This window comes from Perna viridis, chromosome 2 (assembly GCF_037379345.1).
Source record: "Perna viridis isolate PV_CMFRI_1.1 ecotype Kerala chromosome 2, ASM3737934v1, whole genome shotgun sequence".
In the NCBI taxonomy this organism is placed as follows: domain Eukaryota; kingdom Metazoa; phylum Mollusca; class Bivalvia; order Mytilida; family Mytilidae; genus Perna; species Perna viridis.
Window position 1 is genome coordinate 14029089 of NC_142446.1, and position 125882 is coordinate 14154970.

Genomic DNA, 125882 nt, shown 5'->3' on the forward strand with positions numbered 1-125882 from the left:
CCTCCACTATTCGATTATGGAATACACAATACCAAATGATATTACATGTAACACATCGCCATCAGTAAATATTTTCAAAACCCATCTCGATAATGGGGTAAAAAAAACCCAATATATAACTATTGCGGATCACGCAAACGTCAAATCCTATACGCCAGACTTCGTCAGCTAAATAAAGATCTTCTCGACAAAAATATCATTCCATCCCCATTATTTTTCGATAAACATATCATTCCATCCCCATTATGTCAATGTGGCGAAATAGAACCTGCTATTCACTTCCTACTCTTCTGTCCATTATATCAAGCACTCATGAGACAACATATCTCGACACTCCAACTTCCTGATCAACTGACTTCAAATCTTCTCCTATTAGAGTCAGATGAGTATAACTATGAGAATTAAGGAGAATATGTACGGTGTATATGTCAAAGAGACAACAACTCCAACGGGATGAAAATATCATCCTAGCTAAGGCCACCCATAGGTCATCAATGAACGACGTGGAAACCTTCGTACCACAGAACAGGCTGTGGCTGCCCCAAAAACCATTAAACACAGGTACAGCGAAAGAGTTGCCCCTATCTACTCAAGTAATGTACAAACTAAGGACTACTAGCAATTAACTGACATGCCAGCTCCAGACAAGTTTAACACTACAAAAAGTTATGTCCCCATCGAAACATCGGTTGAGAACTTTAGTGAATGTTTTTACGAGTTTATGACGCAGATTTCTTTCGTTAAATTCCGAAACACTATTAGAAATACGAGCAAATTCAACCATTTGTGTTATGTAAACACCATATGATGGTGACAAGGGGACGTCACCATCTAAAAACGGATAGTTGACAATAGAGAATGAAAAATCAACCCTTTTACAGTATATTACCATTACCGGTACGAACGGACATTCTTTATTATCAATATTTGCTTTATTCAAATACAGATCTACATGATATATATCTTTAGTATAACTACTGAAGTCATTGTTGTTTGGAGCCAAAATATCATCCAAATATCTAAAGGTGTTATCAAATGTTACTACCATATGTTTTTTTTTTGGAAGGGTCATTATTTATTCTTAGCCATAAAATATGATTCGTAAGATGTTTACTAAGGTTCAAAACGTTTGGTACAGAGCAAACGCTTCAAGTTAACAAGTTACACAGTTACTTCTTTGGAATAATTTTGAAAATTGCTTATGACCTGAGTAAATACTTAAGGCACTTAATATCAACCTCTGCACCTGGTGCATGCTCCCAGTTTTTAGTGGAGTCCGAGTTTCTCATTTATTTTGTTACCTTGTATGTATTTGTTTAGTTACTTTATGATCTGTGTTGTGTTTTTCTGTTTTCCATGCCTGGTCTTTGTCTCTGGCAACATTCTCTTGATTTCCGCTAGAATCTTGGTTCCCTTGATTTCTCTGCACCTAACACACCAAATGTACGTTATGAGTACTACTACCTTGAGCTATGCTATATATGTCAATGATATAATTATCATTCGTGATTTCAGGAAACACTTAGTCTTGTTTCTGAATCATGCAATTAATTTGCTATAGTTCATTTTATTCTATTGTTTTGACTTGATGTTAATTCGACCGATCTGAGTCGCATTCAATATTTTATTTCCGTATAATTTTATGTATAAAGATATCATGTTTATTCCATTTACCATGCTCAATAGGTAAGCAATGGTTTGTTGTTCTAAATTTACAATCAAAGCAAAAACATCTTTATCATTAAGAATGTTGAAGTACTTTTCGAAACAAATATCTTTCTTGAAAAGTTTATAGTTAATGGCTTTCGAATTTTCATTGATCATATCGTTCCACCCTTGTTGGAACTGATCATGTAGAATATTTTTAATTGTCAGTTTCAGCCGCATATCACTTACAAATGATCGGGAAGTCCATATGTATGACAACTCACAATCGTCCAGAATCTTCTTGACAAAATTTAACCAAGGAACTATAAGACAATTTTGTGAATGCATAGTGTGCATTTACTTATACACAACAGAAGATAATTTCGACTGTCGACTGCTATTTAGTCAAATGAGAGATCATTCTATGCTTCACATCTAAAATAAGTGGATATTATCCAAGTTGACCATATGTCATACAATTTGGTGCTGTCATTTTCAAATTCAGTAATAATAAACAAAATTTGAGATATATTTTAATAAAATCAGTATTACTAAAGCCCCAGACTTGAACCATATAGAAGAATGGGTTTTACAATCTAATCAAATAAATCTAACTGAAAGGAAATTGATTAATTGTGATGTTTTCCCCTTTTTAGAACCTTCGCTCTCAATCCAATTGCCACTGTATTCCTTTTGCTAACTTGCCGCTTTTTGTTGTAATGTTCTACCTTATACATCTGTTTCCTGTTACCCGACCGACTCATGCCTTGACCCCCACCCCCCCACCCCGCTCCGAATGACTTATTTTCAAGTTAACAAAAATAAATCAAAGACTTGAGTCAAAGTCGCTAATCGTCAAATATTCTAAGCCACTGATTTTGGCTGGCTTTCAACATCCAGGCGAATTTAATGCTCTACTAAACTTAACTCCCAATCAATCAGTGATTTTCTCCTTTTCACCATTTACCATGGCGAAGATATATGTATGGACTTGATTCAGAATTTTAAAAAATCACAAATTTTAGTGAGCTAAACCTTGAAGATTTTAGGTCGATTTAAGGAAGACTATCAGGATGATAATTGATAACCTTTTTCATTTTGCATCTTTTGACATCGTACATTTGTACATTACTAGCAAAATAACTATTTCTCATTAGAGCTTGTGTTGTAATGTTTTATAAGTACCGACTTTTAATAAAGCTTTTGAACGTTGCACTTCGTTGCGTAACCCAACAGTTCGTCAATCGGCGAAGAACGACAAACTTCGAGTGAATCACTCATGGTGCGAACTCTAGTTAAGTTGCGATAAGCTCTATTTCGGAGACAACGCGTTTCTCAGCTGTATAAAAAGTTAGGTGCTAACCACCATTTCATCTTGCGAGTGCAAGAAGTCGCTAACAAAATGTACCCACCAAACAAGACACTTTACAGATGGTGGTCAAATTTTCGGTTTCCACAAAGTTCGGGTGGTTAGTTAGATGTTTTTTTTAAGTTGTTCTCCATGAAATTTGCGAAAAAATAAAATCAAATCAAATCCCTAGCTACCGAGCCATTTCTTCTGATTTTCTAGAACGCGGGAAATTATTTCCCTTCCATTCAACGTTATATTTGTTAGGTTAATTTCCATTGGTTCATAGAAAAATGACAGGTGTGTTAAAAGATTTGAAGATCTATTTACCTTTCTTTGAAAATTGACCAAGAATAAATGTTATGTTTTACTATTAAGTGTTCCTCGAAATCGATAGATACCCTTCACTGGAATCACTACGATTATCAGTTAATTATAGTTTGTAAGTTTTACTATGGACAAACTTTAAACCAATCACAGCCTCTCTTACAGTATTCTGTATGAATGATCTTGGCAATGATTTGAAAGCAGACTGAAAAAAAATGAACCACTGTCATGTATAAATGGAGAGGAAAAGCCAGAGGGTAGTTCGGTCTCCCTCCCTTAAAAGGAGGAGCCGTGTTATCCCAATCAATCAAAGGGTAAGTTATCTCTTATTGATATTCAGCACTCGCACTTTCAATACACTACGTTACAACTAATATAACGTCAGTGTTTACCTTTTCCTATTGAATACTTCAAAATTTACTAAACAGTTATCCAGAAGTGTAGATTTTCTGTGCATGACCGATTATGGTAAACTGTCTGCATTCAACACGACACTTTTTATGATTTGACCGTGCGTGTTTGAGGCAAAGAGTTTTTCTGTCATTTTTCAATAATCCTGAATGAGTTTTTCAATACAATCAAAGAGACTCATATAGATGTGAAAAGAATATGCACCCCACATCAGTAAGCAGCTGCCCACTAGATCTACGTTTTTGGCAGCCAAACAAGATGACTAATACTAATCCTACAATATAAGAGGTTGGAATTCATTCCTCCATACCCAAGGGGTTGTTGTCTCTTTGACTATTCTCATTAAGGAATAACTGTTATATATATATATATGTATTTTTATATATCTGAGGAAATAACCTCAATCCCGGTGGTGCATAGCAGGTTATTTTCAACAAGCATGGAGCACTGAAAAAAATATAGAAGTAAATCCTTATAATTTAATTTATTAGTCCTCTTTCATTTTTCCAACTTTGGCTTCATTTTTAAAAGATTTTAAGCGAAGGGAAGTAACTTTCTACAAATTTGCCATCTGACAGACTGGTATACTGTCAAAATGGAACAATGGACAACAGTAAACTTCAAATTCAAATATTCAATTTCATAGAGCCATGGTAAGTCTACTTGGATACTTTTAAATAACTTATTTAAGACCATTCAGGTACTTACCAAAGTGAAAATAGTTTATGTTTCCGAGAAAAAATGTTGACTGTTTCCCATTTCCCCAATGACACCACCACCTAGGTTGTTTGGTGTTGGTGGGTTATGTCGCTTTGAAAAACTTGCCAAAATGGCTTGCATTCCGTAAATATGAAAAATGACTATTAACTATCAAAATTGAACAAGTAAATCAGCAAAAAAGGTTGATGATGTCACATGTAACTTGAAAACAAGTTATCTAAGATTTCTTGAAACTTAAAGCTGCATTAGCTGCCAAATTTATTCAGTTTTGATTCTACTGAATTTTGTTGATTCAATGAAATAAGTTTGTAGTAATGCAGTTGAAGCAATAAATGTCGATAATACCTACAGAATATTGTGAAAACAGTGTTTTTTTAAATCAAAGAAGATCGATAGCTCTGATCTAATTATTTTTCGCCATTACTTCTGAGGATTGCCGACAGGACTTTCATGTGGGTTAAACATACTTTAACCTTGGTAAAAAAAATGACAATAACGGATACACAGGTAAGAACGTGTCTTCTTTTCATTTCATTTCATCTATTTCATGATTAGTTTTCAAATAAATAATGACCATATTTAAGCCACATTATAGCGCAATACATGTATATGTGCGTAAATTTCAAAAGGATCCTTGGATTATATTCGAAGTTTTTTCCTTTACGTCTCAAGTCCATCTGTCTTCCTTGCCTTTGAATAACCACTTTCGCTTTACAATCAGATTTGTTATTAAAGAAGCGACCCTTACAGCACATGCGCGGATAAAGGTCACCAGAAGTCACATGCATACAAATTTATCTAGGTCTATTTTGTCTTGTAAGACAATTTATATATAGACACTTATGTCAGTTTATGTATTTCTATTTATGTATTAAATGCATTTTATTTGTGGATATCAAATGAAATTATACAGGAAAAGTACAATTTAGTAGAAATAATTCAAAATTAAGATATATTTCAACAGAAACAAAAATTGACGAAAATGACAGCTAATACAGCTTTAATATAGGTGTTTCTTACGATAGTCAAACAGTCTGTATACTCTCTCTGAAAATTGGATAAAACTTAAAAAGTTACAGGACTTTTTAACTTAAATAGGAGTGTTTTTTTTTTCACATTTCATGCTGTAACTCAAAACTATTTTTATGATTATTGCATAAAACTTTACACAGTTCTTAGGCCAACACTTTTTTATGATCTGTTTTACAGGACCGCTGACCCCTATTTAGTAAAAATTAAATAAAAATAAAAGTATGTGAAATTCATTTAATGTTTGTAAATTCTGCCGACTCCTGGAATTTTTGCAAGAAAATCCCCTGCTGAAAATAAAAGAAAATAGATCACAAGTTTTCATTGGACGAGTAAAAAAGAAGCAACCAGTCAGCAAGTGCTTTATTTTAGTAAGCTATCAGAAGCTCTTTGCATTTATCTTTAGTTAATAAAAACACTGAAGGTCAATGGCCATCCACAACAACAATGTGGTCGAGGGTTGGCCTACGATTATTTCAGACTCCTTTTTATTGGAGAATACAGGAGGGTGAATCTTTCTATATCTGTCAATGAAATTACTGATGAGATTGTCGGTGAGATGGCTGTGATGGCTGTAACAAAGGTGTCCTGCCATGGTCCTACGAACATTTTTATTATGCAAACAGCTTCACAAGGATTTATATATTTAACTCCATGAGCTGCACGATACTGTAATAAATGCTAAAAAAACAAGCAACATTCTCGCACACTGCCCATCATACCAGCGGGCAATATTACACTAAAAGTTATGTCTAAATCTCTACATATCTTGTAATATAGTAAAAATGTAATGCACAAAATTTGCATTTTACAAAGCAAGACTCATCCAACATTCCACCTCTGAGTTTGATACTGATGTAAGCAACTACTGGTATTTAAATACCAACTGCAAATTCAAAATAATTATCTTATCCCAAAAATGCTCCTCTCTAACCACCAAGAAATAAGATTATCCTCTATGGATAAATTAAAGGAATTGCATTTATATACTGTCCTGGGTAAACATCTTGCCTATAATTACCATTTTGTCTGGCTTGGGACAGCTGATGATTACTGGTCATTATAATAAATGTACATGTCATAATTGTAACCAACATAGACCTCTATAAACTATAAATTTACATAAACCAAAGATGGACAACACTGCACATCTCTGCTGCAGCTTTTTATCAAGATCATTTCCTCTATCAATAAAACCATTATCAAAACATGTTATATCAAGAGTATGCTGACATCCAGTTATAACTATGACACAATACAAATGTGATTCTCCAACTAATAACCCTAACTGGATCAAATGTGGCATGGGTTCTGATGTATTTACCTAGATAAAAATATATTGAAGGGTCAAAATGTTCACAAATGACTTGAAATACACACTCACAACACTTTGGAAATTTAGCCAAACTTGGAAAGGGGTACATATGTATCGACACAATAAAAATATTTTATACACCTTCTTATTGAAAGCAATTAATCCTGAAAATGGTTGAGTCAAAATTTGTGTGTATTCTCTGTTTTATTGTGCAAACGGTATCAATCAGTCTTTTAATAGTTGTAGAAGTGAAATGTATATTAAAATTGGGTATCAAAAGCTTTTACTTTTCGCACATTTAGAATATAGCAAAAAAAAAAAAAAAAAAAGAAAAATAATTAGCTTAATTTTATTTTTTTCATTGACTCGCCAAGATTTTGACTTTAATTTTTATTTGCTCCCCTCGACCCAATTTTTAGAAAAAATCTCCGTAAAACATTATTTAAGAATTGGCTATGATAAAAATTTTGTCTATTGAAAAATAACATAAATTTTCCATGTGCATATTGTTTATTGCGTGAAGTGCAATAAAAAAATATGCACATGAAAAATTTATGTTATTTTTCAATAGACAAAATTTTTTTCATAACCAATTCTTATAAATTAATTTTAAAACATATTTTTATCTTTAAACATGAGAAAAGTAGCTCTGAATTTAACTGAATAGGGGCATGTCAATATTTTTTTATCCATTGAGATATAACTAAGTTATTTTAACCAATCAGATTACAGTATTTATCTCAAATTAATTTATAAAAAAAATATTGGCCTTATTTATATAAATCTGAAAATCTCTATACTTTTTGATGATGATTCTTTATTTTATTTTTGAGCTATTGAATTTTTAAAAAATGGAGTTTCATTTTTTCACATTTTGTACTGTATGAGGGGAATTCAGGAGGTGCATTAATCCTTAAAAATATGTATGGGTGGTTGGGTTACAAAAACTGCCTTCCAACCCTCCATACATTTATGGATGATGGAGAAGACCAAGATGGGGAATTTATTTCAGAGAAACATATACCATGAACACTGAAACATGTTGAAACAATTTTCATTTTTTTTATTTTATCAACTTCCTGTTTTAAGGAACTTAAAAATTTTCAATTTATGTACATTGTATTGACATGCAAAATTTTCACTGCAAAAAGGTTTGCTCCCTTAATCAGAATTGCTTCAATTTGGTATCATGTAAAACATGGTCTCATATATAAACTTCCTATTGACTTGGAATAAGGAATGAGTCAGGATTTACTTAGCAAGACATCCTGCACAACCCTGTGTTATTTCCAAAACATTTTTTTTTCACAAGACAATGGGCATATAATGCGCTCGTGGTGCAACTGTTTATTAGCACTTTTATCATTCAGTTAACACAAGTAGAATGATTCATCTGTGCAAGTTGTCAAAACTATTAAACCAGGTGAGGGATACAGACTTTCCTGTGCCACTTTTATTTGGTCTGATTTTGAAAATAAAATTTTGTGCAATATAGTGTCCAAACCATTTGTTGTGTCCATGAAAAATATAAGTTTGAATCTTTTTAAAGGAAAGGAAAAAATGCATAAAGTACAATTGTATACAATACATGGATATTGGTGGAAAATATAATTTACTTGAGGAGCTTTTGAAACAGATCATGAGGGTTCCTGTTTCAGAGTGATTACAAATAAGTATACATGTATTGATATTTTCGACTTGTTCATGTGTTGTTTTCATCCTGTAAACACTTTTTGTAAATTAAGCAGGCGAAATTTGCCCTATATAGATGTAGTTGATTTTTCAGCAATCTTTTTGAGTGCAGCGGTGGACACTTTCACTTGAAAACTTGTTGCCTGTTTCCTGTTTTTGACATTGCTCCTAACTGAAAAGGTAACCAGGAGATGTTATTATGCAGTGGCAGAATAAAGCTTTGTGTTATTTGAGGCCTTTTATTTGTATTGGAGAAAGCTCAGAATGAATATTATTATCAGCAGTCAAGTTAAGGCAGTAGTTTAATGTCCCAAGACTATTGGTGTCACAGAAAAAAAAACTGATTTTGCATTTGATTTTCAAATTGACTTTTAAAACATAATGTTGCATATAATTGCCTCAGTTCCAGAGAAGGGTTCAGTAAGTAGTAAATTAAAAAAAAAGAACAAGTAACAGCACATGGTTTTTCTCCACTGTTACAAAATGTACATGGTATGTTATTATTTTAATTTATTAAGATACAGCCTAAGGCCAGACATCATGTTGTAATATTGTAGGTCATGTACAATGTACACATTATATGAATAAACAAATGATAACTTTGGTCTGATCTACATGGCTAAACATCTTAAAAAAGTACTGCCTGTTCCAGTAAGTTTTTGTTTTGCCTAAATTTTTTTCTGATGTTTTATGCACCTTAAAGTGGACTGATTAGTGTTTTCCTTGTACTTGACTTGCTATCACCTTGGCATTTTGTACCTACATGTATGTACAGAATTGATCACATTTTTCATTTGTTTCTACATGATTTGGTATGTGTATGTGGCTATGACATGGTAATTAGTATGTTATCTTACGTATATTCAGATCTGTCTATCTTCCATTTCCTTTTTGACAAGATTGAATCCTATTTAATGTGTAATATTTCATTAGGATAAAAATCTTTTTAGATCCTTCATAATTCATTGACATGATAAGGCTTTCATTGTTCCCTCTGTTATGTTTTCTGCACCTTAATGCTTTGCTTGCTACATATGTAAAACTTGCTGTGATTTGAAGAAGCTTCAGCACTACATACAATTTTCATGCTACATCCTAAGCATATACAGTTTTTGGAGATGTTAAAAGTCACCTGATCTGTCTGTCCAACCTTAGGGTTGTTGTTATAGATTTATAATCAGACTGAATAATTTTACATGTTCATTTTTATGCTTGTATTCATACTAGGTCTCATTATCATATTAATATTCCTGTAGACTTCTATAGTGAAGTGCATATTTTCAGGATTTAAAAAAAAAATATGTAAATTGATTCAACAAAACTTTCACTTATGTAGCATTTCTAAGGACATGTGAAAAAATAATTTCCCACAAAAAATAGGGTGAGTCCACGAAGATCGGACAGAAAAGTAGTCTTGAACTATTCATGCAAATAGCCATTTTCTCTACTATCGCTTTCATTCAAACTCATCAAACCAACTGGTTCAGTGGAACATTTTTATCAAAAGTTTGTCATATTGTAGTGTTATGTGTGCTCTATTTTATAAGTCATTGTTCATATCTTTTGACAAAACATTAAAGAGGCAAAAAGAAAATGCATTATATTTTTATACCCTCCATGTTTTGATGAACACCTGCTCAGGGATATGCATTGCGATACTGGTACCATAATTGCTAGCATGGATGTCACACTTTAGTATCATGAATTAATGCTAACATTTATATTTCGTAAGGATATATGAGGTTTTACTACTGGTCCTTACTTTATGGAAGTACACAGGCAAAATTATTTCACATGATTTTCACCTGAGTTGAGCAGATAAATTGAGAGTTCACGTGAAATTCGGGTGAATGGAGCCTTTATGTGAAATTCACATAAAATGTTCACACAAAATTCGTGTTTAGTAAATTTCACATGAAAATCATGTTAATTTCATGTGAATTTCACATGAATATCACGTGAAGCTTGATTAGCATGAATTTCACGTGAAAAATATTTGCCTGTGTACTATAAACCCTAAAAACTATTTCAGACATTTGGTTTAGATCTGTAGGAGCCTTATCTGAGTGCATTTTTGGGGGGATTGGATTGATGATTTGACAAGTTTTTTTTCCAAAACTGCATCTGCAACTTGCAAGCACTAGTTATGCTAAAGTCTTTGTAGAGGAATGACATCTTATGGTTTCTTTCTATTGATGTGATCTCCCTTTGGATTTTTATAAATTTCTGATGTTATGTAATTAGTATGTTTCTTCATCCTTTGTTCAGTTGCACTTGGGTGCCCCAAACTCCTTATAGGCCACTAAATTTATTTTTATGGAACTTCAGGGAATTATTCATTATTGTGCACAAGTCCTACCATTTACCAATTGTTTTCTGCTTTTTTTTGTCTGAATGAATTTTGGGTTTCAACTAGCATAGCATGGAGTTCACCATTGGCTGGTACATAAAAAGAGTTCTCATTTTGTATCTGCAATGTCTCATATCATAATAAAACTTCCAGAGAGTACATGTATATTGATAATTAAGAATTGACATTCTGCTACTTTGATTTTCGATATGACAGAATTTGGGGTTTCATATTGTGCAACATAGGTGGAGTCTGGGAATAGAAATAAAATTACTGAATTTATTTCTCAGTATTAATTCTTGAAATATTTTAAACAGGGTGCATTTAATAAATCATTGCTATCTATATAATAACGCATAACATCAAAGGACTTATACCAACTTTCTTGGTATTGAAAAGTGCTCACAAGTTAATGCTACATGTATTGTTAGAACATTTAAATAGTCACAAATCAATTATATTTGACTGATTGGGAAAAATCGGCATAATAGGTGTTATTATAGCATGAAATTTAAAACAGTACAAACTGTCCTTTGACAAAGTAAGTATAATTGATTATTTAAATAGAGAAATAACATTATGAATACATTTTCACAAAAAAAAACCACTAAGTTATATTTGGGTCAGGAACTAACTTAAAACATTCGCTTATGAATGCAGAGTATGACTACTGCATTACTAAATGTAACAAACTATATAAGGTTTACTGTTTTTGTGTTTTATTTTTTTAATTAAATAGTTACATTTTCACCTGAAAGTACCTTACCAGCCATCTTGTGCATTTGAACAATGCATTGTTCATAATTCACAGAACGTATCACTATATGACGTTAACATTTTATGAACTTTTTTATATCTGGCAAATTGATGATAATTCTACATGCCCAAATTGAAATCTAGGTAGTCCTTTAGTAAATGAACTTTGAAAAAAGTAAAATTGTTTATCCTCTTGGCATGTATAATTTAACTTTTACTTGTCTGAATGGTAGTTTCACTTCCATTACACAGGGGGAACACATCTCTTGTCCTTTACTCCTCCTTTACTGCTGATTGAAATTTAATGAACTTTCACAGAATCTTTATTACATGTTCCCATTGTGCACCTTCTATTTTGGATTTTGATCTGAATCAATTTGGGGGTGTCACATAGCAAAACCTGGACTTTTGATCGTTAATATGGGGACATGTGAGAGGGACCTATCTCTTACCCGTTACTCCTCCTATAACACTAAATAATAACTGTTGGAGGACTCCAAATTAATGGGTTTACAAGTTACAACCTTACAAGTGCAACTCCTCCTAAACTGCTCAAGGGATTTTTATGTAGTTTTATAGGAAAGTTTGGTATAAAATGTAGATGTGCATGAAGGAATATAATTACTTTAAGAGGACTCCAAAGGGACATAATCCATATTAGTGGCTTTACATATTTAAACATCGTAAGGACAAATGCTCCTAAACAGCTCAAGGAATTTTTATGTTTTTCTATAAGAAGGTTACTGTTAGGTGTAATATCTAGATGTGCATGAAGGAATGTAATAACTGTGGGATGACTCTAAAGGGAGATAAATCCAAATCAAAGGTTTTACATTTAGTCCATATATAGTGGGGGTATTCTTTGTGGGCTTGCTCATGATATTTTTAGATAGTTGCTAAAAAAATTTTCTTGCAGAATGCATAATTTTTTATTTTATATTTTTAGGTGCAACTAGAACGAGTGATTGGTCTCACAGGGAATTCAAATGCCACCTTAGATTGTGATATAAATACTGGGACTATAGTATATCCAGCCGGGTAAGATGCCAAAGGCTTTATTTTATATGTATACAAATGTATGTGGAAGTACTTTTATGTTAGACACAGTTTAAATATACATGATGTACATGTAAGGTGTTCCTAAAGACCTCCTATGGATTACTAATTACAGGTTTATTAAGGTTGTTTTCTTCCACATGATTCTGTTATTTAAAATCATGAATTTACACCTACCATAATGGTTCTTTTTTTATTGTATGTTTAGCTTTGTTTAGGCAATTTCTGCTTTTTAGGTTGGCTCTTTAAAACTGTATCTGATTCATATTTTTTTCAAAATTCAAGTCTAGTTTTCACTTCTTGTTCAGTTTACTTTATCTATTATATATTTCTATCATTTATATTCTGCAAATTTAGGATTTGGTTTTGTATTTTGTATAATGTATAACAGATCACCTCTATAAAGCACATGCTACATTGTGAATGACTCAAAAGGTGTCCCAATACATGTATATAGAGGTTGTTCTCAGTAATGCTAAAATATAATTTTATTTTTTGTATTAAGAATATCTACATGTATAAGAGAAAGTTTTTTTTTTTTTTAATTCTTTCTTTTACAAATAAGTGTGTTTACTTAGACAGGTGATGCTATGGCTATTTAAGTAGATTTCTTTGCAAATTACTATAATCATTCTTATCAAGTGTTTATTATGTGTGATAATGATGTCCCTATAAAGACACCTAAGTTGTGGGTCCTATTGTACTTCTTTCTAATTGTCATTTGCTTAGAGCACCTTAGTAAGGATGTATAATGGCCAAGATGTATTAGCAAATTCTTTATCATGCTGATTTCTTAATTCAGTAGGAAGAAATGACAAAATCAAGATACAAAAATGTATCCAGCTTTCATTCCATCACAAAAAATATAGTTAGGCTTTGCCATATCAGTACCTTTTCTTCTGTTCTGGCATCAAGCTTCCCCCTGCATAGCATTTTTTTTTCGCTTAATCAAATGATATGATCACATGATTTCCAATTTTCATGGTGATTCATTCAGACTCTTTAGAGGTTGGACTTGTTTTGAATTTGTTACCTCACAGGAAAACACTTTTAAACCTGTTGCTCGTAAAATGTTGATAAGAACTGTTCAACAAGAAAAAATATAAATATAATTTTGACAGCCTAAGAAAGAACTTTGGTATAGAAAGTATACTACATAAATGTTGTAAGAAATAAACTTTATGAAACCACTGCATTCTTTCAACATGCTTTAAATGCTTACATCACTTTTGGTCATTTAAACCTTTGATTGAAAAGGGGGGAGGTAAAGTTTTTAAGAAATGTGAAATATGCCACCAAAATGTTTTTGGAACAGACTTTAATGATTGTCCCATATTATAATAAAATATGACTTAATAAGTTAGAAATCTGTATATTAACCTTACAGAAGATGTAAACACTTAATGGTACTCATGGCATTACTGTAGTTGGTCAAAATAATAAAGTTATTAAAGAGTAATCAAGGGAACCAAAATACAGGGGGAAATCAGAATAATGTAATCCAGGGACAAAGACCAGAAGAAATGTTGATTGACTAAAATTTGAAAATATTGACGGCTTGAGACTGGCATTTCATGATAAAGAATTCCAGTATAAAATTATCTTCGAATTCAGAAAAGAATATTTTCTTGAAATTTGCCTCCTCTTATATCTATTACATAATCTTAATTGTTATTTTGACAAAAAGATTGAACTGGAAGGAAAATGAGTCAGTTATTTTCTTTTTTTTTTTAAAGTTACTAGTTCTAATTAAATTTGAAATAAGTTAAACCAGTCTAGTTAAAATGCTTTGAGCTATTATGAAACATGTGCACAATATGAAAGTCTTAATTATTGAAGTGTTTTTGTTCTGTTGTTGATAATTATGTGAACAAAAGAAAATAATGCTTTTAGCTATTTGTGTGCTAAAACTAAATGTTTGGAGGAGTTCAACAAGTTTTTGTTTAAACCAGCTACATTGTACTTTAACAGGAGAAGTCGAAAAAAGCAAAACTTGGTTTCTTGGGACTAAATTTTGCATTTTAATCCTTCTTGTAGTGCATCGTGATGATGTAAGCATGCTAAGATGGATTTAATGCACATTTTTGAGAAATAAAATTTTTCATCAATGACCCTTGTCATGCTGCACCCAGACCTGTTCAGGATTGGTCCTTGTTTCGCTTTATTGCTTTTGGCAGTGTTAATCTTAGTTTAGGAAAGTGCAATTTGTATTCATCTGCAAGCAGAGTGACTGTGCTTTAGCATAAGGCTATCAGATATAGATTGTGTTAAAAAATAATGACTTGAAAGAAAGCTACAAGAAGAGGTCATGAGTTTCCGCTGCTGAAAAAAATGAGATTTTTAGGGAGTTGGGTTCATTTCTTGGACCCTCGCCAGAGTAGAATTAATCAGTAGTTCTCTATTTTGCCTGGAATCTAAATAAGAATGATTTCTCTCACCACCATTTCTGTGTCAAACCCTTGATTTTGCCTGGAATCTAAATAAGAATGATTTCGGTCACCACCATTTCTTTTTCAACCCCTTGTATTGACTACTTCCGGTTTTAGGCCAAACAGAGGCCAAAAATTGGCAAAAACCTCAATTTTCCACACAAGTGATCCTTCAGGGGACTCCTGACCCATTTGTGACTGTAACACACTTTATTTGGCTTTAGTGGCCTTCACAGTGTACAGGCTGCAAGATGAATTTGTTTTGGTTCCTGTTTTGCTCCCGTTGAACCCCACATCATGGGCACATGTAGCAAAAAATGGCCAGAGATGAACAAAAATGACCATTTTCAAGTGACAGACCCATTTTTCCGCTTTAGCTCACCCACCCTCCCACCACCTCCTCACCCTGTCCACCCCACCCTGAGATCACTCATCTTTAATTTATATATAACAAGCAGCATCAGTACTATTGTAAAACTAATTTGCATACAGTTTGCATAAATTTGCAGATTATCGAAATCTAGACTTTCTTTCAGAAATGCTTAGCACAACAAGGGTTAATGTGTATTATATGCTGCAGTGAGTTGTAACAAGTACAACACTTTTATGTATTTTTCCTAAGACCAAATATTTAAAAAAGAATTCTTATAGGAAAGTCCTTCAGCATTGATGAATATGTAAGTTTTATAAAGGTATATGTGTGTACCAAATTTTTAAGTCTTGGTACAGTTGAGTCCTCATAGTTCTGTGTCTTTGTAAGACAAAATCCTCTGTATATTGGGTGTAAACTAAGAAGTGAAAAGTAGTCCTGTTTATATAATGCATAGGATATAAACTGAGCAGTAAAAAGGTAGAAATTCAACGTGATCTCTCATGCGAGTGTATTTTGTCTATTGCTGTAGGCCACCTCACATGATGTTGTGTGATCTATATCTACTATTTCAATCCTATACATTGTCAATGATCCACATGATATTCTCTTAATATTTATTAGCATTTAAATGACAAGATTTAACTTAAAAAGTTCTATTCATGGAGTGCATATATAGACATAAATATCTAGTACTGGTAATTAATTGTCAACTTGACATGCGGTTCAGTTCACTAACAGGGCTGTAGGAAATAAAATAGTATATTCATACTCCATGCAAAGAAAATGTTTCTATCTTTGTTTTAAATTATTAAAACAATATAAAATAACAAGAATATGGTGTGGAAAAATAAAATATTATATGTCAGCATATTATCAAGGAAAGGTTATCCATGATGTATGATTTGTCAGTATGTCTTTGATAACGGAGAAGTATGATTTGTCAGTATGTCTTTGATAACGGAGAAGTATGATTTGTCAGTATGACTATTAGTATAGGGTGAATTATTACTTGTCAGTATGTTAGTGCTCAAGGATTGGATGGAGTGGTTTGGTACATGATTTGTCAGTGTGTTAGTCCTCAAGGATTGGATGGAGTGGTTTGGTACATGATTTGTCAGTGTGTTAGTCCTCAAGGATTGGATGGAGTGGTTTGGTACATGATTTGTCAGTGTGTTAGTCCTCAAGGATTGGATGGAGTGGTTTGGTACATGATTTGTCAATATGTTAGTCCTCAAGGATTGGATGGAGTGGTTTGGTTTATGATTTATCAGTGTGTTAGTCCTCAAGGATAGGATGAAGTGGTTTGGTATATGATTTGTCAGTATGCTAGTCCTCAAGAAAGGATATATGGTTTGTCAGTATGCAAGTCCACAAGGACTGGTATGTGATTTGTCAGTATGTTAGTCCTCAAAGTGTGGATGGAGTGGTTTGGTTTATGATTTGTTAGTATGTTAGTGCTCAAGGATAGGATGAAGTGGTTTGGTATATGATTTGTCAGTATGTTAGTCCTCAAGGAAGGATTTATGGTTTGTCAGTATGCTAGTCCACAGGGACTGATATATGATTTGTCAGTATATTAGTCCTCAAGGATTGGTATATGGTTTGCCAGTTTTATGATTAAGAATTTGATGAGATCAAGTATGATTTGTCAATGGTCTTGTAGAGGATAATACAGTGAGGATAAGTATGATTTGTCTGTATTGGTGAGGAGTGAATTGTTTGTTGTCAGTATTTCAGTACTTAATAGGGATAGGAAGGAGAAATTATTTGAAAGTTCAAATCTATATTGTACATGTAAGTATGGGAGAGAATATAGTTTGTCAGTATATATATTGTATGTCAGTATGTACATGTAAAAAGATTGCCTTGGTAGGGATGTTGACAAAAAAGGTAGTGTGTCAGTAGTCTGGATTCAAACAGATTTGCAGTAGGAAGTTAAGTGCAATAACTCTTGGTGATTCTTATTGTTAAATTCCTTCATTGTCCCCAGCTTTCATGAAAGTCAGACAGGAAGTGCTTCAGTTGTCTGCTTTCTGTCAGTAGGTATTCCAAATAAGCTATCATGCTTTTTCATTGCATGAAATACATACCTGCTAATGATTTTGGAAAAAAAGACAACTACTGGTTATAGAGTTAATGTGTCAAAATAACAACTGAGTTAATGTGTATGGTTTTATTTCAGTTCTTTCTAATCATAACTCTGAAAGATGAAAAAAATGAGAAAAAATATTCAGCTGTGAGTATCTCATGATAAGATTTCAGAAGAATGTAGTCAGGAGAAATAATGGGCATCTTATACAAAAACCTGAAGACTAATTATATACTGGAATGAAGATTTCACAAGGCTTCCCTAGCCTTGGGCTTGCAGGTGTGTGAAACCCTGGTCAGTAGAAGATTTATGGTTTATTATGGAGGGGAGAGGTGGTCAGTAAAGTTGCCATGCAATGTTTGACTTATTAAAGGAACAAAAACATTGAATGCAGGCAATGTTTGTTTTACAATGTGGAGATGCTCTGATTTTCATATTTATAGGACTGTAAAATGTCTAGATGGAAATGTGACGTGCTTATAGATAATTGTCAGGTAACATATCAAGGTTAAGATAGATCCAGCTGACAAAGAATTGTTTAGATAATTGTTGCACCTGGCGAACATCTTACTCTCACTAATCACTTAACCAGTTCTTTGAGAAAATGTTCTGTGGTGGAAAATTCATAATAAAGAAATAATATAGTTTTGGTTGTATGTAAATTCTCAAGTGTTTTAATAGAATAAATTATATATACATATACAATGTAAATAACAAGAATAGGTTTAGTGAATATGTCAAAGAGACAACAACCCCTAATATGATAGAGCAGTTACAGATTTTATGGAAAGCGATCATCCTTGTTAATGATTTATATGATAAACCTATTGTTTAAAGTTGACAATCTTAAATTTAACATGGGTAAAGTCACTATCCAGCTGTTTATAAAGTTGGTCAAGTTACCAGAATTTTTTGTAACTGTAGTGTACAGTCAATAATGTTCTGCAGTAACATGCTAAAGTGATCTTGTTGTGAGGAAGTTCAAGTGTTTACAGAAAATGTAACATTAGTGTAGGGTTGCATTCTTTGAATTTGGTTTTATAAAGGGATAGGATCATTATGGCTTATGTAACAGTAATGTCCCAACAATATTTGAATATACATTAGGAAATGATAATCCATAATTTTATTTAAAATGTAAATGGATTATATTAGTGGAAGAACTTATGCTTATTCAATGAAACCAGTCTACTAGTACAGCACCTTGGAGTAACAAAAAAGTAGAAATTTTGGTACAGGATAGATAAAAAGTCTAGATGTTCTGCAGTTATTCTCCCACTACATCGTTTATTTCTTCCTGCTCAACAAACAAGATTGGTGGGCAGTATTAATTATGCTCTAGTTCCCTGTCATGTAACTGATTTATTTAATTCACACTTCACTGTGTGAGAACCAGTATATACAACAGAAATTTCAGAATGGTAATTTTGTGTGCTTTTAGGTGTGGTTTGATGTAATGTTCCATCAATCGTGTATTAATTATATTGCTTGCTTTCCCCATATAAGGTAGAAATCGTATCTTATTGATGAAGCCTTAGTCCAATCAAAGAATAATATGCATGAAAAACTTCAAATCAAATTAAGGTCACTTCCTCTTGTTTCAGTTTCTAGCGTGCCTTTGCTGTCAAAGACCATATACCGAGTGTCTAACATGAATATAAAAAATGATGATTGTAAATTTTAACAAGTTGATGGTGGAAACCAAAGATATATACATTTTAAAACTATTTACATTTGATAACTATTTGGTGTAGGTTATAGATAGTAGAAAATAGGGATAGGGGCTCGTACTGCTAATTTTGCGAAGATTTATTTTCACAATGTTAATAAAATAATTGTTTGAACATATAAAGATAGTGTCTAAGTATGCCTTTTTGCAAAAATTAGTTTGTTTACAGGAAAAACAAATTCTGCTCTACAAAAAAATGGAAATGATTACAGTGAGCAAGCTTTTTTTTTGGAAAGCTTATGCTTGTATAGAGCACATCTTTTACTGAAAAGACCAATAGGTAGAGTTTTATAAGAATTTTATAGGAAGGTAGTGATATAAGTCCATTTTCTTTGGTTCACGTTGATATACGAAGTTTATTGTTGGTCATATTCAACACAGATATATATATATGTAAATGGCTTCAGGTTTATTTGTAACCAGACCTTAAAGGGCTTTGTTATTTTATGGATTAAGTTCAGTGAAATTATGGCTGTAAACAGATGGCATTAAAGTTTGACCTATTAACACCAATACTAAAATATTTAACTTTGTAAGGATTTATTTGTTTTTCGCAATAAATACACATATCATTCTAAATTTAATGTTGATCTTCAATACTTAAAATAAACAATTTCAAAATAAACAATTCTTTAACATGATGAATAGCAATAAAGTAATAGAGTATTCATTTCAGTTACTCTGTATGCATACCATGTATTCTAAGTAATTAAGTTCACTGTCTTGGTAACTCTTCAGTTTTACAGGTCTTATTTTGAACTTGTATTTCACCTGAATGTAAGACCATTAAGACCATTAGAGTATTTAAATACTGCACATAAAAGTGATTGAAGCAAGACATAGTAATTGTCCTATTGATTGAGAATAGAAACTTCATCTCTCATTGCTCTAGTAACTCCAGTTATTAGCTTGTACATCCACATAATTACCTTTACTTTGATGAATTTCCCAGACAGTATTACTGTATGCTGACAGAATAATAACAGCAGTATTATCAATACACATTGTTCATGTCCAGTTTTTTACACTTCCTACTCTATTAAATAAACCAAAGACTTTACTATAAACCTGACTATCAACTAACCTAGATTCTGTCACCCTGTAATGATACAAAACAGGAAAAATTTGGTTCGGTTATTCTGTAAATCAAAATGTTCTGGACATTCTCTTGTGATTTCTTGAAATATCAATTCTTTAAATGACAAGACATATCAGTGTTTTAGATGGGGTGCAGGGAAGAGGGCACTTTAACACGTAGCATGTGTTTTTCAAGCAAAAAGGGATATTGATCTTAGTTTTTTTAAGATTAATGTTTGCATTAAGACAGAAATATCTTCCTTCATTTTTTTTCTTTTCTAGTATACTTGTATTTTTTTTTGCATACCTGCCAAATTGGGCAGCCATGAAAATGGGGTTGTCATCATAAAACTTACTACTACAGTACAATTGTACATCATTGTATTAACTCTTACCAATGTCTGCCATTTCTTGACACAAATTGATGATCAATTTACTTGATTGTTTTTTGTTTTGTTTTGTAGATGTGTTGTAGTGTTATTGAATGGGAAGAAACAGTCCCACATCATCAATTCTTGTAAGAAAACAATTACAGCTGTCAAGTTTTCAAAAGATGGCAAGAATGTTGTCACAGGAGAGGTAAATCCCAAGACTTAATGGCACATGTACATATAGATGGAAATTACTTAAATGATTCTTAATGACATTTGTAACCTCCCTTTGTCAACTCGTAGACCAGGTGGAATCTAATTTTATCTTATTCCATCCAATACATTGTAGTAGCTTTGAGCTAGTGTTTTACCTTGAAGCATGTTGATTATGAATTACAATCCAAAGTTTGTTTATTAAATGTACATATGATGTGCAGTGACGCTGACTTGTCTTAGGTTATATCTCCTTCCTATCATTTAGCCAGCTAAAAGCTAGTATTGTCATAATATCTTCATAGGTTTACTGAATACACATGAATTAATTACCATATAGGTTATTGAGGTAATATTTCTTTGATTATAGACAGTTTGTTTTCCCCCTAATATAATTCTCTTGTTCTAGGAATAAAGTTATAATTATTGAACATTTCTTTTATCAAAAGATCAAGGTATAATTATAACTTTTTACAACTCAGTGATCCATCTAGAAAATTAGGTTCGAGTTGCACAAAGTTGGAAAAGAGAGCACTTCAGAAGTCATTCAGTCACACTTCATACATTTAGGTAAAATTCATAGTATGCACAGTTTCACCTAAATATCATGCAAAATAACACATTAAGTAATTCATGTATATCTTTTGCACATACATATTTTTGCTGGAAAAACTTCAGAATGTCTAGTAGACTACAATTTCTACATGGGAATTGTCACTGAAAGTTTGGTTCAGTAGATATTGTCATGTTTCATTATGTTTTTTCCATGTGTTTCACTTTAACATATTTATTTTCAGTGTGGCCATCAGCCTGCTGTTAGGGTTTGGGATGTTGAAGAAAAAACACAAGTTGCAGAATTTTTTGGTCATAAGTTTGGCATTAACTGTGTGGTAAGTAACTACCTGTCAAATGACTTCGCTTGGCTTTTGGCAGTAGAAGATTTATGAAATATCAGATCCAAGAGAATTGTCATAATATTCTTGTTTGTTACAATTAATACTTCAATGTCTCTTATCATCAGAGTTTTAACTTAAGTCATCTGGCTTTGTGTCCATTTTCATCAAGACAGTGTTCTAGGATATTTCAGAAATTGAGGTTTCCACTGGGAAAATCCATATAAAATCAACTTTCCCTCAGTCAATGACTGCTTTCTTAACAAAAAAGTCCTTACAGCGTATGAAGTTTTCAACTTGCCAGGGGAAAGTGTAAGTACCTAACTTTCCCTGACCCATATTTCACTTGCTCCGGTTAACGGGAAATGGGAAGCCTAGAACACTGCGATAACATTTCTAGAAAACCAGACTTGGTCACCATCATTTTTAGGGTTTTTATGGGACATCTCTACTGGATCAAATTCCATGTGAGCTCATGTCAATATTTTCTGTCTTGTGTCGTCTTTTGTTGTAATCATTTATATTACTTTTAAAAAATGTTTTCCTTTGAAACCACCCAGTGGATTGTTACCGAAGGTGGGTAGCAAATTTGCTGATCAGGCAACAAACACAGCTTCCATGTCTATGAGTAGTCAAGGGAACCAAGATTATAGCGGTAATCAAAAGAATGTAATCGAGGGACAAAGACCAGACATGGAAAACAGACAGACACAACAAAGAACATAGAGTAACTAAAATTATACATACAAAGTAACAAAAGCAAATGAACAACTTGGACTCCACTAAAAACTGGGAGCATGGACCAGGTGCACCGGTAGGATAAGGGTCTTTTGCTTTTCTAGAAACATCCACCGAGTTGTTCATAAAAAGTCATACCCGGGGTAGACGAAAGAGGAAAGGAAAACTATGATACGTTGAATAAATCAGTTTTCATGGCGCAGATGGATACATCATAATGATCCACGAGTTCATGATGACGACCATAAAACTTCTGTAGTGATGACTTCAGTCTAGTAGCAACATAACCGTGTTCCAGAAGCCTATTTGTTAGAAGTCTAGCGCAATACAAAAAGTCTGCGTAGTTTTGGCAAGCTCTGGCATAATATATGAGTTGTGATATGAACACTCCATACGCAGGTGCTGAAAGGATGTTGCCACAGATGAAAGGAAAGTTGACAATTCTGAATGAAAAGTCATCACGTTTGTCATAAAGTTTGGTCAATAATTATCCTTTTCCATTGATTTCTAAGTGTAGGTCAAGATATTAGGCTGACCTCACAGTGTCTGTAGTATCCTTTATCTCAAGTTCTTTGGGGTAGATGCAATGTAATACAGGTGTAAAACTACTAATTCCAAGTTGTATCTCAAAAACTGAGAGATTTAAATAAAAATTACCATGTGTCATGGGCTTGATGAGCTCTATTAAAGTCTGCATTGGTTTGAATTTGTAGAATGATTCTTGATAAGAGTAATCAAGGGAAGCAAGGTTATAGCAGTAATCAAAAGAATGTAATCCAGGGACAAAGACCAGACATGAAAAACAGACACACACAACAAAGAACATAAAGTAACTAAAATCATACATACAAAGTAACAAAAGCATATGAGCAACTCGGACTGCACTAAAAACTGGGAGCATCGACCAGGTGCACCGGTAGGGTAAGCGTCCTCAGCTTTTCTAGAAACACCCGCCGAGTTGCTCATAAAAAGTCAAGTCCGGGATAAATGAAAGAGGAAAGGAAAACTATGATACGTTGAATAAATCAGTTTTCATGGTGCAGATGGATACTCCATAACAATCCACGAGTTCATGATGACGACCATAAAACTTCTGTAGTGATGACTTCAATCTTGTAGCAATGTAACCGTGTTCCAGAAGCCTATTTGTTAGAGTTCTAGCGCGATACGAAAAGTCTGCGTAGTTTTGGCAAGCTCTGGCATAACATATGAGTTGTGATCTGAACACTCCATATGCAGGTGCCGAAGGGATGTTGCCACAGATGAAAGGAAAGTTGACAATTCTGAATGAAAAGTCATCACGTTTGTCGTAAAGTTTGGTCAATAGTTTTCCTTTACCATCGATTTCTAAGTGTAGGTCAAGATATGAGGCAGACTTCACAATGTCTGTAGTATCCTTTATCTCAAGTTCTTTTGGGTAGATGCGATGTATCAAATCCCCGTAATTAGGATTGTTTAAAGATAATACGTCATCTATATAGCGGTAACTGAGATTGAAGGATCTAGCCAAACAATATTCTTTCTTTCTGATCAGATCAGCTATAAAATCAGCCGCATAAGAGTGAAGGAATAGGTCAGCAAGTAAAGGAGCACAATTTGTGAAAACAGACAGTATTTGCATCATTTAGCTTATATCTTGAAAACCATAATAGAAAGAAACTTTTAGTTGATGAAATAATCCTTAGAACTGTAGCTGATAGAGAAAGAGTTTCAATTGCTGAAATAGTTTTATACCGTACACTGTTATACCTGTGTTTATTCCTGACATTAAATATTATTAGGCAAAGAAATGAGTTCTAGATGAACATTTCAGGTCCTCATGGGCTTTTAGTTGTCTGAATTCTAGGGAATCTGGACTGTATACCTGTTAACCTTTTGAACGCTTAAAGAGGGAGATCTTTTTCTTTTCAGCTTTTCTAAGAGAGAGATTTATCGTGAGGACCCTTTGCAGAAAAAAAGGATATTTTTTCTTGAAATCCTAGTACAAAGATAAGACAAAGATACAAAATCTATGATATGTCGTTAATCTACCAAGGTTTCTGATCAAAATTCCAGTAATTGGTAACAAAAGGATGAATTATTTGTTGATTGTTTTTCAGTGATCATTATGTTACATAAACATTGTATTTATACCACTTTAATAAGCCATTAAGAACAAAGTTTGTGTCAGTTAAATTAGTAATATAATCTCTGTTTTTGTTCCTACTTCAGTCTTTTTCTCCAAACAACAAGTACATTGTGTCTATTGGATCCCAACATGACATGATGGTAGCAGTTTGGAATTGGAAAACTGGAACCAAAGTGGCCTCAAATAAAATATCCAGTAAGGTGAGTGAAAACTGGGACCAAACTGATCTCATATAAAATGTTCAGAAAGGTGGGTGAAAACTGGGACCAAACTGACCTCATATAAAATGTCCAGAAAGGTGGGTGAAAACTTGGACCAAACTGATCTCATTTAAAATGTTCAGAAAGGTGAGTGAAAACTGGGACCAAACTGACCTCATATAAAATGTTCAGAAAGATGGGTGAAAACTGGGACCAAACTGACCTCATATTAAATGTCCAGTAAGGTAGGTGAAAACTGGGACCAAACTGACCTCATATGAAATGTTCAGAAAGGTGAGAGAAAACTGGGACCAAACTGACATCATATTAAATGTCCAGAAAGGTGGGTGAAAACTGGGACCAAAGTGGTTTCATACGAAATGTCCAGAAAGGTGGGTGAAACCTGGGAACGACATGGTTTCATATAAAATGTCCAGTTGGGTAAGTGAAAACTTGGACACAATAAAAGTTTCTGCAAAGTGAGCAGAGAATTAGAAGAAAGTTGTTTACAATATTTTGTGTAGATATGAAACTTTAATGTACTTCAATGAATGAGTTCAACATTTAATTTTGTGAGCATACAACATTTACTTAGACTAACAATATTGCTTTATCTAAGTATGCACCAGATCTATCAAGTATCACAATACTTTAATATTATACTGCATCAAAATGGGAAAAATTGGTTTGAAAGTTTGTTAAATTACAATATTAGATCAGGAAATGTGGCTTTATTTCCTTAAAAAAAGGTGCAGGGGTATTTGTGATCACCAAATAGACTTCTTAGGAACACGGTTACCTTGATCTGTGACCTTCCAGAAGCTTTGTAAGACTTCTAACCTTTATCTATTGAATATTTGGACTTGTAAAATATGTTTAGAAAATGTGCTGTTTCTGATAAATAGTGAAGTGTTTTATATAATACAGGTGAATGCTGTTGCCTTTTCTGAAGATGGTTCCATGTTTGTAACTGTTGGTAATAGACATGTCAAGTTCTGGTATTTAGAAAGTAGTAAGTCAAAAGTAAGTTACTTGTTAATGAATGTAGAAAATTACATGAAAAATCCATCGAAAGACTAACATCTGTATGAGTATTCACTTTCTGTAAAATCCATAGAAAGACAAACATCTGTACAAGTATTTACTTTTAGTAGAATTACACATATATTGTAATAACATTATTTGGTCTTTTCCATTTGGAACAGTTTCTTCCATTTGGAGAAGATTCTGTGTGCATTGGTCTCTTCCATTTGGAGAAGATTCTGTGTACATTAGTCTCCTCCATTTGGAGAAGGTTCTGTGTTCATTGGTCTCTTCCATTTGGAGAAGATTCTATGTACATTAATCTCCTCCCTTTGGAGAAGATTCTGGGTGCATTGGTCTCTTTCATTTGGAGAAAACTCTGTGTACATTGGTCTCTTCCATTTGTAGAAGATTCAGTTTACATTTGAAAGAGTAATTAAGGGAACCAAGATTGTAGCGGAGATCAAAAGAATGTAATCCAGGGACAATGACCACACATGGAAAACAGACAAACACAACAAGGAACATGAAGTAACTAAGATAATACATACAAAGTAACAAAAGTAAATGAGCAACTCGGATTCCTCTAAAATCTGGGAGCATGGACCAGGTGCACCGATAGGGTAAGCATCCTCTACTTGTATAGAAACACCCACTGAATTGCTCATTAAAAGTCAAGTCCGGGGTAGACGAAAGGGGAAATGAATGCTGACACATCTATGAATCTTCCATTTGGAGAAGATTCTGTGTTTATTGGTTTCTACCATTTGGAGAAGATTCTGTGTACATTGGTCTCTTCCATTAGGAGAAGATTATGTGTACATTGGTCTCTTCCATTTGGAGACGTTTCTGTGTACATTGGTATCTTCCACTTGGAGAAGATTCTGTGTGCATTAGTCTCTCCCATTTGAAGAAGATTCTGTGTTCATTGGTCTCTTCCATTTGGAGAAGTTTCTGTGTGCATTGGTCTCTTCCACTTGGAGAAGATTCTGTTTACATTGGTCTCTTCCACTTGGAGAAGATTCTGTGTACATTGGTCTCTTCCACTTGGAGAAGATTCTGTGTGCATTAGTCTCTCCCATTTGGAGAAGATTCTGTGTGCATTGGTCTCTTCCATTTGGCGAAGATTGTGTGTACATTGGTCTCTTCCACTTGGAGAAGATATTCAACTAATAAGATTATTTGAAACTTGCAAATTTATCATTTTGTTTGTAGATACTAAATGAGACGGTGCCATTATCTGGAAGATCTGGAATTCTTGGTGACCTAAAGAATAACTTTTTTACTGATGTTGTCTGTGGTAAAAATAAAACAGTATTTTGTATAACACAAACAGGTTATCTGTGTAGCTTCAATGAGAAAAGACTGCTAGAAAAATGGGCTGAGCTAAGGGTAAGTAAACATATCTTAAATTATTGACTGCTGACATCTTGTGTCCATTTCTTAGATGACATTTTCCTCTGGATATCATTTAAATTTTGTATTTAGTCTTGTATCAAATTTATTGTCTTTTGTTTGTTGATAGTTGTAAGATTGGGAACCATGAGCACTGCTGTGCTGTAAACTTTTTTTATTTTTATTTTTGGCCCATGTCTTTCTTGTACAAGAACTCATATTTGAAATTTTAACTTCCATTGATTTCAATGGCAATGCAAGTGGTCACAACATTTCATCTTAAGCTGCTGGTGATGTTTACTGGAAACAATAAAGGCTTTTATTTGACCTTAAAACATAAATTAATTTATGTTAGTATAATGGCTGAGTGGTAACTATTGTTTGTAAACCTAGTATTAGTTGTAGTGAAGTAGTGAATTGTTATTGAAGACTAGTTGTTCATTTTGAGAGAAATTTGGCATTGTATCTTATTAGTACATTTTGGAACTTTATTATTTCAGACAACATGTGCTAATTGTGTAACTGCTGCAGGGAATAATATATTCATCGGTTGTGCAAATGGTGTTGTGAGAGTATTTAGTTCCAAAGATTTACACTATATTGCCAATCTTCCTCACCCACATTATCTAGGAGTTGATGTTGCTTCAGCCCTTAATCCAAGGTTAGAAGCATATCTGTTTAGAAAAAGTGTATTAAACCTTTACTGTTTACATGTCATTGGGGAATTTTTAGAGCTTTACAGACAGTACTACTTGGCTGTTTTTGCTTCCCTTAATAATACCCACTGATGGGAAAAGGGAAATTCATCAAATATTTTGCTGCTAATTAAATGATCTTCGGGACAAAACATTTCCTGTTTCTAGATAATTCATTTCAGATCAAGTAGAGGAATTTTCCAAAAAACAAAGAAAAACAGATGTGATTATAGAATAAAAAACATTAGGAACATGTGCAAAAATAGTCCAACAAAGAAATTACCTCTTGTTTCTCATCGTGTTGTGAAAAAGTTCTCATGTTATTTCAGAGGAAAGGGAAAACATTTGGGCATTTTTCATCTTGTGATGTAAATCATAATCTCCATTGTGATTTCTAAATATACCTCCATCTTGTGAAAACCCTGGGATTTTCCATGCTATTTATAGACCCTTCTTTTCCTGTGACCAATGCTGCACTCCAAGTCTGCTAACCACATTACATTCTGAGGATTGTGAACTGACATATGTAGAATCATGCTGATATATATAGTCTTCTGTAGCTTAAAGTTAAGGTGTAGTCCAGGGAAGCCATTGAATATTGTAAAATTAGCATTGAAGCCTATGGGAAGTGGAATTAGTACTTTCTAGCCTTGACAAGAAAGTAAAATTGAAAATGAACAATTATTTGATAGGAACAATGACCTTCAGAAGAATTTTTGTCACAAAATAAGGCAGTAAATCATTGTTTTCTTAAAATTGCTAACAACCAGAAATCGTCTTGGTAACAAAATCATCCCTGATTTGACAATGTAAACATGTGAAACATGTGATACTGGATTTAAAATGTCATTGGATTTGAACAATTCACATTTTACGGAGAAGCCATTTTGTGATATGAAAGAGCAAGTTGATTTCATTTCAAAATTCAGTAGGTGTCAATAAAACTGTAGATTATTTTTTATTTCAAATTTGAACAATATGTTATGTATGTGACACCAATAATTCAATAGAAATGTAACTATTTGATTGAAAAATAGAAACAAATACCTCAAACCAGAACATATATTTTTCTATGTACACTGAGAAAAAATTAGTAGTTCTAATTGCTGTCCTTATTTATGTGATGTACAATAATATGTTAAAGGGAACAATACTTGGTCAAACTTTTTAAAAAAATGATATAAATAGATTGATGTTTTAACTTCAGAATTTAGTGATTAATATCACCCTGCCTTTGTGTCAAAGAAGAAACTAAGTGTAAGGATTGTTTATCAAGCTCTGCTGTCATTTACAAAATATGTTCATAGTAATGAAGGCCTGATATATTTATTATTTCTTAGGCAACAAGTTGCTGGAGTACAATGTTTTTTTTACCTGTCCATCTGTCTGTTATATCAAAATGTTTATTTGTGATTTTCAGTCAAATGGTTAACCAGAAAGTTGATGCTAAATATCCAGATACAATTGGCATTGTGTATGATGATTGGAATAGTAAGGTAAGTCTTGTGGAATTAAAGAAATGGTCCTTAACCTAGCTATGTACTTTAAGCTGATGTTTATTCTGTCTGATGGATAGGTACATATTATCAGTAGACTTAATGGTACCACACCTCAACAAATCTATTTATTTTTCATTAGCATTTCATTAATTATAGGTTATTTTGATAAACACCAGACATAAGACTTATTTGTTATAAAGTTATTTTGCAGGTACTTTCATGTTGACATAATGAAAGTGATTTTTTTTTACAGGTTACTTGTATTTACAACGACCACAGTATGTATATATGGGATGTCCATGACATAAACAAAGTAGGAAAATCAAGGAGTTTTTTATTCCATAGCTCATTCATATACAGTGTAGAAGTATGTATTTACAACACCAAACAAAGTTATAGGAATCATTCTGTCTATATTTGTAAGCTTGCTAACAGAACTTTTACTCCTGTAGACTATTACATTAGACTTTTTGACACTCTGTAAAATTGGTTTCTCCTGTATTTCCCTTTTAGATTTAATTAAAACTTAGTAAGGTGGAAGCTTGATAATAATTTATGCAGAAGTCACCAATTGAGTTTAAGGTCAGCTGGCAAAATTCAAAGTCATCAATACTAAAACAAATTGTTTGTGGTCCACAGCTTTTGTTTTATTATGGACATATTTTGTTATATACCACTATATGTCTTGTTACATTTCTTGCAGTCATTTAATTGAGAGATTTCTTACTTTATTTCTAACCCTTTCACCTTTCAAAAGGATACTTACACTAATTTTAATAGCTTTTAGCATGTCATTTGAAAATGGATCTAAGAGCAATTTATGTGTATTTACAGACTTGTCCACCAGTATCAGACAATAGCTGTGAACAAAGCCTCCCAATTGGTTCCTTTATCACATGTTCCAGTGATGACACAATCAGGATATGGAATCTAGACCCACACATGAAAGATCTTAAAATGTATAGGAGAAATATATTCTCCCAGGTAAGACTCACAAAAAATGAATTTAATGAATGTTACAAAGTTTTCCTGGTAAATGATTCCCTAAGTAAGGCTTTAAGTTAAGTTTTCCTAGTAAATGGTTGCCTAAATAAGGTTTCAAGCGAAGTTTTCCCTGTAGATGGTTGCCTGAGTAAGGCTTCAAGTTAAGTTTTCCTGGTAAATGATTGCCTGAATAAAGCTTCAAGTTAAGTTTTCCTGGTAAATGATTGCCTGAATAAGGCTTCAAGCTAAGTTTTCCTGGTAAATGATCACCTGAGTTCAAGTTAAGTTCAGTTGTAAACCTTACATGATTAGTTGAAATTTGAATAAAATCTCAATTTAAGATGTTTTATTAAATGGGACCCTGGCTATGCATTTATTTGGTTTCTGGCACATGCCTTAATATTAAGCATGTGTTTTGTTCCATTTTGATTTTCATGAGTCTTTCACCTTTGACTGCAAGGTCAATTATTATTTTTTTTCTTGGAATGTTTGTCCAAGACATTTGCAATGTTGATACATTAGCATTCAGTAGTGTGTCACAGTTATGACAGTCACATGAATTAAAAGTCAATTATTTTTTTTATTTGGTTTCTCTATTTGAAGTAATGACTTTTTGCTCCTTTTTACTAGTATGTTCTGCTGATGAATTTGGTTAGAAGAGACATAAGTTCAAGTGTACTGAAACAGTTCTTACAAGTTTCAATAAAATCAAAGTTGTGTAGTATCTGTTTCTAATTACAGGAATTATTAAAAGTCATCTACACAGATCCAGCTCTGAACTACTTGAGAGATGTCAACTATAACCCAGGTAACAATATTTCTGCCTTTCTAATCCCCATCTTTTGTCAATTGGACTACTCAACACATTAAAAGACACTTTAAAGAATTATTTTTTGTACAATGTTTGTGCACAAAGAAGAAAGATTTTTTGTTGTTGTTAGTTTTTACAATTTTTCTTGTAAGATTAATGGGATATTAGTGGGTTGCAGCTATCATCTGCTTTAGTTTAGCTGTTTATTAGTTTACTGTGAAAGTACTTTAATTTGTAGATACTAATTTTCTTGGATTCAGAAAGAAATACAAGTTTGTGGATTTCTTGAATTTGTGGTTTTGTGGTTTTCAGTAAACACACATCAGTGGGAATCTCCTTTTTATTTGGGAACCTAATTTCGTGATTTTGCCTACTCACATAAACCACGATAATTGGTACCCCACGAACAATAGTACTTTCACAGTTATCACCTCAAGACTAAATATAAAAAAATGAAAGTGGTATACACAGGAATAATTGCAACATATATTTTTCATATGTTTTGAAAACATCTGAAAAACATGTTTCTCATGTTTTTCATAAGTTTAGGACTGCCATGAAAAACAAATGTTTAGAACTAGCAAATTAATTCATAAAATATAGATCAATAAAAATCAGATAATAATTGGGACTTAAGTGAAAATGTTGCTTCCATCTGATTTGATAGACACAAAAACATGTTTCCATAATGGTCCTAAACATATGTTCCCATATGTTTTAAAATATGAAAACATCTGTTGCAATATTTCCTGTTGTTCTGAGGAGATTTGTTTTGTTGATTTTGTGGTCAATTAGAGGAAGTACAGTGAAAGTTCTCCAAACCGAACCCTCAGAAAACCGGTCTTCCCTTCAAACTGGCTGTTTTCAAAAGTCCCGGCTGATATACCTTAAAATCTGTGTGTTTTGTCTTCAATAGACCGGCCATCCCCTAAAACTGTACATCGGCCGGTTTTTCACAGTTTTAGTTACATATTTCCAATAAAAACAACCTCTCAATTGCGGCCGCCCCGTGATTGTTCACCTGTAATAAATGTGTCAACAAAACTGTATATGATTATATAATAAATCACAATCGTAATTAATAATTCATTCATTGACCGGTTTGTGTTTCATTAGTGGACAGATGATAATTGAAAGGGACATTAGTTTAAGCCACAAATTTAATCCAGACATTACATTTTGTCACTGGTTGGCTGTTAATTGGTGTGTACACAAGTCAGGCAATTGGGGTTATTTAATAGTATGATCTTTACAATCTTACCTGCACCCAAGCCAAAACAACATAGGGTTGAAATTATTAGACTGTTGATAGGTAATTTACAGAAAACAATACAAATAATTAATTACCATCAATAGCCCTTTGATCTTTAATTAACATTCTTTCAAAACCGTGATCATTATTTTGTCAGTAGTACTGTTTGTAAAATCAAATCATTTACAAATGATGCAAGCTTTGAAATGTAATAAAAGGCGAAAAGTTTTGAATTGGCATTAAACATGTCTCAACCAACAAATTGACAAGATGTATGGTTATAGAACACATTAATGGAAACAGCTCTTAGAATGCATTGCTATTTTTCACAAAACTGGCCACCCCTATAAACCAGCCATTTTTTCTTGTCCCAATGGTGGCCGGTTTGGAGAATTTTCACTGTTCTTAATTTTGAGATTTTCCTGTCAAACAGTATTTTTATTTAATGGTGAATTGATGTTAATTACCTGTAAATAATTAAAACTTTCTATTGATGTACATATGATTGTAGGAAGGTTTCTACTTAAGAGATTGGGTAAGAAACTGAAAGTTGGTTTAATATTAGACTTCAATAAGGATGGTCATTTGAGTGATTGTGAAATGATGTGACTTTTTTTTTCATATTTTAACCAAGGTTCAAGCTGGCACATTTTTTTTCAGAAATTTTGTTAAATGTAATACGCTTTCTAGCTGAATGTTTGTCAAACAGTTAAACATTGGCAGTGCACATGTTAGGTACTAAATTTATGACGGACCGTTTTATATAGAAATTACCTGCATGAGACTTAGTTATTATTAGTAAAAATTGTCATCAGGAAATTCCATATTTTTTTTTTTTTTATTTGCTTGTGAATGAAAACTAAATTATCTGACCTGGTTGCCACATTACTTAAAAATTGGTTCAGTGTATAGAGAATATTTTTTGTCTTCCTTTTCAACTCTATATATATATTGATGAAAAGGGATATTATGTCATCACTTAAATTAGAATATTTTCACACTTAAAGTAGTAGTTAAAGATTTGTTGCATGGAACCAGAATATTTGATTCATTAACTCATAAAAAAAATGTGATTTGGATCTCTTAAACTAGAGGAAGGGGACTCTTAAAAATATAAGTTTTTACTTCCAATTGAAGATTTATTTTATATTTAGAAAAGGAAATAATTTCATCTTTAATCAATGCTTAATTACTGCTAGTGGTGATAACTCATACTTTATTCTTTGAAGGAACAACAGATTCTTATTTTTTTTCAGCATGATTAGATCTATCGCTGGTCAAATTTTGGTTTTAATCTGTTCAGCCATATTGGAGTTATTGCCCTTTTTCTACAATTTTTGCTATTTTTAATGTTATTTCTTTCAAAAATCTTCTCCTCTGACACTACTTGACCAATTGAAACCAAACTTGGTATGAATGTTCCATGGGGTATCCTGCATAGAACTGAAGTGGGGATTATTGATTCATCAAAAAAAATATGGCTGTCGTTACTAAAAATAGAACAGGGGTCAGACTGTAGTTTTTCGCATATTTTGTCTCCAAAACCTTTAGGTTTAGCCAAATTCTTTCAATTGCTGAAATGATCCTTTTTGTAAGGCCTAAAAAAGTCTCCAGGGATAAAAATTGTTAGATGACTCCTTGTAAGAGTTATTGCCATTGTTAGACAACTCCTTGTAAGAGTTATTGCCCTTGAATGGTGAAAAAATTACTAGGTGAGCAATTCAGGCTCCTGGGAGCCTCTTGCTTGTTTTTATGTCTTAATGCCTGAAATCATTTTTGTTGTTTCATAAATGATTTCTTGGGAGGAGAACCTGGGTATCTCCTCTAGTTAATCTTGTATAGTCATTGGATTAAAAATATAAATTTTACTTTCAAGTTAAAAAATCAGCTTAACTCTGTGTCACAAATGTAAGCTGTATTTTATTTTCTATTACAAATAAATTGAATGATGTGTCAAGCTTGAATATAAACAAGGTTTCATATTTAGTTGCCCATGTCCATATGGTTGACAATTGCAGTTGTATCAAGCTGTGACAAATATGTATGTATTTATTTCTTTCAAATAATAAGAAGTTGATACATGTACTATATCCAGTTTACTGTGTAATTTTTTTTTATATTTTAATTTCTTTTATTGATCATGCATTAATATTGCAGCTGGTGGAACTGACAAGACTGACACTAATTATGATGATAAAAATGGTGTTCGATCTCTGTGTATCAGTCCAGATTGTAAGCATCTAGCATCAGGGGACAGAATAGGGAATATAAGGTATGTACAAGATTTCAAGGGAGATACTATTTGTTTTGTACACAATTTTACCTTTATTCTTAAAAAAAAATACAAAACACAACAGATTAAGTTGATGTGTTGTTGAACTTCTGTTGCTAATTTTAACAATACTGTCTTCTCTCCGTCTAGGATTCATGATTTAGAAACCTTAGAAGAAATGACTACTATAGAAGCCCATGACCAGGAGGTCTTATGCCTACAGTATAGTAATTTTAAGTATGGTAAGTCTACCATTAGATAGTTTTTGGATGGCTCTGAATGCATATCAAGGTGTGTGGTTTTTTGTCTGTCCATTACACTTCAGGTGTGCCTTTGCTTATTAAACAGATTGTTTTCCTAGGTTTACAGAGATTTCATGACATAAATACTGGAAACAGCTGAAAAAGATAAAAATAACATCAAGAAAAGTTAATATTTCTTTCTGTGTTATATTATAAATGGATGCTTGTATTTCAGAATACTTCGTATAAATTTTTACTCAAATAATCATGATAATAAAGTGCTGTACATTGTATAACTTTAAATACCCAGAAAAATAATCAGTTCATTGATATCACATCAATACAATTGTAATTTTTAAGTCATAACAATATGTTAAAATTAAATTATATTAACATTAGAACAATTTTAACCTTATTCTTCAACAATGAAAATATATAAAAGGCCCGCAGAAACGCGTATTATATAGGTCTAATACAAAACTGAGGCTCATACCCAAATTTCACCTCTCAATAAATTTTGTACTCTGTATCTTTTGAAGAGAATTCTAAATGAATTAGCCACTTGAGTTGTCAGGGACACTTTGTTTTCAGATTGGTGAACTTGGGTGAAGAAAGTTACTGACCACCAGTAGTAGGTGCTTATATTTGATGTATTTTACTGGTCCAAAGTTACTGACCACCAGTAGTAGGTGCTTATATTTGATGTATTTTACAGGTCCAAAGTTACTGACCACCAGTAGTAGGGATAGAATGCTACATGTTTTTGACGTAGAACAGAACTATAAACTGCTTCAGACATTAGATGACCATTCATCGTCCATTACATCAGTCAAATTTGTACAGACTGACAGACAGATGAAAATGCTTTCTTGTGGAGCTGATAAATCAGTATTATTCAGAAATGCTCAGCTGGTAAGTACAAGTTTCTTACACATTCTAAAGGATGCATATGATTTGAATAATTATATCCATTTTAATGGGAGAGTAGTAATGGAATAACACTACTACTTAGTGGATGCAACTAAGATTTTCTTGAAATTTTTAAGATAGTTTTAAACCACATGTACTTGATCGTATCACACAGCTGTTTTGACAATATTGAATGATTATTTTCCCGTTTCTTAATTTTACATATGAATTCCTACATATAAAACAATTTTCTCATTAGTATCAGTGCTTTTAGTTGGTTGAGCTATGCTCTAAGTTATGTATAGATTCTTGAAAGCCCTAACACTAGAGGTTAACAAATAGAACAACATGGAGATTGTCTATCTTAAACACAATATAAGTCCACTTGTGGCTGGAGGTATTTTCTTTGTGAGCTCACATTGTCATTACTTCTAGTTATAAATATTATGTCTAGTGATAAAAATACTCTGAATGGTAGGTCAGTGTTTACTCTGTTAAGGAGGAGATTCAGATTCCTGTCATACTATTCTTACAGAGAGTTCTTAATTGAAAAAGACCAATTAAAAAGAGTGTTGGTAAATTAAATATGACTTTGACAGCACAGAAGTTCAATAAGCCTTCCAAAAACTGTTGATCCAGTTAGTGCATAAAACTATTTTTATGTGTATTGCACTATGTTGTGGTCCAAAGTATTCTATGCTTCCTGATGATGATGATAATGAATTAGGCTTTATTAAATGAAATTTTATTTTTTGTTCTTGTAGGACCCAGATTTACAGTTTACATTAGATCAACATTTGGTTGGAAAGACCACACTGTATGACATGGTTATAGATCCAACTGAAAAGTTTGCAGCAACAGCTTGTCAGGACAGAAATATTAGGTAAGATTCAGGCATTTTCAGAGCAGCCTGTCATGAGAAAGTATATGGTAGGATTCAGGCTAATTCTGAATAGCCATTCATGACAGCAATTTAAGAAAGGATTCAGGCATTTTCAGTATGGCCATTCATGACAGAAGAACAAGGTAGGATTCAGGCCTTTTCAGAACAACCTGTCATAACAGAAAAGTAAGGTAGGATTTGGGCTATATAGTTTTACCCTATTCCAGTCTAATTCGCTGATCAGTTCTTTTGTCATTTTGCATCAAAACAGTTTTGTCAACTTTTGTCTAATTCCTTGTAAACTTGGTTTATTGGTATGTCAGCAGATCAAGTTTGTGTTTCATCTTGCTTTATTGATGTTTGACAGATTTATTTTTCTTACTTAAACTTTGTAAATTTCATTAAAAGACAACCTTTTTGGACTTAAATTAATATGTTTACAGTTGTTGAGCTGGATTTTTGTATGTGAGTATATGTTTGAACTTCTGAAGTCTCTGTTTTTTTCTGATTCACTGGTTTGATGTCATTACAGACCTTGGACTTAGTAATCACACTTTCTGGACTTTCTTCTATATGCTTGTAGATATTGAGCCAATTTCTTGTATATAAGCATATCTTAAAATGTTACAGATAAAGTCAGTTTTTTGTTGAGCATCACTAATAGATGACAAAATTATAGGCCTTTAAATATCTTACTAATATAAGGCATGTGTAATCTGTAGGAGGACACATTTGAATATATTGATATTTGATGCCTTTTACAGTTTTACATTTACAAGGATTTCTTTTCCTTCATAATTTAACAAAACTTTAAGGTGTGGGATATGGATATTTTTTTTTGTTACAGACACATAACTATTACAGATCCTTTCAGGTTAACTTCCTGCCCTACTGAAATCAGGCTCTAAGTGCTTCTAAGGTCATAGGTTAAATTTGTATTAACTACCATTATGATGAATTCACTCTTTTAAATAGGACTATTTTTTCTAAGTATTGTTTACTATTTTTTGGCAATTTTTTTATAATGTCATTTTTAGAATTTTTAATATCATATGAGGTTTTTTTTTCTTTTTTTCAAAATAACACAAAAAGTTATTTCATTATTTTGTTCAAGTAGCATAGTCAAAGAAAAATAGGACATACAGTTATTTCTGATATTGATATGAAAATGTTTGATAGAATCTTCATGGTCTTGAGGTAGTGTCCTCAACATGGGAGGTTGTGGGTTTGATCCCTGTGCAAGTCTAATCAGTGTCTAAAAAATTGGCAGTAACTTCTTTTCCAAGCACACCTTATTTAGGGTATTTAATGATGAAGGGTTGGCTCTGAGTCAGAATAATGTGTCAAAGTGGGGTGGCATACCCTGTAGGCTGTTGCTTCTGTTAGCTAGCAAAATAAAGATCCAGCTCAGCATGATGGACTAGAACAAAGCATGGTCTGTTTGATTGGTCAAACATTCATGAAATATCTGCCATGGGATGTTAAACTATAATCAGTCAACCAGTCGTACAGAATCTGCCTGTCCATTCACAGATAACTGTATTGAATTGATAATAAGAAGTGGGGTCACACATTGAGCTTTCTGGCAACATGTTAGATGTAAACCGACTAAAGGGTTTCACATATTTCAAAATCACTTTGGCAGTTTTTATGAACTTTGACAGATGGGAATTATATGTAATTGTGCATGAAGGACTATTATTATTGGCAGAGGACTCAAAAGGGAGATAATCAAATCGCTCAAAGAAATTAATTTTTTTTTAAAATAATGTATTTAAAGGCTTCATGTGTAGATGTACATAAAAGGGTATAATTATTGTCGGAAACTTCAAAAGAGAGATAATCAAACAAGGGTTTAACATTACTCATATTACTCAATTTGAAGTGGAGGTTCTCTTTGTGAGCTTACTCCCAGTATTTCTATCTTTATATGAGAAATTCTAAAGCATAAGTTTGCCACTCTGTATGTTACCTATGAATCAATAGCTCACTTGGCTAAAGGGCATATGAGCTATTGCCATTAATTTGCATCTGTCGTCGTAAACAATTTTTCAAATCTCTTCTCCTCTGCAGTGTTCAAGGATTCCTATTTCCCATTACCTGGGGCAATTGAAATTTGGCTCAGGGAAAGTTAGGTACTTAGCTACACTTTCCCATGGCAAGTTTAAAACTTCATATGCTGTAAGGATTTGTTTTGTTAGAAAAGCAGTCATTGACTGTGGGAAAGTTGATTTTATATGGATTTTTCCCAAGGAAGCCTCAATTTTAAAAAAATCCTAGAACACTACTCTGAAACTACTTGACCAATTAGAACCAAACTTAGCATGAATGTCCTTAAGGGTATTTTGCATAGAACTGATGTGGTGATTTTTGATCTGTTGAAAAAACAAGGCAGTTGTTACTAAAAATAGAACATATGGGGTCAGGCCAAAGTTTTTCACATATATCTCCTAATAGCCTAATTCTGACAGTGTTAAAGTGTTCAGCATGATGAGATCTAGATATTGTCAATTTTTTGTTTTAATCTGTTCAGCCATGTAAGAGTTAGTGCCCTTTTTTGATGTTTTTTTTCCCCTGTTTTTAATGTTATTTCTTTTAAAAATCTTTTCCCCTGATACTACTTGACCAATCAGAATCAGACTTGGTATGAATGTTCCTTAGGATGTTCTGCATAGAACTGTTATTGGGATTTTTGATATGTCAAAAAACATGGCCGTCGTAACTAAAAATAGAACATAGGGATCAGACAGAAGTTTTTCACATATATCTCCAAAAACCATTAGGTTGAACCAAATTCTTTCAATTACTGGAGTGATCCTTATTATAAGGTCCACAAAAGCTGCATTGGATGAAAGTTATTGGATAACTCCTTGTTAGAGTTATTGCCCTTGAAAGGTGAAAAATGTTTATTTTTTAGTTTTCTGCCAATATCTTGAAAACTATGATAGACAGAAAGAAACTTTCTGGTGCTGAAATGATCCTTATGATGAGGCCTACAAAAATGTGTGGAGATCCAAGTTGTCAGACGACCTCTTGTTAGAGTAATTGCCCTTGAAAGGCGAAAATTGATGTTTTTAGCAGTTTTCAGCCAATATCTTCAAAAACTATGATAGATAGAAAGAAACTCTTAATTGATGATATGATCCTTATAAGTCTTACCAAAGTCTTCTTTGTGTCAAAATTGAAGTCTTCTTTGAGTCAAAATTGTTGGGCAACTTTTTGTTTGAGTTATTGTCCTTGAAAGGCAAAATTTAACCAGGTGAGCAATTCAGGCTCCTGGAAGCCTCTTGTTTTGTCTTTATTTCTTAACATATGGCAATCTTAAGTTGAAAATTTTGTTCATAGGATATATTCCATAAAGACGTCCAAACAACGCAAGAACTATAAAGGTACTATTGGTGATGATGGAGTATTAATGAAACTTCAGTTAGATCCTTCAGGAACATACTTTGCTACAAGTTGCACAGTAGATAAAAGTATAACCATTATTGATTATGCTACAGGAGAGATACAGGCTTGTATGATTGGTCATGCTGAATACATCACTGGTATCCAGTTTACCAACAACCTAAAACATCTAATCTCTGTTTCTGCTGATGGGTAGGTTTTCTCATCATAAATACAAACCTTGATTTATTAAGTAATTGTTTTATTTTACTACCTCCTAAGTACTGTCTGAAATTTTTTAATATTTACTTTCCTTAATCTTGAAAATAACAAAATAGTATGATAAAATATTTCTTTACAAAACATGATTAGTTCTCTGACTTTTTTTTTTATAGCTTATGATCCTAATTACATATTTTATTCAAGATTTACTTTTTCTGTATCTGTTGAAAAGACAATTATTATGTTAGAAAATTGTGTAGAAAAAAGCCCTTGGCTTTGTTTCATAAAACATCTCAAATTTAGAATTTTCAAGAATCTTCCTTTAAATGCCCTCATGGAACACTAAGTAATTCAAGTATCTAAGCGTCACATGTTTTAAATAGAGGAACTAACAGTTTGCCAGTTCAATCGTGAACAGTCAAAGCAATTGATTGAAAAACTTGAAAATTGTGGAAAAGTGTAATTTCTATGACATACATGTATTAAGGATCAGTGTTTTATTCTGGGTTCTAGACCAGCATGTGTCTGGGTTTTTGGGACATACATGTATTATAGCTCTTTGTTTTATTGTGGGTTATAGACCAGCACGTGTCTGGGTTTGTAGGGACATACATGTATTAAGGATCAGTGTTTTATTTTTGGTTTTAGACCAGCATGTGTTTGGGTTTATAGGGACATATATGTATTATAGCTGTGTTTTATTCTGGGTTTTAGACCAGCATATGTCTGGGTTTTCAGGGACATACATGTATTAAAGCTGTGTTTTATTTAGGGTTCTAGACCAGCATGTGTTTGGGTTTCTAGGGGCATATATGTATTAAAGGTCTGTGTTTTATTCTGGGTTCTAGACAAGCATGTATCTGAGTTTCCAGGGACATACATGTATTAAAGCTGTGTTTTATTATGGGTATAGACCAGCATGTGTTTGGGTTTCTAGAGGCATATATGTATTATAGGTCTGTGTTTTATTGTGGGTTCTAGACAAGTATGTGTCAGGGTTTTCAGGGACATACATGTATTATAGCTCTGTGTTTTATTGTGGGTTTTAGACCAGTATGTGTCTGGGTTTTCTGGGACATACATGTTTTATAGCTCTGTGTTTTATTGTAGGTTGTAGACCAGCATGTTTCTGGGTTTCTAGAGATATACATGTATTATAGCTCAGTGTTTTATTTTGGGTTCTAGACCAGCATATGTCAGGGTTTCTTGGGACATAAATGTATTTTTGACTCTGGGATTTTAAATTGGTTTTAGATAAGCAAGGGTCATGGTATCTATGAATGTACTTGTTTAAGCTTCATGTTATTGTGAGTTTTAGACAAGCATGTGTCAGGATTTCTAAGGAAGTACCCTACAGTAGCTTAAGGGTTTAATTTCACTGTAGGTTCTTGACCAGCATGTGTCTAAGACCCTAGTGATATTCAGGTGTTATAGATTTGAGTACACTGTGGGTTCTAGACCATTATAGCTCCTTGTTTCACAGTTGGTTTATGCCAAGCTTATGGTCATGTTTTTAGGATATACTTATATTTAGCTTGGGGTTTTACTGAATTTCCAACAGGGACTTGAGGTTTAACCAACAAATTCTTGCCATCATGAGATGCTTAATTGGCAAAAATGCTTGAAATACTCTCCCATTCTACCTTATTTAAGCAATTTCTAACAAAATGAAGACCAATGATTAAATGATATGACTTTTTAGGTGTATATTTGTATGGCGATTACCAACAGAAATGACCAATATGATGCAGAATCGATTGCAAGACTTAGGACAGATGTATCAGGAAGCTGCATTGTCAACTATTGATAACACAAAAAATGGAGAAGTGTAAGTTCATATTATCCTTGATGAATAGTTATGTTTGCCAGGGGAGTAATATTTTTATTCAACTTTTTAAAACCATCATTAAAACCCTCCTTATATGATGGAGAATTTTTTGATATATAGTTTCTTTGTTACTTTGATTAGTGTTAGATTGTTGCCAAGCTTGTTTTCTGTTCAACTTTGAAAATGTCTAATTTGCCAACCTCTCTGCAGGGGAGTCTGAATGCTTTCCCTCAAATAGATAGTGCTTCAATCCCTGAAATGCTGCTTAGTACCTTTTTAGATATTGAAACAGACATTCATCAAGTAGTGAATCTATGTAGTAATTACTAGTTCTTGTTATTTGAGGTGTAGAATGGTCAAGCTAATACTATGATTGTGTTGGATTCCAGATGTAAACCACCAGTACCGGCTCCATCAGAGACCGAATTTAAAACTCCTAGTAAGATACTTGCTGAACTGAATGAATATAATCAGCAGCACAAGGAACAGTCCAAATTAAAAGATCAGCTTCCAAAACCCAAGGAACCATTAGATTATAGATTCAGCATTGGTCAGTTACCTAAATGGGCCAAAAACATGGTACTTAACTTTTCTCTTTTAGCAAAATGTATTTAGAAGTTGAAATTGTCTGCTATGAACAAATACGTAAGTGTATTCATGCCCTTTCCTTTGGAGTTGGATACATTCAATATAAAATGCTGTTTTGATTTGTGAGAGGTAGAGAAGTAGAGTAAACTAAAATAAAAAAAAAACTGTTGCAGCGGAGAAAATTGACAGTAGATAAAGAAAAAACAGGATTAGATGAAAGTGGTCTATTTGTACAACTGAAACTTGCAAACAGAGTAGTTATTGTTATCACATAAAAAGAGTTAAAAGCAATTTTACTTTTCCTTTGATGTTATGGCTCTGTAGATAGAGGGAATTCCTGAGAATGCCAATCTGAAGACCAGTATTGAATAATGTTTTATGCCCAATGTAATATCCATCCAATTGTTTTTTTTTTCTATACTGATATAACTTTTGAATCAACATTTGTATGAATTGTCTTTGAAGGTCAATGGAATACTTCCTATCTACATTATTAACCTGATAGTGGAAGTTTTGTTTTTTCAATTCAAATCAACTCCAGGTTAGTGTGCCAGCACTCCACAGTATTGTAGAACTGCCTAATTTCGGTCTTGTAATCTGAAGCTTTGTAACATTTATCACTTTAAAAAATTGTCAAGCATCTGTAAATCTATATATTTAGAAATAGCTCAAGCCAAGGCCTTCAGGATGCAGTAAGAAATTTCTGGAATAAAATTACCCACAGCATATAGGGTTACCATAGAAACCATGCAAAAGTATTCGAAAATTTGCAAAAAAGTTCATAAAATCAGATTTAAAAATATCAAATTTCCCGCAAAATATCTGAAATTTTTATTTCAATCCCTGAAACTGTTCAAACTTTTCCCTTCAAAAACCCCTTCCTCATATGGGCATCGCCGGTTAGATTTTGAGCTATTTCACTTTGTAATCCACTTATTAAATTTAGCATGGTAAAAAATTGACTTACTTTCACTTTCACAATGAAGTCAAATTGTCATTGAAAAAAAGCCCCTTCAACATTGAAAATATATAAAACATTGCAAAATACTTTTAAAAGTCCCCTTTTTTCAGAAAATGTTTTATCAACAATAGATTCTTCATTTTTAATCACTAAAGCAACCACCGTTTTCCATTTATGTCATTTTTCATCCCTAGCCAAAAGTGCGAAACTAAACTAAACTGTGGAGTGCTGGCTTAAGCAGAATGCAATATTAAATATTGTAATTTTCTAGTTATTTCTTGAAAGCTTACCTTCTTACGAGTAAAATGATACCAAATTTATCATAATTGGACAATTGATAACAATTTTAGAGGCATTCTCATACTAGGCTATCTCCTCGTCATTAGTGGAGAACTTTCCTTATACCTAAGTGCAGATATGCATTTCACTGTTTTGCTATAATCATCTTTTAAATGAAAATTTCCACTTAAAACATACAAAATCACAACCCATATGTACTTATAAACCCTAAATTTGGGGTTTTGTAAGCTTTTAACACAGGTTTTATGCCAAAATAGTGCATTTGAAGCTCATCACATGAAAAATCACAGAAATCTGAAAGAACTGAAAACCAAATACTAAAAAGTCCACTCCAGGTCTAAGGTTATTAAACCTTTGCTTATTGTGCACTTAAAAGTTGCCAGGTTAACTATTTTACATGTAACCTGCGCAAATATTTAGCTTTTAAAAATATATTTCATTCTTTGTGATGGCAAGAGCCATATTCACACTTGAATCAGTTCAATGATTGTTTTGTTAACTTTGCAAAAAATCTGCATACTTGGTTGCTAGGGACTTATTAGCTAACAACAACATAGGTCCATACCATAAGTTACATTGTTTTAACCCTTGTATCAAAGCATAGCATAAAAACACTAGTTTCTAAGATGTAAAGCAATTTTTTAAATGTGTAGGGGTATAGGCAGCTCCCTTTAAGCCAGCACTCCACAGTATTGTAGAACTGCCTAATTTCGGTCTTGTAATCTGAAGCTTTGTAACATTTATCACTTTAAAAAATTGTCAAGCATCTGTAAATCTATATATTTAGAAATAGCTCAAGCCAAGGCCTTCAGGATGCAGTAAAAAATTTCTGGAATAAAATTACCCACAGCATATAGGGTTACCATAGAAACCATGCAAAAGTATTCGAAAATTTGCAAAAAAGTTCATAAAATCAGATTTAAAAATATCAAATTTCCCGCAAAATATCTGAAATTTTTATTTCAATCCCTGAAACTGTTCAAACTTTTCCCTTCAAAAACCCCTTCCTCATATGGGCATCGCCGGTTAGATTTTGAGCTATTTCACTTTGTAATCCACTTATTAAATTTAGCATGGTAAAAAATTGACTTACTTTCACTTTCACAATGAAGTCAAATTGTCATTGAAAAAAAGCCCCTTCAACATTGAAAATATATAAAACATTGCAAAATACTTTTAAAAGTCCCCTTTTTTCAGAAAATGTTTTATCAACAATAGATTCTTCATTTTTAATCACTAAAGCAACCACCGTTTTCCATTTATGTCATTTTTTATCCCTAGCCAAAAGTGCGAAACTAAACTAAACTGTGGAGTGCTGGCTGTAGGAGAACAAATTCAGTATTGTCTCCATTTAAAAAATGTCCAATCAGAAGTTGAGATGGTTTCTGGTGGCCATCTTGTTTGATCAAACTTAGCCAAAAATACATTCATACCTCATTCTTATAACCAGACAAGGGGATTCATATAGTTGAGCAAAATTAATTAATTTGTCCCTACTTGGTTTGCAGCCTTAACGAGATAAGTTCTTGATGAATTTTGTCTCTGTTGTTTACTTCTTCTCTTGAATTTAAAGAGTTACGAAACAGCCCTGTTCTTGTAACTATAGACTTGGCTTTTGATACATGTACTGTAAAAGTGACAATAACCTGACCTATCACTTGTATCACTGTGGTCTCTGGCCAGAATTGAAGCATTATTTCTTCACTGGTAGTCAATCTCAATTTCATCTAACTATATATATCAAACAAATTGTAGTTTGGTGATCAAAAGTCCAGAAGTCCTGAGCAAGCCTCAGCACAGCCTAAAGGTAAATGGGCAGAAAGAAGTGAGCAGAAGACGATCTTGGCACAAATTGATGGAAAGAAAGTAGAAATAGATACCAAAGCAGGTATTACATAATTTAATAGATTTATTTTGAAAGAGTGGTTGGTTCTTATCATATTTTGGTGTGTATAATACACAATTATATGTTGTGTGCAGTGCAATTTTGAAGGTCTAAACGTGTGAAAAAAAGTTTTTTAGGCTTAGATTCCAGTAAAAAATTTTAAGACAAAAGATCGATATTTTGCTCTTGATTTGTCAATTTATTTACCTTGATGCAATATTTCTTAGGAAATGAGAAGGATAGAAACTTACATGCAGACTAAAACATCATGTAAAGATCAATAGCTACATAATTTGATAAGTTTGATTTCAAAGCTTGATAAAATTTACACAGAATGTATGAAATGGCTTGTAAAACAAAGCCGAAAGTCAGGAGAATCTGACATTTCTGGTTTTTGTTGTACATGAATATCACAATTTTTCATTTAAAAACATACTTTGAGGAAAGAAAATTGTAAGAAACAATCAAAATACATTTAAATATCAAACTATCATTTTCAGCTCAAAAGCATTTGATAAAGGAGGGTTTGACAAAAAAGCTTTTTGTTGTTTTAGTTGTTTCATTTTAATCTCTAATTGTGTTGTCTAATCTTCTAATTATAAGAAGGAAACATTGTACAACCTTTGAAACATGTTAATAAGTCATTTGAACATGATTTGAAGAAAATATCAATAAAAATTTAATACTTCAAGGTGTATTTGATGATTAGATAAAATTTCTTTCAGTAACATTTCACTTCCGGTTTGTTTGTTTACATTATGCAATGTCTTTTCTCATACCAAAATCTTTAATTTCGTGGCCAATTCTTATGTATTGATGCATAATATGCATCCCCATGTTCTGGAAATAATTTCTATTTAAAAATGTTCACATAATACACCCCAAAATGCAGTACATTTCTTACTGGAAAATGGATGTCCATTCATTGAAATTTCAAATTTCATGTTGATCTGTATAAACAGTATCAAAGTAATTATTAGCTCACCTGACTGAAGGCCACGTTAGCTATTGCCATCACTAGGTGTCCATCATAGTTGTCATAGTTAACAATTTTTAGTAACTCTTCTTCCTTGAAACTACATGACTAATTAGAACCAAACTTTGTAGGAATGTTCCTTAGGGTATTCTGTATAAAACTGATGTAGAGATTTTTGATCTGTTGAGAAACATGGCTGCCATTACTAAAAGTAGAACACAGGGGTCAGACAGAAGTTTTTCCCATGTATCTCCTAACATGTTTAAGTGTAGCAAAATTCTGACAAGGTAAAAGTGTTTAGCATGATGAGATCTGTCTCTGGTCAAATTTTCGCATAAATTTGTTAAGCCATGTTAGAGTTATTGCCCCTTTTAGATATTTATCGACTATTTTTAATGTTATTACTTTCAAAAATCTTTTCCTGTGAAAGTACTTGACCAATTTGAACCAAACTTTGTAAGAATGTTCCTTGGTGTATTCTGCATAGAACTGATGTATGGAAAAACTTGACTTCATATGAATGAAACAGCTGGAGGTTCAATAGGACTACAGAACCTAGTATAGTTGTATTTTGCTTTCAATGATGTTGTAGTCGAGACACTTGGTTATATATATATATGCCAACTCAGTTAACATTTATTTTGGACTTTCGGTCAGTTACCAAATTGACCCAACATTTGAGTCTTGAGTGTCAAAAATTAAACTTTGATTTCATCATGACATTGATTTTTAGTGTTCTGTATTTAGACTTAGGATTTTGTTTTCCAGTTGATCTTTATTAGAGTTCAAAGATTTCAAAATTAGACTTTGACTGATTTCAACAAAATGGAAATTGTTGGTTTCTCTTATGTGCTGAATCTTATCCTAGATTTTGAGTCCTTTAGGTAAATTTTCAGATTCAAGCTCTTTTACCACATTCATTCTGTGTCAAAAACCTCTCGTGGCAAATACTTAATCGTATGCTAGTGTGAATACTTGTCCAAGGTATGCTAGTTACACAATGATAATTTTTGTATTATATTATTATGAACGGCATGATTATTGACATGGCCAGGCCCTGGTTATGCTTTTTTTTTTATCAATATACTAAACTCTGAAATAAGGCAGATTATAGTTAATGATCAGGTCATTTGGGGTCTGGAACTGGCAATGCAAATAACTGTCTATTCCTGTATTAATTATCGGAGATATTTAGCCATGCCTGTCTGTCTGTCCATCTACTTTTCTTGTCCACATATCTCCTCCTACCTAAGGGACTATGTAAACATTTGGAGGAAGGTATGTCATCATATGAAGATGTACTTGAAAGAATATAATTATTATCACAGGAGTTAGAAGAGATAATCCAACTTAACAGTTTTACATTAAATATTTAATCTGCTTTTTGGGATATTTTCTTAGTAAGCATGCTTGCATTATCTCTTGTTTTTTTATGCTTGGTTATGAATGTTTCCCTTTTTATACCCCTATTTTGAATGAGGGATATATAGTGAGTGAAAGGGGTATCTGTCCTACCTTATTCTATAATCAATGTGTCTGTATATTGTGGACCTCCTTTTTAGCTCACCTGGCCAAATGCCATGTAAGCTTATGCCATCGTCCATAGTCGTTGTGGACAAATTTTAAAAAATGTTCTTCTCTGAAACTACTGGACTGACAGATTTTAAACTTGGCATGATTGTTCCTTAGGATGTTCTGCACAAAATGACCATTGGGATATTTGATCCACGAATAAAAACATGGTCGCTGTTACTAAAAATAGAACATAGGGGTCAGATTGCAGTTTTTTGCAAATAACTCAAAAACCATTGCCTTTACCAAATTTTTGGCAAAAGTAAATTGTTAAGCATCATGAGAAGGACCTATGCTGAAATTTTCAAAACCATTCATTGACTAATGTAGGAGTTATGACCCCTGAATCAGTTTTTGTTGTTTTTGTTTTGTTTTTTTTTTTTTTCACATGTACAACTTTGAAAATCTTCTTCTCTAAAACCATTTAAGATCACTGAATGAAAAAAAGCATATTAGTTCTTCAGTGTATTGTGTTCAAAATGACTGTTGTGATTTTTAATCCGTGAATAGATATGACTGCCTATACTAAAAATGGAACTTTGTTTGTTTGTTGGGGTTTAACGCCCGAGCAGCAATATTTCAGCTATATTCAGGCGATGAACATGAAGTGGATGATATAATGAACATGAAATGATGATGAAATGAAAAATGGGATGGGACACAAGGATAATGGGGTCGACAAATTTTGATTGCCACTGGAAATAGGGAGAGGTGGGTAGGGTCGGGCAATTTAGCCTCCTCTGGAGAATACCACAGTAGGGTTTTTTAATGTACGAGGAACATGGCATCTTTCCCAACACTGTGCACCACTATGGTTTGCGGTCAGGTTTTCTGTATTATAGCCTGACAACCCCAGCATGTAATGCACCAGGGGTACCCCATTCCACCACCTGGGGCACACAACTCAGTTGCTCTGTGGGCAGAGCGCCCTAGCCCCCAGCTAAGGTTCTGAGCACTATTTAGTCACCTTTTACGACAAGCTTAGCGCCGCTGCAGGCCTATTCTTTTTGACACCTGGACCTGCATGGGTCAAAATGGAACTTAGGGGTCATAAGACAGGTTTTTGAAAAAAATTCAAAAATTATTGCCTTTAGCAAAATCCTGGTTCAGGTCATGAAAATGCTACAAAAAGCATTTCCTGCATTTGACATTTTAGTTGATTTTAACTTAGCCTGTCTCATTCCTCAAGTTAAATGGTTTACCAGGTGAGCGATTCAGGCTCTCTTGAGCTTCTAGTTCAGATTTTGTTCCAAATCAATTTGTAGGTAAAAAGGTGCATGTTCTGTAGGAGGGTATCAAGTTACTGAGCATTGCCTACAGTTTTTCCTGTTTTACATTTAACTCGGGCATCTTTTGAATGAGTTTTGTGTAGTTTTTGGTAGCAAAAAACATGGTATTTTAATACTAAAATATTAAAATACACATTGGAATACCCTTACTTTTTGTACCTAATGGGTGTATTTTGGGGATAATTACACTGGTACAGAAAGGATTAAGCCATTAACTTATTGCATCCTTTCTGTCCTTGGGCCAGGCCCCTAATATGCAGGAAAATACATGTATGTCAGTAAAACTGAGGTCCTGTATTACCATACATCAACAGATATGGGGAGGTGGGTACAAGTGCAATATGTGACACTGGGTTAGCCATGTACATTGTAGTCTACATTTGTCATAGGAAGGTGAGGGTTCTAACTTGTTCAACCCCAACCACATCTTTTGTGTGTGTCCCAAGTCAGAAACCTCTCTTTAACCTTTATTATACCCCACGCAACAAAGTTGTGAAGGGTATAATGTTTTTGACCCGTCCATCAGTCCATCATTAGTTTTCCAGACGCTTGCAGATAGTGACATGATTTTTGGTGTTTAACTTTACCATGATAAGTTACAGGTCAGGTTTAACTTTCGTTCCACTCCGATGATTTTTACCGAAATTACGGGCCTTGAGCTAAGCAAAATTCACAAAATAACAGTTTTCCGGACTTTTTTTCTAAACACTTGCAGATATTGACATGATTTTTGGAATATAAGTTCACCATGATATGTTAAAGGTTAAGTTTACGTTTTGTTCCGCTCTGATAATTTTTACCCAGATTACAGGCCTAGAACTTAGAAAAATTCAGAGAAAAAAGTTTTCCGGACTTTTTTCTAAATGCTTGCAGATATTGACATGATTTTTGGTATATAAATTCACCATGATAAGTTGCATGTCAAGTGTACGTTTTGTTATGCTCTGATGATTTTTACCAAAATTACAGGCCTTGAACTTAGTTAAATTCACAGAAATAACAGTTTTTTGGACTTTTTAGCTCATCTGGCCAAAGGCCAAGTGAGCTTATGCCATCACTTGGTGTCCGTCCTCGTGGACATATTTTCAAAAATCTTCTCCTCTGAAACTACTAGACTGACAGGTTTTAAACTTGGCAGGATTGTTCCTTAGAGTGAAAAAACATAGCCGCGGTTACTAAAAATAGAACATAGGGGTCAGATCGCAGTTTTTTGCAAATAACTCAAAAACCATTGCCTTTAGGAAATTTTTGGCAGTGGGTAATATTGTTCAGCATCATGAGACGGAACTATGCCGAAATTTTCAAAACGATTCATCAACTGTTGTAGGAGTTATGGCTTCTGAAACAGTTTATGTTTGCATATATCGCATGTGCAAATTTTGAAATCTTCTTCTCAAAATCCATTGCACCGAATTCAATAAAAGTTGGCATATATGTTCCTTGGGTACCCCACACAAAATGACCATTGGGATTTTTGATCCATGAAAAAAATATGGCCACCGCTACTAAAAATAGAACATAGGGGTCAGATGACAGTTTTTTGCAGATAACTAAAAAACCGTTGCCTTTAGCAAATTTCTGGCATGGTAATATTGTTCAGCATTATGAGATGGACGTATGCCGAAATTTTCAAAACAATTGGTCAACAGATGTAGGAGTTACGGTTCCTGAAACAGTTTTTTTTTTTTCTACATGTACAACTTTGAAAATCTTCTCTAAAACCATTTAATATCATTTAATGAAAATAAGCATATTGGTTCTTAAGTGTATTGTGCTATGACATCTGATTTTTAATTCGTGAATAGATATGGCTGCCTCTACTAAAAACTGAACAAAGTGGTTCGAACGCATATTTTAAAAAAAATAATTCTAAAACTGGTTGCCTTTAGCAAAATTCTGGTCCAGGTCATAAAAATACCATTAAAAGCATGTACTATATTTGACAATTTAGTTGATTTTAACTTAGCCTGCCTCATTCCTCAAGTTTTTCGAATAAGCAAATGGTTAACCAGGTGAGCGATTCAGGCTCTCTTGAGCCTCTAGTTTTCTAAATGCTTGCAGATATTGCGATAATTTTTAGTACAGAAATTCATTGTGATAAGTTACAGGACAAGTTTGTAGTTGGTTCCGCTCAGATGATTTTTATCAAAATTTTGGGCCTTGAACTTGGCTAAATTCACAGAAATAACCAGGGTTTTTTTTGAGACTTTTTTTTCATAAATGCTTACAGATTATGACATGATTTTTGGCATATAAGTTCACCATGATAAGTTACTGGTCAAGTGTACATTTTACTACTCTTTTTTATCAGGGTCCTTCTACATGTATTTCTCTTACAAACAAATTTACTTGATTATTCAACATGGGGATACGTAGGGGATGTGAGTGCGTCACTAAGGTTCTTTAATTAATCTGGTGGGAATTTTAATTTTTCTTATGTGCTTTATATAATGTAAAGCCCATTTTGCTGAACCAGTAAATTTATTGTTTACAAAGGTTCATAGACTGCTTTGGGTTGGGTTTTTTCCAGTCTGGTAGGGTTGTCTCTTTGGCACATTTTCCATTTCCACTCTCTTATCTGAACATTACTTTAATAGTTCTACTTCTAAAACTATTTCCTTATTTGCCACTGAAATTTTACCAATAGACTAGACTAAAAATTGTCAGTGAAGTGATTATACAGTTTATTACATACATCTGTATTTTTATCACTTTAATAATGCCTAAGCCCTAAAGTTGATGTTTAGAACACATTTTAAGCATATTTATCAAAGTAAATGACAATTTAGAAGTCTGTTTCTCACCTGTAGTTGAGATTATTCTCGCATGAAATGTAATTGGATAAATCTGGCTTTTATGTATTTAATCTCTTAATTTGTGTGCTCAAGTACGATGAAACAAAAATAAATAGGACTTGTGAAATACTTAAAGGATTAAAGTTAATCCAAGTCATTGTAAAATGATGCCAGATGGCCTGGGTTTATAATTGCTTTTCAATTCTTACATGTTACATTCTGGACATATTATGCATTTAGGTCACAAATTTCTGTAATAACATATAAATGTAATTTTAACAAGTGACTTACTTAATGTTTTAGAGTAATATCAATAAAAAAAAATTAAAGAAGTGTTTTTTACAACTGCTTTTCTAGTATCTGTCTGAAGATAGGATTCATAAACAAGGACAACTTATCTTGGAAGGTTACGGTCTTACAGTGAACATCTTTACTTGTAAGCCTGAAACTGTTTTACACTGATCAATTTTATGAAGATTTTGAGAATGTTTTTGTCAGATTTAATGATTTGTTTGGCTGTCATTTGAAGATTAAAAAGTTAAATTGGAAGGTTTTGAGTGTCACTATTGTAGGTAATAATGTATTTGTCAGTACAGGTATATGTTTTGAGCTTTCTATGATATATTTTAAAAGCAGTATGTTTAATCTTTTTCATACCTCCCTCTTAGTAGCAGCTATATAGTGTTCATGATGTCTGTCCATCTGTTCCTCTTCCATAACAAGTTTTTCTGCAACTTCTTAACACAGCCACTTGATATTTTGACAGAATCTTTATAAAGGTATGCCATACTGTTGGATTTTACTTCAGACTAAAGCTACATCAATTTCCTGGTTGACAACTTCTTTAATTTTTTTATCATATTGTTACTTGGTTGGGAAGCTGGGAATATCTTTTGGCAAACTTTAACAGTTAACATTTTTGCATTAGTTTTTCACAGCTTTCAATAAATTTGACATTTATTAAAAAGTTTTAAAATAGAATACTACATATTACTTTTCATAGAAATTATGAAATAGAGTTTTTTACCTCGTGGCAATTTCCTGTAATGAAGCATTAACTGCTGTGTTACCTGGAACTTCAATGCTTTGTGATAGAGGGTTTAACCAGTTGTTATCTTTCATGGCATTACATTGGCATTGACTTGAGCATTTAAGTTGCTTGATCTTTACAAAATTTTATTACAAGGTTTTGATTTGGGGGTTATGACCCCAACTGTTTCAGAATTAAGGACCAAAAAGGGGCTAATAACTGTATAGCTCCAATAAAAGCATAGAAATGTCTATGATATTGTTCCACAATATTCTATACCACAATGGTCAGACTTGGATTAATTTTTGGGGTAAAGTCTTGAACTTTTCAGAAATTAGGGGCCAGAAACATGCATTTTCCTATGTCCAGACAATAACTTAACCATTAGTGAATAAATCTTTTTGAATTGTATTACAACGTGCCATACCACTGAAGGAAGAATGGGACTAATTTTTGGGGTTTTGACTTGAGCCATAGAGGGGCCAGAAGCAATTATTTTTTTTTCTGATTTGTTGGCAATAGCTTGTTTAGGCCAAATAATTAGTAGATTCTCATCCCCTCCTGCCCCTAAAAAATTGACAATTTTTTTTTTTTAAATTGGGGCAGGAATTTCAAAATCATGATTGTTGTCACATCAGTTTCTAGTATTGAGTTACTATAACACACAAATGTTTCATTTCTTGGTGACTAAAATTATATTTCTTCTCTGAAACTGATGTGGCTATGGAATTAGATCATATCTAAACTTCAAATAGCTTAAATTAGGCTAGCAAATATCTGGTAAGGAAATCCCAGGCTAAATACAAGAGCTTTAAGAAGTATGCTTCCCAAATTAACCCTATCATCAAATATTTTTGAGATAATGAGGTACAAATGAATGTGCCCTAAAACAGACCTATATACTTAAATTGAATTTCAAAATATTATCCAATTTTATGTCAAAATGAGTTGTTATGTCCATAATGAACTGTAAGTCTCTATGTTTGTTGTATCAAAAACTTATATTGTGTATAAAATTGCCTCAAGTGAACAGAGTTCAACTGGCTGTGGTTGCATCATGCTGCACCCGACAAAGCTTGTTATTAAAGTTCAGTGTTAAGGTTCAACTATATAGATAGGTCACTACAGATAACTTAATGACAGTTTGTGGAAATAAAGCTAAAGATAATCCAACATTTTTTTCCTGTAAAAAGTATATATTTTTCAAAACCTTACATTATGGAGATCCATGAAAAAAAAAAAGAAAGATATTTTCTATTTTGTCATAAAAATCTGTAGCCATGGTAACATAATAAAAATATATCAGTTTTCATAACAAATTTTCAGTGCCTTCCCAAAATCAATTGTCAAGAAACAATTCTTCTAAAATATCAGGCACTTTAAAACTGCCTGAAAAAGTACGCGGGCATGGCATTATTGTAAAAGGAAAAAACAAATAAAAAGTGTGCCTTTTTCTGCTCTTTTCTTCATGATTTTAATTCTTAGAGTTAGTGTGAAATTTTGCATTTTTGAAAAACAGCCAATTGGTGCAGGGAAGAGAACGCCATCCAGTGAGGACCTGCATCTTTCTGGATAGCTTAAAGCATGCATTACACACCTCTTTTATTTATTTATTTCTATTTATGTACAAATGCTCTACTACCCACAATCAATATTTCCATCAAGTTTTACCTTTTATTTTATGTTTTACAAAATAAGACTGAGTCATTTTTGTGTACAAAACAGTGCACCTTAATCCCATCTGTATAGTGCAACCCAATGCTGTATTTTTTTAAATGAAACTATTTAGATATTTCATTAAGAAAGTTTTTTGAACAGAGTGCATTTTTCAGTATCTTGTAAGAGACGTTCTAAAAATATATGACATGAAAATCATTACATTTTACTGAAAAACATTTGAATTTCTTCAGTTGCAGTTGCATATAGTTAAAGATCGGGGCCTGTTAATGTACTAAACTGGACAAGTATATTATTTGTCTTGCAAGTACTGGGTTAATCAATAGAATGATCAGTGAAGGGATTTTCACCTGTTCTTTGTGTAGTGACTATAATCTAGGTTTAATAAGGGGATTTAAGTGTAAAGAAAGCTTATCTTATAGTAAGTCAAAGGTAGATGGAGATACTACTAGACCATAGTATCGTAAAGGTGCAAAAGGACTTGCAGTTGTGATAAAAATGGATTATTTGAATAAATGATAATTAATTATAATAGAATAAATGACTAATTAAAAGGTTTACAATGAAATGTTAAAAAGTTATCATGGAGAGTTTTGTAATATAGAAATGCGTGTTTACAGATTTTCCATTGTGTTTATTTGTTTCATGGACTTGATGTTGATTTTGACTCATGTGAAAAAAAACCTGTTTGGAGACCAATAATTCATTTAACATGGATTGGTTAATTTAGTATAGCTTTTTTTAACTTCAAGGATGACAATGTTCAATAAATTCTGATAATCAGCTGCTGATTGAGTGGAATAATACTGCTTTGGTGGAGAAGTAAACATGGATTCACCAGTCCCATCAGATGTAGATTCATCTGACCTTATCTACCTACAAATTTTATACTTTCTAGATCGCAACATAAGGAAGTTACCATTGGGTGATGATGAAGTTGATGATATTCCACATTTAAGACGGGAGACCATGGTTATGTCTCATCCAGAAAATACACCTCGAGTAAGTTTTATCATCATTGATAATCATAGATTGTTTTAAACTTCAATTCAGTTAAATATATCTAATTTAGTTTGAAAAATGACAGAAAAGATGAAGTATTTAAATAATCTTAATAATGCTTTGTTATTTATCTCCTGTATGAATGATTACTGATACTAAACACTACATACAAATCTGAGCTCTATAAAGGGTTTTTATTTTATTTTATTTTAGTTAATTTCTTGCTAGCCAAAGACACTTATTGTTATGCTTTAAGCAGTCCTTTTAACTTTAGGTGACACATACAGTCCTTGCTGAACAAAACATGTTCTGGTCAAGTTGCTCCGTTAGATGCTGTAGTTGCTTAGACATAAATCCTATGGGAACAAAAACTTGTTCTGGTCAAGTTGATCCATAAGGGGCTGTAATAGTCTAGGGAAAAAAACTTTGAAAAGTGTCAATTTTTGTTTAAATGTTTTTAAAAGTGATAAACAAGAAAGTCAGAATGTTAGAGATTTTGTCCAGGATAGTGATGCTTCAAATAAACTTGTCTGTTTTGTACTCAATTTTTAAGTTTTGACTGTCTGGACTAGAAATACAGTAATCAACTGCATTAATTAACATGTTTTCCCCCTTTGATCCTGACATTTGAAGTCTACAGTCTTTTTTTTTTTTACTGAATGTTTAAAACCCTGAAATTTTAATCAACTGTCATTTAAGAAATGTCTTTCCAAAATGATATCAGAAGCATAAGACTTTTTTGTGTGTGAAAGATCCTAGATTAAGACTTGCATGCCTTGAACAATGTTAGTGGGATGCATATTAAGAATTCTTAGCAAAGTATGAATGTTTACTGACAATATTGCAGTGGAGTTGTTGACCAATAGTTATAAATTGCCTATCCAACATGACATTTGATGTATTAAGGATTAAGGTGCATATTTTATCTGTCACCAGAGGTTTAAGTGTCATCATTGTCTATCTTTCTCTTTATATCTGGGATTTGTGGATTAAGATATCTCATTGTTTACATAACTTTATAAAAATATGGAATGTTACATGATTTTGTCTCTTTATAAGTTTACAAATCAAGATATTTGACACAATATTTCACTTAGGACTATTTATTGTTTTCCAATGTTTAGCTTTATTTTAATGGATTTCAAGTGAGAAATAAATACTGTGCCCTCTAATGTTGTTTATGCATTAGGTCACTCATTCGTTTCTGATTAATTGACTCTTTAAGTATACCAGAATTGTGTTTTGACAGCATATATATTTATGTTGCATAATAAATGTTGACACTTCATTGGTACTCCCTTAGTTATTGTCCCCCGCGATGGGATATGGAAATGCCAGGCATCCCTCCGTCCATGTTTTCCACACTTTTTTTTGTTATACCTTTTTACCAAATAAGTTTGTTTTTGGTATGTGGCCGTATTATGAAGAATTACAGATTAAGTTGGACTTCGGTTACAGTTGAATGATTTTTACTTAAGTTATGGCCCTTGGACTTGGAAAATTTCAGTGAATTTACAATTTTCCGCACTTTTTTTGGTAATGCTTTTACCAATTGATTTTATGTTTTGTATGTAGTCTTAATGTGAGGAGTTGCAGATTAAGTTTGACTTTGGTTATGGTTGATTGATTTTTATGGAAGTTGTGGCCCTTGGACTTAGAAAATTTCAGTGAATTTAATGTATTCCACACTTTTTTTTTCACGGGGGACATTGGAATGCTGTTCTTTTATTAAAATGGCATTCATTTTGTGTTGAAGTATCATCAAGATTTATTGAAAAGGGGGAGGTATTTCTTGATTTTGTGCAAAATTTTGTTACTTTGTTGAGGAACTTTCATGTAATTTTCTGAGCCATTCATTGTTTATTAAAAAAAAGTCTTTGACATACAAATGTACATAAATTTTTTATGATATAAACTTGACATTGGAACAAAAAATTCAGTTGGAAAAAGTTAATGTTGTGTTACCTATATCCAATGATTAGCCTGATTTTGACATGGACAGCCTCTTAAAAAATGAAATTACATTAGCTTGAAAATGCTTTTCAAGATAACATCACAGTGTGTACAGCATTGATTGTCACTTTAATATCCTTTGACCTGTAACTGTTATAATAAGAGGAAGGTGTTGGCCTTAGGCGCGAGGGTGGTATAAAGGAAGTATTTCCCTTTTCAAGAATAAGTTATAATTTTTGCCAAGTTTGATTGGGATATTTCCATCAATTGGAGCCAGCCACGGACATGCTAGATATTTGTAAAGTCATGTACCAAACAGTTCTGTGTTTGGCATAGAATGCAAGGTTTTATCTCCAACCAGAAGTAGCTTCCAATGAAATAACATTGATGTCATTGAGACATTTTGTATTTTTGACAATTTCTAAAGCTTTAATAGCTTGTGATGTAATGTTTTGCAGTGATGAAAGTTTCTCAAGTCAGTATGATGAATTGTTAGACAAATTTCTATACATTTAAGAGTGAGCTTTGCTCCTTTATAAAAGACATCATACCGGGTATAGCTTTTACATTGTTATAATGGATAGATCAAACTATAGACAATTATGAGTAATTATATTGTTTGTAAATGGTAAATAAATATAGGAGTGAAAAAGACAGAAAACTCAAATTCTTGGAATGGTCAATCTTTTCCATTATAACCACATGTGATTTTTTCAGTTATATCCAGTGGCAGGCTCTTTCAAACTTATATCATTTATTGTAGAAAGTACCTGTAATTTTTGATGATGAGAATAATCGAGGAGTAGATGATGAAGATTTTTTCCCATTCCCAAAGTCAGATAACAGAGACACAGATTGGGATAATGTATGTGACAAATAACATAGTGATCCAATTTTTTTTATAAAAAGCTTTCTTTTGATCATAACACTGAAGGAAGTTAGGAAAATATTGTGTTTAGTCAATTAGATAACTTAATATTTGAGGAACTATTTGGTATATTGTAAAAAAATAAAGTTGTAAAGATCTTTGATACTACTGTTGACATCCAACATTCAATATCCATGGTTATTAACTCACTTAGACCAGGACCCAGTTGTTGGATTACAGTTATCCACTGGATGAGTATAGTACAACCTGTGCAAGTTGTCCAATTATCATATTGCTAAATATTTATCTAGCAGCTTAAGTTTTGAGGTATTAGGCCCAGGAGTCTTAGTACCAATGGTCTTTTGCCTTCACAGCTTGTGCTCTCTGGTGGACTACCTTTAATTTTATGAAAATCTGTGCCTGAAAGTGAACTTGAAGGACGGTGAGTTATGATACAATGGAATGAAACTCTTTTGTGTTTGTGAACACTAAGATTGAGGAGTATATTCATTGACAATAACACAAAAATGTGCTGATTTCTTTAATAAATATTTCGTATAAATTGGTGTGTTATTTCAATTTTGCAGACTTTAACCAAAAGTGAAAGTATGGATGAAATCCAAGATGGAGATATTATTTATCTTCCTAGTGAAGATGCTCCAAGTATTAGTGAGAGGTAGGATATACATTGGATTCAAAGTACCATATTTTCACTGTTAAATAGTGTAAAGTACTATGTTTTTGTTGAATTATTGTATTTTCTATGGTATAAATTAGGATTCTTCATTCAGCAAAATGACATTATCACACATAGTTTGATGAATTCAAGATTAACACTTGTTTATAAGTATTAGCATCACTATTACCCCTGTTTTTAGAGCAAAAGTGATTCACAGTGATCAAAATGTCCATTTTTCAATCCCTCCTTGATTTGACCAATTGGAATTAAACTTGGTATTAATGTTCCTTGGGGTTTCCTGCATAGAACTGTTGTAGGGATTGTTGATCCTTCAAAAAAACATGGCTGCTGTTACTAAAAATAGGGGTCAGACAGTAGTTTTTCACATGTATCTCCAAAACCATTATAAATTTAAAGGTTTAGGCAATTTCTTTCTATAGCTGAAGTGATCCTTATTATTGGGACTACAAAATTCTTTAGGGATAAAAGTAATCAGATGACTCCTTGTAAGAGTTTTTGCCCTTGAAAGGGGAAAAATGGCTTCTTTTTTTTTTTAAGCCAACAAGTTGAAAACTATGATAGATATAACGAAACTTTCAATTGCTGAAATGATCCTTATGATAAGCCATACCAAAGTCTTTTTGAGTCAAAATTGTTGGACAACTTCTTGTTAAATTTATTGCCTTTGTAAGGCAAAATTCAACCAGGTGAGGAATTTAGGCTACTGGGAGCCTCTTGTATTTTCTACACTTCCTTCACTGCTTGAAAAAAATTGTGGAACTTAGTATTTCCTATTCTATGCACACTTTCATACTATGCCCTGGCTTTAGGTATTGAGGACATTTACTGCTGTCCATAGTATATGTGTGAAGTTTTGTCACAAAAATATTGGCAACCCTTCATTAAAATTTTTGTCCCCCATCGCAACACTGCTGTCAGTGTCTAGGAGTTCATTCATTTATCATGTTTGATGTGGTTGATGCGACTCCTTAGAAACCGCTGAATTAATTTTGTTCAAATTTTGCAAAATTATTAGTCACAATACACAGTTATATTGCACCACCATTTTGATTCTACAAAAAACAGGAGTTTTGAGACTTTTACACTTCAACATTTTTTGCAGTAGCTAAATGAAGCTACTTGTGATGACTACAAACTGATACACTATTTTGCTTTTAAATGTGGCATATGCATTATTTCACTTCATTGTGTAATCCATTTATTCTGTAACCATTCTATTTGAGGAGCCAAAATATATTCAGTGTATATTGTATATAACTAATTAGTGTTACATTGTTTTGAAACTGTCACAATGTTGTCCATGTAATATTTATTTCTTTGCTTTTAAATGGTTTTATTAAGTTTTTGACAAAAACCAAATAGAATAATAGATCTGGTTCCTACCAGTGAAAACCATCTGCATTTTTCTTGCATTTTCCTTTAGATGTAAGCTTCTCTGTATATTTGTTTTGTGTCATTTCAATCAAATGTAATATAGGCATTAACATAATGATCAGTTAATAATTGTGAATAACCAAATAACAAAACAATTATACTATGCTTGAATTTTTATTTTTTCACTTTCATAGCCAGTTCACAATTTTTCCTGGTTATGCAGAAGAAAGAAGACGAAGTTTGACCAACAAAAGTCAGGATGCTGGTAAATATTATGCTTCTTAGTTCATCTGGGCCAAAGATTCACGTGAGATATTGTCAAAGCATTTTTTAGCCAATATCTTGAAAAAACCATAATAAATGAAAAGAGACTTTCAATTTATAAATTGATCCTTTTGATAAGGCATTAAAAATCTCTCGCTTCTATAAATGAAAAAGGATTTAATCATTTTTGTTTTGCTTGATCAAATAATGTTGCCATCAGATTTCTGTTTTTTTCAGTATTGATGAATCTGGTGGCTACAAAATTAAACACTGGCTTTTCATGAGATGTTATGAAATATAAAATGTAAGTGACATACTGATATTAATGCTATAATTACAGAATCAGACCTTACAGATCCTGTGTCTTTTGATGATGTAGAAAATGAAGATGAATCTATTTCTTCTAATCCTGTTACTCCATCTGATGAAGGTCTCCAGAAAACTCAAAGAAGGGTAATTTATTATTTAGTTTATTAACATTGAAGGGCACAGGACATGTTATTATCTGAGAAGCAATGGGAGCTTATTGATGCCATCCTTCTATACCTGCAAACAGTTGCCTACATACATGGAATCTACTTGGCAAGACTTTACTGAAGTATTGTGCAGTCAGTTTTTGTTTGCAACAAGATATGAAGAATTTTACTAATTGTCTGGTCAGTATGTATGTTCACCAACTACATAGTGGACACAACTCCTCTGAGACCAATGACTGGATTAAGCTAAAACTTTTAAGTGTTGTTTGTCATCATGTGTATTTATTATCGATAGCCATTGTAATTTTCTGATATTTTTTATTTTTTGTAGGAAAAGTTTTTACAAGACACCTTTGAAAATCTTGCTTTTTCACCTATTCCTAAGGACAGATTTGAAAAAGGTTTAGATGACCTTGAGAAGCAAAATGGAGGACAAGACTTAAGAATGAGTTTGTCTGCAAGATTTCAGTCCAAAAATCCAAGGTAGTTGATTGCATAAAAAGTTAGCAAAACAGAAATTCAAGTGAAAGCGCTGTTCCCCTTCTCCATCAGGAGTATTGCTGGACATAATACTTCTGTAATACATGTTCATAAAGAATTGCAGACTTCGGCTTTTACCTTGAATATACAGACATTTTTTTTTTAGCAGAATTCCACTTTCTCAAATCTGGAATTTACCGTTACAATTTCTTTTTTTTTTTTTTATTGTATATTTACTTCCAACTTTGCCAATTTCTAACTTGTTTACTGACCTTGTAAAATCATCCCTGAATGTAGGTTCCCCCCACATTAACATAATGGAAGGAACCTAATAGAAGATTGTGCCCTAGCCTTTGATTTTGTTCAAATTCAGATGGATTGTTTGACACCTTATTGTTTCAGATTTTATTGGTCCACCAACACATTCCAGGCCTACAGGTGTTATGTCATTTTGGTGTGCATGATGGAACATGAATACTTCATGGATGCAAATTCTCATGATCCTACCCCTAAGTGGCCAGGGCTTAATATTAACCTTTGTAATTTATTTTTTTTTTTTCATTCCTGTCTTCCTTATGTTTTTGCAGTCAGATAATGGTATGATGTTCTCATCGTTGTTGCGCATCCGTAGACATTTTTAGGACCCAATAATTATTTAAGTCTAAGGATCTCATAGTAATGGGATCCCAAGGTGTCATTTCACAAAAGGAAAGCTGGAATTGCTTTTTGGGGTTTTCACTTGAACCATTTAGGAGTTATGGTTCTGATAGGAGCCAGAAACAAGCATTTTTATGATGGTCTGACAATAATTTTACTTGGGTATTGTGCTATAACATTAAAGAAAGGCTGGGATAGATTTTCTAATCTGTAACTTTCAGCCTTTAGGAATTATATACCAAAAAGACCAGAACAAGCATTTTCATTATGTCCTGACAATAGATCTCTTTGAAATGGTTTCTCAAGGTGCCATAAAACCAAAGGAAGGCTATGATTGATTTTTATTTTGTTGTGACTTGAACTATTCATGAATAGGGGCCAGAAAGGAACCACTTTGATGTTGATCAGATTTTTAATTATTTCAAATATTCAATTGCTATCAAAATACAATTGAATATGCATAGTTGATTGATATAATGGCAAATGTTTATTCATGGGGTATTGGATATCAGCTGTGTTGTATCAACTTTAAATGGTGTGTCCATGCTTGTCCAACTGTTCAGGGTGCGACCTTTGTGGTCTTTTCAAGCAGTACCCTGTGAAGCATTTTATTCTTCTATAATGCCTGTACCAAATCAGCATTTTGACAATTCTCCTTTAGTTATATGTGTTTGTATGGTAAACCATCCTTTGAATATGCCATTGGCTTCTTTCAGAAGTATTGCTGTACAGAAAACTGATAACTGGTATGATGTAAGTAGCTTTGTTCAGACAACAGTGGTGTAAACATACCATACCTTCATGTTAGAATCAATAAACTAAAGAAATCCTTAGAATTGAGTTTCCTGTTTTATACAGGTTCAGTATAGTACAACTATCTTGACTTTGATATATACATATTGTTGGTTGTGTGAGCTGACCAAATGGTGTAAACCGTCTCAGTTGTTGCTTCGGACCAATAATGTTGTTATATTTCATCATGATTAGCTGTAATGAGTCATTGAAATTTTGATAAGTTTTATAAAAGAAAAAATCAGTTTGATCAGCCATTTTCTCAAGAGTTTTATTCTTGAGTCCGAGTTGTTTTCTTATCAATCATTGTGTTTTTATTGACTGAAAAAAAAAAAAAAAAAAAAAAAAAAAATGAACAAATACTTTCAGTTCATTCATTTAAAAGTTGGAAGCAATAATGACTAGCAGATAGGTTTGCAGAATTGAAGTTTAAGTAATATTAAGACTTTTAGTCAAATCGCTAATAATTAAGAATTGCATTGGTAATGGAATCATGGGCTATATGAACAATGGCATGTTAAGGTTTGATTTCACCAAATAGGAATAATGATAGCTAACACATTTTGCCATGTAGAAATTATCAAATTAAATTTAACTTTATTAGATGTTTTAATTTTATTGAACAACAAAGTTTAATTTTATTATCATGAAAGGTTATTTGTTCAGTGAAAGACTCACTGCTTATCTCTCAAATTTTGTTGTACAGGTTCAGTTTATGTTGCCTCATGATTACGATAGGACATAAACTGAAACAAGACTGCTATTGAAGTAATTGTTGTCAACTTATTTCAAGTTATTGTCATATATTATTACATGAAATTAATACCAATTCTGAAATGGTGCAACTTGGTACTTTCAGCACATGCTTTCTGAACTGAAAGCATTTAAGGAAACCTTCAAAATAAAGAAACCCAAGGTAGTGTAATGTGGTTTTGTATTCATGTCCTTTTAAACGTGCACTTATTTTGATGGCCACCACCCTTTATGTTTGTAGTATATACATTCTTGTAGATCATCTCTTCAGTTTAGCTATTGCCATTGTTGGTTTACAAGATTTTTTTTGGTGTTGGGTGTATATGTCTTTTTTTTTCTTCCTTTTTTGATTAGCTCGCCTGAACCAAACTTTAGTCAAAAATGGTGAACATCGTAAAATAAAAAACAAACTTTCAGTTGTTGAAAGGCAATTAAAAATCACAATTTTTGTTTTTTGTTTTTGTTTTTGTTGTTGATAAAACTAGAAAATCAAAAATAGATAGAAACCTTTAGATCTTGAAATGATCCTTATAATAGGGCTTTCAAAAATCTCCTTTGGATCAAAGTTGTAGGATGACTCCTTATTAGATAGATTCGTGCCTTTTTTTTCTTTTTCAATCAGCCCAACACAAGATTTAACTGGTAAAAAAACACTTCTATCAGGAGTTACTACCCTTAAAAGTTAAAAAATAGCCAGTTTTGCAGTTTGGGGCTTAAATTTCAAGTACCATAACAGATATGGAAAAGATCCATTGCTTAACTTCTCTGTAATTTTTTGAAAGAAATTAATACAGAATACACAGCATTCCAACAATCATTCCTATGTCATATATGTGTTAGTGTTAATGTGTATGTGTATTTTATGTGTAATGAAAAATGGGTTTTACTTAATGATTTATAGATTTCTATTTTGATTTTAGTCCTTCCAAAGAAGAAAATCTGATATGGCCAAGGCTGTGGATGAGACAAGGAAAAAAATTGAAGTACATCTTATTCTATTTGTAACTTAAACTATCTGAAACAATGAAAGGGTCACAGATTGCTTAATTTTCGCACATACAAAATAAAATCAGCTCTATAATTTGTTTAGTCGACACGAAAGATAAAATTAAAATATAAGGCATTGTTAAAACATGATATGACTTATATTTATACTCCCGTTCTGAGGAGAGGAGGCATACTGTTATACGTCTGTCAGTTATTCTGTAATGCATTTATGTTTTTTGTGCTCCTGTGACATCTACTTTTTTTTTGCCAAACCAAAAAAAAGCCTGAATTTTCCTTGTATCATGATGGAAAAGGCGGGTATCACCAGTGAGTCATCACTCTTAGATTTCTTTTTTAAACGTTGAATGTTTTGAGTACTAGCTGAAACTTCCATTAAATAGAATACATAGTTTACGTTGTACTGTCAACACAATCGATAGTCTGACAGTCTGTATATAGAGAACTGATTTGAATAGATAAAGGTAGAAAATAATTATTGCAAAAGATGGGTGGTATAGAGATATGTCTGATTATTTATGCTCTTGTAGATGGCTTGGAATGATGATAGTCCAGACTCAGAACATGTGGACAGTGATTTGCCATCCCCCGGCCAGGTATTTTTCCATTACACATTTCTTCAATAAAAGAGGGTATTCTGTTTTACTTATAGGGTTACAGTCTTTTTTAAACATTCCCAAAAAATGTAGTTGACATGTAATGGTAAGGCTTTGTTGCCGCCTGTGTCTTTATTGTTGTTGTCCATGGACACAGAACTTGAATATAGCTTGGTGGATCATGATAAAATTTAACAAGGTTCCAAACCATAAGGCGAATGTTAGTATTGATGTTTGATGTTATGACGCAGGCACAGGTATTAAAGGGGTTTCCAAAATAAGCTATTTCTTCAACTTATTTCTTATATGTAACTGAATTTTTGAAGTGCTGTATCAAGTTCGAATGTTTTGTCCATATCTGTTCTAACTGTGCAGGGTTTGAACTCTACAATTGGATGAAGCTGTACCCTGCAAAGTATTTTATCATAAATTTGAATTTTTGATCACTTTTTTTTCTGCAAGTTTTCATACACAGTTGTTTGATATAATGGCAAATTTGTTTGTTTGTTTGTTTGTTGGGGTTTAACATCCGAGCAGCAATATTTCAGCTATATTCAGACAATGAACATGAAATGGATGATAAAATGAACATGAAATGATAAAAAAAAGGATGGGTCACAAGTACAACAGGGTCGACAAATTTTGATTGCCACTAAAAAAAGGGGGGATGGGTAAGGTCGGGCAATTTAGCCTCCTGTGGCGGAGCGCAAAGGTTCCTACTCCTATCGAATACCACAGCAGAGTTCTTTAACGTGCAAGGAACGTGGCATCTATCCCAACACGGTGCACCACTATGGTTTGCGGTCAGGTTTTCCATATTATAATGGCGAATTTGTACTGATGGGACATCAACTGTATGTTACATACTTGTACATTAAGGTTTTACCTTAATTTGATCCTCCATAATTTAATTAGTAATTAAGCTTATGTATTATTTAAAATTGTTTAATCAGGCGATGCGAAACAACCAACTTTGGGGGCAGTTGACGCTTGAACAAATGAACAAGATTAAACTGTCCCAAAGTTGGTTATGCAAGCATGACCTGGTCAAAAATTGAAAACGATCCTTATAATTTAATTTCTAATCCATTTAACTCAAAATTCAGATTTTTACCTTCATCAAAGCGTTGTCTAATTATTTGAATTGTGAACTGTGGACCAATTGATGTTAATGAATTTAGTTTATGGAAAATAACCTACCTTGCCCAGAAGAGAAAAAAAAATCAAACTAAATTATTTTTTAAAAGTATAAAATTATACTTGACATCATCTCATACTTGTTATGGATTTAACCTTTTTTTGCTTGAGGTAAAGTTGTCTTTCTTTATATTTGTTATGTGTTTCTCTCTTTACAAAAGCCAAACATCAGTACTTAGGGTTTTTATGCTTAACTAAAAAGAATTTTTATATTTCCTTATGAAAAATCACATTGTAATTTTGCCATTTTTGTCTCTAACCCCCAATTCTTGACAAATATTTGATTTTTCTAATTTTATATTGGCAGAAATGTAATTCTCACAAATTTAAAAATTAACATTCAAAAGAATATTATCCATGAAAGTTGGTGGTAGTATGGTCATATAATCAACTGAAAATGGTTTCAAATCACAACCAATTTGGCATTGCTAAGATTGGGATGTTGGATTCAGATGTCATCAGATTTTAACAATTCACATTTTTAGGGAGATGTCATTTTATGATGTGATTCACCAGGTTGTTCTAGATAATTTAAACATTGGTAGCTGTTAATAAACTTAAAGTTCTGGTTTTATTTCAAGTTTGAATGCTTCAGATGATTATTTAATGCTAAGTATACTCAGATAAAAATAGAATTGACTTAATTTGTCATTCTTCAACGATGTATGAAAGGGTTGATATGTTGACACTATGTCACAAACCATTTTACATTTGTGAAAATTAGCATATTTTTTGTATATGACCTCAGAAAATGTCCCTAGCCATTTGTTGTCCAGAAAATAACTTCAGAATAAATGTATAGATCTCTATGGCACTGTACCACAAGGTGTTGTATCCCTAAAAGAAGACAGGTATTGGTTTTGAAGGTTATGACTTAAACCATTTAGGAATTAATGGCCAAAAGGAGGCCACTTTGATTCTGGCCAAAATCTTATCCTGTGTCAAACATTAAATCACAATACAATTTTAGAGTCTGAATGGTGTGTCCATACTTGCCCCAACTTTTCAGGGTTGAACTCCTACAGTAGTTTTAAGCTGCTCCTTGTGAAGTTATTAATTACTTTTTTTCCAGGATACACCAGTGACTCAGACTTTTCCAAATAAAGATGATGATCAATTTAAACGTAAGTCTAGTTAGTTAATGTCTTACTGCTTCTCATTGATTCACATTTTGAACTGATTTCATGTAACATTTTCTAGTCTCAATACACTTCATCTTCAACGGTAATTTAGAAATTTTGAATGTTTCTATATTGCATTTAACAGTTGCTGTAGTTACTAAGAATTTTTTGGCCCATTAATATTCATGAAGGAAAAGTCTTTTATTACTATTGTATCCTTTAATTTGGGGCATGGTGTAGACCAACTGGCATGGGAAACTTAAATCATATAATGCATTTTGATTTGCTCCAATATCATATATATATATATATACATGCTAGTTCTATGATATTTACATTGCATTTAAAGGCCCAAGAACTCCAAATACATTACGAATGAGCTGGTCAAACTTTGATTTGCCTAAGCAGCCAATAATAGAAGAGAAATCACCTCTGTATAAAAGTAGATCCACGCCTAGCACGCCTATAAGAAAAAGCATTGGTAAAACTAATTTGCCACCTTGTTCTGGCTATCACAGACTTCAGTGGCGTAGTCAGATTCCAACACCTGCTTCTTATAGTAGATCTAAAAAGGGTAAAGTTGCCACTGCATGTCATCAAGGAATTGTTTGTGGAGAGTTTAGCTAGAAAGTTGGCATCTTGACAAGGCATCAGCTGTTGGCAACCTTACCTTATACTATTATGTTTGTAACACTTCATACCAATGTTTGATTTAACACTTTTTTATTATATGTAGTATTGCTTTGTGTGTTTTTTTAACACATGTTTTATAGACATCTTGTGTTACTTACATATTAGACTAGTTGTAGAATCATTGTTGGATTTATAGCTTCACCATTAACTCTTGTGTAATTACTGGTATTTTTTTAGTGGTAAACATCTTTTTTTACCTTTGAAAAAATATACAGTTGTTAACAGTCATTGAATTTAGGTTGCAAGAAGGTTTACCTGAAGGTAAACTTAACTCCTTTGAACTCAGATACATCAAAAACCAGGGATTTCTCAAATAGATTTTAAAGTACCAAATTTTATATGACCCCAAAAACATTGCAGTCCCATAATTGGGATGCTGTCTTCATTGTCATCCGTGAACATTTCATGTCTGGACAATAATTTGAGTATAAGTGAAATGATCTGTATGAAATTATACCAAAACAGGAAGCCTGGGGTTGATTTTGAGAGTTGTGACTAAAATGGTGAAGGAATTAGGGGCCAAAAAACAAGCATTTTCCTGATATTGGAACGATAACTTCAACTATAAATGAGTGAACCCTTTGAAATGGTAGTACAAGGTGCAATAGCACAAAAGAATTGATGGGATCAATTTTTTGTGTTGTGACTTGAACTAAAATGAGGGGTCAAAAAGTGGCAAAAAAAAATTTTTTTTCATCTGATGTACAGATAATAACGTGAGTGAAAGTGAATAGATCTCTGATATTGTACCAAAGGTGCCATACCCCCAAAGGGAGACTGGGATTGATTTTTGGGGTTGTACTTATTGAGGGATAAGAGGTCAAAAAAGAGCCACTGTAATTTTGTTCAAATTCTTTTTCTGACAAAAATTTAATTGCAATCAAAATTCTGAGGTGTATCGAGCTTGGAATTGCCCCAACTGTTCAGGGTTCAACTTCTGCAGTTGTATCAAGTTGATGAAGCATAAATCTATATATTCAATGCTGAATAACCTTTGATTAGTATGAACATGTTTTATTGTTCTTTAGATAACAATTAGATTTGGCACAATTTTTTTTAACTTGGTGAAATCCTCTCCATTTTACACATTAAATGCACATTGAACATAGTGCATGTATATAGTAACAAATGTTAATTTCCATACCTATAATTTCCCAAGTAAGATTGTGTGAAACACATTGGATACCAGCCATGGATACTAGCCACCTCTTGAATGGGGAAGTTGATATGAATTTAATAGTTGTTTATTGAACATTTTTCAGTTCAATTTAAAAATAATTTGTTATTCATAATTAAATTTTGACAAGAAGTGATCAAAACCTACAGTGATGAGGACTAGGTGGGCATTTATCAATTAAATGTAAATAACTATATTTTTAGGAAACATTAATGACGTAAAGTAAACTGTCTTCTACCTTATGTACACATTTAATTTTTCAAAGATGAATTTATGTTCATCAATACCATAATTGTTGGAGACCAAAAAGCAACATCTTAAGAGTTATTGAAATTGAAAAAAATTCTTTGTAGTCTAAATCTGTTTCAGCCTCAGAAAGCTCAGAATTTTTAGGGTCACAACCATATGCTTATGTAACATTTATAAATATGCCTTTCGTAAATCGTAATTTGATGTGCCACATATATTTAATAATCTTGCATGCATGATATTATGAGATCTTACACCATGATGAAGGTTTTTAGATAGGTGTCCAGGAATATCTTGAAATGATTTTGTTTAACATATGTAATAAAGGACTTTGGTGTATGCCAATATCTGACACACCAATGTCTCAAACTCTACAACCCATTGGTAATAACATAGATAATAAAGGACTTTGATGTATGCCAATATCTGACACACCAATGTCTCGACCTTTACAGCCCATTGAAACCATGTTTATTAACACTTTAAATTTAATTTTAAAAATTTGAGAATGTTTTGAAGTGTGCAGAGTGAAAAAGACCGAATGAAATTAAATGCAAAAAAGACAATTTTGAAGATATCAAATTAGTTAATTTAGTGTCTATAAATTCAAACAAAACATAACCTCTGAATAACTAAATTATTTGAGCAGTCCCAAGGACTTTGAGCTACTGATGTTTTATGCAATTACTGTAGTTCATCATGCACTACTTTCGAAGCCTTTCAATCAGTGATTTACTGTACTTACTGCTTTCGGGGAGGGGCCTGGGGTCCTTGCTGTTTGGAAAAAAAATGTATGTGAAAATTGTGATTTTGGGGAAAAAAATATATATACATGAGGGCAGGAGTTATTTTTGCAGTATTCTGAAAATAATTTCTAATTAAATTCCTTGATAAGGACAATTGCAGTAGTGTAGACATCTTATAATATCCAATTTAATTATGTACAAGTTTTTAGATGATGTATCAAGGCTAAATTGGGACTTCACTGCTGAAATTTGGAAATTTAGAGGATATTTCTCTTTGGGAATAAGGCCCAAAATCAGCCCCAAAGTAAGGGTTGGAAAATTACTTTCAGTGAAAACCTAGATTATTTCTAGAGTGCAGTTTTTGGTAAGTGGTCTCTATCTATGGGAGCATAAACAAACCACATTAACAAACTATGAAAAAGAAGTAGACTAAACCTTGAAAGACAGACAAGCATCTTTCCAATATTGTGATGCTGTCCCACCACTAATCTGTTAGGATACATTTAATGTCATTTCTGTTAAATATTCACAATTTGAATACCATTTTTATACCAATTTTGGGTTTTGGGTTTTGAAAATTGTACAGAAATCAATTTGGGATCAAGCTTGCATCTCCATTACCAGTTACAAGAAAGAGTAATAGGTTTTATGGAAAATAGTGGATGCATTTTTTCTCAGTTTGATTTTAGTTTGGTTTTGCTTTATTGTTAGCACCTTTGATTTGAAATTTATAATAAAATGAATTAATTGAATTGAAATTGCTTTTATAAATGTTAATTTATGATTGTATGTGTTGTCCCTTCTTTTTCATCTGATTCTCCATTGCTGCATGTTAGTCCTTTCAGTTAGAGTCAGTCAATGATCTTAAAATTAGTTTCCCTTTTATTATTATTGTAAGTGTCAAACTGTAAAAAAATTTCAGGAAGTTGAATTAATTTATGAATTATGTAGACCAGAGATTTATAAATTCTGTTTACAAATATAATTATTTTACACTGTATGGCTCCTTATGCTTTACTTTACAATAGCGGTGATGGTATTTATTATAGAAGTGTATTTAACATTGATTAAAAAAAAAGTTCAGTTTAACAGATTTTTTAAGGTTTGTTGTAAAATGACAGTATTGTGCTACTTATTATGGGATATTTTCAGTTCAGTTTTATTTACTAGCCAGGTAAATTTTAAAAGAACCTTAAAAGGTGATCACTGCAGATTTTTCACAAAAGTAGTTTCCTAATTTTTTCAAACTGTAAGTGGTTTAAACAAGAGGTCATCAGATCAGTTAGAATTCCATACAAATTTTGAATGTTCATGTTATGGTTTTAAACTTCATAAGAGAACAATTGATTTGATTTTATTAACAATTGGTGAAAGGGAGTTTTAGCATGTAGTAATTTTTCCATGAATATTCAGTAACTGATACGCTACATTTTTTAGCATCTCCAGCCTGGGATAGAGATTCTGAAACCAGTAGTGAAACTTCAAGCTCGGGAAGAAGTTCCAAATCAGAAAAGAGATCAACAAGGCCTTCAACACTGAGAATTGGAAGGTCTGAAAGTACAAAAAACTTAAATGAAACACCGAAACGTGAACTTAGATCTCAGTCTCAAAGTTCAACTCAGCGTTACATGAAAAGGACAGAGAGCTCTAAAGCTAAAATATCAAAAACTCCATCTACATCGAATATAAATTTATCTAGTGCCAAAAGTTCAGAGTTGTCAAATAGCAGTGACATTGCAAAACCAAAAGGATCAAGTTCAAAACGGAAAACTGATTTTTCAAAAAAGAAATCCTTCTACTCCTCTTCTCCAAATTTATTGGATATAGATTATGAAGGTGGTCAGACCAATCTCTTGTCTTCCACAAAACTCAACTTATCTAATAGTACTCCTGATTTGTTAGAAATCAACACTGAACCTAAACGATACTCAACTGGCACTCCAAAGAGACCTCCTCGATCCTCATCATCATCACGTGGTGAGGGTCGTTCACTAAGAAGTGGGAGGTTGTCTCTTCCTTCAAACCCACCTATAGATTCCTCAAAATCAAAGTCAGTGAAAAGTGATAAAGAGTTAATGCCACCGCCATCAGGTCTACCTAAATCAAAACAGGAACTTAATAAGAAAAATAAACAAGATGTGTTTTTAAAACGTGCTACTCAGGCAAAGAGACAAACTTCTAATGACTTGACTTTGGATCAAGCAAAAAGCATACTTCTAGGTAAATCGGGAATTTTAGAAAATAAAAAATCCCAGGACCAGTCAATTTCCAATTCCTCATTAACAGAACATTCCACTTCACCTACATACCTCTCTAATAAGGATGAATTAAGTGACCCTAAAATTCAAGGTATAGCCACAGAAATAGAAAATACTGTGTCAGAATTACGTCGAAAAAGTATCATTGATATAGCTTTTAAGAATTTGACTGAACTAGATGCTAGTCCTTTAGATCTTCCAGAGCGAGATATTTCTACGAAAACTGTGAAATTGAATCCCTGTACTGCTTCAGTGCAACAGAATATAATTTCTGCTGAGGTGAATACACCACTGACTTTATCTAAAGACTCCAGTGAAGAAGAAACAATAACTGTTGGAGTTAGGGAGCGAAAAGCAATGCTGAATGCTCATTCCTCTCCTCGATCCAGTGACTCATCACCAAGATGTTCTAGTCCTAGAGTTACAAGTTCAACTCAGATCAATCTCATTTCTACAACTCCTGCAAAAGAAAATAATCCTTCATCAAGACCTATTCAATTTACTAACATAAGTCCACCAAATTCATCAGGAATAGGATCTAGTTTAGACTCAGATGCTGCTACTAAAATGTTCTCATCAAGTGATGGATTGGGTGAAGATACTACTGTATCTGATAGTTTGGATTCTACTGTTACTTTATCAGAGTGAGTTTAATATGTAAGGCACTGATAAAAAGTTATCAACCATTATAACTATTACCGTTATGTAGAAGTGAAAGATTCCACAAGCAGTTGTTAGGATAAAATATGAAAAAAAAAAAAATAAAAATAAAAGCTGAAAACATCATTACGTATGATTCATTTTACATTCAAGATGTAAATGTGTACTAATAGCAAAATAGTCACTTATTTATTTTTAAATATTTTTGTGATGGGGTAGGTGACTTCAATTCATAAAAAAAAATGAGGATTCAGTATAGATATGTTTTTAATTGAAAAATAATATATTTCAACTACTGTTCTAATTGCTACACATTAAAATCAAGTCAGTATGGCACAATCTTTGATGAAGCATTAGTCTGTTTAAAGTTTTTTTTTTATGCAACTGCTTTACATCTCCATAATTCATACTGTCAACATAAAATAAAAAAAAAAACTATTTCAGCTTTCTTTTTTCTTATGAAAAAAAAAAACACTTTGTCCTGAAATATAAGTGGCTTTTCATTTGTGCTTTTAATAGGTTTTTGGCACTATCAATTCTACTTTACAATTCAATTGGCCTTAAGGCCTTGGGAGCTATTACCATCATTGTTGTCATTAATAACCTTCAAACATCTTTTCCATTGAAACTACCAGACAGATTTTAACCAAACTTTGTTTGAATGTTTCTTATGGTATACTTAACAATCCATGCATGGGGATTTTTGATCTTGGCCACTATTACTAAAAGAACTACAGGGGTTAAATTGCAGAATTTTGCAAATAACTCAAAAACTGTTTGATTTGGCTAAAATCTGGTAAGGAGTGAAATTGCACAACATAAAGAAATCAACCTAAGCCAGAATTTTCGGAAAGATCTGTTAATGGATGAATTAGTTACAGGTCCTAAAGATTGAATTTGTGGAAATAACTCGATTACCGATGCTCATTTACTTATGTTACTTTGTACAAAATATTTTGGTCATTTTATGTTCTTTGTTGAATATGTCTGTTTTCTCTGTCTGTTCTTTGTCGCTGGATTACATTCTTTTGATTTCCACTAGAATCTTGTTAACCTTGATTACTTGTTTATAATATGGAAATCAGGTGGATAATTAAGATGGTCTGTATTGATCAAATGATTCTTGTGACAATAGTATAGTAGGGTCAACAGTCCAGCTTTCAAAAGCTAAAAGACTATTTTGGACCAGGTGAGCAATTCAGGCTCTTTAGAGCCTCAAGTTTGAATGATACTTTTTCAGAGTATATTCATATGTTAAATTGTGACACTATTTAAGAATGATTGTAATATTTTTTATAATTATTCCACAGGAAATCTATGGACCTGATTGAGGTCATCAAAAAGGTGAGTTTATATTTATGTAATATAGCTTGGTTATTTTGTTACTCACCTCAACCTGAGAAAGGGACCTAGTAATGAGGAACCACTGTTTGGATTTCATTAAAATTTGTTGTATTTTATGGAAAGAATAAGTATTTTGTCCAAATTTCTGAGACCACTGATGAGATTTAGTTCAAAAGTGGTATATTTGTTAAACATAATAGTTATTTATAGGAGTAATATGATTTTAATGTATTTATGCATATTATACATGGATTTCTTATACTGTAATTCGTTGGAAGGCTAATGGATCTGGTCTTCTTTCATGTCTATATTGACTGAAACCTATTTTACTTCAAAATGCTTGTACCAAAACAGGATTATGATAATTGTCCCTAATTGTTTCAAGGGGCAAATGTACATATGTAAGTGTTTATATAGTTATCATGTTATATAATAGGACTTGTCCAAGCAGTAGGGGATTGTATATATGCCCATTTCTATACCAGTAATTGTATATTGTTTCTTCATTGTAACCCTTTTCAGATTCAGACTTTGGAAAAGAAAGTGAAAATGTTGGAGGACGAAGGAGAAAGGGTTTGTGTTTATGAAATATTGTGATGATACTACGGTAGTTTTAAGATGATATGACACAAAAATTCATCTTTTTACTCATATTTAAATGCATAAAACCCTTATTTGCTTACAAGTATGTTAAACGTTCTTCTAACAGGTAAAGGCTGAATGAATTTATAATGATTTGCTTGTGTGTTTATGGCAATCTAATTCATATATGGAAGTTCTAAGTCATTGGGTCTTTACCTCTGTTTTGATTCATTGTACCAGATACATGTGCCTGAAAATTATTAATACATATGTATAGCAATCTTATTCAAATAAAATCTATTGATTGTTCCATTCTACTTTCTGTTCTGATAACCTTTCTGATCATCCAATCAGGTTTAAGATTTTAATATTTGAAAGAATCATTCAAAAAGAAAACCTCTAAGTTTCTGAAAAGGTAATCAGAACAGAAAATAGAATGGAGTTATGTTAGATCCTAATGGAACAATTGACTGATCTAATTTTAGTTTGTGTAATTTACTGTAGTACATATAGCTGCAATAATTCTGTCAAGATAGATACAGCATTAAGTTAATTCTCGTTTTTTATCAGCTGCTCATTGTATGATCCCAAAAACTTTGGGGACATAATCATAATAGTATCATGTTGTTATTTTTGGCATTGCTAACTCTCGTTTTCCTGTATTTCTGATAACTCGATTTCTTATTTTAAAACATTGTTCCTAGGGACATTGTGGAGGACCCTATATTGTTTTGGAGATTTTCATCCCGTCCCCTTTGAATATAAGAAGCTGAAAGGGGGAAAAAGGTGTTATTGTTAGAATTGATAGACATAGTTTATTCTTAATTTGTTTTTGATGATTTTCTTGTCAGTGTGTTCCTTCAGAAATTTTGTTTTGAGATTATTTGTCCCCCTGTCGCTTTGCAGAAGGGGACATATAAATATTGGTGTGTGTCCACACACTCACATTTTTGGACGCAAATCCTCTTTAACCACTTGACAAATTTTCTTAAAACTTTGTTTGATAGTTACTCACCATTTGTAGTTGGTCATATTGTGCCACCATTTTGATTCAACAAATTTTACAGGAGTTATGTGACTTGGTTGATTTTGTACCTGCTACATTTTAGGAAGACTTTGTGGATGCAATTCCTATGAAACTGCTGAATGGATTTTGTTCAAATCTTGTAGAATTGGTAGTCACCATATGTAGTTGATCATATTTTGCCACCATTTTGATTCAACAAATTTGACAGGAGTAATGGAACTTTGTTGAGTTGGTTCATTCTACACTGAAGGAACACTTTATGGATGCAACTCTTAGAAACTGCTCAGTGGATTTTGTTTAATTTTTGTAGGATTGTTATAACCGTATGTAGTTGATCTTATTGTACCACCATTTTGATTCAACAAATTTGACAGAAGTTATGGGACTGTTGAATGTATACATATTATACTATAAGAACATTTTGTGGCAACTCCCAAAGCCATTCAACAGATTCTGTTCAAATTTTTAGGACTAAGTCACCATATGTAGTTAATTATATTGCCCGCCATTTTGATTTGTCAAATAAGACAGAAGTTATGGGACTTTGTTGAATTTATACATTTAACAGTTTACTAGTCACTATAGGAACACTTTGTGGCCGCAACTCCCCAAAAACTACTCGACAGATTCTGTTCTGATTTTGTAGGATTGATACTCACCATATTGCCCCACAATTTTGTTCCAACAAATTTTGAATTTTACAGGAGTTATGGAGCTTTTGCACTTCAACTCTTTTTTTTTTTTGGCAGCAGGGGACATATAGCTATGCATAGGAATCTTGTTTACAGAGTAAATATATCTTTTTCAGACTGTTTCAGATTTATAAGGATATGAGACATTAAGCCACTCCCCATGCAACTATTGCATGCACATTTTCAAACTGTTGAACAGCTGTATACCTCTCAAATACTGACACTTTGTATATCTGACGTACTTTGCATCTTGGAAATATTTATAAATGGGCCTGATAGGGTTAATTATAAGGTAGCACAGGCTGTTATCTTTGTAAGATTAGGCAATCGAAAACATGCTTTTTTTACTCAATTTTTCAAATTTTAAGTTTATAATCACATACCTGCCAACTTATGCAATTTTGACCACTTTTTCCACTAACACAAATTTTAAGGTCAAATTTGACCCGAATCCTGATTTTCTAAAATGATCTAGTAAACCCCAATTTCAAATTTCAAAAATTGATCAGAAGAGTCGCAAAGCTGACAAAATTGCTCTCTAAACAGGTAAGGGAAAGTTTTATGACAAGTAAATAATTGTCCAGAAGCAATCAGCTGATCAGGATTATCAGATGATGATTGACAAGTAGAAAATAGATCAAATTGCACCTCATGGTATGCAGAAATGTAAATAAACATTTGCCCTTGTTATTTTTGTTATATTAGTCGTCGTAGTTCACTCTACACGTTGACATACTTCCAAACAGAGTCGGGAAACACTCTCAGACCCATGTTGGTTCTGGGAGTAGGCCAGAGCGCCATACAGTATCCCAGCCACTAGTAGGAAATACTCTGAGTTCTTTGGTGAGGTATCCTGAAGGCTGGGCTCCGCTACCTTCTACTAACCAGCATCTACTAACAGAATCCCCATCGGGTAGTCGTGGGAGATCCATCAGGATAGTCAAGACTGTAAAAACCCGATCATCATCAGTTGTAATTGTCCTGAATGCACATTATAGTGAGATGCATGTATGAGACAAATGCTGTAAATGTATTAATTTTCGCTATTTTCACGATTGCCTCAAGATCGCAAAAATTAGTACCCATGACATTATATTCAAATTACTAAGTCTTTTGACCGTTATATCATGGTTTCCACAATTTTTAATAGAAACTTTGTTTTGTTTAAGGGTCATATCATTCAATGCAATCAAGTATGAATTTACACTAAGTCTATTATAAAAAATGTATACGGTATAAGCATGTGGGTTATAATTTCTAAATTAATGATCTTATTTACATAATGATTTGTATCAATGGCTATAGAGTACCTGTCACATTCACATTAACAGAATGTAAGTGTCTATCACACACTACAGGTAATAACCGATAAAAGGTTACCGATACATACACAAGCTGATAACTGTAAACATACTATTAAAGTGTCCCTACAATAAGCTACGGCTGGGCAATTAAGGAGTTCTTCTAAGTTTTAAATAAGAATACACTGTTAGATTAAAATGCCCAGAAGTAAACAATACATGTGGACTTGTCTATTTTTTTATGTCATATTAATGGCCGCTATTAATTTATTTTAATTTATTGAAATATTTACAGTAAAGTAACTGATCAAAATTGGAATCACACATTGCCGAGACTTTTGAAAAAATTTGTTTTTTCTTTTTAACCTTGAAAACCGCGAAAAATTAATATGTTTACAGTAACTGTTCCACATGGAACTTAACTCTTAAAAGAGTCATATACTAAGTTTGGAAGGTGTTCAAAATATAGTGATGTATATAGATATGTTTATGTTTCTCAATTGTTTTTTTGAGAGTATCTATACATTAATACAGTAAAACCCATATTTTTTCTGCATGTGTTGCGAAATTGTCGCCTAAAACAAATCAAAGTGATTATCAAAAGTTGGCAGATATGTCATCAAAGGAAACTCACAAGATTGCAGTTCTTTTTCACTCTGAAACTGCTGAATACATATATGTATATAAGATTCCCTTTTCCTGTGTTCAACTCATGATGTCGCATGAATTCTTTTAATTATTGTATTCATTTAGATCTTTAAAAATTGTTTTGATGAAATAGAAACTACCCAGGAATGACTGAACTTTAAGATCATAAGAAAACTGCTTTTGCCATTTGCTTTCATACTTTCACGACTTCATTGTTGGAATCAAATAAATTATGTTAGCCTTTCTTTTTCAGAAAAATGTTAGAATTGAACAGCTAGAGAGTCAGGTTAAGCAGCTGATTTCTAAAGGTAGTCCTGGCAATCCTGTAACTCTTTGACATTTCAACTAAAATCAGTGTAAGTAGCAAAAAATATGATGTGGATTAATTTTATAGAGGTATCCAACAAAATCTGAAATGAATTAAATTTATAAAGATAATGGACCTTCTCAGTAAATCTTTCAAATTAATCTGAAATGAATTGATAAAATAGAGGTATCACAACTTCAAAAAAAATAGAGGTGCATTTTGAGAAACCAAGATCGGTATTAAGAATTATACACTTCTTGAGAGTGCAAAACTTAGGAATCCCAGACACCCAATCATAAGATTAAGTGAACATCTCAAATTAAAGTTATTTTTTTAAATACTCCATACAACAAATTTGTGCAGTAATTTTTCTGACTGATATGTAATCACTATTTTTGTCTCCTGGGTACATTCAACATTTTTTGCATTTGTTGGGAATTATTAAAGCTTGAATGGGTTTTATTTCAAACAAAGCTGTTGCAGGGGAACCACTTTTTCTGACCACTTTCTGCAGCTAAGTATCCAGCTTTGAGTATGTGAGCATGCTTACTATAATTCTTTCATTTTTACAGTTTCAGATAGACACTGACTAAAGTTGATTGATGAACAGTTCAAAAGAGAAAACATCTAGTTGTGACAGACTTAAAGTGTCTATTCCATGCATGCAGATTTTTCTTTTAATTCACTATCTAAATGTTGACATTTATGTTGTTATGTCAGGAAGTTTGATTTTGTTACAGGGACATAACATTGTTTGTCTGTCTGTCTTTCTGTCCTATCATGTAACTTTTAGATTTTGGTGTCATATGCTGTTGTGTATGAAGCAAGATAAATGTTGCCTAATGCTCATACACCATTCACTGGAATTTGATGAAAATTTAAAGAAATTTTGAACATCATGCCTAGATGTGCATGAAACAAAGTGCTTGTAAAGGGACATAATCTAAATTAAGTTTTTTTTTTAATTTTTATATGGGGGAATATCACTCATGGATTTCTGTCACAGTTCTAGTTTTAATTTTTTTTTGCTAAAGTTTAGCCTTTTCTGCCATCATGATGTGTCTGTCATCATTTAACTTTTTTCAAACATCTACTCCTCTGAAACTACTGTACAGATTTTAACCAAACTTTGCATGAATGTTCCAAAGGGTATTTTTTATAATCTATGTGTGGAAATTTTTAAAAATATCTTCTCTAAAACTACCCAATGGATTGAAACAAAACTTTGCATGAATGTTATGTAGAACATGTTTAACAAACTGTGCTTGGGGATTTTTGATCTTGCAAAAAACATGTTCACTGTAACTAAAAATAGACAATAGGGGTCAAATTGCGGAATTATGCAAATAACTTCAAATCAGATGGGTTTAACTAAAATCTTGCAGGAGTATAATTGTTCAGCAGTATGGGATTGACCTATGCTGAAATTTTCAGAAAGATCCATTTATGAATAAATGAGTTATGGGTCCTGAAATGGATTTTTTTTTTTAAATCTTCTCTGAGACAACTTGTACAATGGATTGTAACCAAACATGGCATAAATGTTTGCTAGGATATCCTTAACAATTTTTCATCTGTCGAAAACATGGCCACCACTGCCAACGGGTTTCACCAAATTTTCTAGGGGGAAGTACTGATCCGCATGGTAAGGCCAACCTATGCTGAAATTTTCATAAAGATCTGTTGCTCATGTTGGAGTTATTGCCCTTGAAAAGTCAAAAAATGACTATGAGAGATTTGTTTTATAACATGAAAACCAGGTGGATGACGAAAATGCTTTGTACTGATTCAATGATTCTTGTGACAGTAGTTGGGTAAGGTCAAGAGGCCAGCTTTAGAAAGCTATAGACTATTTTTGATCAGGTGAGCAGTTTAGGCTCTCTAGTTTCTTTTCTATTTAGGGTCTTAGATTGGTGAATGTGAAGGTTCATTGAAAATTTAAATTCAATGGCCTATTTTCTTTGTATCTTAATTTACTATTACTATATTTCTTTGGGTTTTTGTTTTTGTTCTTTTTTTGTTGTTGCTGTTTCAAAGCTTGTGCCATTTTTTGTATTTTGATGTGAGGGAATATCACTTATTGAGTTCCCTCACAGTTCTAGTTTCAATTATTTTTTGTTAAAGTTTAGCTTTTTTCTTTTCTATTTAGGGTCTTAAATAGGTGTGAAGGGCAATGAAAATTTATATTCAATGGCCTTAACTTACTAGTACTATTTCTTTGTATTTTCGTTGTTTCCAAAGCAATCTGCTTGTGCCAAATATTTTCCTATGTCATTAAATATTTACATTCCAACAAAGGCTCATTTATTGATCAGATTAGAAAATACCTAATAAAATAATATTCTCTTTTAGCACTAGATTGATACCACGGGCTCAAATTAGTGGTGCTGCTAAGGTAGGGAACCATTGATGTCTGACTTTGGACTTCTACAATTTCATTTACCTGGGTTCATGACCTTCAACCCTTTTAATTGACACTTGGTTGTGATTTTCCTGAAGTGTATTATATATTTGAAAGGAAAAGTCGAGGACTTACAACTGTCAGAAGTCAAAAGTAAATTTGAACCCCATGGTATCATGGTCCTGATATTTACTGTATGTAATGTCCATTAATTATATGTCATGAAACCTCTGTATAATGTTCACTCCAATAAGAATCAGATTGTATATTATATGTACTTGTTAATGAGGCATGAGTATTTATTTATTCTGTTTTAATTTGAAATTGGGACTAATCTTTCCAACAGCTCTTCAGTACTATTTTTAAAGGAGTAACAGTCACTGCAGCATTTTTGTTGTAAAAAATTAATGATCTGGCCTGAACTTCAGAAGTATAACTCTTATTAGATGTCAATGGTTGAAGGAACTTCCACACAGATGATCTTATATTTTGTGATGATAAATGAGTCTTTAATTTTTGGCAACTACAATGTTATTGATTATTAATCAGTGTATTGCAATACATGATTTACATGAGGATTATTTTGTACATGTATCATATTTTGTATGAATTTTATATATTGTTGTACAATTGTAAATTAATGTTGAAGAATCAAGCCTAAATGATAAAATTTTTTTGTAATCTTGCCAGATCTTAAATTTCTTCATCAATTGAATATTAAGGGAATTCTTTTCAGTCAAATTTGGTCTTATTGTTTTTTGAAGTCTTGTCAATCTAAATTTTAACCTCATTAAATATGTGTTTTAAGTACTTTATTATTAACAGGTTAACTGAAAACTCATTAAATTTTGAAGAGTGTTTTCGAATGTTAAGCATGTGTTAGTATTAATCTTGACTTCACTTGAATCATTTTTTAGCAATACACATTAATTTTTTACCCTTTGTTAAACATATTTAATTGGTGTGGTCTTTCCAGATCATGTTGTGTAGCACACATCTGTTTAAAGTTGAAAACCTGCTCCTTTTTGTTGATTTATCAATCTTTTCTACATGATAATACAGTGAAATTTCTCCAAACCGGCCACCACTGGGACAAGAGGAAATGGCCTGTTTATAGGGGTGGTTGGTTTTGTGAAAAATAGCAATACATTCTAAGAGTTGTTTCCATTTATGTGTTCTATAACCCTACACCTTGTCAGTTTGTTGGTCAGGACATGTTTAATGTCAGTTCAAAACTTAAGGCCTTCTATTACCTTTCAAAGCTTGCATCATTTGTAAATGATTTAATTTTAGAAATGGTATTGCCGACATAATAATGTTCTCGGTTTTGAAAGGATATGTATTAAAGATCAAAGGACTATTGATGGTAATTATTTGAATTGTTTTCCTAAATTACCTATCAACTAAGTCTAATAATTTCACCCCGTTATTGTTTTGGCTTGGGTGCTGGTCATTGACAGTTTAAAGATTGTACTATTAAATGACCCTAATTGCCTGACCTGTGTACACACCAATTAACACCCAACCAGTGACAAAATCTGATGTGTGGATTAAATTTATTGTTTAAACTACTGCCCCCTTCAATTATCATCTGTCCACTGATGAAATGCAAACTGGTCAGTGAATGAATTATTAATTACAGAATATTACGTTATCATTTACAGTTTTGATGACACATTTATTACAGGTGAACAATAACCGAGCAGCCAGAATTGAAAGGTTGTTTTTACTTGAAATATGTAACTAAAACTGTTAAAAACCGGCCGATGTACGGTTTTAGGGGTGACCAGTCTATTGAAGACAAAACACACACATTTTAAGGTACATCGGCTGGGATTTTTGAAAACGGCTGGTATGAAGGGCTGACCAGTTTTCTGAGGATCTGGTTAGGAAAAATTTCACTGTATTTGGATAATTCTTGAAGTGGCGATAAAAAAAATGACCATTTGTATAATATTTAGACTCATTAGTTTGGTTATTGCTGAAATAATTCTTTTCTTCTTAGGCTTGAAGTTTTGACAATCTATATACTTCGACTATTATTTGGGCTAATCATGGCAATAAATATTGTACTATGCTAGGATAAGGATATGTTGTCACCATTATTCAGCTTGGTGATCTTTTTTCCCCATTATCACAATTATATATTCTCAACTCATCCTAAAGCCTTGGATCGAATTTTATTTATTTTAGCAGGAGTGTTTCATGTGTGATGAACCTGTACACCTGCACTTCATAATTAATCTTGTTGAAACTATAAAGGAATTTGTGTTAGGTTTATATTGCCATTCTGTACCTACTGCAGACCATTAATGAAAATGCAGATTTGGCCATTGACTGTAATGGAGGATACCCATTTTAATTTGAAAATTGGCAAACCTTGGGTGAGTCAAGTATACATCCTTAAAAAGGAGGGTACAGACTTGGCCAAAATTGTGATGAGTGTTAAAAGAAATGTGGTGGGGGATTATTGATTGTTTTTGGATATATTTTGGATTATATATCATCTAGACAGATGAGTTTGGATCATTTCAATGAATAATTCTTATGTGCCAAAGAATGTATTTGTATATACCATCTGTGTGTAATTGTCATTATTGAATATCAGTATCACCTGAATGAACCACTTCATACATATTTCTTATCATCAATTTACAATATCAGACATGTTCTCATTGTGTATAAAAGTAGATTCACACTTACCATTGTGCATTCTAGTAATAAAGGCTATTAAGATGTACAAGGTTCCTGGTACATGTATTCTTTCAAATTCTTTTCAGGAAATTATACAGGTATTCGAAACAACATATCATGCTTTTTCAGGAAGGAAAACTTTGTTTATATTACACATACCGTATATATTTTGCTCTTTTTTTAAGGAATTTTTCAATTAATATATGAATCATATTTTTATTATGTAGTATTAAATATTCAGTGTAGACAAATTTCACAAAGTAGTAAATGTGTAGGTAAAATAAAAGAATTGTAACTAGTGTGGAGAGTCACTCAACTGTATAATAATATCGCTTATATATTGGTGAATATTTTCCTGAGCAGATATTGTACTATATAAGCTTGCTAGTGCAAAAAGGATTGTGGAATTAGGGGCAAAAAAAGCATTTTGTAGAATTTAACTATAGTAAAAGCAAATGGATGCTATGAATATTGTTCCACAATACTTTATACCACCAAGGTCATACTGGGATTGATTTTAGGGATTTAGATTTAGACACTTTAGGAGTGAGGGGCAAATAGGGCCAGAAAAAAGCATTTTCCTGAAGTACAGACAATAAGTTTACTATAAATAAATGGATCTCTTTGAAATTATACACCAAAGGTTAGGATTTATTTTAGGGGTTATAACCTGACCAATATTAGGAATGAGGGGTTAAAAAGGGGGTTAGAATGAGCTTTTTAATGATACCTATATGATAAGTTGAGGGATTGGATCTCTTTGAAATTGTACCACCATGGAGGAAGGTTGGGATTGACTGGAACCATTGAGGCTATTTATCCTAGTCAGATTATCCTGTGTCATGTCTAAAGGCAACTAAACTTCAAAGCTGTATCGAACTTGAATTATATGTCCACACTTGCCCCAATTGTTCAGGGTTCAACCTCTGTGTAATATAAATTTTGCTTCAGATTTTTTTTTTCTGTTAGCTTAAATTAACTGTTTTCCAACATTAATCTGATATACATAATATCTGTCTGGTAGTGTCACAATCATATGACCAATTCAAGGTGGTTCTATTGGTGTACAGATAGGAGAAGTAGTAGATAATCATTTGCCATTAATTGCAGCTTTCTATTTATTAAAAAGTATTTCTTAGTACATGTTATTTATGTAATTTATTGAATATCATCTTAACAACTTTACATCAAGTTCTGCATGTACTAAAATTTGGTTGTTTTTTTTTGAGTTCTCATGAGGTTGTTTTTGACATTTATACATATCAACAACTCTGACATTCAGAGTGGTTTTTTTATGTAGTTAATTATAGGCTTTTATATGGCCAGTTTATTTTTATTCAGAGGGCAAACTATTTTGTTATGGATGGCATGTCTGTAAATATTCTATTATATATCACCATAAATCTGGAACAAATGACTTGATTCTTACAGTAATTTAGGCATAAGGTTGTCATGGTGAACAGTACTCAGTCTGAATGGTTATCTTGGTGACCAGTACTCACTCTGAATGACACATGTCCGAAGCCCATTGAATAAGGTCAAGGCTCATCATGTAAAATTGCATGTAATTATGTGATAAAAATTGTTGCCATGCCAAATAAAAGTTTTATATACTACAGTTTGTCAGATTGTTATGGTGATACTCCAAGTGCTATGCAGAATATATTGATATATTATCTATGCATTATTTTGAATATTGCTCATGTACTCATCAATGGAATAAACTGTTATCAAACTTGACATGTAGTGTTCATTAATGATAACTGTGTCTGAAGAAATATCCAACAATTACCCAGATGCATTTTAAAAGGTGTCTTCATCTGAGAACATTCATTCCATAGAATGAGCTCTAGTAGTTTTAGTATGCTAGAAACAAAGGAAATACTGTGGGTGAACTCACAATGGATTATCTCCAACCAATTGATCTGACATGTTCATTAATTCACATTTTTCACATACACCTAAACTCCCTATAAAATTTCATTAAAATCCATTGGACAGTTTAGGAAGAGTCTCTTTAAAATGATGAGTAGGCACTACTGACACTAAATAGTTTGCATAATACAAAAAAGTGGTTTGATGTACCAATTGAGTTATTTTTTTTTATTTAACTATTGGTGGTGGAAGCATAGCTGGAATTTTTTGTCCTTTAGTAGAAAATACAAATCATGGAATTGGGAATTGTCAGAACTATCTGAGAGCAATAACATAACTGTACCAGCCTCAGCATCATATATTAGTATGTATAGGCATTAACACTAGACAAAGTTTAGAAACTGTCATTTTTATAACAGTAGATGTTACATTTAACCACTTGAAAAAAAAAAACTAATTTTTCGTCCACAATAGGATGTGAAGGTAATAGTGATTAATGTTGAAGTGTAAAAAAGAATTTCAAATTTGTCTAAATAGATGTATTTACATGTAAACACTGAACAAAGTATTACAAATGGTTCAATACTTATTGAATTACAGATCACACTATGATAGATGGATGGCATGTGGTTATTATAACTACTTTCATGGTTGGGTGATACAGGTAAAAAACACAGGACTTCCATTTTTATAGTGGGGAGGTGACTATTTTAAGTTAATATCAACCTAACTACACCATGTGCATCAACTACAATTAAATAAAATGCTTCACAGGGAGCAACTTATACTGCAGATATTGAACCCTGAACAGTCAGGCAAGTATCAGCATGCCATCAAGCATAAAATAGCACAGAATTTTTATTGCTATTACATATTTGACACTGAAAAGAAATTGCTCATAATCACAGTGGCCCTTATTCCTCAATACTCAAAAACTCCAAAATCATTCCAAGCCTACCTTTGGCGGTATGACACCTAAGGTACAATTTCAGAGATCCATTCACTAATAGTCAAATTATTGTCACATCACGAAAATACTTATTTCTGGCCCGTAATTTATACATGGTTTAAGTAATCACCCCCTAAATCAACTCCAGTCTTCCTTTCATGGTAGGACACCCTATGGTACAATGTCAAAGAGTTTGATCCACATTTTCTCAAGTATATTGTCCAGACAAATTTTTTTTTAAAGCCCCTTTTTGACCCATAACTCCTAAATGGTTTGCGATACAACCCAAATCCGAAGCTTCCTTTTGTGGTATGGCACTTTGTGATGTAATTTAATATAGATCCATACACTTGCACTCAAGTTATTGTTCGAACTTGAAGTGTCATGGACGATGACAACAGCATGATACCATTATACAACCATAATTTTGTTTTTTGCATTTCTATATTAAGTCTTTTTGCCACAATTTCTAAAGTGTGCATGCAATAAGTAGAATATGATACAAACCCAAATCTGATACCATAATAATGGAATAGGAACCAAGTTGGCATAGTAATCAATTTTACTCTAAGTAGGAATTACAAATATTTCTAGTAAGCTACAAAAACAGCTGTTCAACCCCTTTGTTATATTTTATCAACCAAGGCCATCAATCAATTTTTTTTAAACAACAAAAAATTTGCAGTATGTCTGCAAGGCTGATCACAGACAAACTTCCATTAATAAATTCATTGTCATTGTTATTTAGAACAAATTCTAAATATTACCTACAGGTATTTATTATTTTTGATGAAGGAACCAGATGTATGCATGCACTATGTTTTACAATGATGTAACACTGTTATAAATTTTGTTCTTTTATAAATAAAAATATAATTGTTTCATTCCTATTATCAACATAATTGTTTTATTCCTATTATCAACATAATTATCCCCATTTCATTTATTCATTAAATATACTGGTTTACATTTTAGATGTCATATCATAAACAGCCAGTCTGCCATACAAACTAAAAATACCACAATGTCATTATCTCTCCACAGTACACAACCACAATCAGTTCAATATCTACAGTCAAGGATTAGTTAGGAAGCTGTAACAGAATGCTTAGTGTCTATAGCTGATTTGTTTGTTTCCATATTGCTGGCACCACTGGATTTGTTGGGTTTGGGCTTGATAGCTTTACTGAGAATTTCATAATGATAACCTTCTTCAAACAGAGGATCATCTGGTGATATTTCATCAACTGTATACCTGAAATGTTAAAATCAATTTTTAGAATTCCAGGTAATCTCATACCATACAGGCATGCTAATATACAAGATTTTACACACCATCTTACTGTCAAGTGTCTGAATAAGATGTCAGTCAAGCTCATGTAACTATTACAAACAAACAAATCTACATACCAGTGAAAATTAAATACAATAACCATGGTCCCAAAGCTAACAAGAGTAAAATATTTGTTTAAAATATGATACAACACAAACACTGAACTACAGTTATGATTCTAAAATTTACTTATCGTGTGAAGTCAAAAAGAGTTATTTCTACTTTCACTTACTTCATCGTGTTTTTAAAAAATCCCTGGGCTACATTGTTATGTTTGAAAGTAGTCAGCATCACCTTTAACATCCCTGTACTGTAAATAAGACATACAATGTTACATAATACATGTAGTGCTTGAACACAAGCTGTCAAGATTTATCTAATCAAAGTGCTGAAATCACAGGTTTTTGATTTTAGTGAAAATTGAGGCATGAACAAACTTTCAAAGATTACATGATGTAAAATAAAATTGTAATCATACAAATGTGTTTCCCATATTATTTAGAACTGCTTTTACTAAAATGTAGATACTGAATGTCAATCTTACTACTGATTTCTGAAGTATAAACAGTTAACAGTTAATAATGTAATCAACTGTATCCAACTTCAAACAAATTTAATTTTTTTTTTCATTTCACCTATTTCCCAAATTTTTAAACCTGCCAACAAGTTAATGTGCATTAACTCTAAAAATAATATTTTAACTGGATTCATCGTACACTAAATTATACTAAAATAAACCAATTTCAGCTTTAAGTAGCTTATTTCCTTGGTGAACACAAGATTTTCAAACACTAGACACTTTTTATTAATTTGAATTTTCCAGCCAATTTTACTTGGTAAAAATCACTCCTCTTCACTTCCTGTTTATTATTGAAATTAAATATAAATGATAGGAAGAAGATTTTGATTGACAAGTATGTTAAATGGAAGAGGCTTCATGCATTCAATGTCTTGGCACAATACTGCAAGAGCTAAATTCCCTAAATGCAAATTTATTACAAAACATGTTTCAAGGTCAAAATCGAGTCCCTCAAATCTTCAGTTGATTTGAAGACTAGATCATAATTCTATTAGCAGAAATAATTGAATATTATTGAGCTGAATAATTGCCAGAAACATATTTACTGGATATAAAGAAATATTGAATGATATTGAAGGAATTACATTTGGACTATATTTTTGCGTAGTGTGCAGCTACAGTAGGAAAGTTCCAGTGATGAACCAGTGACATCAGGTTTTTTTTTTTATTCTTTAACCCAAAAATGTATATTAACAGAGGAGAAGACTTGGAAAGTTTGACTGTGTCTGAAGGATCTAATGATATTATTTATATTGCAATTACTCTATTTAACAGTATATTTATTGATGATATACATGTACATGTGTAAAACTTTGGCTCCACCAATTTTCCTTCCTTTTCAAGAAACTACCTGCTTAATGTAGCATCACTATGGGGGGCCATTAATTATATAGAAAAGTAATAAACATATTTAGACCACAGTTTTTTAATTTGTTGGTTTACAGATTTTTACCTTAAGAAATAGGGTCGATTGGAAAAGGAAAAATATTAAATTAAATAAAATGACTAGAAAAAAATATTATTTTCAAAGAATCCACCATCGTACATGTCATTCACATTTTTTAGAGATGTAATCATAATTTACTTCATGATTCTACGCATCATCAGCTACCCTGTAACTATGATTTTTATGCTGATGACTCAACTATTCATTGTTCCAGTAAAAGTATTAATGATATACAACCAAAAGTTCAGGAAGACTTGAATGAATTACAAAATTGGTGTTGTAGAGATAAAATGTTTATCAATTGTTATAAAACAAAATGTATGGTTATTGGGACCAAACAAAAGATTTTATCAAAAAAATAGTTCCCCCGAGTTACTGATAAAATCTGAAGTACTAAAGAACTCCGAATGTGAAAAATTATACCAGCAATGAAGGCACTCGTTCCAAATATTTCTGTGTCAAGTAAATTCATTATGCTGTACACTAACAGTATTCACTTTTACTGTATGTGTCTATAGCATTTCTTACAGTATAATGCAGCTTGGTTCAAGTTTAATGGAATTAAAAAGAGATAAAAAAATAACCGGGTTGGTGAAAAGTATGTACTGGTAAATATACATGAAGAATTGGGCATTTCAAAATTACTTATGAAGGCCATTTTCAACCAAGGGGAAAAAACAGCTTTCTTTTTTATCATATTTTTTTTCTTTAAGAAGTTTTTGGTCTTTTAGAAAATAAGAAAAAATGGCAAATACATGCTGTTGGGAAATCTATGACATTAATAGTTCTACATCTGTATTAAAATGCATTAAAAAAATAAGAATTAGTCATTAATTAGTTGTATAATGAAAATTGTCATTTTTCTTACTTATCCTGTAATTTTAATATCAATGATTATGGAGTTACTAGATAGATCTGATCAAACTAAAGAGCCTAAGAAGTCGGAGTTTTCTTCTCTCATCATTTTGAAAGTTACCATAAGAGCCATATTTAGCCTTTTTTTATGAAAAAAATAAGTTTGAAGCAAATGGATGATGAAATTTTTAAAATGTTTGAAATTTTCACCATTTCTTATGGAAGCCTTAAATTAGCCAAAAACAGCAAAATTGGGAAAAATGACAATTTCCATTCTAATTTTGTTATTTTCAAAATTATTCTCCACCAGTGATATTTTAACTGGTTTGGACTAATATCAAAGTGGCATATAGAAATCATAAACAACAATTTTGGACCTAGTTGTCAGAAGCATTAAAAAATTGCAAAAAATGTTCCAAAAAGTGTTAAATTTCAGCATATTTAAAAATTTGCCAAATATGGAACATTGTATTTTAAATCATAAAAAGATGATATGCTTATAAGTGTGGTTGAACATGCTAAATTGTTCATTTAACATTCTGATCCTTCATCCTTTTGATGAAAAACTGGGTGTCAGATTCCAATGGTCCATATTTAGTAATGTAATATGATGATGTACAAATATTTTCTTCTTTTATACAAATGGAGAAATGTAAATGATGTGGTTCAACCAACTGCTATTACTTACTGATATGCTATTAATTCTAATATCATTATAAGAAATTTTCCTATACCCTTCCGCTTTACTTCATCTGTTACCTGGACTTCATAACTGAAATAACATTAACACTTAATTGGCAAATAAAGCCCATAGGAAAGAACAAATAGGTATATGTATTAGGCACAACTACAATAACATGTAACTTTGTGTACTGGATAGACTACTAACACCAGTACACAGTACCACTGTTACCATTAGAGTAATACAAAAATGTTACAAAATAGATAAAGATTGTCCACGTTCTAAGATAATACAAAAATGTTACAAAACAGATAAAGATTGTCCATGTTTGAACATACTCCAACAGAATTTAATCCTGATTTCAGACATACCCTGTGAAGATCTCTGATAACATGTACCATATTTTTTGGAATGTAAGTCAATATTTTTTCAGCAATATGTCATCCTCGACATCATCCACTTCAACTTTATAAGAATTTTCAAGAAAAAATTTCATTAGAATTGATTACATTAGAATTGATTACATTACATTGATTGTTTTCATTCATAATACTGAGTAAACTACAATCACATGTCTTAGGAAAACAAAAGATGTCAATGCAAATCAAACCGCAGATCAAACAAAAAGTAATTGATCAGTGCATCTATCCATTTATGAATGAATACAATGTTATATTAAGTCATCCCTAAGTGCTTTTCTACAAACTCTTGAAGATATGTTTACAAAATCTTTAATCGAATAGTGCATTCCCGAGTTATCAGTCCTTTTAAATGCAAATTTATACACATTTGCAGTAATACATTCACACGTGGCCCAAATTATTTTCAATTAAAGTGTTATCTATCTAATTGGCTAATTGCAACCAGATTTAAAAGTAGCAATTTTTTTTGGTAATTTAGAATACCAGATCATATTGTTTATTAACTACCAGTCTTAATTATGACCAGTTATCTGGAATAATTTCAAACCTGGGTGCCCAGTTTGGCATGTTTACAATTTTGGGGTTTCAATATCAGAGCAACTGACACGGAATTAAATAAAACTAATAAAACATAACAAAGACAGAAAGGCAATATCCAGGTCACAAGCCTACATCATTAATTTTACTAAAGCCCCCTCCCATAAAAGTGGCCCCCCTTTCAAATGAAAAATCAATCCACCCAACAACATACTACGATACACAGATGTACAGGTCAAGAGCTATATACAACTTTATTCTATGGTATAATTAAAAAACTTGTATATTTCAATTTGATGTTTCGCATTGATCCCTAAGACATTTTTGAAATGAATTCTTAAAAACAACTGACAGATTATTATTACATGCCAAGCCCTTTTACTGTTACTGGTAATTTCCTTTTGTCTCAATTAGGAGTAACTTTCAAACCAACTTGACTAGGTAAGTTCAGCAAATCTTACAATTCAAAATTTTTTTTAATTCATTATATAGAAAAACAATGTTTTTTAATCAAGAAAAGCTATGACCTAAATATATGTATTCCAAACTATTTAGTCATTTACTTAGTCCATTATGGAAAACCATAAGGAACAATACAATACTATTAATATCATCTACCATACTGAATGTAGCTTACCAGTACAAGACTTCCTCATCTACCATACTGAATGTAACTTACCAGTACAAGACTTCCTCATCTACCATACTGAATGTAGCTTACCAGTACAAGACTTCCTCATCTACCATACTGAATGTAGCTTACCAGTACAAGACTTCCTCATCTACCATACTGAATGTAGCTTACCAGTACAAGACTTCCTCATCTACCATACTGAATGTAGCTTACCAGTACAAGACTTCCTCATCTACCATACTGAATGTAGCTTACCAGTACAAGACTTCCTCATCTACCATACTGAATGTAGCTTACCAGTACAAGACTTCCTCATCTACAATACTGAATGTAGCTTACCAGTACAAGACTTCCTCATCTACCATACTGAATGTAACTTACCAGTACAAGACTTCCTCATCTACCATACTGAATGTAGCTTACCAGTACAAGACTTCCTCATCAAATTCCATATCAAATCTGAAGTGTGTAAATGCAACAGGTTTATTATTAAAGCTGTCCCTGGCTATCAAATATAATGCCTTATCCTCTGTCATTTCTTCTCTTTTTTCCTTATCTTTCCATCCCCAATCGCTATTTTCATATCTAAAAACCATAAGAATCAATTTTACTCTCATGCATGAGGTACAAAGTATGTAGTTCATTAAAACAAACATTTCTTTCATATACTTTGTCTCTCTTTTCAAAGTCTACTGTTTGTAGTTGATTGATTATACATGGTGAGAATGGTACATATGACAGTTAATTACTTATAATATTTTTTATGGCTTCTTTTCTTTGCCTCAAACAATGATGCCAGTCAATGTTATCAATTATACACATTCTATAACAGTGTTGCATAAATACAGCAGCTAATTTTAGCCAGGCAGTATTTTTGTTAGTGATTTTCAAAATTAAAACTAGAAATATCCACTTTGTCTGCTAAGTTGGTAACTGATAATGTCCATCATGGCTGAAAAATGTAAACATGGTCAGTTTTCAAAAGAAGCTTCAAAAAAGGCATTATGGATAGTTTGGCAAATAGTATACAATGTTGTATGTAAGCAGACAATTCTTAGTAACTACAAAACAATAGTGAAGTATGTGACATCAAAATAATGGAGGTCAGAATAAAACCACAGAAATCTTATCAATAACTGATGAATAAAGCTCTAAAATATGGGTTCACTATCAAAGGGAGCGTCTCTTGTAGATCATAAGTTTGCTACAATCGATGAAAACAATATATTGTGTTTTAATTGTTTGCTTTCTTTGCACATGTATGTAAATTTCTAATCAGAACATACTAGTTTCCACAGGGTTGATTTGGAAACTAATAATGAATCTTTATATTTCATATCTTAACAAATTATAATTACAAGGTTTGCATATTCTTTTTGGTCAATTGAAAAGTCCATTCTTTGTCATCTTTGCTCATTTCTGTGACTCGGTGAAATTCAATCGTCAAATTTTGTCTAAAAATAAACACAGTTCATTATTGTTCATTCATAAATACCATGACATTACAAGATTTTTCATTTTTGAATCCACTAAATGGAAACTAAGCATAGTTATACATATACAGTCAAACCTCAGTAGCTCAAACTCCAAGGTACCATTGAAATTTGTTCGAATTATGAGGATTTTGAGAAATTGAAGTTAGTAGATTTCTGGATTTTTTTCGTTGCCAATCCGAGTTTGACTTTATCGTTAGAAATTGCTTACTTTCTACCAAGTATTGTTAGCTCTATAATATTTTTCATTCGCTTTCAGAAGGTTATGTTGATTTGTTGACATTAAAAATGCTGTGTTTGCTTATAAAAAAATTCAGAGTTTGAGTTCCTTCATCAATAATTTGTTGACATTAAATTTTCTTCCATGCTTTCATCATGCCAACTTTGGAACATTCTCGAACTTCAATCAGTACTATGTTAGATTAAAACTATCTAATTAGTGATCATGACTTGAATATTACCTGTAATTAACTTAAATGACACTTTGATTAATGATAGGGTTTTAGTATTTCACAGCTTTCATTACCCAAGCTTGACAAAATGGCTCACGAGTTCGAGTTAGTGAGGGTTTTTCTCTAAGATTTATTACCGAATGGACCGACTAGTTGGTTTGAGTGTTCGAGAAATCTCGGTTTGAGAAATTCAAGGCTATTTATGTTTGGTACTTTGTATTGTGTTTGAGCCATCCGAGTTTTCGACTGAGTGAAGTTTGACTGTATATATCATTTAAAAAAAAAAGATAGAAGAATTAAGTGTTAATGTATTTCATGTTATGAAAAAAACAAAATTCATAATTAATCATTGGACACCTTAAATGTTTTTCCTTTTTTTTTTCTTCTGTGATTTTCAGGATTTGTTCGGTCCACAAACTCAAGAGTTAAGTAATAAGTTTTTGAACCCATAAAAACCATTTCTTGTTGTATGGAACCTGGTACATTCCATACTATTTCATTTTAGTTAATGCCTGGAGAAACCAATTTCATCAATGTTCTTGTTCCTTCAGAGTTTAACTTGATTACACATTTATTACGTACCCATTTCTTTCAAACTTCTTAAAAGGTTTAACAAAGTCCATTGGATCTGATATCTGAAACAAAAATCTATGAATTAAAGACATATATAAAACTTTCAAATTAGAGTCAACCAACTCCTTCCAAATATCTAATGGATTTCACCTTTCACTTCAAACAAAGAAACTGGGCCAATGACCACTTGAAATACCTTAAACTCAATGCCAAAATATGGTACATCTATTTTATTAAGTGGATAATACTATGGTATGCAGTTGCTGAGAATGAAAATGTCGACTAAGTAAACAGAATGTAGGGTATTAAGCACAGTACTGGCCCCTAGCTGAGGTTGTATACAAAATGTCAAGCACAGTATGGAACCCTTGCTGAGTTGTATACCAAATGTCTAGTATCTGTAATGACCATTAAAAAAGAAAAAAAATGTGTAAATATATCTTGACCCCTTTAATTACAAATCATGACTTTTTACAATAAACAGTTAGGTACATGTAATTCCAGATCTATAGTATAGACTATAATAGCAGTAAAGGCCCAGAAAATTAATCCCAATTATCTTTCAGAGATATCAAACCTTGTTTTATACAGATCAATTACACTCAAATTATGCCAATAAAACCATATGTCTATAGACAACAGTAACAAAGCTAGATGTCATTAACATAACATTGAACATCAACATTGTTGCATTGTGACAAGTCCCCGGTAGCTGTCATCTCAACAGGCCCCAGTGCCACAAAACTTAAAAAATACTGCAGTCTGAAAATATTCTTTACTTCTATCGTAACTTCAAAGTCTTTGAAATCAATGATGTCACAAACAGTTAAGAATTTTCTCAGACTTAAGTCATTTTTCAAGTTTTATGGCACTGTGGCCAGCTCTCATATTTTGATTTTCACATTAGTCTTGTCTTTTATTTGTATTTACATGAACAGAAAGATGATGTTTTGACATTAAACAACAGTACAGTCAGTGAAACACTGCTTAACTTGCCTCGTTCGCTTTATTTACTTTCTCTAACGATACTGCCATTTTTGCTGACTCCTGTAGAAAATAGAATGAAAACATAAAGTAAATTCAGAAAGAGTCAACTACAAACCTCTACTTTTACAATACCATAAATTCACAAATTACATGTACATGTAGGTTAAGGAAGGAAATAATTAGAAATTGTTTTTAATTGTGCAAGAAGTTATTTTATCTGCAATAATCAATGCATGCAACAAATGTCAGTAGTTTTCACCATTTATCTTTTACAGTTTAGGAGATACAAGCTGATTTTTTTAAATCATAAAATTATGATTTTAAAGAGAACTGTAAGCAAGCTAACAGATAATTCCCCTGCTTCATTTAGCATTAAATGTTAAATGCTAAGGTCTCACTAACCACTTCCGGGTCAAATGGCCACCCCTCTATGTAGTACCAAAAACACAATGAAGCTAGACATATACATTGTAAGTGCATTATTTGCATGTATTATGATTAAAAGTAGTCAAAATAAAGCTAAGAATGTGTACTTTAAAATCATATACGTAATTAACTACAAAAGTGTATGAATATTGTTTACATGTGTGAGTAATTTGCCTCCATGCTGTCAGTTAGCAGAAGAGGTAAAAATGTGGATTTTCAGTATTATTTATTCAAGTAAATTTTGTGAAGAATTTCTACAATCATCACACCATTAGCATAATGATTTTGGAAGCCTTATTTTCCAAGCTTCGCAACGGTATGCAACTTTAAGATGTCATTTGTCCTGGGAATTCACAGTGAGACTTTGAAAATTACTTTTTTAACATGTAAAGTAATGGAAACGTTAGAAGTGGTTAGTGAGACCATAAATTAAATTATGGCATATTTCAGAGAAATGCATAATTTGAGGAAAATTGCCTTTCCTGGTCATTATTTCCATTTTCCCATAAAATCAGTATAGTGATATTGGTAATCTGGCTATATTTTAAGAGGTGCATTGTGCAAGGTATTTTAAAAAACAACATAGCAACAAGATTTTTATCAGTAACATTGACTCATAACTTGACGTCATCCATGAAATACACAACGTCACTGCTTGGGATATTCAAAGTACTGAAATAGTCACACAGCACAGACTTAGAATCACACAGTAATAAAATAGGTATGATATAAATTGTTGAAATCTGTTCTTTTTTCATAATGATAAATGATATTTGCTATTACAACTTCTTGAATTATCATAGGTATCACTTTGGTGTGACAAGTTAGTTAAAATTGTAATTTTTTAGTAATTTAGGGAAAATATCACTGAGGGGCATGATATAAAAATGACCATTTCTTTGTAGTCCTATGTCTGATTTTGATAGTTTTGGTCTTATTAGACTCACAATACCACAAGCTTTCATAAAATGTAAAAAAAGAAAAACATAAAAACTCATAAAATGTTTTTAAGGTCTCACTAACCACTTCCGGGTCAAATGGCCAACCCTCTATGTAGTACCAAAAACACAATGAACCTAGACATATACATTGTAAGTGCATTATTTGTGTGTATTATGATTAAAAGTAGTCAAAATGAAGCTGAGAATGTGTACTTTAAAATCATATACGTAATTAACTACAAAAGTGTATGAATATTGTTTACATGTGTGAGTAATTTGCCTCCATGCTGTCAGTTAGCAGAAGAGGTAAAAATGTGGATTTTCAGTATTATTTATTCAAGTAAATTTTTAAGAATTTCTACTATCATCGTACCATTAGCATAATGATTTTGGAAGCCTTATTTTCCAAGCTTCGCAACGGTATGCAACTTTAAGATGTCATTTGTCCTGGGAATTCACAGTGAGACTTTGAAAATTACTTTTTAACATGTAAAGTAATGGAAACGTTAGAAGTGGTTAGTGAGACCTAAGGCCTTACATTGGATTTTCTCCCCTTCAAAGCAAAATACAGTTCCTTTATGCACATCTTCATATGCTGCTTAACCTTCATATAAAATTTCATTACAAGTCCTTAATTGGTTGTTAGATTTCACCTCTTACTGGATTGACAACACACTGAACCTGACACTTAATATTTACAATGGTGTAGCTCGTTTGACATACATTTGTACTGCATAGTTCTTATGGCTAACAACAGTGCAAACATATTTTCTGCATTGCAAATTTTTAATCACACCATCATGAAAGGGCATTAAAATTAGAGAGATACATTTCCTTTGTTTAAAAATCATAAAAATAAGTTCTTGATATTAGGTTCGTTGAATTTTGCATGGTTTATTAATAATATGTGATTTCCAAGTTCAAAATCATCTCTTCAGCATTCAAGGATTTAGTTGTTCTCAATTTTAAGGAGATTTTTATAACTTATTTTACATTTTTGGATGATTTTCCACCATGTCCAAACTATTTACATGAAAAAACTTTGTTAAATAAAATGAAATGGCCAAAGTGAAAATTCTGTATGGAGTTGCTGGATTGTTATCAGGATATCTTGTGACTCTGTCTTGACCGAATGTGTCAAGGAGCTATATTATTGTGCATGTAGCTTGACTCTACCGGATTTTACTCACCTGCAAGGTGGCAAGTACTGCTGGTAGAGGACATGTTTACCCTTCCGCAGTACCTGATGTCCGTCCAATGTTTTTTGACGGAGGCTTTAGTTTTTTAGTGCGACATCTTATTTTCCTTCAATTGGTACATTGAATTGTATTTTATTATGTTCACTACATCGTGCAGGTTGTCTCTGTATCCTGTCATGTAATTGGCTTTTGATGTATCTAAATTGTCCTGTTATTGATGCTTCAGAATATTTCCTAATATATACATGTACATATATGTTGCTTACAGACCTCTTTACCCCATATCAGTGACCTCAGTAGTTTCCATATCAAGTAGTCAGAAGTTTTGCCATGTTCTCAGTAGTTTTTGAAATTTTCATATATTCCAACAAAAAAGGCACCTTTATGCATATAATCCACTTGTTTTCTTCACTTAATTTAATAAAGGCCTTTTATGTTTAAAAAATAATTGTTTTGTTCAGGCATCCCTGCTGTACTTATCTTCTAAGACAAAATCTATATTTTCACAGCAAAACCTGTTAAAACATGAAACCTGAACCAAACGATTTATTTTTGAGACCTCAGTATGGTCAACAATGACAAAGCCATGCTTCCTTTTCTGATCAAGTCTTCTAAGTGCTTGACATTATAACAATTAATCATTTCATTCAAGCGCTCTACAGACCTTGTTTAAATCGAAGATTTAATGAAGAAACAAATTCATGTTTTTAACATCGGGGAACCATAGTTTCAACAGTACAAATCGTAAATAGTATTTTTCGGCCAATTTTCATAGAAATTACAGCGAAATTGTAAATGAAAACATCTCTGTGTTTAACCTTTGTACAAAATTTCTTTGAAATATCTAGAGCAGTTTAGAAATGTTGGACTAAGTGTTAACATGCTTTACAGGGTGTAACCTAAATATTTGGGATTTGGTATAAAGGTTACACAAGATTCTGACAAGATTAAAAGTTGTCAAAGAACTTAAGTAAAATAAATCTATTTGACCCTATTTGGCTTCAAATTTCTTAAGGTCATAGTTATTAGTTTTACTCAATTTTCTTTTCTTTTTGTTTTAACACCTATCAAGAAAAGAATGGTATTCAAAAATGGTTGGGGCCATAACCCCTAAAATCAATACCAACCTTCCTTTTGTGGTTTGGAACCTTGTTATAAAATTTTATTAAGACCAACTTTCTAATATTCAGTTTACTGCAGGAAAATCAAGTGTCGATTGAAAATGGCACGGATGAAGAAGACAGTGCTATACCATAATACATGTATGTCCTGTCTGCTAATTTTTTGTGGACATACAGAAATGGTTTTTGTTAAATCATGTAAATCAGACAACTTATAATGGTCTACCTCTTTTCTCTTCATTTTCTTTTCCTTGGACCTTTCTGACTTTCTCTGTCAACAAAAAAGAAAACAAGTTGTGTGTAAAGTAATATAGTATAATCAGTTCATAAAAATGTAGTAGACTTAGTACTTTTGTATAAATATTTGCCACAAATGTGTTAAAGAGCTTCATGGAGAGCAGCATGATATGACTCAAGCATGTTGTACTATGTTCACTTGAGGCAAGTGTGGACACATTTTTAGTTTTTGCCACACTAAAGCATGCATGGGGACTTCAAGTTCATTATGAACACAACTGGTCTGGACACATTATAACACAAATTTAAAAATTTAATTTAAAATTTACAAAACCAGACCAAAAATGAATAAGTGGTTTTTTTTTCAGGGGGGGGGGTTGCCCCTTTGACCTCTTTTAAACTCATAAACCGTAAGAGATATCTGAAATCTGATTGAAAATCACAGGCAAGAATTATCAAAAAGGTATCCAATAAAAAAATTGGGTTCTTTTTGGCAAGGCACAATTTTGTACTTTTATCTCCAAAACAATTCAAGATTAGACTACTCTGTAAACATTTTTAAAACAATCTTTGTCCAAACATAAATTACTGACAATAAATGCTTATTTCTACATGATAATCTAATGCCACAAAGAGTTTCATTACAATCCTGCAAGTCATTAAAGAGGACAATGCATCAGACCAAGTTTTGCTGAAAAAATGCCTGATTTCCAACAGCTGCCATTTCTACATTTTTGTCCAAACATAAATTCCTTACGATATGCACATCTCAATATGGTACTGAGCACCCCATTAAGTTTCATATCAATCCATCAAGTTATTAAGGAGGAGTTGTGGACAATGCATGAGATCAAGTTATGCTAAAAGAGGTTTCCACATTTTTTGTTCAAATAGAAATTCCTCACAGTACGCATATCTGCATGTGATTATTATATTACCCCACAAAGTTTCATAACAATGCTGCAAGCTGCTTAAAAAAAGTTTGGACAGTAAGACAGACAGACAGACAGACAGAGTGAAACCTATATATCCCCCCACCCCAATCTTCGTTTGTGGGGGCATAATAAAAATTTATTGTAAAGACATAATAAAACAAATTCCTAGATTCTTATCCCCATCAACCTAATTTTCACACCTACCCCGATTTATTTATGTGTTCAAAATGTGTTTCACTCAAATTTCCAGAAATATTTCGTTTTTTGTCTGACCTATTATTTAATAAAGATCATTAAGTTCCAATAGACCCTTTTGTGGTAAGTTGGTGAGCATGCTCAATATACACTTCCGCAAGGTAGAGCTTGGGTAGAATAAAAGAATTTTCCTCACGCAAGTGTATATTGAGCATGCTCTAAGCATGCTCATCAACTACCCCAATGTTAGCACAAAAGGGTCTATTTGTGAAAAAAAAGACAACAACATGGTTTTTGCTTTTATTTCTTTGAAAGATTGTTCCAATTGATACTAAATTGGAACAGGTGTAGCATTAGAGTCATATATAGATACTGCTTTTTAAGACTTGTAAAACTGATCATCAAACACCTATAGATGATGGTAACATATCTATACTCATTACACTCCATTTTATCCATGCATAGCAATAGGTGTCTACCTAGGAGGATTTGGTAGAAGACGTCTCGGTGAAAAGGCGTTAATTAAAATTTTATGTAAGTTTTTTTCAACTTAAGAATATTGAGATATCACAAAGTTTTTTCAAAATTATTCCTGAGTTGGCATCTATACAACGTGGGAGGTAAGATAACAGGCTTCAATTAACTTAATAGTACTTTTTGGATTAGTATCATCAGATGATATTCCACTTAAGCAAAATGTGGACTTTTGACATGTTTCAGCTGTCCTATCAATTGATCTTAATTTTGAATTTTTAAAATTTAGACGCAAGGAACACAATCTGCACTGATGGACAATGTAGTCATAATTTGTTTATTAGGGTAATTATCTACATGTATTTATCCATACACTTGCATCTATCTAACATGAAGTATCCGTGGGAGTTCTAAGGTCATATTCTGGGGTGTGTGTTTTGTTTCATGTGGATTATATGGTCAATTATATTTTAGTGACAAGTGACTTCCCCCTACAGATAATGATTGTTTGTTTTTCTGTTATTAGTATTCATACATTTATGGGTAATTATTTTTATATTGTATTTGGCCCCAATGGTTGCACATTTATAGACCATGTTCAAATTCATATTAAGAATGCACTCCAATTTATCAATTCTAAGCTGAAAAAAAAACCAAAATAAACTAAATAGTAGCCATTCTTTTAGCCTTTAATTATCCCATTGTGATATATGGCTGAAACTTTTAACTCAAAAGAAATAACTTGTTCATGAACTACGCTCTTTTTCAAAATACAAGGCAGCACTATAAGATAAAATCCTAAAAAAACAATTCCACCTTAATACTACTCGTACAAATGTCCGGTCCAAACTCTGTTGTTTAGCTTTGTTTCTCAATGCAGACCTGGCTAAAAACCAACATATAATTCCTAGCCCATTGTGTAACTGTGGTGCATATACCAAGGATGTACATCATTTACATAATGAAATCTGCAATGACCTTATTCAAATACTGAATTTGCTACCAGCAGAAGTAGAAACATTCTTGATGATGTAAAACATTTTCTTTTCTCATGTAATACTGCATCTACTTTAAGGATATAAATGCAAAACATAATTAGTAACACTTGTTCAAACTTCAATAGATTAAACCAGGATAAAAAAATTAGTCTTGCTTTTCAACAATGAAAATGTAAAATTTTAGCCTGAATTTCTAATTTGATTTTAGAGTGCAAAATATTAAAAGTTTTGCTGTCATTGTCTGACTATATTGCACATGGTACGAGATCACATGATAATTCAAAAATATATATCATAACATAAACTACATCAAGATTTATATAAATACATGTACATGTAGATATCAATTCAATAAAATAATATAAAAGAAACAATAAAATAATGCCTCAAACATCATCTCTTGGTACACCTTTCACTTCAGTAACATTGGATATATGATAACTGTATTCTGAGTTTGAGGCACACGTAGGGGTCAAGTCTTAAATACCAGGATGTAGTCCTTAATTCACAGAAAATCTGTTCATCATTAAAAATTTTAGTGATTTGTATTTTATGTATTTCATAAAGTTATGTGGTTGATGAATACAAAAAGTTGGTAGGGTCAGGCAATTTAGCCTCCTGGAGCGAAGACAAGGCTCCTTTTGTCGAATATCACAGCAAGGTTCTTTAATGTGCGAAAAACATGGCATTTTTTCCAACATGGTGCACCACTATGTTTTGCAGTCAAGTTTTCCATATTATGGCCTGACAATCCAGCATGTAGCATGCCAGCTAGGGGTATAATGATACAGTTTTTTTCTCAAATAATACATATCGCATTACTAGATACATTGTTGTATACTACAGGCTCAAGCTACTGGGCGATTCTGGCAAAATAGTCACCCTGGAGTTGCTCACTTTGCCCTCAGACGACACAAAAAGCTAAGTGAAGTCGCCCTCTCAATTTCAGACATTCTCCATGATTCTGTCTTTTAGCGGTATTTGTACCAGAGTTATCTCTCTTCCGATTACAATTCAAACAAAAATGCCGCTCATTCGAGAAAATAAATTGTAAAAATTTGCGACATCTATTGAATTATCGGTTTTTTGTTTCAGACATTTAAGACAGGATATGGAATGAACACTCCTTACTTCAGCTTACGATAATTCAAGTTTTACCGTTTACATTTCATTACGAAACATGCAAATTTGTCGTGCGAGTTCTTTGGACTTATAGTATAGGTTAAATTTATCTCACTTGATAATTCGGTAGAAAACTTGAAGTGTTGCTTTTGATCTTCATGTTTCATAATAGAACAGTAAATTCTCCATCTTGAGATAACATTTCTTAAGCTTGAGGCAACTTTGTACCGACCGCTACATTATGTGTCAATAAAACTTCAGTGTTGATTTGTCAATAATAAATTTTTAACATGATTATTGATACTCTTGATCAACTTACATGTATATCAGGAACTGGATATTTTGAATTCCATGTTTTTAACAAGAAATCATTATGGATTAAGTGGGATCAGCCAAAAAAAACAAAAACAAAACAAAATGAAAATTTCGACAGAATGTCACTGCCCGAAATTTTCTATTCCACCACTGCTAAAAAGGACAAAATCAATAGCCTGAATAGGACCAAGCATTGCAAGAAGCTTTGCTCAAACATGTATTAATTTTGCTGTAATAAATTTAGTAAGGGGTAGAGGTATAGATTATAAATTCAATTTCATGAATATATGATACAGTCGATCAATCAGCCAGCAGGCTGATTTCATATTGTCCAAAATATTTTGTTACTTACATGTACATATGTACCTTAAAGAAAAAGTAACACTTATCTCAATAAAAGAAAATGAATATAAGAAAATGCTTGCTTATATTGTATGCATGTAAGTAACACATTACACATAATTTTAAAAAGCCTAAGTATATGTAAATGATGCGAGTACGCATTCACTTCTCCCTGTTCATCCCCACTTCTTCCTAGTGTCTGTCTGAAAGAGAAGTCACTTCTCCCTGTTTTTCTCAAGTAGCTTGACCCCTGTACTAGATGATATGTATCAAAATACATTTTAAGAGACGTACATTGTATGTCCTTTATGGGTGCCACCATGTTTTACAACAAAGCCGCTTTTGCATGAGAGGGAAATAAATAGTAAGGATTTGACCAATCATTCAATTTGAAAAAAAAAAAAAACATTTAACCAATACATTATTCCTTTTCATTGAAACAATTTTAACCATAACACTAACAATAACAAATTTGTTTAAATATAGCATCTTATCGTTAGTATTGTAAGCGGCCAAGACTTACTGTAAACTGAATCGTCCCAAAAAATACCGTGATTTTGGTACATACAGAGAATCATTTCCCCCTTTATGCCAGGGGTGCCCCATTCAACTACTCCAGCAATGCTCGAGATTGTCTGGCAAGCTATTTTCTGACTTGGTGCCATCCTAACCTTCAGCACCTGACATGCTGAAAGCCACCGCATATTTGAATTACAAGTAGCTAAACATGTGTTTTAAAATATTTTAAGTCTTATTTATATAAAAGAGTTCAACCTACGAGAAATCAAGCGATAATAATCCTAATTTTTTGTTAAATACCTAGAAAACATTTGTAATGAAGACAGTTGTCAAAGTGACCAGCAATTTTGAATCGAGTCTGTAATTTTCGGAATACAATATATTTTGGACAAAACGAACTTAATCTTGGTAAAGGCAGTCTGTTGGTTAATTTAATATGTTCGTTTCACATACTTTAAAACCCTTAATATTATCAACCGGAATTACACATTCAAAAAGCTGAAAACCAAATGTAAAGTTTATTTATTTTGCTTTTACAAAGGATTTCCAGGATTGCTGGCTTTTCTAATCAGGTGGGTCATTTTTTTTTCTTCAGTTTGTTCACCTTCTCCCGTGATATGGTTAAGAAACTGTATAAAATGTTTTAAATGGTAAATATTTTACAATAATTCAGCAGATTTCAAAGAACGTCGGAAGGAGCGGTATGCAATGTGGCGCTCGGAAGTAAGAGATTGGGATATGGAGGAACAGAATTCCAACCTCTTACGTCGTGGGAGTACCCATTCAACCACCTGGTGCACACAACCCAGTTGCTCTGTGGGCAGAGAACCTTGGCTCTTTACCAGGGTTCTGAGCCCCCAAAATTTTATATACATTGTATAACGTCCAAAGAAAGTTTGTTTGTTTGTTGGGGTTTAACATCTGAGCAGCAATATTTCAGCTACATTCAGACGACCAAAGGAAGTTACCAACCAATAAACTTAATAGTTATCAGATCGTCAAGTACTTCTAATAAGTCAACATTTCAGGTTACCAAACCATGATCTTGAAGTTTCAACAAAGAGCAAATCCTAATTGTGGAACAGAATACGATCTGGAGCAATCCACTGAGGCTTAAGGGTTTTGGATACAAGAACTACATGTATGAATGCTTTAATTATGCTTGTGCAATTACTGTATATGTTGTTTTTGCTGAGTCAAATATAACAGTTCAATAGAGCATGCGTTAGTGATCTGATGATATAATTGTCTCGATTTAAAATAAAACTTTCATGATATTGTTATTGATGTACATGTGTAGCCAAAAGTTGAAAAGATCCATGGTAGGCTATAAAAAATTAATCTATTCTACTCTTTTGGTATATGTATCGCAACACTTACCCCCATAGTTAACTGTTGTTTTTTTTTTCAAATAAACTATCTTTTCCTTGTGTCTTCTTTCCTTCTCAAACTTCTTTCCCGCAAATTTTGTTCACAACGAAGGGAGATCACTGGTTTATTACAAACCGGTTTCGGATTTCTAAGGATTAAAACTCCGGATATTTTGATATTTGTGGCGTTGTGTAAAACGTTCAAAATGTTTATGTTTTGTTGGGCATACTAAATAAGCTCACATAAAAACTATAATCGTTGAACACATCACATAGAAACATTCGAAATTACACCCCATATTTCCCTCTTACCTCAAATAACGTTTTGCCAAAAATTAAGACCCCCTTTTTTTATTATAGGTCTGTATTATAGAATGTAAAGTTCTGAAAATCGCATAAGATATACAAAAGTTCATTTCAATTCATTTCTACTAAATTTTTGTGTATAGTGTATTCAGTTAAATTATTCTCTAAGTGTATAACATTAATTTATAATGGTTTGACAGACACAGATGAACAAGGAAAATTCTTGTTTACAATTCATGTTAGTGATAATATATATGAGTCTGAATCTATTTCAAACTAGGGTGTCTTCCCTGCAGAATGCACACGGTGACAGTGCAAACTGTCCAGTCATCACCGATCCATTACAAGTACTGAACAAAATGCTGACTGACCGCCTGTGCATGGTGAAGGATTTATATATATCTTTGGCATGGCGTAGCGAAGATTCTTCTTACAGAATGATAAATAAAATAAAGTAAAATAAATAAACGTATAATTTTCATGAATTTAGTACAAGAGACATCAGGTGACGATGCAACATTACAGACTAATTCATCAGAAAGTAATTCCCATGTCTCATGGTCAGGGTCACAGATTTGAGTAAAAAAAAATAAATATTATCAAATTATAAATTTAAAAATGAACAAAATCAAATGAAAAATAATACCAATAATGAAATTTCACGAATGTTCCACTCCTTTTTTAAAAAGCTTCTTGGTATCGAGAATATCAAAATTTTTACAGGAGTGTTTAAGCAATTAGAGAAGTATATGACGATCAGTTTCAAGACTGCTTCATGGTAGCAGGAAATGTTTTTCATCATCAATATCATTGGAATTGCATTTGTCTGTCATGTCGGCGGGGAGTACCCAGATATCTTCCTATTTCAATTTGTAGTCGATGGGCTGATATTCTGAATTGCGTGAACTGTCTTCTCTGCTAAAATGTTTTAAAATTGAGTAGGTATTTTTCAAAACCAAAATGAGTTTTAAAATTGCCAAACTTTAATATTATACAATTACGGCCCTCTGAGGAGGTGAATATAAGAAATTGTCAACCCGAACTAGTGTTATTACCCTGAGGGCTTTAGACCCAGAGGAACAACTTTAATGAAGTTGACAATTTTGGATATTTACTGAATTAGAGTGCCGTAATTGTTTTATTATACCAAACAAACAAAGAACTCACAAAAATGTATGGTTTCAAAAACATACTTAAAAATGTTAATGGGTTATTCATCTGCTCTGGTATTTTTGATGGGTTATTCACCTGTGAATAATAGGGTTATTCAATGATGTCATGAATTTTAGGGGGTTATTCAAACTTTTTTGCGATTAAAACAAAAAATATCCAAATTTATCTATGACACGTGATTATATTTCGTCCAATAGAATTAATCCTATATTATGAAAGGTATAATAAAATAATTTATTAAACATGTCTGTGCATGGTTCTTGACCTTTGTTGGTCTAAAGTTCTCAGAGTTTTCCATTTATTCTATCATTCGAAAGAGAGTTTTAATTGAAGGAATATTTGCGTATGGAGTGTTCATATCACAACTCGTACGTTATGCCAGAGCTTGCCGAAACTACGCAGACTTTTTGTATCGCGCTTGAACTCTAACAAATAGGCTTCTGGGACAGGGTTATGTTGCTACAAGATTGAAGTAATCACTACAGCAATTTATGGTCGTCGTTATGAACTCGTGGATCGTTATGGTGTATCCATCTGCACCATGAAAACTGATTTATTCAACGAGTCATAGTTTTCTTTTCCTCGTTTGTCTACCCCGGATTTGACTTTTTATGAGCAACCCGGCGGGTGTTTCTAGAAAAGCAGAGGACGCTTACCCTACCGGTGCACCTGGTCCATGCTCCCAGTTTTTAGTGGAGTCCGAGTTGCTCATTTACTTTTGTTACTTTGTATGTATGATTTTAGTTACTATATGTTCTTTGTTGTGTATGTCTGTTTTCCATGTCTGGCCTTTGTCCCTAGATTACATTCTTTTGATTACCGCTATAACCTTGGTTTCCTTGATTACTCTTTCCTACCTACAATGATCATGAAGGAGGTTACGATTTTTTTATTAAGCTTGTTTGAAGTACGGTATTAAAAAATGTCAATTACAGATGAAATGGAAGAAAATATGAAATTATGAAATTCCGAAAATTCCCCTTTTATGAAAAACTCATTATTGTCACATTGAAACTAACAAATACGCACCTGAAATGAGGAGATATGTAAGATACATTGATGATTAAAACAATAGTACCAAACATGTCTATTTTACAAATATTTACATTTTAGTTCATTTTGAGGTATTTTTTTCATGGGTAGGGGTGGCAATTTTTCACCTAATATGACTTTGAAAAGTTCAAATATATATTACTTGGGCTCATTTGGAAGCTAAGACACTATATTAATGTACTGTATCACACAAAAGCTTGTTTAATCTACGGTAGTCTGAAAAAGGGAAATCTTGTGTACTATAGAAGAAATTCTGAAATTCTGAAAATTCCCTTTTTACGATTTTACATTAATTGTAACTCCAAAAGGCCAATCTAAGCGCCTCAATTGATCAGATATGTTGGGTTCATCATTATCTTAATTAAATGCCTAAAATATGAGTTTTACGGTGTCAGAATGTTGTGAATGAGAATTCCGTTTGATACGGAGACCAGTTTTCTGGGGGGAAGGGTAATATTTTTAACATTTTTAATTTCTTCCTGGAAAGTTACTCTTTCGTGGTTTATTTGTGTAGAAAATTAAATTATTTGTTGAATGATACCAAATTTAAGACGTTTTAGTCGAGCAATAACTTGTTAAGTCGAATTTATGTGACCTTTCACGAACAAATCGAAAATCCCATTTTTCGCTTTTTTGAACCACAGAAGTGTAAATTGTGATAATACTAAACAGAAAATACCAAAATAAGCCATTTTTTACGGATGTATAAATACTCTAGGGGTTTTGACATGAAAAAATATGTCAATTTAAGCGATTTTTCTGTGGTGTAGGAGTATATTTTTCATTTACCATAAAACCCTACGTGTTATCGCAATTTCCTTGGTACCATTGTAAAGCTGAGGCATTTAGCTACAAGATGATACATATATATATGTATGTCAGTTTCCTTCCTTTTGTAGAAAGAAGAAGATCGAAGAATAAAAAAATGATATCAACAATTGAAAGCATAAATTGCCGTTTTAGGTGCACGTAAATAACATTTTTGGATAGTTGATCCAATGTAGGATACAGCACAAATGTTTGCTGCAAAATTTGTTACTTTTTTAGCTATCTTTTTTTCGTGCAATTTCCAAATTGACATACATTATTGAATTCAGAGTGATAGGTATAGACAGTTTTATCCAACTTTTCTCTACCAATTTTGTCTCGGCGTTCATTGTCTTGGAAAACTCAAGCTACCTGGGGCCGAAAACTTTATCTAACTGATAAAAAGTACTTCATGAAAGAAGAATGGGAAGCTGTTAATAAAACATACAGTAAAAAAAGTGCTAAACATCTGTTGATGTGTAATGTTTGCAAAAAGGATGCAGATATGTACAATTAAAGCATCATCTGTGATTCGTGTTTAGAATGGGTTCATTTGCCGTGTTTCAGACCGGGGAGATTTCTTATATAATGCAGTGCAAGGATGTTCCCAAAATATGTTTTTGTCAATAAAAATAAGAAAGAAATCAGCGCAGCGTCTCTAATTAAACAATCAAAATGACAGTGAAGCTATGCAGGTTGAACCAACAAACAATATTACTAAATGTCCACTCAAGGTGTCCTGATGAGAAATTTAATTACATGCATTGTTTATATATAAATGTTTTATAATCGGGTTTTGAGGTTGAAAGAATATATAATTTCGGTACCCGTTCGAAAGCATATTTAGCACACCCCTACCCACAAAAAAAATGAAGTTACCCACCTTAAAAATGACATCGAACTTAAAGTACTGATCTTACTCTTTTTGTAACGAGAAGAAATTTCGGAGGAATTTTTAGCAGCTTAAAGTACGCTAAGTAAGGTCTGCCCCAAGCGGATTTTAAACCAGATGCTGATCTTTTTTCTACCACTTGCACCTTGCGCCTAATAGTTCATCTTGAATTTTTTTAGCCATATATCATCATCCCGCCTTTTATTTCAAATTTGATAATCCATCTTATACTGTGTCTGTATACAAACGTTATCGTAATTCGACAGACCATTACAGTAGGTCATATATGGGCGATATATACATATATATTTTTTCAATTCAACAATTAAATTGGCACAAACTCATCAACAATAAATGGTCAAAGTCCATTCTTTAGATTACCAAAAGAAGAGTTATTAATTAACAATAAATAACACACATGAACAACATGCATAAATAAAAAAATAATCATGACGATTAATTATTTCTGATGCTCGAACAACTTGAGAAAGTAAAGGAAGGAAGAAAAGAGAGTCTTAGTATTTTTTAAGAGTTATTATTTAGTAAACCAATTATATAACCTTCAAGATTGTTTGATAAAAAGCATTAACTTCAAATGTTAATGTAAAAATAATATCCAATAGGATTGTTCTTATAAATAGCGCTTCTAAAGAATTCCCAATTCTACCTATTTATAGAAATTTCGTTTGGTATACGTTATTTCACAATGCGAGGTAATTTCAAATGAAGACAAGACAGTTTCAAGTAAAGTGAGTATATGTTGGTGTTAGTGAAGTTGATGATAAATCGAGTAAATGCTTGAATAGGCCTACAGCAAGCTAGTGTACATTCGAGTGATTATAAATACGTAAATTTATTGTCAGTGCCATATATTATGAAACTCATGATGTCTGTTTCATCAGGTTCCAAAAATACAATGATTAATTTGCTTGTTTTTTTTTTTATATAAATGTTCGTATCCTGGATTATTTTGTTAATAACTTGAAATCTACTGAAGTCGTGTTTGGCGCTTGAAATATAACTGTATTTTACTCTCTCGCTCTATTTTTTTTAAAATTGAAATGACTATATATTCATGATTTGACGAGAAATATTACACTCACGTGAATTATATCGTTATATATGGCAAGCCAACGTGGACAAAAATCAATATTTTGTAATATTAGAAAATGAATTTTTAATATTACAAAATCATTTTTATAATATTAGAAAAGTTCTTTAATATTAAAAATACGATTTGTAATATTAAAAATTCATTTTCTAATATTACAAATTTCTTATTTAGTAATATGATAAAACATCACACATTTTGTAGTATTACAAATTGAATTTGTAATATTAGAAAATGAATTTATAATATTAGAAAATCAGTCACATTTTTTAATATTACAAAATGATTTTCTAATATTGAAAAATCGTAACTGAATACGACAAATCCATTTTCTATTATTAAATTTGTAATATTAGAAAATGAATTTGTAATATTAAAAAAATCATTTTTTAATATTAGAAAATGCTCATTTTTGTCCACGTTGGCTTGCCATAGTTATACGTGCAACAAGTATTATTATGATTACGATTATGATTATACTATTAACATGTGTACTAACATCATCCTTTAACAGACGGCAATAACCTGATTCTCCGAATTATCGTGCTCAGAATACATACAAGTATAATGATACTGTAGTGAACCATTTCATCCTAATAGTATGATGGTAGCGAAAAGTATCATTATATAATTTAATATGACCATCCATTTTTTAACCCCCGCAAACAAAGTTTGGGGGTATATAGGTTTCACCTTGTTCGTATGTTCGGTTATATGACCGCAGCTATTTGCTAAGCAGCTTGCAGCATTGTTATGAAACTTCGTGGAATATAATATAACCACACGGAGATGTGCATACTAACAGCAATTTAAGTTTGATAAAACTTGTAGAAATGATGGCTGATAGACTTAGGCGTTTTTCAGCAATATTTGGTTTATTCTGCGTAAATCGAACCAAAGATATTAATTCCTTAAAGAAATATATCCTTGTACTGACATTCATACAAACCCAATAATGTCCGAGGAGACATGACATGATGAGTCTGGTAAAGCATTTATATTTAAATGATTTGTGTTATGTAGATATATGTGTCATATAGTATGGATATTTGCTGTTTCAGAAAAGTGAAATATGTACGATACTTCGAGTGACAATCTGTATAAATTGGAAGAAGATTCGTGTGAGAGACTGCTTAAGATGCAGAATAATTATCTGTTAAACGCAACTCTAGAGGCATTAGAGACAGGCGAGTTGGCCCCTATAATAAAAGAGGAGTTAAAATATACTATACAGTCAAGACGACTGGCAAAAGGACAGGAGGAATTGAAAGTGGAATTCCCAGAGGAGGTTGAATATGAGGTAACAGAAACAAAAGTGTTCTTGTTAGATATATCGTATTGGAGATATCAACAGCATAAAATGCTTACTTAAATGACCTTGATGCATATAAATTGTTGTACAATGGAAAACTTTTCAATGGCTGCAATATTTTTAAATGTATTTGTATTCGAAAAATTGTGATGTGCCATGAATATGTATTCTTCAAACCGACTACTTATTTTTTCTTGCAGCTGACAGAAGAAGAAAAAGAGAAAGTGATCAAAAGAAAAGAACAGAACAGACAAGCAGCACAAAGGTTCCGTGCCAAGAAGAAGCAATGTGCCAGAATGATGTGCAAGGTTTGTAAAATCACACGCATATACACACACAACACATACACACACACACACACACACACACACACATTTGGAGTCACATACTGGAGGTATTCTTAAAAAGACCAAAACACAACATGGAATTTATTACTATTTTGATAGCATTTTATTCAATTCATAAAGGCGTCATTTGTTGTTTTATATTCTTTGAAAAATTAAATTTCTGTTATATATAAAACATAAGATCATTTAAGAACTCAAATAAGGGTAGTCAAAGGAATAAATTGATGGTCAACTATCACATGTTATTTTCTTTTATTTTTATTTTTTTAATAGAAAATCGAGGAGTTAGAAGCTGACAACAGATCTAAATCGATCGAAATAATCCAGTTACGTAAAGAAAAGGCTAAATTACAATCCTTGTTACAAAATCATTTGACAGTGTGTCCATTAACTAGGACGAAACCACCAGTATTTCATACTTCTACGAACCCGAGTTGAATGCAGAATAGCAAAGATCCCGTGGATCTCTATCACTCACAACTACAGACAGTCGTCAATATGTTCATGGACGCCTCGAGTTATAAAAAATATCCAGTTTTATTGCGCCAAAATTAAAACAAATGGATTCAACTTCATGTACTGTATACATTTTTATGTAAATTGTAAATTCCATATATTTCTTGAAGTATCGACATGCATATGAAATAAAGTGGTTTTAGACTGTATTTTAGTTTCAATCAGATCTCAAATAATTGGAGTAAAATTAATTTTATGGATCTCAAAGAAATTGTACCATATTGTATCATACCACTAAAGAAAGACTGCGATTTTTTTCAGGGTTATGACTTGATTCGTTAAGGAATTAGTTTTCTAGTTTCTGGACAAAACCTTGAGTAAAAATGTATGGATCTCTGTGAAATCATACTACAATATAAGAACAGTTTTGATAATTTTAAAGGGTTATGGCCTCATTCTTTTCAGAATAACGGCCCCAAAAGCATAAGAAATTGGTATTTTCATCAAATTAGTAAAAGTTTGTTCTAGTGTGTAATAGAAAATTTGAAGTTCGTTAACCACTTTCCACCTGCGGACAGAATATTTTACGGAGACCTTTGCTTTGGATATTTTATTATTACCTCCCTTTGAATTTTTTTTTTATGTTAATGAAAACCATCATTTAGTTTCTTTTCTGGGACTAATAAAACATTTAGTTATATTTAATCCCAAATTGTTTTAATGAAATTGACTTTAAAAAATATGTCATTACTAAACTTACTACTTAATTAATGTTTCTTACAAGAACTATTTTGTATTTAATATTTGTCAGAACTTCCATCTTTTGGACAGACAAGCCATCTCGTCTCATTGTCCGCTTGTAGCCGTCCGTGCAACCCCCAACAGGGTAGTCAAGGCCGTTAATGACCCTCTGAGTCCGTCCACATGTAATTATCCTGTACAGAAAATTGCTCTTAATGCTATTTGTTTAAGAGGTTAACGACATTTAGTCAAGAACTTTAAAGCTGAACAGATAAGGACATTTCAATTGTTCTTCAACAATTGACCTTTTAATGAATATATGTTGTTATTTACATGGCAAAGACAAAATAGTTTATTAAGATCTCACATAAATATACAAACAAATTTAATAGTATATACTGACATTTAAAACATATACAATTGAGAGCCACTCTTTAAAAAGTTATGAGAGACTATCTTTACATTTAAAACAAGCAAAATAAACATTTTCAAATAAAAAAAATAAGTTTAAAAATTAAAGATATAAAATATTTTTTCGTTGAATTAAAATATCATGGCAGATTTTGGCAGTATAAAAACATATGTTTTCATTACTAAATAAATATATAAACTTTTCATCATCAGACAAAGTTAAAAACTCAGGATAAGAATAGATTGCTTGGTCGTATAACTCAGTTCGTAAAAGTGAATAAAAAGGACAATTAATTATAACATGTTCTTCATCTTCAATAAAGTTGTTTAAAACACACATATCTTTAAAACATAATCTAGTCATAACATCGACACCCTCATAACGACCGGTTTCAATTCTGATTGGTGCAACACCACATCTAAATTTAGCGAATGCGCTTCTATATTTACAGGCATATTAATATTCAGATAAGGTTCTTGGCCACATTCTTGTTTGAACAACCTGTATGTTCGAAGTTTACTTCTATCATTTAAATTCAGATCATTATGCCATTTATCTTTGTATACATTAAAAGTTATATTTTCTAAATCTTTTATCATATTCTTATCGAAAATAAATTCTGTATTACTCAAATATGACATATCAAGCTCTCTAAATTTACTATGAACTCTAAAATTCCAATTCTTTATTGTACTATTACAACTTCTATTTGCTCATAAATCACTTTCTTATTCAACCTGTTATTACACATTTTTGTATAGCTGGACCATGTTCTAAAAATGCATGACCATTGTTTAATTATACATGGCATACAGTCCATATCACCATACAGAGACAAATTTGGGGTGTATTTTCCTACCCCATAAAAATCTCATTGCTCTGGGGTTTTTTTTACAGCAGTAGTACAAGCAAATTCTTTTGCACCCCATATAGATGCGCCATATTCTATACCTGACATTACAAGTTAATCAAACCATTTTGTAAAAACAGTGTGTTCAAAACCACCAATTGCTTTACATTTTGATATTAGTAAACCAAGTGACCAACTGGTAGACTTTGCTAATGCTTTTCAGTTTCATTAAAATTCAAAACTTCATTTAATACTAAACATAAGTAGATATATCTATCTACTACGGACATACCATGACTATTTAACATGAAATTAAAATTTGTCTTATTACATGACCGTGTCCTAAAATGAATATAAAATGAATAATTTTAGATTTCTCTAGATTAACAACAAGATCATTTAAAACACACATAACATTAAGAGTATCTAATAAAAGTTGTAAATCATTTTCATTTTCTGCTAAAATACTACATCGTCTGCATATGAAAGTATTGAAACAATGTCATCATCTACTTTAATACCAATGTTCAACCGTTTAACGTCGTCAACAAGACTTTTTATAAAAATATTGAATAACAAGGGTGACAATACACAACCTTGCTTTAATCCTGACGTTAATTCAAACCATTCTGTTAAATTACCATTAAGTTTGACACAAGCTTGAACCTTATTATAAATAGAATACAATGCATTTAACATTTTCGAACTCATACCAAGAGATTCAACTTTAGAAAATAATAAATTTCTATTGACCCAGTCATACGCTTTTTTGAAGTCTATAAAGGCCACATAAGTTGATAACCTTTTCAATTTTCTTGTCTCTATTATGGATGTTAAGGTACTAAAATGGTCGATAGTACTTCGGCTCTTTCTAAAGCCATTCTGTTCATCGTTTATAAAGTCGAGATCGTCAAGTTTTTGGGTAAGTCTAGCATTCAATACGCCACAATAAAGTTTATATGAATAAAACAATTTTGTAAAAACAAGTGTTCAAAACCACAATTTGCTTTACATTTTGATATTAGTAAACCAAGTGACCTACTTGCAGACTTTGCTACTGCTTTTGCAGTTTCATTAAAATTCAAAAATTCATTTAATACTAAATCTATATCTATCTACTATGGACAAATTATGACTATTTAACATGAAATTAAAATTTGTCTTGTTATATGATCGTGTCCTAAAATGAATAATTTTAGATTTCTCAAGATTAACAACAAGATCATTTGAAACGGTGCAAGTGTTATTCCTCTATAGGACATCGGGTCCCGATGGTCAGCGGTCGATGACTTTGGAATAGGCGTTATAACCCCTTTATTCCACATAACAGGAACTTTTCCAGTCATAACAAATGTTAAATATACGAGTAAGAGCGTTCAACGCAGTTGGATTTTTATAAAGCTTAACTTGAATATCGTCATACCCCGGTGATTTACCATTTTTAGATACTTTTAACACATTAAAATCTTCTTCAGTAGTAATTACACCATCTAAATACTCATCACAATATACTTCTATGGAACGCCTAAACTGTCTGATGAGATACACATTTGCTTACGTGTTGTCAATTTTATATTACTTGCTGTGGTTTTATAATTACATGTGGTCATTTTGTATTTACGTTATGTAGGAACATCTTTACATTATGTCGTTTTGTCTTTACGTTCTGTCGTTTTATGATTGCGTTATGTCAACATATATTTATGTTATGTGGATTTATCTTTACGTGCAGTGGTTTTCTTGTAACGATTAATTTTTACAACAGGATCCTATACATTTATAGAGAGGGGTATTGACTGGGGCCACGGCATCAATTGTTTAAGAATAAGGGGCTTGGGTTATGACCGTTACCATTTAGGAATTAGGGACTGAAAAGGACCTAACAAACATTTTTCTGATTTCAAGCTTCAGTAAAAGTAATTAAGTCACTATGATATTTTACTACAAGGTTCCATACAACAAAAAGGTGGTTGATAATGTAGGAAATAACCGTAGTATTTATGATTTGATTAGGGTAAAAAATGAGCAAAAAAAACAAGCATTTTATCATATTCAACCAAATGACTTAACTATAAGTACGCGTGTGATATCCGCAAAATCGTACCACTGTGTTCCATATCACAGACCACATTTGAATTGGTTTTTGGGGTCATGACCATAGAAAAGGGAACAGATATGGTGAAACGCAACAAATGCACCATCGTATAACCTTAATAAACATATTAAATACTTACAGGGATTACCAAAGGGTCTTCAAAAAGTGTAAACTCACTTAAAGTAAGCTCTGAAAGGCCCGACAACAAAAGTAATAAAATTCATGGTAACAGAACGGTGACAATTCTTCAAAATAAACTAAAAAGTCAAATAACGACACGAAAACACATTATGGGGTAAAATTAGTTTTTAGGACCATATAGACCAGTAGTGGTAGTTGTTTCAGTTAATATACAAATATTCAAATACTTTGCAACGTCATGTCAATTTCTTTTTCATTTTGCAAATGACGGCATAACAATTGTACAAGTAAGTTAACTGCTTAGCTAATAAAAATGTTTAAACGAACATTTTATACATAAAAGTACTAATGCATCACGAATACTTGGTTGCATGTAAGATATTGAATAATACTACAGGTTGGGTAGATAAGGTAGCTAAATGTACCTTGTTCTGACTTCTTACTTTATTGTCTTGTAGATTATTTATACAACATTTGTATATCGCATTATATATTATAAACAATTACCCTAAGTGCCTGGCATGATACAAATACAAACTAAACAAATATACAAGAAAAGAATTATATGTAAAATGATGAAAAATAGTAACTAATAAAATATGACATATAAATATAGCAATGACAAAGAATTAAAAATAGCCAATGGAATCATGGAATTGTCTTTAAACTCAGGTATATACCCAATCAAAATTTAAAAAAAAATTAAATTTGAATGCAATTAAGAATTAATAAAATTTTGAAAGGGGACAATCAGTAAAATATGACAAATGAAAACAAAAATATATAAAATCTAAAAGTATGTCCGTGTATTGACAAAAATTAACACTAAGATTGACACTAAAATTCTATGAAATCCAAAATGAATAAACTATTTAAGGTATATTAAAAATTTACAAAAAGTCAGCAAAAGCGATTTTTAAAAGAAGAGTTTTAAGATTCTTTTTATAAACGTCTAAAGAATATGTTCATTCTGTACGGACGGTGGTAAATTGTTTCACAAAGTAGGTGCGGCTTTGTCAAAACGTCTTTCACCATAGCGTGAAAAGTGCAAGAGTCCAACGGATAAGGATTTCTATATTTCTACATTCTACATTACGTTTTGAACTTTGATATTGGAGAAGTTGTGAATGTGATATAACACAAGATGCCATCATTAGAGGAATGGACCACTGTCCCTTACAGGGAAGATGACAATGTAACTAAAGCATTACTACGAACACTGGTCACTGGCAATGTGCCTCACTTAGTCAAAGAAAATTCAGTTCAGAAGATTGGGAAATGGTTTGGAAGAACTAAAAGTCAATTTTCTAGAAAAGGAAAAATTCGAGGTAGATTACTATTTAGTTGGCGTTTTGTGACTAAACACTAATAGAATATGTTGGAACAATACAACTTAGTTTTCATTTTTTCCCAACAATCACTTAATAAAACATCAGTATAAATTTGAAATTGCTAAGTTCGTACTTACAATAAGAATATTCCCATACTTGATATGAAGCAAGCTCGAGGCTTCGTATATATTTTTTATCAAATGTTGAAGAAAAAAAACGAATGCAACTTAAAGTACATCATGACTTGGCTTGCTGTTGATAGATTTTCGGAATTCGCGTTACATTCGCGAAGTTTTTGTTTCCTGCTATGTTTATAGATATGAAAATGTTAGTGATAGATTCAGCCGTAGTAAGATCTGGAGAAAAAATTATCCACAACGGTTATTTCAAAGAATTTATAATTCCCTAATTTATATACTTTTTATCACTTTTGAACGTGCAGCTAACTTATGAAAAAAAGATTAAAGTTAAAAAAAAAAAGACGAGAGCAAAATAGGTTGGCCGCTAGACGATTCCGACAGTGTAAATAAGGGTAACAACACAATTAACAAACGCTATTCCGATCCATTATGAAGTAAAGTCTAAAATAAATCTGACATAATAGATATTACACAACCGGAACAACTGGTGGTACCGCAATGGTTCTGACTTGGTACAGGCATTTGAATCAAAATGGTGGTTTAAATCTAGGTTTTACAGCGCGCCAAACCTCCCTCACTGTGGGATGAATAAACCGGTGGTTGCATGCTATAATGTCATAATTGGTAAATGAGTAGTCAGAATAAAGAATAATTTACAAAAAGCAATCTATACTCATTTAAAAAAAAAACTGAGTATTTTTCAAGCAAGGACTGATGTTTGAAAAAAAGAATTTGGTAAAAGACCCTTTAAGATGCATTTCGTCATACCCCTGGAGTTTGTTACGCAGATACTTATGTCGTTCAAGAAAATCAAGAGTTGTTAGTACTTGCTCTAGCCTAGCGAATCAATGGTGAAATATAAAAATCACGTACACGAGATACTTTATAATTTTAAAGTTGTCGAATTCGAGATGTATGCATGTCCAAACATGGAGACTCTAAACACTTACTTGAAGAATCACTGCTAATTCATCGCATGGTTGAAAATAGAATTATTTGAACACTATCAATAGGCTTCGATAAAAAGTAAAAAGCAATTTCAAATCGAATGCACTATTAGTTCCCATTGTAATACCAATATTTTTTATACATCCTCGTAAAATTTGAGTTCGTATAATGGTATGGTGCTACTGCAGTCATCGGTGTCTTCAGTCATTTTGATGTCTACATGTTATATAACTATCTAGTCACTTATCATTATGTTAACAAAACGATGGGAACACTTCTGATTAGGTAAAAGGAAAAACAAAAGATAATTCAAGAATTTTTTACATTCTGGTTAATTCCTGGACACATAGATAGTTACCATTTTCAGTGGGGAATAATCTGAAAAATGCCTTTGAACTACTAGTTTGTAGTTCGAGTATGTTGGATATCGGAGAGTCCTGTGTTCTTCCATTTACGTGTTCCATGTAAACCGATAACAAACTTGCATATTAATCGAAATGGCGCATTATTACGTGTAACGATGCAGTGACACATGAATTTCTGTTTAATTTTTTATAGATAATTTGAATTGCTATACGTCTTTACCAGAAGTGGGAATATAAAGATTATCATGTTTTTTTTTAAAATACGATTATTATCATGTGATGGACTCAATAAAACACGACACATAAACGCAGATGTTCTACATGTATAAATTAAAAGAAATTTTAAGAAATGAAAAAACTTATCAAAATAACGTTTGGTGCATGAAAATAGTTTTTACGAATTACAGTGTATCACTAAACTAAATCAAGAATCCATGGGATAAAAACAATAATCCATCGTATAAAAACAGGAATCCATCGGATAAAACAAAAACATTTTAATTTGATTTGTTTCTAAAACACACAGTAATGAAAGAGCTTCGGGCAAATCTAGAAAGCACGTCGTTTGGTGATCTTCGATCGAAACATCGGAATTAAATGATTAAGTACTACTAGATTTTGTGAATTCGTGACATGTTAGTCACCCAGTGCGAAACTGATCCAAAAGTAATCCGATGCCAAAAATGACTTCATCATAAAGAATCCATTGCTATGTTTTTGTTTTCTTAAGAATCACTAGATTTTTTTATGGAAATGGGAAAGAATGTAAAACAAATAGATACAAGTAAGGAATATTACACAAATAAATAAATATGTAAATGTGTAGAATGAAATCGATGTGAACTCTGAAGAGATCGATGGACCTTGCTTTGTGCATACATAATTGGATAACCTGTAGAGAACAAATGGGCCTACATTGGGTTAAACCACATGTAATCAAAGTGCCGAGGCACTGAGTCAAGGAAGACCTTAAAATAATCAAAAATATTCATGTAACCAAATTGTAAGCTAAATAAACCCATCACAACTTAGTTCTTCGAAAGAATAACCATTTATACAGTCCGTTTATCAATATATATTTTGGGATCTTCTTTTGTATTATTGCTTTTGGTATTCCTGACTGTACACGTACGTTGATATCCTCAAATTTCCGAATACTTAAATCAGCATTTCTTACAAAATATGAATTCCACTGAGAATCAGTGACTATCAATATTCAACGAATTTTCAAAGTAAGAATGGAGATGCATGAAGTAGAAATGAATCCTGCAGACTGGAGGAAGTTGAACAAAGGCCCAATCTCAAAGGAGAAATGAGCAAAAAACTTTTCTTTGCTTGTGCTCACTTTGATGTAGATTTTTTAAAAATAAATCAAAACTAAAATTTGTCCTTGTCATTGTTGTCTAGATTAGGCTATGGTATGTACAATAAATGATTACCTTTCTCTAGAAATTTTTCAGTTCAAACAAGGATAAAAACTCTTATTGTAAAAATTACTATGCAGTTTAAAGATAATTAAACTAAAAAAAACTTTGTAGCTCATAGATTTGAGCAATTTAAGATTCCAATTAAGTTGGAAAGTCAATGGTATTTGGTGAATACAGGGAATATGATGTCTTCATTACACATGCACTTTGAGTATAAATCCATCTTTTTTTCTCTCCAAAACAAAAAAGTTACTAGTGAACGCATACCCCATGAGTACCACTTTTTATGATAAATCACTATTTGCTGATTGTATTATACCTATCTGCCTTCAGTAATGTATGTGCATTTTTTTTCACTTTTTTCTGCATGATTGTTTCACAAATATGTATAAGATTACAACTCAAGTAACTATTATGTTTTGCAAATATATAACTGTTAATGTTTTTTATGGTTTTTTTTTATTAAAGAGTAATCAAGGGAACCAAGGTTATAGCGGTAATCGAAAGAATGTAATCCAGGGACAATGACCAGACATGGAAAAAAGACATACACAACAAAGAATATATAGTAACTAAAATCATACATACAAAGTAACAAAAGCAAATGAACAACTCGAACTCCACTAAAAACTGGGAGCATGGACCAGGTGCACCGGTAGGGTAAGCGTCCTCTGCTTTTCTAGAAACACCCGCCGAGTTGCTCATAAAAAGTCAAGTCCGGGGTAGACAAACTAGGAAAGGAAAACTATGACTCGTTGAATAAATCAGTTTTCGTGGTGCAGATGGGTACACCATAACGATCCACGAGTTCATGATGACGACCATAAAACGTCTGTAGTGATGACTTCAATCTTGTAGCAACATAACCCTGTTCCAGAAGCCTATTTGTTAGAGTTCCAGCACAATACAAAAAGTCTGCGTATTTTCGGCAAGCTCTGGCATAACGTACGAGTTTTGATATGAACACTCCATACGCAGGTGCTGAAGGGATGTTGCAACAGATGAAAGGAAAGTTGACAATTTTGAATGAAAAGTCATCACGTTTGTCGTAAAGTTTGGTCAATAGTCTTCCTTTACCATCGATTTCTAAGTGTACGTCAAGATATGAGGCTGACTTCACACTGTCTGTACTATCCTTTATCTCAAATTCCTTGTTGATAGATGCGATGTATCAAATCCCCGAAATTAGGATTGTTTAAAGATAATACGTCATAAATATAGCGGAAACTGAGATTAAAGGATCTAGCTAAACGATATTCTTTCTTCCGGGTCAGATCAGCTATAAAGTCAGCCTCATAAGAGTGAAGGAAAAGGTCAGCAAGTAAAGAAGCACAATTTGTTCCCATTGGAATGCCGACCGTTTGTTGAAAAACACGTCCATCACATTGGACAAATATGTTGTCGATTGAAAATTCCAGCATTTTATAAACATCTTCCTCTGTATATTTGGAAGATGATTTGGAATTATTTCTTACAAAATATGAGGATCTCTACCAAGAACTATATATTTGTATCGAGATTACCATCTTTTTTGGGAAAAACAACGATGTATAATGTTTGTAAGTCGGGATTTTAACTGAGTATGGGGAATAGAAATATATAGTGTTGAAAAATCATAGGTTTTAATGCTATTATATTCAGGCAAAAATAAGGGTTGGGTGGTTATAACCACAAGGTGCCACATCTCCGCAGGAAGGTTGATATTGATTGTGCAGGTTTTGACTGGAACCATTTAGGAATAAAGACTTACAAGTGACCACTTCGGTTTTGGTCAAATCTTTATCCTGTGTCAAATGTGTAATCATAATCAAAATTCAAATCTGTCTCAAGTTTGAATGATGTGTCCATACTTGCCCCCACTGTACAGGGTTCAACCTCTGCGGTCGTATCAAGCTACACTGGGCCTGCGAAGCATTTAATTAAATATAATTGTACAACCTGTACTGAGCAATTCAGGGACTTGTGTCAATTGGGACATACATTTATCATTCACTTTTCCATTACCTATATTAGTATCTAAAGAGGGTTGTCTCGCCCCACTTTGTGAAATTGAAAAAAATATATAAACACTTTATGATAA

General features: G+C 32.3%; 3 protein-coding genes across 7 annotated transcripts; 2 read left to right on the forward strand and 1 right to left on the reverse strand.

Annotated features, from left to right (window-relative positions):
* The first annotated feature begins 3386 nt into the window (after positions 1–3386).
* LOC148623737 (uncharacterized) lies at positions 3387–87123 on the forward strand. 4 transcript variants are annotated; one of them, XM_088565800.1, is made up of 37 exons: positions 3387–3636; positions 12542–12633; positions 20813–20927; positions 21730–21822; positions 24775–24891; positions 25819–25914; positions 27130–27306; positions 27810–27970; positions 29425–29500; positions 29757–29870; positions 30338–30487; positions 31229–31295; positions 34708–34822; positions 34973–35064; positions 35780–35976; positions 36738–36856; positions 40202–40456; positions 42168–42293; positions 42683–42872; positions 45898–46030; positions 56265–56368; positions 59085–59186; positions 59777–59865; positions 61458–61528; positions 61868–61980; positions 62335–62486; positions 63857–63893; positions 64792–64848; positions 65606–65668; positions 66221–66286; positions 68556–68607; positions 68954–69085; positions 72907–74371; positions 75698–75731; positions 76254–76304; positions 80235–80337; positions 80861–87123. In XM_088565800.1, exons 1-36 carry the CDS (start codon positions 3559–3561, stop codon positions 80316–80318), a joined length of 5235 nt encoding a protein of 1744 aa, XP_088421926.1. In that variant the 5' UTR covers positions 3387–3558; the 3' UTR covers positions 80319–80337; positions 80861–87123. The 4 variants fall into 4 exon arrangements, with proteins under 4 accessions (XP_088421926.1, XP_088421929.1, XP_088421928.1 ...); XM_088565803.1 differs by lacking the exon at positions 68954–69085 and having other exon boundaries at positions 3388–3636; XM_088565802.1 differs by lacking the exon at positions 64792–64848 and having other exon boundaries at positions 3389–3636.
* A 659-nt stretch (positions 87124–87782) lies between these two features.
* Positions 87783–108046, reverse strand: LOC148623738 (N-alpha-acetyltransferase 40-like). 2 transcript variants are annotated; one of them, XM_088565805.1, is made up of 9 exons: positions 107906–108045; positions 101615–101659; positions 97711–97761; positions 96724–96776; positions 95555–95650; positions 94620–94781; positions 92610–92693; positions 89773–89850; positions 87783–89462 (listed from the first exon to the last, which is right to left on the reverse strand). In XM_088565805.1, exons 1-9 carry the CDS (start codon positions 107909–107911, stop codon positions 89294–89296), a joined length of 744 nt encoding a protein of 247 aa, XP_088421931.1. In that variant the 5' UTR covers positions 107912–108045; the 3' UTR covers positions 87783–89293. The 2 variants fall into 2 exon arrangements, with proteins under 2 accessions (XP_088421931.1, XP_088421932.1); XM_088565806.1 differs by lacking the exon at positions 92610–92693 and having other exon boundaries at positions 107906–108046.
* A 4746-nt stretch (positions 108047–112792) lies between these two features.
* Positions 112793–115559, forward strand: LOC148623739 (uncharacterized). Its single transcript, XM_088565807.1, has 4 exons — positions 112793–112875; positions 114299–114537; positions 114750–114857; positions 115170–115559. Exons 2-4 carry the CDS (start codon positions 114310–114312, stop codon positions 115332–115334), a joined length of 501 nt encoding a protein of 166 aa, XP_088421933.1. The 5' UTR covers positions 112793–112875; positions 114299–114309; the 3' UTR covers positions 115335–115559.
* Positions 115560–125882: the final 10323 nt, after the last annotated feature.

Excerpts from the sequence above, each read along its gene's own strand:
- LOC148623738 (XM_088565805.1), bottom strand. Across the intron at positions 95,651-96,723 it reads AAGAAGTTTGAAAGAAATGG|ACAAAATTTGACGATTGAAT; the intron begins GTACGTAATAAA and ends GTTTATTTTTAG. Across the intron at positions 92,694-94,619 it reads GATGAGGAAGTCTTGTACTG|TTATGAAGTCCAGGTAACAG; the intron begins GTAAGCTACATT and ends ATGTTATTTCAG.
- LOC148623737 (XM_088565800.1), top strand. The coding sequence starts at position 3,559 with ATGGAGAGGAAAAGCCAGAGGGTAGTTCGGTCTCCCTCCCTTAAAAGG. Across the intron at positions 21,823-24,774 it reads AGTTTGGCATTAACTGTGTG|TCTTTTTCTCCAAACAACAA; the intron begins GTAAGTAACTAC and ends TTCCTACTTCAG. Across the intron at positions 68,608-68,953 it reads AGATGATGATCAATTTAAAC|GCCCAAGAACTCCAAATACA; the intron begins GTAAGTCTAGTT and ends TTGCATTTAAAG.
- LOC148623739 (XM_088565807.1), top strand. The coding sequence starts at position 114,310 with ATGTACGATACTTCGAGTGACAATCTGTATAAATTGGAAGAAGATTCG. Across the intron at positions 114,538-114,749 it reads CAGAGGAGGTTGAATATGAG|CTGACAGAAGAAGAAAAAGA; the intron begins GTAACAGAAACA and ends TTTTTCTTGCAG. Across the intron at positions 114,858-115,169 it reads GTGCCAGAATGATGTGCAAG|AAAATCGAGGAGTTAGAAGC; the intron begins GTTTGTAAAATC and ends TTTTTTTAATAG.